The 144,179-nt window shown below is 34.5% G+C and overlaps 6 protein-coding genes and 1 long non-coding RNA gene across 8 annotated transcripts; 4 read left to right on the forward strand and 3 right to left on the reverse strand.

Moving 5' to 3' along the window:
- Positions 1-11,003: 11,003 nt before the first annotated feature.
- LOC112706207 (RING-H2 finger protein ATL11-like) lies at positions 11,004-13,520 on the forward strand. The gene has a single exon (XM_025757384.3). It carries the CDS (start codon positions 12,051-12,053, stop codon positions 13,206-13,208), a length of 1,158 nt encoding a protein of 385 aa, XP_025613169.1. The 5' UTR covers positions 11,004-12,050; the 3' UTR covers positions 13,209-13,520.
- A 10,310-nt stretch (positions 13,521-23,830) lies between these two features.
- Positions 23,831-24,595, reverse strand: LOC140174667 (uncharacterized). Its single transcript, XM_072200155.1, has one exon. The coding sequence runs from the start codon at positions 24,593-24,595 to the stop codon at positions 23,831-23,833; it is 765 nt and encodes a 254-aa protein (XP_072056256.1).
- An 11,159-nt stretch (positions 24,596-35,754) lies between these two features.
- Positions 35,755-37,306, forward strand: LOC112706208 (putative clathrin assembly protein At4g40080). The gene has a single exon (XM_025757385.3). It carries the CDS (start codon positions 35,974-35,976, stop codon positions 37,033-37,035), a length of 1,062 nt encoding a protein of 353 aa, XP_025613170.1. The 5' UTR covers positions 35,755-35,973; the 3' UTR covers positions 37,036-37,306.
- Positions 37,307-54,681: 17,375 nt separating this feature from the next.
- Positions 54,682-56,446, forward strand: LOC112708338 (uncharacterized). Its single transcript, XR_003156308.3, has 3 exons — positions 54,682-55,328; positions 55,402-55,799; positions 55,877-56,446. It is a non-coding gene; the product is annotated as an uncharacterized lncRNA (long non-coding RNA).
- Positions 56,447-59,215: 2,769 nt separating this feature from the next.
- On the reverse strand, positions 59,216-63,763 carry LOC112706209 (protein DETOXIFICATION 27). Its single transcript, XM_025757386.3, has 8 exons — positions 63,303-63,763; positions 62,678-63,219; positions 62,360-62,446; positions 62,226-62,282; positions 61,380-61,618; positions 61,101-61,219; positions 60,935-61,024; positions 59,216-59,474 (listed from the first exon to the last, which is right to left on the reverse strand). The coding sequence occupies exons 1-8, from the start codon at positions 63,564-63,566 to the stop codon at positions 59,391-59,393; spliced, it is 1,482 nt and encodes a 493-aa protein (XP_025613171.1). The 5' UTR covers positions 63,567-63,763; the 3' UTR covers positions 59,216-59,390.
- Positions 63,764-71,137: 7,374 nt separating this feature from the next.
- LOC112706210 (protein DETOXIFICATION 27) lies at positions 71,138-76,793 on the reverse strand. 2 transcript variants are annotated; one of them, XM_025757387.3, is made up of 8 exons: positions 76,310-76,793; positions 75,690-76,231; positions 75,436-75,522; positions 75,274-75,330; positions 74,143-74,381; positions 73,900-74,018; positions 72,859-72,945; positions 71,138-71,538 (listed from the first exon to the last, which is right to left on the reverse strand). In XM_025757387.3, the coding sequence occupies exons 1-8, from the start codon at positions 76,583-76,585 to the stop codon at positions 71,485-71,487; spliced, it is 1,461 nt and encodes a 486-aa protein (XP_025613172.1). In that variant the 5' UTR covers positions 76,586-76,793; the 3' UTR covers positions 71,138-71,484. The 2 variants fall into 2 exon arrangements, with proteins under 2 accessions (XP_025613172.1, XP_025613174.1); XM_025757389.3 differs by lacking the exon at positions 72,859-72,945.
- Positions 76,794-113,230: 36,437 nt separating this feature from the next.
- Positions 113,231-115,178, forward strand: LOC112706211 (purine permease 1). Its single transcript, XM_025757390.3, has 2 exons — positions 113,231-114,230; positions 114,551-115,178. The coding sequence occupies exons 1-2, from the start codon at positions 113,481-113,483 to the stop codon at positions 114,932-114,934; spliced, it is 1,134 nt and encodes a 377-aa protein (XP_025613175.1). The 5' UTR covers positions 113,231-113,480; the 3' UTR covers positions 114,935-115,178.
- Positions 115,179-144,179: the final 29,001 nt, after the last annotated feature.

The raw sequence follows: 144,179 nt of genomic DNA on the forward strand, positions 1-144,179 counted from the left end.
TGAGAAGAGGAAGACGCATCACAGCCTGCCAAATCCAGCCTTCTCTCTTGTGCAAATGGATAGGGAGTTTGGATGGATTCTGGGTCGGTTAGGGGCATGGGTTCTTTATTTTTGACATGGGCTGGTCTGTTGGCCCAGGTCTCTGTCAAAAAAAAATCAGAAAAAAATTAAAAAACATATAAGAAAGTAAAGACAAAAATATATAGCAATTATATTGTAAGTCATGTCCAATCAATCTATCCGCATAAGAATTTATATTTTTAAATTTGTGGTAGACAATAACAAAGCTTTAGCTTGGCAATAAAAGATTATAGACCCTCAAATTTTTTTATAGAAAAATTAGTAGTATTTTGTACATAAAAAAATATTTAGTTCAAGTAGCATATTTTTTTTCTCTCATTAGAATTACTATGTTCAATATTCACTAATAAATTTAAATTTCTACAATTTTATAACCAAATAAAAATAGAACTAAATCTCCTAAAAAAAATTCAAATCTTTTAAATAGATAGCTACCATATTTAATACTCAAATATAACTCCAAAACGAGAAAAAATAGTAATAACTCTTACGATTTTATAACCAAATAAAAATAGAACCAAATCTCTTAAAAAGATTCAAATATTCACATTCTAAATAAATAGCTATCAGTCTACTATGTTTAATATTCACTAATAACTCAAAAAAAAAAAAAAGAAAAAAACACTAATAACTCCTACAATTCTATAATCAAATAAAGATAGAACCAAATCTCCTAAAATATTAAAATTTTTTGAATAGATTTAGCAACTAAATAAAAAAAATTGAATTTCTTTGACTTCTTAAAGAGACCACCTCTCAACTGAAAAATAAAAAACGCTAATAATAATATCTAATAAGAACAACGTCATAGCAAATCATAGGTCGTACGACAAAAAAAAAGTAATGGTAAAATTATCTACAATAAAATTATGTATTTTTATTTATTTAGTTTAATATTATTTTATGTTTTACTGTTTATTTAATTTAATTTTTTATGTTATATAAAAATATTAGAATATTCAATAATTATTAGTAACATTGTATTCTTATAGATTGATAGAAGAATTTGCAAGTTATAACTTAAGAAATTTCAATCTTTTAAATCAAGTTTTGAGTACAAGTAATTATATATTTTCGCATCATCTTTGTAAAATTAGATAATTTTTTCTTCATTTAATTTAGTGCTATTTTATGTTTGTTAGTTCTTTAATTAATTTTTTTTGTCAGAAAAAGACATTCAATAAGTATTGTAAATTTAATATTTATCTTTTTAATTATTTTTTTACATAATTCACAAGTTATATTCAAATTTTGTAAAATTATGATGATAAAAAATCAAAGAATTGGTGCATTTTTTTAAGAGGAAGACTAGCGTTCAAGAAGGAAAAAATATAACTTCTACAATATCAACACATATAGATCGGAGAGCTCTTCTACTCTAATGAATCATGAAAAAAAGTGAGATACAATCTTCAAATGTTCAAAGAGTTGCATCTAAAGAGATGTTATTCCTATGCACGTTTTTTTTTTTTTAAATTGACTTTCATCTTCAACATCATTTTTTCTTCTAGTAAGCAACATGATGAATTACATGCTATCAAAAAAGATGAAATTTTTCATTTATTAGAGATTGATGAACTTGCAACTGATAAAGAGGCAAATCAAATTGGTATTTTGAAACAAGCATGTGATATTTGATGGGGTTCTCATTTCTCTTCTATTTGCAGTTTGATAAATATATATGGTACAATGTTGACTTTTTACAAAAGGTTATTATTGGTGGACTAATTTATTCTCAGTATAGTGATGCAATAGTGCTTACAATACCTTGATCTCATTTGAGTTTGTATTGCTCTTGCATTTGATGAAAGATATTATGAAAATAATTGATATTCTTTGTCAAATTTTATAAAAGCAGGTTCAAGACATAATTAATGTTGTACAACTAGTTTATTCTACAAAAATATTTATCCAAAAATGAGAGATGATAGATGGGAGAAATTATTGAAAAATGTAAAATTATTTTATGAGCAGTATGATATTTTAATTTCTGATTTAGCTAATTCTTATATAGCAAGGCAAAGACACTCGCATAACCAAAAAGATCATATTACAGTTGAAAATTATTTTAGAGTGGAGATATTTTTAATCACAATTGATAAGCAATTATAAGATTCGAATAACAGATTCAATGACCAAGTAATGAGTCTAATAAGTCTGAGCTCTACTGTCATACCAAAGGATACTTACAAAAATTTTTAGATTACTAAGATTTTTACTCTTGTTGACAGTTACTATCATAGTTATTAGAACTGGATCGAACTGATCAGTTCAACTAAAAGATCAGTGAATCAGAGGTTCGGTTTTGCATTAGGACTAAACTTACAATCGAATCCAATGGTCAAATTTTTTAAAAATTGCCGGTTCTTTTCGAGCCGCTTACAAGAATCGCACAGGTCCATGGGTGGGCAAGTGCTCTGCTGCACATAGGAAAGGTTTTTCTTGCTTTAGAATTAATAGCTAAAGAAACTCAACAAGATTCAAACCTGCAGCCTGTAGACTACACAAGAGTGGCCTTCTTACTAGAACAATGTTATCTTTAGTATTCTATATGCTAATCATTGTATATATTTCCTCAAATCAGGAATTGTCATCATTTTAATTTAATTTTAGTTTTATTTTCTGTTTTAAAATTAATTATATTTCTTAATTCTACATGATTAGTAAAAAAAATACTTTTATTAATTTTAAAATGTCTTCTTTATTTATAGTTAGGGTTAAGTACGATTTTGGTTCCTAAGGTTTAGGCCAAAAATTTTATTCGCCCCAATCTTTTTTCACATTCGAATTCGTCCATAAGGTTCAACCTTATTTTAAAATAATCATTTTTATCTAAATCTTAAATTTCTGAACAAAATTATCTCTACCAAAAAAATTATAAAATTAAAAAGAAAAGAAAAGAAAAGAATAGAGAAAGAGAGAGAAGAAGAGAAACTCGACCTTAATGTTCACCACCACTACCACCAATGCTTCAAAAATTTCTATTTTAAATACAACATCAAATTCTTCAAATCCAGCAACAACAACAACAATAAAGCATTCATATTTTAAAAAAAAAAAATGAAGAACTTCATCAATTATAGAGAGAGACAAACAAGATATAGAGTGAAGTAGAGACACCATTGCTATCGCTGGAGAAGGCCGTCGACAACCAACAAGGAATATGGTGACGACAGTGAGGGTGCCGCGACTGACGCCAAAGAGGAGGGCGACCACGATGGAGAGAATGTCCTTCGATGGCGAGGCGAGGCAAGGGTGCGGCAAGGTGAAGGCGGCCGTCAATCTCGATGGCGGCGAAGTAGTCCTCGATGGCGGGGTCGAAGAAGATTTTGGAGGAAAAAAGGAAGAAGGAGCAAATCTCGGTAAAGGTGGTGAGTTTAGCGGTGGGTGAGGGAATGTGTAAGAGGAGATGACGAAGGTCTGGCAGGGGCGGACAAGAGCGGTGGCAGAGAAGAAGGAGATGAGGAGGCCGAGGACGACGATGATCTGGAGGAGGTGGGCTATGAGAAAGAAAGGGAGAAATTGGTAGAAAGTAATTGAATGGAGAAGAACATGCTGATGAAGAGGAATAGATACAGATGAAGGGCATTTTAGCCCGAATGATGATTTTAAAACCAAGTTGAATGTTAGGGACTAATTCGAATGCAAAAAAAGGTTGAAGATGAGTAAAATTGTTTACCTAACCTTAGGGACTGAAATTGTACTTTTCTCTTATAGTTATATGATATCTATTAGTATTATTTTTAATAAAAAATTATAAAATATATGAGTATAATTTGATTAATAAATTACTTAAATCTAAAAGTAACAATTAAATAAATATAAAAATAAAATAAATAAAATTATTTATTGTGAATAGAGAAAGAAAATAAAATTTTATATTATTATTTAATTATTACCGAGTCAAACGATTCAACCAGTCATTTAAGAGTTGAACCAGTAATCTGTTCACCCAGTACCTTGAACGGATTGATTACCGGTTCGATTTTGATAACTATAATTACTATCCTAAAAACTTTACTAAACAAGAGAAGATTAATTTGCCTTTTCAGCTTTCATTTTATTCTTGATGCTATCAACATCCAAAAATGAAGAATCTATCAACTATGCATGAATTGTTTAGATGTTTAGCAGAAACAAAAAAGTCAAAAGTGTATTACTTGATTAATAGATTTATTCATCTGATATTAACTCTTTCAGTTTTTATAGTTACTACAGAACAATCATTTTCATAAGAAACAAGATGGAGGATGACTTTCGCACGGATAATTTGGTTATTTATATTAAGAAAGAAATTGTTGAAAAGTTTAGTTCTAATTCAATTATTGAAGATTTCAAGTCACTAAATACTCGAAGAGTATCGTTATAAACTATTTTATATTTTTATCTGTAAAATTATTTATTTATTATTATATTAGAAACAAACTTAAGAATAATTATATTTATAAATTTTATTTTAATATAAATACTATTATGTAATTTTTATGTTAAATTTTTGGTCCCTTCAAAATTTTTCTTCAAGCTCTGCCACTAATGGTAGATGCTCCAACTCACCAGTCTGCTGTAATGCTTACAAATCGCCAAGACCAAAAAACTCATGAAATGAAGATTAATTGAGTCTTGAAGATACATATACACAACCACTTTTGAGTTAACTTCCATCGAGTGAAATCTAGATTTAAATGCCAGATCCAACTCCAAAAAAATGTCCCAGAACTCAGCAAAAGTCACTATACAGATGTCGAAGTTAATACTATAAGGTGGTAGGAATTTTTCTTCATGATCTCTAAGGATTTCTCCACAAGCCGCTTTTTCATTCTTCAACACAATGCCATCTGAATTTAGTTTGATGAAAGGAGGTTTGGCAAAGCCACCACACCTATTTCTCCATAAAATTACCCACTCTCCTCTTTACCCAAAACATCTTTGCTTGGGCCAGGTGATAGTCTTTGGCCAAATATAGAGCTAGTTCATGGATTTATCTTTATCGAGAGTTGTATCTCTTGCATAAATGAACTGATTCTGATGGAACCATAGAGAATCCATTGTGCTAACGAAAAGGAGAGGTCACAGGATCCTTTTGATGTGAGACTGAGAAGATAAATTCACCAATAACCAGGGAATCAAGGATCAGGTGAAAAAATTACCTGTAACTCATCCTTCCATTTATGTTCTTCCATGTCATAAGCACAACTCTGCAGTCATAGAAAACATGAAAGAAAACTCAAATGTAGATCCACAAATATTACATAATTATCCGGAGCTATATGTCTTTTAAATCGGACTTCATTTATCAGCAACACTTCCTTAGCAACTAACCAACAAAAGTTTCGAATTTTCTAGGATACTTTAAGCCTCCAAATCTTAGAATACAGTTCAGCCTTATCATCCTTCAAGAAGCTTAGGTAGAGACTACAAGCTGATTTAATGGTAAACAAACCATCTTAATTCAGGAGCCACGTAACTACATCATCCTCCAACCTTGGCTCTAGGGCCTTTAAAGTAGTGATAATGGGTCTCCAATCCTCCCCCAAAACATCATCGATGTGCTTCAAATTCCAACCATTATTGACAGCATAATCATAGACTCTCTCATCAAGCATGTTCTCAGTTACATCACTCTAAATAAAATCAACTAAATTACGAACTCTTGAGATTCAATAATTTTTCCAAAAATTGATGTTATCTCCCAAAGTAACTATAAACTAGATTCTTTTTGAATTTCTCCTTTTCCAAATATTTAAACAAAAATTTTGCTTTTTTATTGCTGAAATAAAATCAGTACTCATAAATTTCACATTACGCTTACGATTATAGTCATATTTTTTTATTATAAAAGAAGTCATTTTTGCAGTATAACATTACTCCTACGATTATAGTTATATTTTTGTACTGCTAATGTAATTTCTCATCCACTTATAACTGTGGTTAATGGCATTGGAAATCGCCAATATCTACCAAGGATGTTTGTGCTATTTTTTCGTGGAAATTGTTGTCCCGAAATTTGGTGAACTTTTAAAGAGTCTTCTTGGTATACAATTTGTATGCTTAGTTTTTAGTACTATTTCAACAAGTCACTATTTGTATGCTTTTAAGATTTATGTCTATCCTTTGAATCAAGATTCTCTACATTAAGAAAGTTGGTAATCACTCTTAAATTAAGATAGCGGAGCACACATTTCATACAAGTTACAAAATCAATAGTGATTAACGCTTCACTTTACCACTTTACTAACATTTTCACTTTAGAGAATCCAAATTCATATCCTTCAATATTATTATTTTTTAACGGAGAATACTATTTTCTTGTTGATTGATGATGTTAAAGGGAGAATCCTTATTTCTACTAATAATAATAATTTATGTAATCCACTTTTTTTTTCCGACATGGTTCAGACCCCAAAACAGGCCCGAACCGACAGAACCTGGAAGAAACTAGCATGATGACGCCTTTCCTTCCCTTCTCTACGCCGCTGTGCTACGAAGAAGACCATTTCTTGAGCGCCCCCTCTTCCAGCGTCTTTCCCCTATCACCATTAGTCGTTGGTTTCCGTCGTCGCCAATCAGTGGTGGGGTGAGGTTTTTCGATGATGACACGACGATGCTACTGAGGTTCTATCCCAAATGGTACTTCAAATACATTTGTCGTCCCTAGATACAAGACTTCGACTGCCGTTGATGGCTGAAATCTTGGTAACCATCACCACCATTGTTCGAAGTTAATGATCGGAATAATTTTTTTCCGGAGTTTGTTGAAGATGATTCTGCCCTTGTAATGCCGTGTTGTTTTCTTCCGCTACCTCTCTACACCTCCTTCTCTGTTCAATTAAGATCCTATTCTTACTCAACTATATGATGATTTCCAACGGGAGATTCCAGCTCCACGAATGATTTAGCTTGCCTACTAGTTTCATCACAGCCCCATTATGTGCTAGCTGATTGCCCTCTCTAGATACTCAAGTGAACTCAATGTCACTACCATCTCCTTTCATGTACAGAATATCTATGAGGATGGAATCAATGTCAGCCACTCTATTCTCAACCTTTAGCGCCTGTACTACTTATGAGTTATCTGAGTCGATTAATATTTTATTGATTGCCATATTCTTAATCAGAATAATTACCTCTCTAATTGTTGTGGCTTCAGCTACCAGACTTAAAGTTACCATAATTCTTAATGTTGAACATGCCACCAGCTGGCCCTCTCCATTGCTGTCAACAACGGCAACAACTTTCTTTCCAATGATTGCTTTATAGGATGCGTCAAAATTAGCTTTCATCCATAATTGAGGGGGAGGATTCTAGGATTTTTTTCATTTATAAAATAAAAAAATTATTATTTTTTCAACATGATTTTTGGACTTTAATTCCCAAAATACGATTTTTTTTTGCATTTAAGCAAGTTCGCCGGACCTCCGGCGAACTCCATAAAAATTGGCAAGTTCGCCTAACTCCCGACAAACTTCCTTTTACATTTTTTTAAATTTGCGTTTTTAATCCATTATCATTATCTCCAAATAGTATATAGATCTACAAACAGTATACAAGAATATACAAAAATACACTGACAATAAGTATGACTTCTTCAAGGATTTTTTTAATTATAAATTAAAAAAAAGCCATATTTAACCATGGCAACCATTGTTATCGTCTCTAAAAATACATAGGTACACCGGAATAAGCTATATTTAACAAAAAAAATTTAATTATAAATTAAAAAATAACTTTCTAAAAATAATCCACTTTAAATATATCAAATTGAAAAGTTAACAATGATAACTATTATTATCGTTTTACATAAGAGTACAGAAAGTACACAGGATCACAATTCTTGTTATTTTTGGACTTTAATTCCCAAAATTATTTTTTGCGTTTTTAATCCATTATCTCCAAATAGTATATAGATCTACAAACAGTATACAAGAATATACAAAAATACACTGACAACAAGTATGACTTCTTCAAGGATTTTTTAAATTATAAATTGAAAAAAACCATATTTAACGATGACAACCATTGTTATCGTCTTTAAAAATATATAGGTACACCGGAATAAGTCATATTTAACAAAAAAATTTAATTATAAATTAAAAAAATAGCTTTCTAAAAATAATCCACTTCAAATATATCAAATTGGAAAGTTAACAATGGTCATTATTATCGTTTTACATAGAGTACACAAAGTACACAGGATCACAATTCTTGTTATTTTTGGACTTTAATTCCCAAAATAATTGTTTTTTGCATTTAAGCAAGTTCGCCGGACCTCCTGCGAACTCTATAAAAATTGGCAAGTTTGCCTAATCTCCGACGAACTTCCTTTTACGGTTTTTCAAATTCGCATTTTTAATCCATTATCATTATCTCCAAATAGTATATAGATACCATGTCATGACACCGCTCATCCAAAGGTTTCAGCTGATGGAAAAATGTAACATTAATGATTATATCTCTAATACTCCATAAACCTCCATTGTACACATTGTACAAGTATTCTATTGGCTTCTCATACTTTTTGTTTAAAAAAATTCTTGTTAAATATGACTTATTCTGGTGTACTTATGTATTTTTAGAGACGATAACAATGATTGTCATCGTTAAATATGTTTTTTTTTTAATTTATAATTAAAAAATTTTTGAAAAAAGTCATACTTGTTGTTGTTGTTTGTGTATTTTTGTATATTCTTAGATACTGTTTGTAGATCTATATACTATTTAGAGATGATGATAATGAATTAAAATCACGAATTTAAAAAAACATAAAAAGGGAGTTCGTAGAGAATTAAGCGAACTTACTTAAATACAAAAAAAAAAATTTAAAAATTAAAGTTTAAAAATCATGTTGGAGGAAATAATAATTTTTTTTATTTTATAAATGAAAAAAATCCGAAGATTCTTCTTTGTAGTTCTCTTTTTCATCAACAGACCTCTAACTTTCTTTGGGTAAGGGACGTCTAACTTTATCCAATTAAAAACAAAATACGTATAGCCCACCCAATCAAACAAAAGACCAAAACAAAACCAGAAAAAAATTCTTTTCTAATATATATAAAGATATTAATGTAATTTTATATTATTATAATTTTTTTTCTCATTTTTTTTATACAAATAATTTTTTTTTATTTTCTTTTCATATATTTTCTCTTAATCCAAACAGCATACAAATAACTCTATTATTTTTTTTATTTTCTTTTCACTCATTTTTTTTTCTCTCATTTTCTTTTCTTTTATTTTTTTTTTCATACCAAACAAAACCTAAGAGATATCCAAATAGCTTCCAAGCAAGGAGCAATAATAACTATATAAATTCAAGACAAAAAAAAAAAAACTATACAAATTTAATAGCCTTGTAATAAAAATAATAAATATATTATATTCTTTAATTAAGTAATGGGTTTGAACATGAAAAAATAATTTCTACGAATCACGGTTTTTACATTTGTCCAACAAAAAAGGATACTACATTGTAAATTCAATCCATCCAATCCCCGAAGCAATGAGTTTCTAGTGTATTACATTAACATTAACCCCTGGATCACACGCAGGGTCAATCCCTAGATAACTATAATATACGATATCATGATTCCAAATTCCAAATTCTCAACTTTGAAATTTTTATAATTAAATTTGGGAAACACAGAATACACTTTTCTCAATCTCAGGTCCAAGAGTCCTCACGGCTCCATATCCGCTTATTTAGCCACACATTTTAATTCTAATTAAGTAACTATACAAAAGCTCTACATATATTTTCTTTAGACTTTAGTCTTTAGCTATTTAATTTGAAAGAGTGATGTTTCATCAACTGCTTACTGGACAAATTAATTTAATTTAGAATTTGAGTGGAATAAGTTATTATGGTGTGACGGGGCATTTTTATTATTCAAACTCGAATTTTCAAGGTAAACTTCTCTATTTAACCAAAAATTCAAAGTGACAAATGAAGGAATACTTTTATATTTATTATAAATTAAGAAAGGCTTATGTTATTGATTCTACGTCCTATATTAAATTGGCACCCATATCTAATTTAGTTCAATATAAAATAAAGAAAAAGTATAGGGTACCAACATATTATCCGCAAACTTCTGCCAACTTTTATTTATATTTGTGTTTCATGGAAGTGTGTTCGTAGATGTGTCTAGTAATTAATATATTTTAAATACATATATAAAGAGACACATCCAGAAAATATATCTATAAAGACACTTCTGTTAAACACAGTTATAAAAAAAATATTTTTATTAGACACATCCACGAACACACTTTCATGAAACACAATTATAAATAAGAGTTGGCAAAAGTTGGCAGATATATTGTTGGTAACGTACCAGAACCATAAAATAAATTCTAAATCGTGTTGAATATAATAGAGGACTACGTGTAATTTATCGGACAAATACGAGTGACATATAAAATTATAAATGTTAAATTAATTTGGTGGAGATAGCGATTGATAGAGTTGCAAATTAAATTAGCAGCCTAATTCAACAATCTTGGCTTAGTTTTATTCGTTAACTTGCTGGTTTAAACTAGCCCATTCTTTCTTCCGCCATTGCAAAAGATTATATTACATGAAGCTACTGGACCTAACTCGAGTAATCATTAGACACCACTTCAGTATATTGTTCAATACAATTAATTTGACTTTCATTTCACCTCAGTATTATCTTTTATTTTATTTTTTTTAAAAGGGGTAATCATTCTAATCCATGAAGCTAGAGAGTATCTTTTGATTACGCACAATGAAGCCATTTGTATGCTTTCCAAATTCTGTCCATACTCAGAATGCAACATTCAACCTTACAGAGTCCCATCACCGAGTCTCTAAGAACTTCCCTAAAATGAGAAAAAGTAAAATAAAAAATTATTTTTAGTATTAGAAAGTAAATTAGTTGATTATACGCGGAAACTTCTTTATTTTTTCCTCTTTTTGTGATAATTAAGATTGATACAGGCAACATTAATTTTTGGAAGGTGCCAAGGGAAACATGGATATAGAGCACAGATCGGAAAAATTCTAAATAAAAAGAATTAAATAATAGGGTGCCTTTGATTTGTATTTTTATTTTTTATTTTCATTTGTAATATTTTTTGTTTTTTAAATTTTATAAAAAAAAAATAAAAACAGAACACAATATTTTATTATTTTTATTTTTTTCTTTATAAAATTCAAAAAACAAAAAACCCTAAAAATAAAAATAAAAAATACAAATACAAACCACCCTAAATGTCTCCACAATTTATAGGTAGTGGTGGCTGAGCTTGGTGCACTGAAAAAATATGTTCATTGAGGCTCGCTATAGTCTATATAGTCTAGACTTATCCGTTGTAACTTAGTGTGCGGCCATAAGTCCCATTTCCAAAAAGTCAAAACCAAAATAGACATCCTGCTCCTCTACCTGTCTAGTGTCTACCCTTGTAAGATACGTTTGGATAAAGCCAATAATCAAGTATAGGAAGAAAAAAAAATCTTTGAATAAAGTTATTTTTATAAGATATTTTCATAAGCCAAATAGAATAGCAGAATATGAATATCTACTAAAATAAAATATCAGCATCCAAAGCATAAGTTTTATCAACAACAGAGAGCCAGAGAATACAACTGCAGAGCATAGACCCAATCCCCAATTTTCTTCCACAATAAGAAACTCCTCTTCCTGTGTTATATTAAGTCCTTGAACATTTTCATCCTTGCATGTTCTTTTTCTGCATAGCAAAAGCTTTGGTTTACAGTAACAAGGAAATCATTATCAACCTGAGACCAAAAAAGAAAAAAGGTTAACGGCAGCAATCAGTGGAGAGTGGAGACATGGTTTTACTAATAATTTACTATTAGAATTTAGAACCCACCGTAATCATTTCCTCCTTCATTTTTCCCTTTTCATCCAAAAAAAACAAAAAACAGAGAAAAGAGAACAGAGAAAAAAATGAAATCCAACACCTCAACACTACTCTCTTGATCAGATATGTCAACCACCCATACCCAAACACGCCACCATGGCCTTCTCGCCGCGATGCTGCTCCTCCTCCACCTGCTCCTTCCGCCGCCTCATACCGCCGCGCAGGCCGTTAACTCGCTGCCGCCTCCGCCGCCAGATGCCATCTCCAAGGTGAAGTTCGACAAGTCCATGGCCGTCGTCCTGGTCATCCTCGTCATCGTGTTCTTCGCCCTCGGCTTCCTCTCCGTGTACACGCGCCAGTGCGCGGAGCGTAGGATGAGAGCGAGGTTCGACCTCACGTTCCCCCTCGCCGGAAGCCACCGCCGGCAGCGTGGTTTGGACCGGGAGATCATCGAGACGTTCCCGACGTTTGTTTACTCCGCCGTGAAGACACAGAAGATAGGTCGTGCCACGCTAGAATGCGCCGTGTGCCTCAACGAGTTCAACGACGACGAAACGCTGCGTTTAATTCCAAAGTGCAGCCACGTGTTCCACCCTGATTGCATTGACGCATGGCTCGCTAACCACTCTACCTGCCCCGTTTGCCGCGCCAACCTCTTCCCCTCCGACAACAACAATAACGATAACGGCACCTTCGTTGCCGTTCAGATCCCTGATCCTGAGTCCAACGGTTCACATAGATCCGAAATTGCACAGATTAATAACGGTAACGATAACGGCGGAGGAGGAACGGCAACGGTAACGGAGTCTCCGAAGATGGATAGTTCAGTTAATCAGAGGCGTACGCCGTTACGGTCATGGTCAACGGGGTTTAGGATTGGGAATTTGTTTCCAAGGTCGCACTCGACGGGTCACTCGCTGGTCCAACCGGGGGAAAGCTTGGAGCGGTTTACGCTGAGGCTGCCGGAGGAGGTGCGAAACCGGCTGCTTATGAGTTCGACGCCATGTCAGACGACAAGCAACGGCGGCGCGGCGTTCTCTCGAGAGAGCAGCGTGAGGAGAGGGTTTAGAACCCGGAGTGTGGGTCCCAGGAGGGGCTACTTGCAGTATGAACGGTTTGGCGGGGTGGAGCGGCGAGGGTTCAATTGGACGCCGGCGTTTTTTAGTAGGGCCAGTTCTACCCGGTCTCCGGGGAACGGTTCGACGGCGGAGGAGAAGAAGGAGGTGGCGGTGGAAATTGGTGAACGGTCTTCGGATCGGTTATTTGCAGGTGGTGAGAGTTAGGTATTTGTTTAGGTTTCTAATTTAGGTAATTTGGTTGGTTGGTTGGAGTAGAAGGCGATTGTCAATTAGCTTCATTTTCACACTACAATTTTATTTTTACTTTTACTTTTACTTTTACTTTTACCAATGTGTCAAAGCATACAAGATCAGATATATACACACAAAATGCTACATAGAGATTCATCCAAACAGTCATGGTATGGGGTTTAAGGGGTTGGAATTCCTTCATGACGCGTATATGTTAAGCTCACATGTATCTATCAACTGAGCCTCATAATCTTCTTCATAGAAACAAAATTACATTTTTTGGAAGGGAATACTTATTATTTTTATTGTAATGTACTAATGTATAAACTTTTTAAAGGTCTTGCGATTACCAAGTATTGTTATTACATAGGAAAATTTTGTATTAATACGCTGGTATTTAAGTGATTTTTAACCATATAATCAAAGATTAATCGTTAAAATTTACTGAAAAATACTAGGATATTGATATACTTAATTTTTCTATTATATATATAGATTCGTACCACATGGATTGCTAAATATGTAATTTAAAATAAGTTTAGAAGAAACAAATTGATAATGTGGTGATTTCATTACTAAACTAGCTAAGTCGTCGTAATTTTTGACTTTGTTAGTGATGGAACTAAAATTTTAACATTAAGGAGCCAAGTTCTTATAATAATAATAATAATAATAATAATAAATCTATAATATTTTTAGTTTTAGTTTTTGTATTTTTTATTATAATGAACTTATTCTAAAAGTATTTTTTTAAAAGTATAATAATAAAAAAATTTAAAATTTTTTATGCATTTAATGCATTGAAAATATAAAAAAATTATATTTTCAATAACTTTTAGTGAAATCTATTTTTAGGCTAATTCTAACTTAAAAAAATTTGTGTGCACATAAGATGAAGAGGAATAATTAATCTTATTTTAAAAATTAATAAAAATAAAATAATATATTCTATGTAATAATTATTCAATGTCTTGTCAAAAAATTAGTGTAATCTATAAAATTATTATATAAATTTATAATAAAAATGCGTTTATAAACTAAAAAATCTAGAAGTAAATAATTAATAATTTAGCATATATATAAATATGTAATCTGGACTTGGTCAAAATTAAATAAGTTAGTTTAGTTAAAAAAATTTGTTTAGTCAAAGAACAAATGGTTAACTAATTATATGTTGGAAGCAAGTTATATATGATGATAAGATTAAGTTGATATTTATCAATTTATTATATAATTTGATAAAGTTATATAAGTTGATAAGATTAAGTTGATATTTATTAATTTGGTAAATATTAAATAAGTAATAATTTATTTATTTTTCATATCACTACTTTTAGTAAATTATATATAGGTAATTAAGACATTTGTTAATTAGCAAGTGAAAATGTGAGAGAAAAATTAATAAGGTTTTTTATATATATAATTTTTTTTGTATGAATTTTTATAATATATAAGAGAGTATTATAGATTTTTTTATGTATTTTAAAAAATTATAATCTTTACTACTTAGTCATGTTATTTTTATTATTTTCTAAAATTATTTGATTCAATTTTATCTGTTTTTCATCTATAAATTTTAGCTGCACTATTTTATCTTATTAATTATGGTAACCTAACAGTGGTATTAGAGTCAGGTTCTTAATCTTTAACTATAAAAAGTAAGTTGGTGTTAGAATCATGACAATAAAATTTAAGATTAAAAAACTTAATGTAAACAATTTTTTTCTTTGCAAAATGAAAATATATAAAAGTTATTTTGAGGAATGAGAATTACTTAAAAGCAATAAAAGACAAACTCATTGGGGTTCTTGATGACAAGTGAAAAAAAGATAAACAGAAATATTGCTGCTAATTTATACTTAATTGTGACAGTTTTTATACTATAAAACATATCAAAAAAAGAATAAATAGTCAGTTAATCATCATTGATCCGAATAAGTAACACTGGATGATTACTAAAGGTATCTGAATATACAATTAGAAATTTGATGCTGCATTATATTTTAGAAGGTCCGAATTTATCATCAAAAGTTCTGTTGACTTAGATTTTGCAAGTGACCTTGAAAAAAAATTTTATTATAGGCTATGTGTTTATACTTATAAGAAGTACTGTAAATTAAATATCTAAATTACAAGCTATTGAAATATTATCAAATATAAAAGTTGAATATATAACGACTACACAATTTTATAAGGAGGCAATTTAATTGTAAAGATTAGTGGAGGAATTCAGACATAAACAAACAAAAAATTTTAATATTTTATAACAATTAGAATGTCTTGTACATCACAAAAAATTTAGTCTTTCGCTAAAAAATGAAACACATAGATAGCAGTAGAAAAAAATTCTCTTTATCTATTAAAAATATGAGCAATATGATATATCAAAAGAATAATTTTAAATGAGAAATTAGTAAAAAAATATTTTTTATTTTAAAATAAAAAATTATAACAAGTAACTAAAGTAGTAAAAGTTGGGGCATATAAAAGTTTCAACTTAGTTAACTATGATTGCCAAACATACGACTTGATAAGTATAGAAGAAATAATATAAGTTGATAAGATAATATTCTAATAATTAAGCTAGTTAAATTATAATTTTTGATTTGGTCAAAATTGGATAAGTTAATTTAGCTGCCATCTTTAACTTTGATAATTTAACAAAAATTATATTTTTTACGTCGTTTTTTTTTTTTTTTTCCTTTTGACTCTTTATGAGAATAATTCACTCTTTTTCTTTTGGGTAGGAAGGGTAAAACCAGTTGAGTCTGTCGGGTCGATCCGCTAAACCTGCTAAAGAGTGAATCGGGCTAAAATTCAGAATCCGCCAAATTAAAAGAACCCGTCAAACCTGCACCGCTAAATTGGAGGGTTTTAGCGGGACGGGGTGGACCGATCCGCCGGACCGAAAATTTTTATTTTTTTATTAAATAAAAAAGTAATTACTATTATAAAATTAATAATTATAGAATTTTTAAACACTTTTCTTTCGGTTTTTGTTTTTATTCTTCTTTTAGTTATTAACTTTATTTATTTTATTTTACAATTTCGTATATATGCTCAAATTATGTGACTTATTTTTTAAAATAAAGATGATTTTATTGACAAATATTAGTTTGAACAATTTTATTGAAGTTAAAAATTTAAAAAAATAATAAAAAAATTATATTATAATTTAATTATTTTTTATTTGTATTTGATTTTTTAATTATTACTTTTTGGTTAATTTTAATGAATTTTATTTTTAAAAAAAAATAGTCAAACGGACTAGCCCACCAATTCGCCAAAAAACGAAACGGACTAGCATTTTAAACCTATTTTAGTTGGCAGGGAAGGCCGGTCTGTCCCGTTTATGGAACGGGCCTAAGCGAGACGGGGCGGGTTGGAGCGGACCGGCTCGCTTTGACACCCCTAGTCGATACACAATATCTACTTGCACATTGTACTAAAAGCTCTTTTTAAACCACTGGGTTCGAATCCGGTGTGACTCTCGGAAACAAACATATATTTGCAATTATTTCTATCCTGATCATTTGCTTCTAAGTACCTATTATATATGATAATTGTTATGGAATTTAAAAATATTTATTTAACTTATTAAAAAATTAAAAATTAATATTTAATTTTAAAAATATAAAATAAATAATAATTAAATATTTAAAATTTATTATAAAAAATAAATTAAACAAAAATTAGACACTAAATTATAAACACTATAAAATTCATCAATATATATATATATACACATAGATAATCTGTACTTTGTGATACCGAAAGAAGCATTTTCATAACCCTTTGTATAGTACTAAGAAAATTTTGAACAATATTCTTGTTACGTTGGGTAACCGGAGGTTAGTGGACTGGACTCGTTAGGTTGGCTCAATCGTCTAAAGGAGAAAACCCTTTGACTAGCTTCGCGTCTGAGAGCCTCCGTCCGACTTGTGTGTATGAGAGAATGGAGGGTGGTACCTACAAAGATACTCCGATGCCTAAGTTAGCAAAGGGGTAAGCAGGTTTTTAGAGTATTGAAACTTAGAGATACCTGAGGGGTGTCAGTGTATTTATAATAGTGAATCAATAACCACCGTTAGAGTAGTTCCACCTTTTAAGGAGGATAACCGTCCCTTTAGGGAAGTTGAGATATGACTCCTGGAAGTGGGTTGAGAGATTTTAGGTGCAGTTACTTATTTGAATAGGTGTTATCTGCTAGCTAATCTTCACTCCCGACTTCCTTAGAGTAAGTCGTGGTTAGATTCGACTTATTGAGAGAAGGTCGGTGTTGAATGAGGGCCAATCTTTGAATTGGGCCTTTCATCTGGACCTGGACCTTAGTGTTGGTTCAGGGTATGAACAATGCCCCTATTTGAGTACAATCTCTTTTCTTTAAGAGTTTGATTCGAGTATTTTAACTCGGGCTTGTAGCTGATATGGTGAGGAACCGACGTGATTTTTCGAAGCCGACGTGATTCAAAATTTCTCAACAGTCGTGTCTAATCAAACGTCGCGTCCGTTAGGGGTTTCATATTTACACGTGGGGATCAATTACATTAGTAATGGCGCATCTCTTTAATGGTCGCGTTGATTTTATCTTTTTGCCCCTGGGGTGTTTATAAATATTTTTTCCTCTCTTTCTTTGTTTTCTTTCTGAAAAACTTTTTGCCTTCACTCTCTGAAAGAAACTTCTTCTGTTTGAAAAGAAACTTCTTCCTTCTTCGAGTCACCGTCGTATCTGCTCATCTTCATAAGTAAAGGTCAGTTCTTCTTTATTAATGAATGCTTTTTTGTTCGCATTCTTTGTTTAAGGGAGTGTTCATAGCGAGTCTGGCTGTAGGCCTAGTGCTTCTGTTTTGTGGGGGAACTTATTTTGGCCATGTAGAGATCCTGTTTTTAACCCTTCCCCCTTTTTCTTTGTAGGTTTCGTCGCCCCTTTTTTACTAAAAAGATGTTTTCTCTCGAGTCTCTTTTACGATGGGTGGACGTTACTGTTCTCGGGGAGGAACCCCTCGTTGATACTGATTATATTAGTGACCTCCGTACTCACCATAGAATTTGTGTTCTTAATGAGAATGAACCCAAATATGAATTGATTTTCCCAGGTCCTAAAGACCAAGTTTGTTTTGGGAAGGCTGCTGATGCTCACCCTCATTTTCTTTTTATGTATGAGAGTCTTTTTACCCGCTTGGAGGTGCTTTTGCCTTTTTCTGGCTTTGAGGTGGAAGTTTTAAATCATTGTCAAGTTGCTCCAACTAAACTCCATCCCAATTCTTGGGGTTTTATGAAAATCTATCAGCTTGTCAGTCGAGAGCTGAACTTTCTGACCTCTTTAAAGAATTTCTTTCATCTTTTCCATATGACTAAGCCCTTTAGTGGGCAAAATAATAAACAGTAGTGAATTTTCTTCTGGGCCATTTAAGGTCGAAAAATTTTCAACCTTTTTTATGAGTCCTTCCATGACTCTAAGAATTTCTTTTTTAAAGTTCAAGCTGTAGAGGGTCACCATCCCTTTTTTCTAGATAAAAATTCTTCTCCCCGTTTTTCGTTATACTGGTTGGAGACTTCTTCTGTGGAGAAGTATGGTCTGGATGACTTAACTGTGGTCGAAGAGGCTATTGTGGGGTTCCTCCGAGAAGTTTGGAGGAGGGCCCTTTATTTGGATACGAAGACGTTCTTCCAAGGGTCTCCGAGCTTTGTTCAGGCCCAGATAAGTAGTATTTTGTTGTTAATTTTTGACTTGATTTTGTTGTTTTTGGCTTTGAAATTTTTGAGTTGTTATTTGTAGACTTTTGCTTTCCGACTTGATAACTTAACTTTCTATTTTCTTTTTCAGAGATGGGGAAGAAAAATTCTAACTCCTCCTACCAGAAAGTACAAGATGCCAAGAAGAGGTCTCGCGCCTGAGTTGACGCTGCCAGGGCTGCTAGCACTCTTCCTCCTCCTCCTCCTCGTAACTTGGAGAATTCCTCTCGTCCCATCATGGTACCTTCTTCCTATACCTCTTCTCTTCCTTCTCCTCTGGCCCGATCTTCTCCTGAACCTGAGAAGAAGAGGCGCAAGACTTCAGAGTCTAGCTCCTCTTTTGCTGGGGAAGCTAATTTTGATGGTCCCAAATTCGTTCGAAACCACAGGTATCCTTATACTCGAATTAATATGGATGATGTTTTCGTTCAAAACCATCTTAATTTCTTAGTTAAGGGGAGTGTTCCGGCAGCTGGAGTGTGTACAAGGCTTCTTGATATTTTGGAGAAGGCCTCCCTTAACTCTTTGGGTTCTACCCAAAAGGTTGAGGAGTTAGAGGGGAGGATCCTTCTTTATCAAGAGGAAGAAAAAAGGCTGACGGAGGAGGTCGCCGAGTTGAAGGAGGAGAAGACTCGGCTCCAGGAGAGGGAGAAAAAGTTAATGGGTCAGTATGCCATGACGGAGGGCCTTAAGAAAAAGGCGGAACAGAATTAAGTGAGGCTTTATGGGGAGAATCTTGATTTGAAAAAGGAGCTGGCAAGATGTCGGGAAGCTTATCAGGATCTGGAGGACTCCGTGGTGGAGGGTTCGGAGATAGCCTGGAGGATCTTTAAGGAATAGGTCGGAGTCATCGCTCCTGACCTGGACCTTTCTCCTTTTGATCTTGACAAGATAGTGGTGGATGGTGCCATTGTTTCTCCTCCCCGTCCCGAGACTGATTTCGACCTGAAAACTCGGGGGCAGAGAATAATAGAATCTCTTCCCTGTGGAGAGCGTCAAGACGGAGATCTCCCGAGTTCTTCGGGGGTCCCTTCTTAAGGTCAAGAATAGCCTGCTCCGTCTTCTCCTGTTGAGGATCCTGCCTTTCTTGGTGGCGATGGCCATTCTTCTGGTGGCGTTGATCTCTCCTCTAAATGATTATGGCTATTTGGGGGCCCGGCCTGTGGGTCCCATGTTTTTAAACAATTTTATGTTTTTGTTTGATGTGGTGGTTGATTCCTAACATTTTATGGCCTTTTATGGCCATTAACAAAATATTTTGCTTAAAAATACCCTTTTTTGGATAAGGGTTTAGGACAATTTTGGTGCGTCCATGCTGTCTATTTTAAAAACTTTTTTTTATCTCTTTTTGCTTTGGAAAATCTTTCATCTTAGCTGGCTATCTTTTGCTTAAGTTATTTTGAATTTTTCGAAGACTTGGGACAGCCTCCGCCTTTGATTTTTGATAGACTTTCTTATCTCTTTTTGTATTCCCTGTACCCAATTTCTGTTTTATTGAGTTTCTGTAACTTAGGTTATTTTTGTGACGCATTTCCATTCTTCTCAGTTTTATCGACTTGTAAGTCGATAAATTTCTGAGTTTATCATGATCTGCTTTTATAACCTCTTTACACCGACTTGTACCTCGTTGTTTTATCTTGACGACCTTTTAGGTCGGTTCATGGGATTTTCACGTTTTGTCGAGTTTAAGTCGATGCGTTTCGTAGAAAGAGTAATAATGACGCAAAAGGAATTTATAAAGAGATGTGGAAAAAAAGATCTTTATTTAGTCACAAAGGTACCTTTTTTGCTACTAAGGGTTTTTACAATTTGTTGCCCCTTAGTCTCCATTTTGATGTCTCGTTAAAAACCCTCTTCAGAAAAACCCTTTCTTTGGAAAAAAACTATGAAGTTGGGAAAAGAGTACACCAGGGAATGTAGTTTGCTTTTAACTATAGTACCTTTTCATATTACAAGCATGCCACGACCTAGGTAGCTCAGTGTCGTTTAAGTCGGTCACCTTATAGTAGCCCTTTCCTAAGACCTCATTAATTTTGTATGGTCCTTTCCAATTAGCAGCAAGCTTTCCGTCCCCAGATTTTTTTGACTCCAATGTCATTTCTAATCAAAACCAGGTCGTTGGGGGTGAAACTTCTTCGAATGACCTTTTTATTGTATTTGTTTGTCATCCTTTGTTTCAATGCTGCTTCTCTTATCTGAGCTTGTTCTCAGACTTCAGGGAGTAGCTCAAGTTCTTCTTTGTGTCCCTGTATATTTTTGACCTCGTCATAAAAGCTCACCCATGGACTTTGCTCGTTGACTTCAACTAGTATCATAGCTTCTACGCCATAAGCAAGTCGGAAGGGTGTTTTTCCTGTGGCAGACTGAGGTGTAGTCTGATAAGCCCATAGTACTTGAGGGAGTTCTTCAGCCCATGCTCTCTTTGTATCTTGCAACCTTTTCTTCAACCCTGCCAGTATAACTTTGTTGGCTGCCTCGACTTGTCCATTCGCTTGTGGATGTTCTACCGAGGTGAACTGGTACTTGATCTTCATACTGGCTACCAGGTTTTTGAAGGTTGAGTTGGTGAACTGGGTACCATTATCAGTGATGATGGAGTGAGGTACTCCATACCTTGTGATAATATTTTTGTAGAGAAATCTCTGACTTATCTGGGCTGTGATGATGGCCAAAGGTTCTGCTTTGATCCACTTCGTGAAGTAGTCTACCCCCATTATTAGGTATTTTACTTGTCCAGGCGCTTGGAGAAAGGGTCCTAATAAGTCTAATCCCCATTTTGCGAAAGGTCATGGAGAAGTTATACTAATGAGCTCCTCGGGGGGAGCGACGTGGAAGTTCATGTGCATTTGGCATGGCTGGCACTTCTTCACGAATTCTGTGGCATCTTTCTGCAAGGTCGGCCAGTAGAACCCAGCTCGGATGACTTTCCTAGCTAATGACCTGGCTCCGAGATAGTTTCCGCAGATACCAATGTGGACCTCCTCTAAGACTTCTATTGTCTTTGAGGTTGGGACGCACTTTAACAATGGTGGTGATATCCCCCTTTTACAGAGGATATTTTTCACCAAAGTGTAGTTTTGTGCTTCCCTCCAAATTTTCTTGGCCTCTTTTTCCTCTTTGGGTAGGATGTCAAATTCTAGGTATTAGATTAAAGGGTTCATCCATTCGAGGTCTAATCCAAAGACTTCAAGGACGTCTTGCTTGGCCTCTGTTTTTACTACAGAGGATTTTTGGAGAGTTTCTTGTATCAGGCTTCTATTATTACCCCCTGGCTTGGTACTCGCAAGCTTGGAGAGGGCGTCTGCTCTGCTGTTGAGATCCCGAGTTATATGCTTGACCTCGGTTTCTATAAAGCGCCTAAGATACTCCAAGGTTTTGTCCAACTACCTCTTCATATTAGGGTCTTTAGCCTGATACTCCCCATTTATTTGGGATGTCACCACCTGAGAGTCGCTGAACACAACTACTTTTGTTGCGCTGACTTCCTCTGCCAGCTTTAACCCTGTAATCAAGGCTTCATATTCTGCCTGATTGTTAGAAGCTGGGAATTCAAACTTGATGGAGACTTCTATTTGTGTTCCCTCTTAGTTGACCAATATTATGCCTGCACCACTTCCATTTTTGTTTGAGGATCCATCTACATATAGCTCCCATGTAGTGGAGGCTTCCTCTTGTTCTCCTGCATATTCTGCCACGAAATCAGTGAGACATTGGGCTTTAATTGTCGTCCGAGTTTCGTACTTTAAGTCGAACTCGGATAGCTCTATTACCTATTGGACGATTCTGCCTGCAATATCCGTCTTTTGGAGGATTTGCTTCATGGGCTGGTTCGTTCGAACCTTTATTGTGTGAGTTTGGAAATAAGGCCGTAACCTTCGAGAGGCTACAATTAAGGCATATGCAAACTTTTCAAGTTTTTGATACCTCAATTCAAGGCCTTGTAGGACTTTGCTGGTGAAGTACACAGGATGTTGCCCGACCTCATCTTCCCATATTAGAGCTGATGCGACAGCTTTGTCTACTACAGACAAATACAGGACGAGTTCTTCCCCAACCTTAGGTCGGGTCAGAATGGGAGGTTGGCTTAAAAACCTTTTGAAATCCTGGAATTCTTTTTCGCACTCAGAAGTCCATTCAAACTGGCATCTTTTTCTTAGTAGAGAAAAAAGTGGTAGGGATCTTAATGCTGATCCTGCCAAGAACCTGGAGAGGGCAGCAAGCCATCTGTTCAGCTGCTGGACCTCTTTCAAGAAAGTTGGGCTTTTTATTTCTAGGACTGCTTTACACTTGTCGGGATTGGCTTCGATTCTCCTTTGTGTGAGCATGAATCCTAAAAACTTTCATGCCTCTACTACAAAGGTGGATTTTGCGGGATTTAGTCTCATCCCATGCATCCTTATGGTGCTGAAAACTTACGAAAGGTCAGGTAGGAAGTTGGCATCATCCTTGGTTTTTACCAGCATATCGTCTACGTAGACTTCCATCAATCCCCCAATGTGAGGTGTAAACACCCTATTCATCAGCTTTTGATATGTGGCTCAAGCATTTTTTAGTCGAAAGGGCATGACCACATAGCAATAGTTTGCCCTAAGCGTGATGAATGTTGTTTTTTCTTGATCCGGTTTGTACATCAAGATTTGATTGTATCCCGAGTAGGCATCCATAAAGGACAAGTACTGGTATCCTGAGCTGGAGTCTACCAGAGTATCAATGCTTGGAAGTGGATATGGGTCTTTGGGACATGCCTTGTTCAGGTCAGTGTAATCGACGCACATTCTCCACTTGCCTTTTTTATTTTTTTACTAGCACCACATTTGTCAGCCACACCGGATATTTGACCTCTTTGATGAACCCGGCTTCTAGGAGGGTTGCACTTGTTCTTCCACTACTTGAGCTCGTTCAAGTCCAAGCTTCCTTCTTCTTTGATGAACAGGTCGTGAACCGGGGTAAACTGATAGTTTGTGCGACATGAGTTCGGGATCTATCCCTGGAATGTCGGAGGCTTTCCAGGCGAAGAGGTCAGAATTTTCTTGTACGAGCTTTATAAGCTTTTTCTTCAAATCTTCTTTCAGGTTGGCTCCTACCTTGGTGTTTTTTCCTTCCTCTTCTCCGACTTGTACTTCCTCAGTTTTTTCCCCTGGTTGTGGTCGCAACTCTTCCTTGGCTCTAACCCCTCCAAGCTCAATTGTGTGCACCTCCTTGCGTTTTCCTCTCTGGTTCATGCTTTCATTGTAGTATTTCCTTGCTAGTTTCTGGTCTCCCCTGATAGTTGCTATTCCCTCTGGTGTTGAAAATTTCATGCAAAGGTGAGGGGTGGATACCACTGCTCCGAGCCAATTTTGGGTAGTTCTGCCGATTAGGGTATTGTAGGCTGACCCTACATCGACGTCTATGAAGTCGATGCTCAGAGTTTTGGATTTCGCCCCTTTTTCAAAAGTTGTGTGAAGGGGTATGAATCTCAATGGTTTTATTGGTGTCTCCCCCAGTCCATACAGAGTATCAGAGTAAGCTTTCAATTCCTTTTCGTCTAATCCTAGCTTATCAGATGCTGGTTTAAACAAAATGTCGGCTGAGCTTCCTTGATCCACCAGGGTTCTGTGAAGATGGGAATTTTCAAGAATCATAGTTATCACCACTGGATCATCATGTCTAGGAATAATTCTTCGCCCCCGACCTAGAAGACTTCCTTCAAGTGTCTCTTGCGAGATGATTTTGTGAGGCCGCCTCCACCGAATCCCCCCGAGATCATATGTATATGTCTTTCTGGGTCTGTGGTGGTGGATCTCTTCAGTCCTTGTCATCTCGCTTCCTCTTCCCATGATGATCCGACCTTTCAACGAGATATCTGTCCAGTCGACCTTCTCTGACCAGTTTTTCTATCACGTTTTTTTGGTCATAATACTCATTCATTGAGTGACCATATATCTTATGGTACTCAGAGTAGTCACCACGACTCTCTCCCTTTTTATTTTTGATGGGTCTAGGGGGAAGTAGTCTTTCAGTATGGCAAATTTTCCTGTAGACATCGACTAGAAAAACTCTTAGAGGACTATAGGAGTGATATCTCCTAGGCCTTTCAGGGCCAACTTCCTCTTTCTTCTTGGGCTCTCTCTCTCTTTTAATGAGTGAGAGTGCCCAGGTCGCCAGCTTGGTTCTCGAAGTCTGGCGTTTTTCTCCATGTTGATGTACTTCTCGTCTCTCTCCTGTACATCACTTAGGGAGGTCGGGTGCCTTTTCGATATGGACTGGGAGAAGGGACCTTCTCGAAGTCCATTTACTAGGCCCATAATCACTTTCTCCATGGGCAGGTCTTGAATCTCCAAGCACGCTTTATTGAACATTTCCATATAGTCTCTCAAATGTTCCCCGACCTCATGTTTTATTCACAGGAGGCCTGGTGCATGCTTTACTTTGTCCTTCTGGATAGAGAATCGCATCAGGAACTTTCGCGAGAGGTCGTCGAAACCGGTGACTGACCTCAGGAGAAGACTATCGAACCACTTCATCGCTGCTTTTGTTAAAGTTGTGGGGAAAGCCTTGCAGTGAGTAGCATCAGAGGCGTCGGCTAGATACATCCGACTTTTGAAATTGCTCAAATGATGCTTTGAGTCAGTGGTTCCGTCGTAGAAGTCCATATCAGAGCTTTTAAAGTTCCTTGAAACTTTTACCCTCATGATGTCCTCACTGAACGGGTTTTCTCCTCCCAAGGGAGAATCTTCTCGTTCGCTACGGGAGCTTCGACTTTTGAGAGTAGATTCCAACCTTAAGAGTTTTTCTTCTACCTCTTTTCGTCGCTCTATCTCGTTCCGCAAGTTCCTTTCGGCCTCTCGCTGTCGTTCCAGCTCTTGCTCCAACTGTTCTAGGCGCCCTTGGTGACCGTGAAACAATCCCATGAAGTTAGCCGCATGGGGTTGCCCCTCTTTTCCGGATTCGCACCCTTTAGAAGAGTTTGCCTTTGGGTCTTTCAACCCAGAGGTGCCTTCTCTATGTTGATTGGTCACCCCTTGGTGATTGTCGATATCGTCGTCGTTGTTTCCAACGTCCTGATTTTCTTGCTCGGAATCGGATGCAATATGGCTATCTTCGTGTGAGTCATCCGCCATTACTGGTTGATCTTGCAGGTCCCTGACAACAGCGCCAATGTTACGTTGGGTAACTAGAGGTTAGTGGACTGGACTCGTTGGGTTGACCCAATCGTCTGAAGGAGAAAGCTCTTTGACTAGCTTCGCGTCTGGGAGCCTCCGTCCGACTTGTGTGTATGAGAGAATGGGGAGTGGTACCTACAAAGACACTCCGATGCCTAAGTTAGCAAAGGGGTAAGCAGGTTTTTAGAGTATTGGAACTTAAAGATACCTAAGGGGTGTCAGTGTATTTATAGTGGTGAACTAATAACCACCGTTGGAGTAGTTTCACCTTTTAAGGAGGATAACCGTCCCTTTAGGGAAGTTGAGATATGGCTCTTAGAAGTGGGTTGAGAGATTTTAGGGGCAGTTACTTATTTGAATAGGTTTTATCTGCTAGCTAATCTTCACTTCCGACTTCTTTGGAGTAAGTCGTGGTTAGATCCGACTTCTTGGGCAGTGTCGAATGAGGGCCAATTTTTAGATTGGGCCTTTCATCTGGACCTGAACTTTAGTGTTGGGTTCTAATATTTAAATTAAAATATATAATTACATTCTATAATTTTATTACAAAAGAAAAATAAATAATGCATAGGATAATTGAGAAATAAAAATAATTACCAATAATCAAATTGAAATTAAATTAATTTGGGATGATGAATATATTTGTTTTTGGCTCTATGTATATACCTTAACGGTTTCTATTCGTTCAAAAAATTTAATTGTATTTATTTGTTTGCAAGGATTCCTTATATATATCAATGTATCCAATTCCCGAATGTCAAATTATCCCGTTGGCTTTCATACTACGTGGGATATAACATTTAAAATAACAAGGAGGAAAAATTAAACACACGTATATGACGCAACTAATAGAGATAGTTTGAATATTCAAATTAAGAAGGAAAACGATTATTCATTCCTCAGGAACCACAAGAAAATTCAAACATTTATCCACGGTATGGACACATGCTTCTTTGAATAGTTAACTGCTGTGAATAAAGGGGAAAATTAAGAAAATAAGTCAGTCAATATGATTTATGGAAATTGGAACGTATTCGAAAGTTTATACTACTAACAAAAATGACTTTAAAAGATGCTAATTAACGACAAATAAAATTTCGAAAAATTTAAAAATATAATATAATATATATATATATATATATATATATATATATATATATATATATATATATATATATATATATATTGAAGATAAGATTTTAATATAATTTTTTGTAAGTACTATTAAAAAAATAAAACTTTTTAATTTTTAAAATTTGATAATTTTATATCAAGTAAATTTTAAAAAAAAGTTTTTGACTACAAATGACCAAATTCTTTTGAAAAATAAAAAGAAAAACCTAAAAACCAAATTTTGCTCTAATTTTTTTTACATCTTTTAAATATTTATTCAAATATTCAAAGCTTTTAAGCATTACAAGCCGTTTGCTTTGGTCAATGGAACGCATTTGTATAGCAAATACGGGAATGTGCTACTAGTTGTTATTGTCCAAGATGAAAACAATAACATTCTTTCTATCGCTTTTGCACTAGTTGAATCCGAGTTTACTGAGTCATTGTATTATTTTTTTCGTAATGAACATGAGGGAGCACGTTACTCTGTAGCATGGCATGCTTCTTAGATATGATAGATCTCAAGCCATTCACGTTGTTCTTAATGCTGCCAATAGTAGTTGGCATCCTCCTACAACTCACCATGCTTATTGCATATGTCATATGGCTTCCAACTTCAATATCCAGTTCAAATATGTAGAGAGAAAATAGTATCTTGTAAATGTAACTTATAGTCCCAATAAAGAAGAATATGGTTGGTACTTGGACGCGTTGAAGGGGTTATCAAGAGATATGCTTGATTGGGCACTAAGGTTTAAGAAGGCACTATGGCTCCAGCACTGTGATGAAGGTCCTTGGCTTAGTCACATGACAACAAATCTCTCTGAGTATATCAACATTGTTCTAAAGGGACGAGGAACCTTCCTGTAGCTGCTATTGTGAGGGCAACTTATGAGCGGCTGCAACAACTATTTGTATGCAAGGATTATGAAGTGCAAGCTCAATTGAATTCTGGTCAGGTGTTCTCACAACAATTACTAGCAGTGATAGAGAAGAACAAAAAGTCATTACCAAAGATGACGGTCACTCATTGTAGTCGTAGGGCTTTGGTTTTTAGTATGGATGAGACGGAGCTTTTGGAGGGATGGAGCCAAAATTCATATCATGTTAAGATTAACATGCGGTAGTGCGATTGTGGAGTTTTCCAAGCCTTGCACTATCCTTATCGTCACGCTTTAGCTGCATGTTCTACAGCGAGCATTGAGTGGGGCGCATTTGTTGATCCAGTATATCAGATGGATTCAGTATTCAAAGTTTATGAGATTGAGTTTTCTTCTATATCAGACGAGAAGATGCGAACCCCATGGTATGGTACAAGGCTCAAGCCAAATCCATCTATCTGCAGGAAAGTGAAAGGATGACTGGCATCAACACACCTGCGTAATGAGATAGACACAGTTGAGAGATCTAAGAAGAGGTGTGATCTTTGTCGGCAGCAAGATCATACAAGGCGAGAATGTCCTAACGCTCCAATATCGAATCATCAGTGATATAGTCTTTTAATATCAATGTAGTCTTGTTTTATGTTAACTTCAAAAAGTTTATGTAATCTTAACGTTTGTGTCCAAGTCTTTAATCATTTGAATAAAAGGCGTTGTTTCCATCATTATGGTGAGTTTTCATATTTTCAAATAGAGCATTCGGATAAATAATATAACATACATATCAAAGATGAGCAACTACTACATAATTCAGCTAGTAACAAGAGTTCTAAAGGTTATAAGTACCTGAAAACAAATATATAATACGAAGCATTATAAAAGAGATACAGTGAAGGAACTATGACTGTCCAGGATGGTGATCAAGTCAGTGGCTCATCCCATATGTAGATGGACGTGCCTGTTACAGACGAATCACAGGCTGGTTAGTGAAGAGAATGACTGATGACCAGATGACGAGAGTGACTGATAACCTGGAGGTGAAGGAGGTGGCACAACAGTCTGGTACGCTCATGTGGGTTGTATAGGAGGATATACTGGAGCCACCTGTGTAGTCTTATACTTTGAGAGTATAATGGTAACCTCACTCCACGGAAGGTGAAAAGTATGGGTCTCTAGTCTCCACCGCTCTACAAATGCAAAGAGTAAGGTATTATCGAAGATGAAATTCCTTAGCTCTACTGCATGTCCAAACCTAGCCTCCCTATATAAGGTAGTAGCACCTCAGGCAGCGGAAGTCCCAAAGTCACACGACGTGCCAAGAGCAATCTAGGTGATTATACAACTACTATTCATTAGTCTTCTAAAACTTATTGCCTATTTCATTTGATATTGTTTTACAATAAAATAATTACGAATATAACTTAATTAAATTTAATTAAACAAGCTAATGCACATGATTATATATGTATTATTTACTTAATAATACAATTTACTTAAATTTAAGCATGACTCATAAACTAATTTAATGCAAAAAAATATTATTTAATTAAGAATAACAAATAAAAATTATAATTATTTTATAATAACTAACATGACAAATAAAAATTATATCATATCACAAACTAATTTAATGTACAAAAGAATATTTTATTTTATTAAAAATAACAAATAAATATTATAATTATTTCATAATAAACTAACACGACAAATAAAAAATATTTCATATCATTAATTAATTTAATGCACAACAGGATATATTATTTAATTAAAAATAACAAATAAAAATTATATCATATACACATAATTAAATTCTAATCTTCTACTTTTTTAACAATTCTCATCCAAGTAAATACTAAACATCTAATTAACTAAAATTAAATAAATCAAAATATATTAACTAATTTTCTATTAAAAATAACTGATAGATAAAACTGATCTCGAAATCCAAAACTTCAGCTACATGCCAGATTGCGTTCAATCTGTTAATATTTTTTGATCAAATGTAATTCTCTCGTCTAATTATGTCTACTTTTAAAACTATCATAAACTCTAAAAATGTGAAATGAAACAATGAATTTTCGTTACACAATCCTTAGGCTTTTTTATTAAAATAAATAAAAAAAATTAATTCCTTAAATACGCATACATGAAATTAATTCTCACAATACGCAGCTTCATCTCAAGGGAGTCACCCACGAATTGGGTTTCGCTACCAACTCCGGGAAGGTACCAACGAAATGGAGAGATTGCCTGACAAAATTTACGTGAAACTCCAAATCAAGCATATCAGGTGAGGCGCCCACGAATTGGGCCAAGGCGTGGCTAGCCCACGCGAAATGGTGCATTTTCATTTCGGTGCCCACGAAATGCGCAGCAACGAAATAGTTTAGATTTTTGATGAAGGCTACAAGTTTTCAGTGCGTCGGTCCGTACATGCATGCATTGGCTTGGCATGTTCACATTCTCCACCAATAATGACAGCATGAAAAAAGTTTGAGAGACCAAGCAATGAGATTATGAGTTCTGCATTAGCTCTTGGAGCATTGGTCATTGCCGCTCGCTTCAGCCCACGACTTTCCATCCATTCCCTCACTTTATCAAGGCCATTCAATGACTTTACTTGCTCTTTTGCCAATCTGTACAGTCCATCAAGTGAATTATACTATGAATTTTAAAACAAACAACAATGAAAAAGAAAATTAGGTTAGCAGAGTATATACCTTTGGAACATGTCTTCTTTGTCATTTACAAACTTTAAGCCTCGTTTAAGATCATCAGGAAAGAGAGTCAAGGCAATATCATCATTGTGCTTGCCGGTAATAGTTTCAATGAAAAATTCCTCTGTTATAGGAACTTTTTCGCATCTGGCCCGCTAGATTTGTCCACCTGCTTTCAATTCGCGTGTACCCCATGGTGTTGATCCAATTCGCAGACGCTGGACCTGATTTGTTCATTTTGTGGTTGCAGTCCTTGAGGTGGATCCTGGTCCATTTTGTGAGCGGTTCCTATGAGTTGGTAGCCAAACCCATTTCGTGGGTGATTTCCTTGAGATGGAGCTGTGTATTGTGGGAATTAGTTTCATGGATACATATTTAAGGAATTAATATTTTTTCTTTATTTATTTTAATAAAAAAGCCCAATCCTTATATAGTGGTAGACGGCATCTCGGGTACTTTGTCGGATACACAGTATTCGGTTTCTGCCTTCTAAACATATCCTGTAGCATCCAGGTTATGCTTTGTTGGCATGTTTCATATCTAAAGTACAAGGTATGCAAAATATTTGTTTAACCTGTTTTTGGGCACTTTATCGAAGATATGACTATTAACGGATAAATATAAATATAATATAGATTATATATTTTCGTAAATATTATATTTAAATAATTTAAATAAAAAAATTCTTTAATTAATAGATACAGATTAAGTAAAATATTTTGTTTGTTATAAAAAAATTATTTAAATTTTAAATAACTTAAAAGTTTAAATTGTTATGTAATTGCATTTTTGGTATTTAAGTTTTTAAAATTTAAACTCTACCTGTAAATTTAATATTTTAATTCTAACTAAATATTTAAATTTTAAACATTTTAAATTTAAATAATTTTTACGTAACTAATTAAATACTTTATTTAATTATGTCATTATTTAAAGATTTAAAATTTAAAAATTAAAATAACACTAATAACAAAAAATTATTAATAAAATTTTAAATTAATATTTAAAAAATAAATCAAAATTAAAAATTTAAATTATAAATTAAATTTCATTAACTATGCATTATTATTTATTTTATAGTGTTAAAAAAAATATGTTAGATCATGCCTAATATAATTTAATATATGATAATCCAATATATTATATGTTGTTTTAGTTTTTTTTTTGTCCCTTTTCCTCCTCTAATGCTATTTTATTCTTCTTTTTTTTAAGATGCATCTTCTTTTTTTTTTAAAATAAGATTCATGTTATACATATTTGTCATAAAAAAATAATCTCTTATATTTTATTCTTCTTTCTTTAATTTTTTTTTATTTTTATTCTATCTTTTTCTTATGTTCTTGTTCTCTCTACTTTGTTCTTCTGCATCACCCATTTTGTAGTAGATGCATTAAAAATGGCTCTGAGATTGGCTCTATTTCAAAGGTGTTGTATCTAAAATGGTGGCAAAATCCATTTCACAGATGCTTCATATGAATTGATCATACTTATTTTGATAATACTTTTATTTTTGCGTATTTAAGGAATTAAATTATTTTTTATATTTATATACATATAAAAGCCTCCTCAAGTGAAAAAACTCAAACAAATATTAGAAGGTTGATGATTGATTTAAACATGCCACCTAAGGATAGTTAAGGGGGTCAAATCTTAAAAATTCTAATGATGAGATATTGCAAGTATATTTTGAAAGCCGTGAGAGTTATGTGATCAGAGATCCAAAGACCAATCCCTATCAATTAAATCCTGTATCTGATTGAACTTGTGGATATACTTGATGAGGAAAAGGAAGGAATAAACTATTTTACAAACTCACAACTCGCACTGACATAGTCTGCTATTTTTCGATTGTATGATCATCCTGTTTACTTTTTTCTATTGAATCTCGAGGTAATGAATCAAGATTGTTCGTTTGGTTAGAGAGGCCTCGAGGAAGATCTGACTAATGAGTTTGAGATTAAACAATAGTTTGAAAATAAAGAAAAAGTTATTACGACAGTTAAGATGTATATCATTAGGAGAATTGTGGAGTATAAGATACTAGATAATAATTAGTTAAGATATGTTGTGCAGTGCATTTAGTTTGGGATGGATTGTCAATAAATCATAAGCATTTCTTTATCAATATTAAGACTCAACTGATATGCCACATCCTACAGGGCAATAGTTATCTCATAACAAAACTGGTGAAAAACATATGACTTGAGGTGCCATCTTTCAATCAAAGTAGACATTAATATTTAGTCATGGTCCCACTCAATCATATAAACTACATACTCAAATCCAGCACGTCTAATGTATGTCCTGATGTCCTCGTTAGACCTCGTCAATAAATTTCTTCCAATTCCTAAAACCAGACACCCTAACAAAAAAAAAGTCATACTTTAATCTATAAAAAACATAAATTAGATATTATACCAATTATCCGAGTCTTCTAACAATATAGTCAATACAGTCTAATCTATAAAAAATGTCTTTCTAGTCTAATAAATCTTGCATCATCAAGCTACACTAAAATACATTAAATTATAATAAAATAAAATAAAATAAATATAATAAAACAATTTAAAATGAACTAAACTAAATTTATTATCATAACAACCATTAAAATAATCTAATTTAACAAATTAACATAAAATAAATTTTAACACAAAATAGGATAAAACTATTATAACATATTAAATATAAACTAAAAATATTAAATAAAATAATTATAACATATTAACTCTACCTAACTAATATGAGAAAATATTAATCTAATATTTTTTAAATACACTGACATCTAATATTATCCAATATAATAAAACATAAGTTAAATATAAGTATATAACATTATTTATTCTATTAATATCTATCTAAATAATTATTTCTATAATATCTAATAACTATTTTTACATAATACATTTTAAATAATTAAATATAATAAAATTATCAAAAAAATATAACAATAAATTAAATTAACTTAAAAAGAAGAGAAGAGAAATTATTTAGTGTCTAATAAAATGCAAAGAAGGATAAATAGAATAGAGATTAAAAAAAGTGAGAATTTTGCAAGGAGATGAGACGAAAAGAAGTGGAATAAATAAAGTGAATGATAAATCTCGGAAGACCACTTTATCTAACTGGACGAATATGGTAAAATTTATCGAGAAATCAGACGAATTATGGAAAAATTGATGAAATTTGCAGAGGGCTTGAGCGAATTTCATGAAAACTCCCAAACAAAACGGATTCTAGAGTTTAATATTAGTTTAATATGGTTTTGGAATTAAATATTTTTATTTTATAATAAAAAATATTTTGAATTAGTGTCTGAATAGTAGTTAACTCAAAAAATAAATAAATAGCCAAATTCATTCTTAAAAAATTAGTTGTTCTCTAAATTGATTTTTGAAAGATTTTTTAATTAAATTCCTGCTTTAAAAGAATTAATGAGATTAATTATTTGAATTAATCTCTACATACAAGTGTTTTGCATTTACAAGCTTTACAAATCTGAACGAAACTCACTCATTAAACGTGCTGCTTATGTTACGTGCCTTCTTAACAGAATTTTAAATCAATTCAAATTTTAAATCAATTCAAATCAATTAACGCACAAAAATATAACTTCTATTTTTTAAAAGATTTTGTTTCTTTTTTCGAGTTTCTTGCCAAATTTGTTGGATCTCCTTCGTGCGTTCTCTCTTTGCTTCGTTTTTTTCAATTTTCATAGTTTCTGAAATCAAGTTTTGAAATCGTTTTGAAGATAATGGAATTTCAGAAATACACTCAAATGATTACATAAATACACCCAAACGATTACAGACATACACCCAAACGGTTACAGAAAGGATTACAGAAATAACCCAAAGAATTAAAGAAATACACCCAAAGGATTTAAGAAATACACCCAAAATAGGAAGAGACAGTATATTTCTTCTTGAAATCTTTTAATGTTTTGCTGGTTAAGGATGAGACACATGGCAGAAATAATCTAGAAGAAAAACCTAGAAGAACAGTAAAACAGTACCTTGAATAATGTTTTTTCTTTTTTCTGGTGATTTTTTATGGAGATTTGTATATTTTCTTCTTGATTTCTTCTACTTTTCGCGAAGAGTTGGAACGTTTCTGCAGAATTGTAGTAGTTTGTTTCGAATGTCCCTTAAATCTTGATGGTTTTAGTTTTGATTGAGGAAGAAGAGGAAGAGTGAACGTGTTGTGGAAGCGGCGCGTGTTTTTTTCTTGATGAGTTGCGTTTTGATTGAGGAAGAAGACGAGGAGTGAACGGTGTTGTTGAAGAAGCACGTGTTTTTTTCTTGAATTTGGAACAACTTATATAGCTTGTAAGCCAAAAAGGCTTGTATGTGTACCAGGTCTCTAATTTATGTTAAGTGACACCATACTAACCACAACACAAATATAACAGTTTTAATTAGCTGCTAACATAATAATTTTATGAAACTATATCAAATTAATTCAAAATGGAGAGAATTTTAAGACATTATTTTTTTAATTTAAAATTGATTTAATTTAATTTCATAAATTTATTATATTAATAATTAATTAAAATTATCAGATTTGTATTGTAATATTATTTAACATATTATATCAATAAATTCTGATGTTATCAATAATAAAAATGATAAAAAAAACTAACATCATTAACTTAAAATTTTAAAGAACGATTCTAATTAAAAAAATATTTTAAAAATTAATTTAGAGAACATATAATATTTTAGGAACGAATCCGACTGTTTAGTGGAAAAAAAAAATTGGAACGGGAGATCATTAAAATTAAATTAAAAATCTGAAGTTACCAAAAAAAAAAAAAAAATTAAAAATCTGAAACATTACACTCTTACCATATGTGTCACGATCATTGGATCTCTGCCGACTGCCGTCCAAAACTACTATATATAATCCACAATCCATTATCCATCAATTTCAGGTATAATAAAATGTAGGTTCCTTGGCCGCGTTAACAACACACGAAAGCAGGGACTAGGAAAGTGTAGCCACATCAAACACAATTATATACCTTTAATCCAATTTAATTTCTTGTGATTATTATAATAATTATCCTTTAATTCCGCACCTTGAGCAAAACCCTTTATATTGTCGTAGCTGTCTCTACATTATTATTTCCCTCCTCATTCTTCCCGCGATGGCCCAACACAAAAATAAGCTCAGGAATTTGGCTTACAATATCAAAGACAAAGCCTCTGTTATAGTCGCCACCCTCTCCATCAAGCGCCACGTGTCCTCCGTCCGAGTCCGCGTCCTCCGCGCCACTACCCACGCTCTCACCGGGCCTCCCTCCGAGGATCGAATCGCCGCCGTTCTTGCCGTCGCATCATCCAACAACACCTCCCACCTCCTCCCCCGTGTCTGCATCGATGCCCTGATGGACCGCCTCCACCGCACCGGCAGTGCCACCGTGGCACTCAAGTGTCTCTTCACCCTCCACAACGTCGTCGTCAAGGGACCCTTCACCCTCAAAGACCAGCTCGCCTATTACCCTTCCTACGGCGGCCACAACTTCCTTAACCTCTCAACCTTCCGCGACGACTCGGACTTGGAATCGCTCCAACTCAGTGATTGGGTTCGTTGGTACGCCGGCGTCATAGAACAAAGCCTAACCGTTTCAAGAATCCTAGGCTATTATCTCCGATATTCATCATCTTCTTCTTCTAACACCATCCAAGAAACAAACTCTTTGACTCTTGGAACTTCAAACGCGGATTTACTGTACAAGATAGAAGCTCTGGTAGCGTTCTTGGAACAGCTAGGTAAGGTTCCAGAGTCATTGCAGCTTCAGAAGAAGGAGCTGGTTTATGAAGTGGTGAAGCTTGTAGGGGAAGATTACAGAAGCGTTCAGAGAGAGATAGTGATGAGGTTGGAGGAGATGGAAGGTAGAATGGAGAATTTGGATGTTGGTGAAGTGAGTGAGTTGGTTGGGTATGTGAAGAGGATGGAGGAGTGTAAGGAGAAGCTTGTGATGCTGTTCGTTAATAAAGGGAGGAACGGTGGCTTCTGGGATTTGGTTAGAGAAACGAAGGAGAGAGGGTTGAAGATCAAAGGGGAAATTGAAGGCAAGTGGCTCACGGTGGTGGTGGCTTCCAAGACCGCCGCCGATTCCACCCGGTTTAACACTAACCCGTTTCTTGAACCCGGTCAAACCAGTCCGGTCCCACTCACCAGTTTTGCTTTTGCAACGGTAAGATGACAACCAACGGTCTTTTTTCTTTCACTCCAAAGGTGGCTTTTTCCTTTTTCTTTTTTAAAAAATATTTTTTGGTTTTTTTCTTTAATTTCTTTTGTTATAGTGGTGTGGGTGTGGGGATGGCTGTCTGCTGTTGTGTGCATAATTAAAGTGATCGCATGTAGACAGATAATTCGTGTATATTGTACAGATAAATCATAATGTGCAGTTCAAGATAGAGATTTATGTAGCAAAATCACAAATATAAATAAGAATTTTCTAAGAGAATTTTTTAGTTGAGTTTCTTTCATGTTTACTTTATTAAAGCATGGGAGACGGCTATTTAGGTGGTAATTATTATTCAAATAAAAAGTCTCCAGCTGAAATACTAGTTGTATCTGACTTGAATTTTCTATTCGGTGAATATTGTAAAGTGTTAATCCAATTATTCAAAGTTTCAAACTATATCAGGAAAATAACAAAAATCACTTAACGAAAAATAAGGTAAAATTTCGGATGCTATTTACAAAATTAACAGTTAAAAATTATTAAATAATAATTTAATTAAATATATTAAATTATTTAATTCTTAGTTTTTATATAAAGTGTATTTGAATTTTTAAAAAAAAAATTTCAAAATTTAAAGTTATGCATCTAAAAGTTTATTAACTAATTTTTATTCCTTTTATAAACTAAATCTTATTGAATTTTTTTTGTTCAGAAAAAAAGTTTAATTTATTTTTGAGTAAAACTTTTTTTCAATCCTTCACTATTTATTCGTTGAAGATTACGTCCCTTAACAACTATAAAAACATAATCGGTTCTATCCACTTTCGTATTTGTTCAATCTAGTCTTTAAAAATAGTTAACAATAGGTTAATGCTGACATATCAGGTACGTCTCTTTAATAATAAGGACAAATCACCTCTGAACTCTTCAATTATCTCTTCAATCATCTCCCTCCTCCGTAACTCTTTCTTCTTCTCCACAGCTACCTCACTTACACTCCTCTCTTTCTCTCCAATCCTCTCTTTTCGCCACCATCACCACACTCACAATCATCGTCATTAACAATATCATCACCATCCTTTATGCATGATGATTAATAAAAAATTTATATTTTCCTAAACTTTCTCTCCCTCCTCTCCTCTCTTTTCCCTCTTTATGCATTTTTTTTTACTTTCTCATTTTTCTTTCTCACTCACCACTACCACCACCACTACAACAACATCATGAGTTTTATTTATTTTAACACTCAAATTTTTCTTTTTTTTAATCTTTATTTTTCTGGTAATTTTTTCAAAAAATAAATGAATTTTTTTTCCCAAGCGATTACTTCTTTAGTGTGATTATGTTTTTCGTTTTTGAATTTTTAGATTCTGATAATAATATTATTGATGACGATAATGATTATAATGAGGATGAGGAGAAATTAATACGGTGATTTTGATGATTTTGGGGGGTGTTGGGGTTAGGGTTTTGGAGTTGAGAAAGACAATGAAAAAGAGGGAGAAGAGGAGGGAAATTGTTGAGGGGTTTAGGGGCGATTTGTCCCTATTACAAAGGATACAAAATTACGTAGACATAGTTACTTGACATGTCAGCATTGACATGCTGTCAACCGGTCTCAGGGACTGGATTGAACAAATACGAAAGTGGATAAAGACCGATTTATGTTTATAGAATTGTTAGAGGGCGCAATGTCCATTAGGTAAATGACTAAAGACCAAAAAAGACATTTACTCTTTATTTTTCAAATATTTCTCATGATTAAAAGTTCAGATATTGTATATTAAATATCTGAGGAAGATTTTCTATTTTTGGTCCTGGACTAGATTTTCTTAATCTATTTTCCAAACTTTTTTTCATGTTTACTACTCCCAAATTAATTTCATCAAACGGATAAGAGTTAATATTTAAAATGTCCCTAAATTTATAGTCGAATTTCAATGTTATTTTTAAACTTAAAATTGTTCTAAATTTGTTTTTTAATTTAACAACGATCATGTCTGAGATATTTTTTGATGACAAAATAATGATGCAGTAAGATGGAGGCCACGCTGGAAGCCACCAGTAAAACGTCGCTGTTTTATTTTTGACGATCAAATAGAACATAACCATGTCTTTTAGGGTATTTTAAGGAATTTTAACTCTAATATGTTAAAATTTCTCAAAATACCACAAACGATGTCGTTTATGTTTTATTTGAGCGCCAAAAATAAAATAACGACGTTTTATTAGTTTAACGTGACTTTTAACATGGCTTCCGTCCAATTACATCATTATTTTATTATTGAAAAGTAATTCAGGACAACTCTTATTAAATTGAGAGATAAATTTGAGATAATTTTAAGTTTAGAGATGACATAAAAGTTCGACTATAAATTTAAAAACCACTTTGAGTATTAATTTAACAGTTTAACATACTCTACAAGTAACATTTTGTTTTTTGTGGTAAGGGCTCAAATTCGAAAAAAAAAAAAACTTAAATACAAACTAGTCGGGACAAGACCTCTTGTTCATTATCAGCTAAAATGTTAACTATGTCTTTAGGAGAATTATCCCAAAAATAGAAATCATATTCTAATTCTAAATTTTTTTGTGCAAGATAATTTACGTTTTTGTTACTTTTTCTATAGATATATACAAAAAGGGCAATGCTACGTAATCAAAATATTATAGATAATAAATAAAGATATATGATTAATAGTATTTGTGTTTATAAGAAAGTGTGAATTACTCTCCTAATTTGATTGACGCAATTAATTTTTTTTATAATTAATTATCTTTCCTTATTTAATTATACTAAAAGCTAATTCCAAATTTAATGTGAATCAGATTACGAAAATTTCTCCTTCATTATTACTACATGTATTTATAATTGTATAATTTTTTTTTTCAAATAAAAATTTCAAATTCTTATATTTTTAATTTAAAAAAAATTCAAATCACCTCAACACATTTTATAAAAAATAAAATATTTTAAATTTGATCAATTTTTATTTATTGAAAATTAAAAATATCCAAAATTGTTAGTTCATGACCTGCAAAATAAAATAATAAATAATAATAAATTAGCACCAATTTATTGATTATAAATATTATATATATAAAATTATAAATATTATACGTATAAAAATATGGATGTTAAATTAAAGAATTTAACAACTTCTGGTATACAACTCATATTTTACATATAGGCTATTATAAAATAAAAAAATAAAAAATAAAATATAAATAAAAATTAAAAAATAAAAAATTTAAAAATAATTATTAACTTATCATATTAAAATTAATAAATAAGTATACATATGAATAGTAAATAAAAAATATTAAAATTATGACCCTTTGGTCTACATGTAAAGATAATTTGAAATATATAACAAGACACATAGTTTAAAATTTAGTAATATTAATTATAAAAAATTGTTAATTATAAATATTATATGTATGAAATTATGAATGTTATAAATATAAAATTATGGATATTATTAATATAAAATTTTGGATGTTATGTGTATCTTACTTAATTATGAATGTTACGTGTATGAACTTGTGGATGTTATGAATAAATTTGTCAATTGAATAAATTAATTTAGGTATTTGACATTTTTTTTAAAACTAATTATAGTAAAATTTAGAAATATATGTGAATTAAAATAAATAATTTTCACTTTGAAAAACATGAAATAAATTTTTAAATTATCAAAGACAGTGATTTAAAAAATTATAAGTTGATTTAAATGTATAATGTCTTCAAAAATAAAATATTAAAATATTTTGAATCATGATTTATTAGTATATATGTAAAATAATTTGAAATACATAATAAAATATAGTTTAAAATTGAATAATATTAATTGTAAAAATATATTAATTATAAAAATTATGTGTATATATATAGATGTTACATAATAAATAAAAAATATGCTTTATTATTATAATATAAATTAAATACTATAAATATGAATTATGTGTATTCATTTAATAAGAATATAAAATATTAAACGTATGTGCTTATAAATTATAATATGCTATTTAATATATGTAGTTAATGTTTTCATATAGAATAAATATTGTAATAAAAAAATAAGTGCGTGAAAAGATAGCAATTAAATTTTGTTCATCTCATTAAATAAAATTAAAAATAGAAGATTTGGTTGATTTTGGTTCCTAACTTTGGTTCCAAACTTTTTCCATACAAAAAATAACTCCCAATTTCTAGTCCTCCAATTATAAATGTCTCTAATTAAAGCATTTGGATGATTAGATTTTGTTCGCTGGTCCGGTTCCGAACAGATCGGGTGGACGGATGCAGGGGTGAGGACGCCTTGCCTTGGGTCGCACTGCTTACGGGTAGTCGAGTAGCCGAGCACTTGTCTTGGAGAAATGATGAGGGGGGTGCCACCTGCAAAGACACTCCGACGCTCAAGTTAGCAATGTGCAGGCGAGCAGAGTAAAGGGTTGAAAAGATGTGACGTACCTCGTGGGAAGAGCCAATTTTCCCTTTATATACATGTCAGTAGTGGGCCCCTCATGGGACAGGCCCATATTTCCAAGGACGCTGTCCTGCAGCCGTGTGTGAACCGTACAGGACGCGTGTCCGGGTCGGTTGGAGGGCGCGTGTCCGGGTCGGGTATTGCTTGGGTCGGGTCGACCCGTGCAGATTTTGGACCGGGCCGTAACAGTGCCCCCACGCGCCAATGGTAGTCGTGGGAGCTACCAATGGCGTGTCGTCTCGCATCTCGTCTGGCCGGCCGCTCGTGGGAAGGGTATGCCCCCAACGCGCGTGTCCCTTGGTTGCTCAAGCAACCGTTTCATCGCTTCGTTTCCTGCGCCGAGCATTGAATGCTCATAATGGGGTGAAAAAACCCCGTTTGAAGAGACTATTCTGCCCCCAAGTGTTTTCGCGCTTTGGGGAAGCGGTTTTTAAACGACCGGTTTCGATGCTTCTATACTTTTTCACACTCCCCTTTCTTCCTCTCTGCTACAAGATTTCAAGGTGTTGCTGTGGTGCCTCTGTTCGTCCTTCTTGCATTTTTCCAGACTCGCAACTTCATCCTCTTTTCATCAACTTAGGTAATTTTCGAATCATTCCCCTTTTTATGCATTATCCTTGTATGCTTGTTATTTGGTTTTTTGATGTTACTGTGTAGCCTTTTAGTTGCGAGTAGACGTGTTAGGGGGGGAGTACCATTCCAGGGTAGGTTTTTTCTTGTTCTTTTTGCCATCTTAGTCGTGATTGGCCTTGGTCGGGGAGTCGTGGGGGTAGTGTTTGTATTCGGTCTGAGCAACCGATCTCTTAGACTGACTGGATGGTCCCCCCATGTAGGTATGGCTCGCACGGTTTCCTGGGCTTCCGTTAACCCCGCGGCGTACGATCAATATGCTTGGGTCGTTTCCGATATAAGGGATTCACCCAATCAAATGGGCGAGGAGGAGCTCACCGAGTTCCGACAAGCCGGGTACTTGTGTGGTGGGACTGACGAGGAGGCCAATTACGACGTTTTCGTCCCGGCTCCTCACGAGCGATTGTACGAAATCAACTTCCACACCCGCCAGGTCGCCGACTGGATTTGGTTCTACAAAGCCATGTTCACTCAAGTCGGAGTTCGTATTCCGTTTTCAGCCTTTCAGATGGGGCTCTTAAACCGAATTTCCGTGTCACCGTCGCAGTTGCATCCGAACAGTTGGGCCTCAATCCGCTGTTTCGAGATGGTCTGTGAATATCTCGAACTGCCGGTGTCCGTGGATGTTTTCCTCTTCTTCTTTACCCTCACAAACCCTTCCAAGGAGGGGAAACACAAAAAAGGGTTCATGTCCTTCCGGTCTGCCCAGGGTCGGAAGATTTTTGGTTTGTTTGAAGATTCTTATCATGGGTTTAAGGACAAGTATTTTAAGGTCCGCCCTGCCAAAGGTCGTCACCCCTTTTGGTTGTCTTTGGAGGGGGTACGGCTCATCCCGACTTATTGGAGTTTCGGGGCAGGGGCCAATAGTTTTATTAAGGTGACTTATAGAGGCATGTCGGCAGAGGATAGGCAGATTGCCGAGGTGCTGTTGGCAGTTTTTGGGAAGAACCCAGTAAATCCCCACCTCCTCATGGGTGACCGGGAGTCCGGCCGTAATTATATTTGTGAGAAGCTTTTTACTTTTCCCTCTATCTTTTTTCCTTTTATTGACATTGTGTGACGATTAACCGACCTTCTTTGTTTTCCTGCAGTGGATATGTCTGCATCGGTGACGGGTCTTCCCGACTTGTTTCAAACCTTTCTTGGCGGTGGTGATGATGAAGAGGATAATGACAAATCTGCTGGTGAGACGTCTACAATTCCCCCAGAGGACAAAACTACTTCAGAACAGGAGGTCGTGGTTGGGGGAACCGGGACCTCGGCCCAGGCTGCCCAGGTTGAGGTCGAGAAAACGGTTCATGCCTCTCCTTTTCGCGAAGTGGTAGGCCAAGGGGGTTCGACGTCTGCCCCTAAGGTCGATGATGACGTGGAGGTGGTCCCCAACCCTAAAAGGAAGAGGAAGACGTCTTCTAGTCCCGAGGGAGTCCTCACTGTCATGCAGAGGAACTTTGATGCGAGCAACTTCATAGATACCCAACTGATTCCTGGTACTGAGGAGTACTTCCACGAGTCTTCCCTTGCCGGGCAGGCGAGGTGGATGTACCGAACACTTCTGCGGGGTGCTGTGATAGCCCGGAAGGCTGAGTTTGAGCTGTCCGGGATGGAATCCCTCCGCAGGAGGTTGGAAGCTAGTGGGAAGGCCAATAATGAGTTAAAAAGTGAAGTTGAAACTCTCCGGGAGCAGTTGACTCAATCTTCGGAAAAGTTGGATGCTGCCGAGAAGAAAGCCACCACTGCCGAGCAGAAAGCTACCGCCGCCGAACAAAAGGTAACAGCTGCCGAGAAGAAACAGAAAGAGTCGGACGCGACGATTGAACGCTTGGTCGAGCGTGAAATGGCTCTGGAAGGTCAAGTCGGCGCGGCGCAAAAGCGTGTGGCCGAAGTTGAGGAAGAGAAGCGGGCCGTGGAGGCCGAATTGTCGACATGGAAGGCGAAGTATAAGGACGTCGTCAAACAGGGCAAGGGTGCGATCCTGGCTATCGAGGACGCCCTCAAAGCTCAAATTAAAATTGTTGCCCCCGAATTCGACACGTCGGCGATTGGTGTCCGCAAGGTTATTCAGGATGGCAAGGTTGTCGATGTCCCCAAGAAATAAGTCCTCTTTTTATAGTTTTAGCCGTTTTGTTTTGACTTGTAGACTATTTTAGTTTCGGCCGTTTTTGGCTTGCGAACAATTTGACGTTTAGCCGTTTTATCTTGGTTTGTGACTAACGACCGTTTTTAATCGTTTACTCATGTTGTCGTGATGAATTTCTCCTCATTCGTTTGGTTGTATTTCCGTTTCTTTTAACCGTTTTTGGTTTATTGTCGTCACTTATGTCAATGGCCCATGGCCTTTTGCGTAGTCGTTTGACGGGTTCCCGGGGTGATCAGTCCCGGGGACGCGCGTCGTCGTTGGACGCGGTGATTTATCTGGAAAATTAAGTGACAAAATAGGAGAGAAAATTTGCACAAGTATATCTTATTCGGTAATTGTATAAAGGACTCGTAAGTCGCTATGAGAAGTTCAAAAGATAAATTTGCGAATTGACTACTTAGCTAGCCTGGTCGGTTTGTCGGGCCTTCATCTAGGAGTAGAATCTTCTTAGGTTGTCCGCATTCCATGTTCTCGGGACTTCCTTGCCGTCAAGTCTTTCTAGCTTGAATGCTCCTTTTCCCATCACTTTCTTGATTCTATATGGGCCTTCCCAGTTGGCCGCTAGCTTGCCTTCTCCAGGGGTCGGCAGGCCGATATCATTTCGTCTCAGGACGAGATCGTTTGGCTCGAATTCCCTCTTGAGTACTTTGGTGTTGTAGCGCAGAGCCACTCTTTGTTTAAGCGCCGTTTCTGTCAAATGGGCCATTTCCCTGGCTTCATCTATTAGGTCCTTTTCTACGGTTTCCTCCACTCCCTTTAGGAGCAACCGCGGGCTTGGTTCCCCGATCTCCACGGGTATTACCGCGTCCACACCGTACGTTAGTCGGAAAGGAGTTTCTTTAGTAGACGACTGTTCGGTCGTTCGGTAGGACCAGAGAACCGCTGCTAGTTCATCGGCCCAAGCACCCTTTTTATTGTCCAACCTCTTTTTCAGCCCTGAAAGGATAACCTTGTTGGCGGACTCTACTTGTCCGTTCGTCTGAGGGTGTTCTACCGAAGAGAACCTTTGCCTTACACCCAGGCCGCTGAGAAATTCCGTGAACTTCTTGTCAGTAAACTGTGTGCCGTTGTCCGAGATGACGACTTCCGGTATCCCGAACCGTGTTATCACCTGTCTCCACATGAATTTTCTGCAATTGGCCGAGGATATGCTAGCTAGTGGCTCAGCTTCTATCCACTTGGTATAGTAATCAATTGCTACTATGAGATACTTGACCTGCCCAGGGCCGACCGGGAAGGGCCCTAAGAGGTCGACTCCCCACTGAGCGAATGGCCGTGAGGCCGTTAGCAAGCTTAACTCGGAGGCCGGTGCCTTGGCAAAGTTGGCGTTCTGTTGGCACTTTACGCATTTTTTGACAAACTCTTTGGAATCTGTCATCATTGACGGCCAGTAGTACCCAGCTTGGATTAATTTCCTTGCTAGGGCTTTGCCCCCGATGTGGTGTCCACAGCAGCCCTCGTGGACTTCCTTGAGGACGTAGTCCGTTTGGTCGGGGCGTAGGCACTTCAGTAGCGGTTGGCTGAGCCCTTTCCTGAACAGTTGTCCTTGGATGACGGCGTATTTGGCCGCTTCTCTTCTTAATTTCGCCGCATCCTTTTCATCACCAGGGACTTGGCCGTGTTCCAGGAAGTTGGTGATGGGGTCTAGCCATGAAGAACTTAGGGTTGTCATGTGCAGTGCAATTGCTGGTTCTCTTGTCATGCCTTGGATGAGAGACCGGTTCCCCTCCCCTGGCTTTGTGCTGGCCAACTTCGATAGAAGGTCTGCCCGTGTGTTCCTTTCTCTGGGTACGTGATGGACCGTGACCTCTTCGAACTTTTGGCTCAAGCTTTTAACCTTTTCCAAGTACTTCAGTAGCAGGGGGTCTTTGGCTTGGTAGCTGCCGTTTACTTGGGAAGTGACGACTTGGGAATCGCTACATATTTCCAGCCTTCTTGCGCCGACTTCTGCCGCTAGGGTTAAGCCTCCTATGAGGGCTTCGTATTCTGCTTGGTTGTTCGAGATGGGAAACTCGAATCTAATCGACTGTTCGTATACCACCCCAATCGGGCTTTCCAGGATGATCCCGGCACCTCCAAAGGTCTGGTTGGAGGCTCCGTCCACATGGAGCTTCCACCGTGTACCTATGTCTTCGCTTGGGTCTCCCGTTACTTCAACTAAAAAATCCGCCATGGCTTGCGCCTTGATGGCTTGCCGGGGCTCGTATCGTATGTCGTATTGGGAGAGTTCGATGGACCAAGTCATCATTCTTCCCGCTAGATCGGGTTTTTGGAGGACTTGCCGGATCCCTTGGTCCGTTCTGACGACAACTTGGTGGCTTTGGAAGTACTGTTTTAGCCTTCTCGAGGAAGTTAGGAGTGCTAAGGCTAGCTTTTCCAACTTGCTATATCTTAATTCCGCTCCTTGCAGGGCCCTGCTTATGAAGTAGACTGGCTGTTGGGCTTTCCCGTCCTCCCGTACCAGTACTGCGGCCAGGGCTTCGCTTGTTATAGCGAGGTATAGGTATAGTGGTTCCCCGTCCCTTGGCTTCCCGAGAACGGGGGGTGCCGCCAGGATTTCCTTGAAGTGTTGAAAGGCTTCTTCGCATGCGGGTGTCCACTCAAACGCCATCCCTTTCTTCATGAGGTTAAAAAATGGCAGGGCCTTTGTCGCCGAAGCTCCGAGAAACCGGGAAAGTGAGGTCAACCGTCCTGCCAACCTCTGGACGTCCTTGATACAGCCCGGGCTCTTCATCTGGAGTATTGCCTGGCACTTCTCCGGGTTAGCTTCTACCCCTCTCTGAGTTATCATAAATCCCAGGAACTTGCCGGCTTCCATGGCGAAGGCGCACTTGAGGGGGTTTAGCCTCATACCGTGTTGACGGAGGGATGCAAATACATTTGCCAGGTCGTTCAAGAGGTCGTCAGGTCGTGTTGTCTTTGCCAGGATGTCGTCCACGTAAACTTCAACTGTTTTCCCTATGAGGTCGTGGAATATCCTGTTCATCAGCCTTTGATATGTTGCCCCCGCATTTTTCAAGCCGAATGGCATTACCTTGTAGCAAAAAGTTCCTCCTGGCGTTATGAACGCCGTTTTGTCTTCGTCTGGACGGTGCATCGGTATCTGATTGTAACCGGAGTAGGCGTCCATGAAACTCAGGTACCGGTATCCCGCCGCGGCGTCGACGAGTGCATCTATGTTGGGGAGGGGGAAGCAATCTTTGGGGGCATGCTTTGTTAAGGTCAGAGTAGTCCACGCACATTCTCCACCTGCCATTGTGTTTTTTCACCAATACCACATTTGAGAGCCACGTCGAGTAGTCCACTTCCCGTATGAAGCCTGCTTCTAGGAGGCCGGCCGTTTGCTTGGCTACCTCCTCTGCTCTTTCCGCCGACATCTTTCTCCTCCGTTGAGCCACTGGGCGTGCTTCCGGCTTGACGGCTAGATGATGTGAGATGACTTTTGGATCTATGCCCGGCATGTCGGCTGGTGTCCAGGCGAACAAGTCCCTGTTGGCCCTTATCATTTCAATCAAAGGCTCCTTCAGCTCATGTGGGAGGTTCTTGTTAACGAATGTGAACTTTTCCCCTTCGTCACCGATTGTAAACTTCTCCAGGTCCCCTTCTGGTTCCGGCCTCGGCTTTTCCTCTACTCTGGCATCAAGGTCGGCTAGGAATACGCCGAATGCTTCCTTGGACTTCTTTCTAAGGGAAAGGCTGGCGTTGTCACAAGCGACCGCCGTCTCGAGGTCTCCTCTTATGGTCCCTACGGATCCATCATCGGTAACAAACTTCATAACTAGCAGCTTGGTGTTGATTATGGCTTCAGAATCATTGATTGTTTTTCTTCCCAAGATGATGTTGTAGGCTGTGGAGTCTCGGAGAATTACGAACTCGGCCATCGCCGATCTTCGGCCTTGCATCTGTCCCACCGAGATTGGTAGGGAAATGACTCCGTCCGGTTTGATGAAGTGGTCACCTAACCCGATAACCCCGTGCTGGTGAGTCGTCAGGTCGGCATCCTTTAGCCCTAGTGCGTCGAACACGTTGCGGAACATGATGTTTGAATCAGCTCCTGTGTCGACAAGGATCCGTTTGACGAGGCCGGTTCCCACTCTGGCCGTTATGACCATGGGAGGGTTTTCCGGGGCGTCGCTGAACCATTGGTCTTCTGGGCCGAAGGAAATGGACGGAGGTCTCTTGGTACTTTGCACCGGTGGGGATGAGATCGCCAGAACCTTGGCGTCTTTCTTGTGAGCCGACCGGGATTTTGGTGCAGCGTTTTTTGCCGTTACCACGTTTATCACAGTGAGGCCATGGTCTCTGTCTTCGGGCTCCTGTCGCCGCTTGGCCGAGCGTGTCTTGCCTTCCTCGTCTTGATCACGATAACGCCTTCTCGGCTCCCTGATGAGATGGGAGAACGCTGCTAGCTTTCCTTCCCTTATCGCCTGTTCTAGTGCATCCTTCAGGTCGAAACAGTCCTGTGTTTGATGGCCATACCCCTTATGGTAATCACAATAAAGGTTCTTGTTTCCACCCGTACGGTCCTTAAGTGGTCGGGGCTTCGGAAGAATTCCCTTCTCAGCTATTTGTTGATAGACTTCCACGATGGGGAGGGTGAGTGGAGTGTAGTTAGTAAATTTCCCGACTCGAGGGAACGGCCTAGGTGCTTTGTTTGATGTCTCCTCCCTAGCCTTTTCCTTTGCTCTCTCACCGTCGCCACCGGACTGCCGAGCCTGGCCGTAACCGAACTGCCGCTTATTGGCAGCCACGACTCGGCTGACTTCCTCGTCGTTTATGTACTCCTTAGCCACCGTCTGGATTTCATGCATTGTCCACACCGGCTTCGTGGTAAGGTGTTTTCGGAAGTTCTCGTTGAGGAGGCCGTTCGTCAGGCAGAGACTGGCCACCGAGTCGGTTAAGCCGTCGATTTCCAAGCATTCGTCGTTGAACCGATCTAAGTACCTCCTGGTCGGCTCTCCCTGTCTCTGGGTTACCCCGAGAAGGTTGATAGGATGCTTGGCCTTTGCTATTTGCGTTGTAAATTGAGCCAGGAACGCGCGGCTGATGTCTGAGAAATTGTAGATGGAACCTTGAGGGAGGCCATTAAACCATCTGATCGCTGGTCCTGCTAGGGTTACCGGGAAGGCGCGGCATCTTACTTCGTCGCCTACTCCCTCTAGATTCATCCTGGCTTCGAAGGCCGTGAGATGTTCTAGAGGGTCTTGAGTTCCGTCATACCTCATGTCCGTTGGTTTGTCGAAGTGTTTCGGCAACCGGACCTCGAGGATAGATCGGTGGAACGGGGTGACACCCATTATAACGGGTTGCCGTGTTCTCTCGGATCTCCCTTCCCGGTCCTCGTTACCTCTTGCTGTTCGGCGGGTTGGTCTGCCTCGGGAGTAGATGATCCTGTCGTTTCGCCTTCTTATTATGGGTGACTCCTCCCGCGTGCTCTCCGCTTCCGTCCGGGAAGCGGATGTACGCCGCTGGCGGCTTCGGTGAGAGTCTTCCTCCTCGCTCCCGGGAGATGGGGTAAAGCTGGGATCGGTAGACCGTCCATCCCGCTCCCTGTCGGCTAGCTGTCGCTCTAAGTTCTGGACTCTGTGGCGTAGCTCCTGCATTATTATGGCGCTATCGCCACCCGTTCCCCCAAAGGGTCGTGTCCTCGTGTGTTGTTGGGGGGACCTCCGCCGCCCCCTCAGTGAAGCGACGGAGGCCGCCCCCTCCGCTCCGGCTGCTCGAGCTTGGTCACCGGGACCCAGCACGACTTCCATTTAGGCAGGAATCCCCACAGACGGCGCCAATGTTCGCTGGTCCGGTTCCGAACAGATCGGGTGGATGGATGCAGGGGTGAGGACGCCTTGGCTTGGGTCGCACTGCTTACGGGTAGTCGAGTAGCCGAGCACTTGTCTTGGAGAAATGATGAGGGGGGGGTGCCACCTGCAAAGACACTCCGACGCTCAAGTTAGCAATGTGCAGGCGAGCAGAGTAAAGGGTTGAAAAGATGTGACGTACCTCGTGGGAAGAGCCAATTTTCCCTTTATATACATGTCAGTAGTGGGCCCCTCATGGGACAGGCCCATATTCTCAAGGACGCTGTCCTGCAGCCGTGTGTGAACCGTACAGGACGCGTGTCCGGGTCGGTTGGAGGGCGCGTGTCCGGGTCGGGTATTGCTTGGGTCGGGTCGACCCGTGCAGATTTTGGGCCGGGCCGTAACAGATTTCTAGAATCATTAAAAAGAAATATAATAGCATTAGAGGTACATTGTATAATAATTCTTTTCAAACTCATGATCTATATTATCTTTAGACCTATATATACACCTCAAATCTCAGCTTTGCAGGCAGACTCTACAACTAACATAAATGGTTGGTTTTCAATTTTTTTCTGCTATTCCAAATGTTTAGTTTTTGTTAGCGCCTGACCCAAACACTTTAGTTAGCAATAGCATAACCAATATTTCTAATCGGTATTTGGGCCTCCTTTACCAGGCTTACACACAAAAGATACTACATCTTTTTTCTTTCCCAATACGAGCTAATCTTTTTTAATCACAAATAAAAAATATCACCATTGATACATACAAGAGTGAAACATATATCACTTATTCAACTAATTTATGTCTTACAAATATATTTTAAGAATATAATAATAAAATTTTTTAAAAATTTTTGATATATTTAATATATTAAAATATAAAAAAATATTTTAATAATTTTAAAAAATACTTTTTTATTATAATGATTAAAATGTATTTTTAAAATACATGTTAGCAATATCTTTTATTTAAAATCTATATAGACTGTTTATGTCATTTAAGAATGGAAGCAATTACGTTAAGAATAACAAAAATATTTCATAAATACCAAAAATTAGTTACTAATTGGTTACTAATATTTTTGTAAGAAGATTTTTAGAAAATTACAAAATTTATTATTTTTGACTATCAATTAGCCATCAATGTTTAATAGTGTGAGCTAAAATCTAAAAATATATTATTGAATTACTAGACTAAAAAAATTAGATTGACCATTAAAAGTAATGGCCAAAAACAATAAATTCTATTGGTCTTTTAATATATTTTCACATATTATTTAATTTTTTTAAACATAACCACTAGAATAATATCAAATATTTCGTAGCAGAATAATTTAATTTTTCATAATAGAAAACATTTTTTTAATAACATGGTCAAAGATTTTTTTAAACACTAGATATATATTCTTATCTCGTAGTTGATAAGTGACTATTTTTTTCATAAAACATGATCGTATAAATAAACAATAATAATAGAAACTGTTCCTTCAAGGATACATAATTTGGGGTATAATTCGTCACTATTGTTTAATGACCTCTTTCTTTGTTTCAAAGATAACCGTAGTAGAGACTCTTTGGAACTCGAGTTTGGGCGTGAAATCTGCAAAAGGAATTCTGACACTTAAGTTAGTGAATATCTTTTAAGAGTTGAAAACAATAAGATTGAAGTATTGATTTTTTTCTCATGTGTCTAATGGCCTTGTTTGTGCTTGTATTTAAAGTTGTTTAATGTAACCGACTATTTGTTTTGTTTCCGAGATTCTATGCGGAATTTGGAGCGGTGCCCATATCTTCGGTCAAATATTGTTTAAATCGTTTGAAAACGTTCCGAAATATAACTGCTTTCTTCCAAGATATAAGAGGATCGTAGCCCTCAAGCGTAACTTACTAGATCATAGTTTTGCCTTTAGCAAGTTTGAGCTTGTAAACAAAGATGCTGTTATGATGTTATATCTCGAAATATTGATACTTTGGAGTGATGTTATTCCACGAGCCCTCAAGCTCAACTTATGATGTTTCATTTATCGAAGGAAGCTTGGGTTTTTCACTTTCAGAATGCAAAAAGTGTAATAAAATATATTTAATGATGCGTGAGATTTTTCCAAGAGAATTGTTCTTGCTGAGTTTGGCCGGTGTATAGCTCGTCCGTCGATGAATGTCTTCAAGCTTCTCGTCGGGATGAGTTATACGTCGGTAAGGAGAGAACAAGGGGGTGGGTACCTGCAAAAGACACTCCGACGCTCAAGTCAGTAAGTGTTTAAGAGGTATATAATAATTCTATGAATATAGAATGTATTCCTGAGATTAGATATAGAAGGTTCTTTTTATAGGCATAAAATTGATGAATAGAATTGATGTTATGACCGTTTGGTCATTAAGATAGAAATGATGGTCATTAAGTCGGTAATGAATGTGTCAGTTACAAACAAAAGAATGAATGATAGTTAACACCGAGTTATAACTCATAATGCATAATAAAGACTGAGTTATAAGGTGACGGATCACAGCCCCAAGCTTTGTCCGCCGATCATATGATCCAGGCTAAACTTAGAAAATAAAATGAGTTATAACTCGATTAAAAATGAGTGAATAATGATATGGTGAGCCCCCAAGCTTAGTCGGGTTATTATGTCGGCACTTATTCAAAAAATAATTGAGTGATAAGAGTCATTCAATCAAGATAGTTGTGTGGGGGATACTTTTCCGCTTAAGAACAATTTAAGCATTTGATTGTATATGAACTGAAAAGTTCAGAGATAGATATCCATTGACGGAATCGATTGTATGATCCGAGGATATAATGGTTAATTGTCTTGGGAATTTTTCCGACCCACAACAACTTATTGATAAATTTCTCTCTCAAAGCAATTAGTTATTGAATATTTACAATTTACAGTGAAGGTCTGACATTAATAACATAAATTGAGAAAATGAATAGGTATAAAGTCGTAACATATATTGAGTAATATATATATTGTAAAAGTAAAATAGTTCAAAATAAAAAAAATATACCTTAAAGTTGATAATTATAGAGAAGAAGACGACATATATGAATGTCATACATGCCAAATGTGAATATCTGAATTTTGTTTTGTAGGACATGCTTTAATTTGATAATAAAGCAGTAAGATAACAGTTATTGATGAATTATACATTTAGTATAATATTTCTAGCAGTTACAGTATGACGAGGGATATTCCTCGTGTAATAATAGTAAATTGCCTGTTTAATTTTCTACATTAAACAAATAGTAACATAAAATTTAATAGTATAAAATGAATAGTGTAACAGTTATATACAATTAATATATAATTAATTTTTGATGGAATCCAATTTTAATATTTAAACTCATAATTACTGTCATTTAATTGTATAAATGAAATCATTAAGCAGTAAGAATATAATACATAAGAAATAAAAATGTAATTGACATGGTTGTTATATGTCATTATTGTATAGAACATATATTGAGTTTTGAATATAACTAATAAATCAGTAAGTATTAGTTACTCAAAATATAAATGTAAAAGTATGTTGAATAAAATATATAATTTTACTTGTGTAAATAGAGAACTTTGAAAAAAATAAGCAAATTTGATAAGTGAATTTGTGCTCGGATTGATTGAAAACCGAGTTTTTTTCGGATTGATTGAAAGCTGAGTTTATTCTCGGATTGGTTCATTAATCGATTATGAGATGTGGAATATTATGATACGTAAAAATGAAGCAATTTGAATGTATAAAGTATATACTTTATAAAAAGTTACGATAGATTAAAATTTGATAAGAGGTATTAAAAATCTTAAACAAGATTGTTGAGATTGGTTCAAAAATTTGAATGTAAATCAAGTTTTATGAACCTAAGGGGAGTGGGAATGATCTCGTCGGGATGAGTTATACGTCGGCAAGGAGAGAACAAGGGGGTGGGTACCTGCAAAAGACACTCCGACGCTCAAGTCAGTAAGTTTTTAAGAGGTATATAATAATTCTATGAATATAGAATGTAAGACATGAAATGAAAGTTATCATGTGTTATGTTGTGTTTATAATAATTCTATGAATATAGAATGTATTCCTGAGATTAGATATAGAAGGTTCTTTTTATAGGCATAAAATTGATGAATAGAATTGATGTTATGACCGTTTGGTCATTAAGATAGAAATGATGGTCATTAAGTCGGTAATGAATGTGTCAGTTACAAACAAAAGAATGAATGATAGTTAACACCGAGTTATAACTCATAATGCATAATAAAGACTGAGTTATAAGGTGACGGATCAAGAATCATTACCACTTCTTCAAGTGGGAAATGAACAGTTTGGCGATCAAACGGTTATTATCAAAACATGTGAAAATGATTTAAAAACCAACTTTTGTCTTTTTATTACTTGTGCAACCAGACGTTGGAAAAGGAACACTTTTTATCTACTGTTTTTACTTCGAGGAAGAAAAAGATATTAGCTCAAAAGGTTAGTGTTTTGTTCTTTTCTGTGTTCTTATGGCTAGGGATAAAATTGTGAAGGTAAAAAATGACATTTACCATTGGGTGCATGTTGATGTGAAGTCTTGTGCGTCAGTCTTTAATAGTGCGGAGTCTCTTGCCACGCTTAGGGCTGGGAGCTGGGTCAAAGATGGTGCAGCCATTGGTGTTGAATTTCTTCCCTTTAGTGGGGAAGAAAGGGTTTGTGAAATGAGGGGGATTGGGCTCATTTTTATTTATACACTCCTTGTTTCACAGAGTTAAACTTGAAATTTTCTTTTTTCCTGCTTTCCGTGTTAACCCAACTGAACTGTGCCCCTTCACAATTACATCCGAATTCGTGGCTTTTCTTCGAGCCTATGAATGTTTGATGAAATTTCTTGAGTTTCCACCATCGTTAAACATTTTTTTTTCACTGTTTCAATCTAAAGATGTGCGAAAAGATACGTGGGTTAACCTTAGCAGTTTTCTTGGTTGCTCTGTATCTTCGTTATATAAGTCTTCGTTTAGAGATTTTAAGGGAATGTTTGTAAAAGTCTGCTCTTCTGAAACCAAGTATCCCTTCTTTTTTTATGACCAGTTGGTCAAAAAATTTCCACCTTATTAGTGCCCTAAACCTATGCAAATTCCTGAAGTGATGGAAATGAGTCATGAAGAAAACTGATTTTTCAATTTTTTAATTGAGTGCTTTTCGTCCTGGGAGTGTTTGTTTGTTATTTTTTATTTGTTAAAAGTGGAATCATATAAGAAAGACCTAGGCGAGTATATAGGTAAGGGAAATGTGTGTAGAATTTTGTTTTCCTTTTGACGTTATCTTAATGCTCGTATGCTTGTTTTTGCTAGGTGGGAAGGTTCTGACGTTGACTTCGTCATGTTTGATGTCATTTCTTCAGAAGAAGAAAGGTGACAAGGATGACGTTTCTATGGGCGCTGAAAAAGACATCGATGTTGATGTCGCCCAGTCAAGTGCTCGTCCTACTCATCAAGTAAAGAGGAAAATGTTTGATTCCAAAAAGTCGTTGGAGGTTCTCTCGGAGGAAGAGATAGATGTGGGAACTGGAGGTAGAACTGCCTTTGAAAAGCAGAAGAGGCTCCATGGCTATGCTGATGGAGCCGGTGTTTAGTCTTTATAGAGTGAGCAATTTCCAATTGTGGAGCTAGCTGATAAGGTCGTCCAGCATCCTGGTGACGTTAGGCTGTTAAAGAAGGTTGGAAAAGAGGCTATTGTGAAGTATATGCATGTACGTATTAGAGTATTGACTTGTATACTTGTGCTTGTTCTTCCTTTTATTTAGTTTGATTATTTGTATGCTTGCAGATAGTTGCCTCGAGGTTATTATGTATAGGTCGGACAATGGAGCTAGTAGGGTCCGAGGAAAGAGGTGTTGTGGAGAGGGTAGCGAATTTGGAAAAGTTTTTGAAGGAAAGGGATGATGTGATTGTGGATGTGACTACTAAGATGAAAAACAAACAAGAAGAGGAAACAAAGCTACAAGATCAGATTTGGGTATTGCAGATCCAAATGAAGGATTCTGATAATGAGAAGGAAAAAGGACTTTCCAAATTCATGAGTTGGAGAATGAAGTGTTAGAAATGTTCACTGCATGTTTTGATTGGGCAGTGAGTTGAGTGTTGACTTTTTCACCGGAGTTTGATGTTGGTAACCTTGATGTGACAAAAATTGTTTTAAATTACAAGCTTGTTGACAATCAAGCAGGTGAAATTGAGGACGAGAACATGGCTACTAGTAAAAGAAACTTTTGTATGTGACTATATTAACTTGGTTCTTTGTCTTGGAAACTTTGTTTTGAATCTTGTGTTTTGATTATGCCGACCTTTAATGTCAGCTTTATTTTGAACTTGTTAAGTTTTTGGCCGACCTTCGAAATCGGTTTTATTTTGTATAAATGGTGGTTTGGATAGTTTGAATGATTTGCTCTTTGTTAACGATAATAACGACTTTATAGTTTTCAACTATTGTATGTTGGTTTGTATGAATAAGATAGTTTTTAGCATTTGATTGAAAAACCTTCTATTGTGGAAGGTGTAGGGTGATCGGCCTCGTTAAAACTTATATGAGTAAAATTCAATGCAGAAAAAAATCTCGTGATCAGGAAAAAAGTACCTCTCTGCCCTGTCTTTTACAAGGTATTAGCTCTAGTACAAATGTAGTGATGATATGCTCCAAGTGTTAGGTAACTCGGCTCCAGCTAATGTTTGTAGAGAATGTGCTCATTTTCTATGCACTTTTGTTACCCTAAAAGGGGCTTCCCAAGTTGCTGCGAGCTTCCCAAGTCCTGGGATTTCTGAAAATCTTTAATTTTTCTAAGTATCAAATCTCTTTGTTGCAATACTCTTGGACGCACTTTCTTGTTGTACTTTTGTTGTATTGTGATTTGCATATATTGTTGTCTAAATCTGGCCAGCTCACGTTCTTCATCTAATGTGTCGAGCTCGGCTAACCATATCTCTTTGTTAGTCGCGTCGTCTAATAGGTCGGTTCGGGGTGAGCCTTGGGGGATTTCTACTAGTATCAAGGGCAGCCTACACTAGTTGGAATGGTGTGGTATTGTAACTCCATAAAATTTCAAGAACAACTTTGGCCTATCGTCCTTTAGCCTCTGTTAATTTCTTCCTTAAATCCTACAAAATGATTTTGTTAGCTGTCTCTGCAAGTCCGTTGCTTTGTGGATGCTCTACAAAGAAAAAATGGTGTTTAATGTTAAGATTTGCTAGAAAAGGCGCAATTTTCTTATCAGTAAATTGCTGACCATTGTCGGTAATGATTCTTTTGGGTAACCCATATTTACAGATTAAAATCTTTCAGATAAAATAGCGTACCTTGTCCGAAGTTGTTTTGGCAGGTGGCTGCGCTTCAACACACTTTGTAAAGTAATCTATAACTATTAGTAAGAATTTTACCTGGCCAGGTTGATATCGGAAAAGGTTTGAGGATATCAAGCCCCCGTTTATGAAAAGGCCAGCCGATATCGGTGGTATACAGTAGTTTGGCTGGGTTATGAATGATCGGCGTGCATTGATTTTAGCTATCATAGCGCTGGACATTCTCCATGCAATCTTTTATTAGTGAATGCCAGAGATTGATAGCTCTGCTTTTGTTTTTCTGAGACATTTGAGTAATGGTTAGGAGAATCCTCTCTTGTAAAGGTCGTCCCTGATGATGGTGAAATAGTTTGCTCTTCTTTTAAAGATTTTCGACTTTTTTTCTATAGGTATTTTTCTATTTTCAGATATTCTATGTATGGGTATCTCTAATCTGTTCCCTATGACAAACTCGTAACATCTTTACCATATATGCTTGGTTCCCCAAGTGCTAGTTGTGATAAAACTGGTGGGGTGTTCTATGTTTTAGATGTAGCCAATTAAGACAAGATATCAGTTAAATTATTTTGTGCTCGAGGTATATGTACTATTTCAAAATGTTGAAAAATTGTTGTAAATTCTTTACTATGTTTAAATATTGCTCTAAGAGATTATCTCGTACCTAAAAATTGCCACTTACCTATTGGCCGATTAGCAGAGAATCACAGTGTACTCTAATGTGTTGGACATTTGCTTCCCTGGCAAGTCGCAAACCAGCAAGCAGGACCTTATACTCAGATTGATTGTTGTTTGTTTGGAACAAGAACTTGATTGATTGTTCAATAAAGACACCACTTACACCCTTGAGAACAACTCCTGCTTCACAACCTTCGTTGTTAGAGGTCCCGTCTACGTATAAGTCCCATATTCGTCGAGAGTACACAATCTGTAGTATAACTCGTTGCTACTATTTAATAACCTCTTTCTTTGTCTCACAAATAACCGTAGTATAAACACTTTGGAATTTGAATCTGAGAGTGGAACTTGCCAAAAAAATTCTGGCGCTGAAGTCAATAAATATCTTTTAAGAGTTGAAAACACTAGGCCTGTAAGTATTGATCTTTTTCTCATGTGTCTAATAACTTTGTTTATAGTTGTATTCAATATTGTTTAATGTAACCAACTATTTGTTTTATTTTCGAGATTCTATACGAATTCTGGAGAGGTGGCTCATATCTTGGATCAAATATTATTTAAATCGTTTGAAAATATTTTGAGATACAACTGTTTTCTTCCGAGATATAAAAACAAAAATACTTGACGAACATTCTTTTTCGGCTCCTTATTGTAATTAAAGGATTTTAATAAATAAAAAATTTTCTGATTATCTTTAATACGGTTACTATAAAGAAGGCAAAAAATCATACGAAAACCACTAACAACATCAATTGGCTAACACAATAAAGAAGGGATCAAAATAAAACTTTGTTATCCCATAAACTACTTAAATTCTAGAATAAATATAGAAAAAATGCTAAATGACTAACAAAATTTATTATTTTTAATAATATTTAAAAATATAAACTAAAAATATATTATTAAATTATTAGACAAAAAATATTGGACTGATATCTAAAATTACGGGCCAAAAATAATAAATTTTTTTGGCCTTGAGCTTTACTCTAAATATAAAATAATATAGCTTGAATCAAACACACTCCCTAATCATCTATATGTATGGTGCATATTGTTGACTTGTGTAGGCATCACTAAAGTGAATAACATGGACAACCAAAAAAGAAAAAGAGAATAACATGGGCACACAGTGCAAGGCTTATTCTTAATCAGAACTTTTGTATATGAAGTAACTTCAAAAGCCGCATTCAAAGAATGTTACATACACACATAACAATGGCAAATTCTAGTAACTGGTCGGACATTGGAGAAGCAAACAAATCAAAACTCGAGTTAGCTAATATATAATCTTTCTGATCATATTTAATCTAATATTAATGGGGATCAGAGGTGCCCTCTATTTGGTCGTCCGATTTAGAATTTGACCACTTCTTTACCCGGGAACTAGCTTCTTCAGCCTGCCAAAATGCAATCAATAATAATAAGCCAGAGAAGGGGGAAAATTTAAGAAAAATTATTAGCATATGCATGCATGTTATTGGCTAACACAGTTAGCTAGGCTTTGATAGTTATTATTAGTTTTATAAAATGAAGTAATGGTCAAATTTATTCTTGAAAGACTACTCATTTTTTAAATTAATTTTTAAAAAATTTATTTTAATTAAATTTATCTTTTAGAGATTTTAAATTAATCGAGTTAGTCTTCCTGTTATTTTCTTTGTTGATGATACCAAAATTTGTTAATGTAATATGTTCAGTAATACTACCTCATTCACATAGGAGTTTTAATTAACTATTAACATGATAAGTTTATGAAATTAAATCAAATAAAAATCTAATTGAGGGGAGAACTTGTGGCATTGGAAACTCAATTTAGAATTGATTTAATCTAATTTCATAAACTTATTAAGTTAGTTGCTAATTAAAATTTATAAGTGTATATTATAGTATCACTTAATATGTCATATCAATAAATTTTAATACCATTAATAACGAAAATAACAAAAAAATTAAAATAACTAACTTAAAATTTTTAAAAAATAAATTTAATTAAAGAAAAATCTTTCAGTATCTAATTTAAAAAATAAATAATCTTTCAACAACTAATTTAACCATTTATTCTTCATAAAATACTAACTATGAGTTTGTTCTCAATTAGAATGTTAGCTAGCAAAATCTGTCAAAATATGTTAAACCCTTAAACAGTTAAACGACATCTAATTACCCTAGTTGAGAACAAAGTGACAACAAATATTCTTAAATATGTAATTATTCACCTAAACATGTCTTATATATAATAATTGAGGTGTAGATAAGTATTACATCAAATAGTATTAAATTATTTAACTATTTTTAACTATTATTTTTAAATTAAAATATTTTTTATATAAGTAAATATTGACTAATAAATTAGAGACTCATATATATATACAAAAATGTTATTTATACACTAAAATTAATTATCAATGTATTTGTGTATAAATATATATGTAGTTTAATTTATTTTCAATATATATTTATATTCTGACATGTATTTTATATTGATAATTGATTTTAATAGCTGGTTTTAATATATGCGTAGCATAACTCATATAGTCATATATATTTATATATATATGTGTAAAACTAATAATTAAAATCGATTAAATAATTTAATATAATTTAATTAAATTATTATTTATTTATTTTAATTTTTAACTTCATATAAAAATAATTGTTGGCAAATTTTGGGCGACTTATATTAACTAACAACGATATATACTATCAGCTAAGGCAAGACATACACGTAGGCAAAAGTTGAAATGTGTGATATATATGAGTTTGTTCGTTTCTTGGTGCGAAATGTGGAAAATTAAAGGAAAAGAATTATAAAGAATGAGAGAGCTAGCTAGCAAGTTTAATTTATTTAGAACTCTACCTCCTTTTCCCAATCACATCGTGACGTTACAACGATGAGTATGAGCGTCTGGATTCCAGTGCCTCCAAATATCATCCCTCCCCATATACCCTGTCACGGTTGATTTGAGACGTTAGTTAAAATAATGGTTGACTCAATTGAGAACTATATTGAGTTTGATACATACTCCGACGCCAGTTTTGAAGATCCATCCCATGATTATTCCAAGAGGGAGTCCAATAACGTAATAGCACCCTATATTTATGTATGCTACATATGCTTGCCATCCCGAACCAACAGCCACTCCTGTATCATATATATATATATATATATATATATATATATATATATATATATATATATATATATATATATATATATATATATATATTCTAATATTTATACTTACGTACACCATATATTATATCATTTTGATAATTAGTTAGGATGGAAGAGAAAAGTTGACCTGACAAAATGGGTTGAACACTGTTGAGGAGGATGGTGATGGCTAAGAGGAAAGCCATGTGGTCAACGGCATCAAGGACTTGGGGACTGGAGGTGAATAAGTAAGCCAATTGGTCGTGAAAAATCATTATTATCACGCAGAACACAACCCCAATCACAATTGATTGTGCCACTGCCACTTGTGTTGCAAATTTTGCTCCTTTCCCATTTCCTGCGCCTAGCTCATTTGCTACCCTTACTCTGTAAAACATCATTAATATAATTCACTCGCCTATAACACTTAAAATCCTATCACATCCATATAATTAATATTCGACATCTGGTGGGCCGCTGAGACAAGGCCACAAGGGGATAGGATACCATGATAGTGACATTTTCTAACATTATACATATAAATATGTTTGAATTTTAGTTGTATCATCACACTTTTGATACGTAGAATTTATAAAGATAAAGATGATGCGTATGTGTTGAAAAAAAAAAAAGAAATCAAAAGAAAGACAATCGACTACATCTGAATTTTTACCCAGATAATATTCACTGCGTGATTGGCAATGATAAAAAAATTGGTCAAAAAAGTAAAAATAATACAAATATAATATATAATTAATTTTTTATTTATGTATAATAATTTAAAAAGGAAAAGTATAGAACAATAGAGAGTTCAAAATAAATGTTCATATTATTATTGTTGGAAAATACATATAACGAAGTTATGGAAAGGGGACATGCACAAAACGTGAAATGGCATCTGTATCTATGCACATTCATATCTACGTACGCATAAAATTTAAAGAATTAAACACAACCACGGAACTCAAGAAAGAAGAAGGATCCAGAAGTGTACCCAACACCAGCGAAGAAGGCCAGGGGAATCATCATTTCCCAACCATTGATAGTCATACTGTAAATTAAAATTTCAAATTAATTCAAACATTAAACCTCCACTAAATATAAATTACATTGAAGAAATTAACTTACCATACCGACAAGGCATCAACAGCAACCGTCACATTCTCTAACTGCCCAGTCATTAGCACCAATATTCTGTAATACCAGTTTTCTAAGCTGCATCGTATCCATGCAAATTACTCACTTCTTTTTTAAATTAAGTATTGGTTAAATTTTAATAAAATACTGATAATAATTTTTTTTTAAAAAAATATTATTTATATATCAAAATCAGTCACTAAAATCAGCTACTAATGTATTTGTATTTCAACATATATTTTATACTGATAACTGATTTTGGTAACTGATTTTAGTGTACACCTAGCATAACCCATAATTAGAGCATACCATAACATGACACCAGAAGCAGCAGAGAGTTTGAGAAAGTCCCATAGACCAGAAAACGCTTCCATGGAAAAACCGGTCCAAGTCAATGGGCAACCGCCGCAAGCAGTATAAGCAAACATCCCAATCACAAGAACCCACCAGGACAAATTGAGAGCAATGGCGGCACCAACAACTCCAAAGTCCCACACATAGATGAACAGCCAGCTGGTGACCACGTTGACCACGAGGCCCAGCAACGAAACCCACGCAATCACCGCCGTCTTGAGCTGGCACTGAAGAAACCTCTGCAGCGGGAACTGGAATACAAAGCTGAAGTGAAGAGGGATGAGCCACACAGCCACCATACCACTCCATTCCGCCACGTCATCAGGCTGCCCTAGAAGCTTCAAGATGGGAGTGGCAAATACGTAAAATGGCAAGAGCAAGAAGCAGCACAGAAACAAAACCACCCATGACCTCTGCATGTATATCCCCAGCATGCCGTACTTTTTTGCCCCAAACGCTTGCCCGCACAGTGTCTCCAACGCGCTCGCCATTCCCAACTGTTTTGTCCACGTCACCATTCTCCAAATTAAAACTAGAAATGATTAAATTAAATTATTATCAATAATTTTATATTACTTACGAGGAGGCCAAAATTGAAGCCAACAATGACGGTGTTGGCGATGGAGATGGAGGCGAGTTCGAGTTCGCCGAGGTGTCCAGCGAAGGCTTGGGTGACGACGTTCATGGTGAAGGTGGCAACGCGGCTGAAGATGGAGGGGCCCACGATGTGCCATAGCTTCTTGGTCTCGATCCAGAGCTGATGTTGTATCTTTTGGTCGTTATGTTGAAGGAGGAGGGTTTCGGTAAGGTTGCCATGTTCTTCGTGTTCGCCGTGTTTCTTCATCGATGGCAATACCTTATCAATTTGACTATTTTTTTTTTTTTTAAAGAGAAAACATGATGGTGCTCAATTCCAAATTGGATTCTAGTTTCATACTTCCATATTGGCAAAGAAAAAATGGGCAAATCATATCCGCCACAAAATCACTGTCTTTTTTCTTTCTTTATTTTTAATTTCCCTTTCAGAAAAGCAATAATATTAATAAATAGTTAAATACTACATCCTTAAAGAGAAAATTTGAGGAGAGAGGAATTTGTGAAAATAATTCAGTTATTAAAAACTAAAAAGCACCTTGTATGTACTATTTTTTATGTATCTTTTATTTTTATTATTAAAAGTGATTCATAAAAATAAAATAAGATAAAAAACAATTGGTATAGAAAAATAAATACAAAAATTAGTCTAAATATTATTTCTTAATAAATAAGGAGAAAAAAGAAAGAGAAATGTACCATAGAAGATAGATAAATTCTCAAAATTATCCCGAATTTTTGAATATGTTGATAAAAATAACTATAACATTTGTTAACAATAAAAATAATCTCAAAATATTTTAAAATATGATAAAAATATCTAATATTAAATATATATTTTTTTTAAAAAATTTATAAATTAAAGTTTGATACAAATTTTTTATAAATATAATTAGAATATAAGATATTTTTAAACTTAGAATTTGATGATTTTAAAAAATAATAATAAAATTTTAGAAATTATTTTTTATATGTTTTTTATTTTTAAATAATTATCTAAATATTTTTATAAAATTTTAGATTAAATTCATAAATTATTTATAGAATACAAAAATCGATAGTTACTTATAAAAAATATTATTTTTTTATTATTTTTGTCATGTTTTATAATATTTTAAAACTATTTTTATAATTATTAAAAATGAAGGCTATTTTTTTCGGCTTATAAAATTTGAGGATGATTTTGATCCTTTTAAAATTTGTTCAAATTAAATGACACCACTTGTATAAAGGCCAGGTGACCCACTTTCAGATATGTCATTTTTCATTAATCAGCTTCTCATGGTGTGTTTCTTTTCTATTTGTGAGGTTTGTTATTGGGTTAGAAAAGTATAGATAGAGAATAGTTTTTATCATTAATGTAAATAATAAGTTTAATAAAATAAAAATATATTATATTTTTAAATTGTTTATTTATATTTTAATATTAAAATAATTATTTATATATTTAATAAATTAAACATCTATTATTTATGTTGTTTAAAAAAATAATTAATTACCTATCGGTTGAAAATTAGTTCAACCTTCTTTTCTTTGTAACGAATCCTCTAAGGTGTACAACTGTACATACATAAATACAATTTGGTCAAATAACGAACCTATTTCATGTGGACGGAAAAGAGCAAAAGATTAATACTTTAACGAGTTAATTATTAATTAAATATTTAAAAAATTCAAATGTTCACAAAAAAATTTTAAAAAATATTATTGATAAAAAGATATTTAAATAATTCAAAAATATAATAAAATAATTTGTTAATTATTTTTTATAAGTAACAAAAAAATTTATATTTAACAAATAGTTTATTTATTTGATTCAAAATTTTATGATAATATTTGAATAAATATTTAAAAATATATAAAAAAATTCTAAACAAAATTTGACCCTTAAATTTTTTTTATTTTTTTAAAAAAAATTGATCATTCATAATAAATTTTTTTTAAAAAATTCAATTAACATAAAATTATTAAATTTTTTAAATACAAAGATATTTTTTTAATAATATTTACAAAAATTTATATCAAAATCTAATTTTTAAAATTTTTTTAAAAATATTTATTTAATATTTAGTTCTTTTGTTGAGTTTTTAAAATTTTTTAAGAATTCATTTATTCTTAAAATTTTTTAAAATTATTTTTATGATCAATATAATTTTTCGGATATTATTTTGATAGTTAGTTTACTTTAAATGTGTTGAAAGTTCGAAAATAACATCCAAAAGAAAACGAATAGAATACATGCTGCAGTAAGCCAATCACTTAACATATGCACTACACATTAAAATTTAAACCAATAGCATTTTGGAGACTTGATTGTAACTTGGTTACCAGAACACTCACTTGAACATTTCTGATATTGAAACGTCCAATAATCATTAATCTCAAATTCATTTAAATTAAGGTGTAATTGTCTGTATGTAAAGATAATAATTAATAAATATTAAGGTAATTGTATTCATGTAAATTTAATAGTTAATGCATATCAACAATTAGACTTGAATTTTCACTTCAAATTAAACGAGTATTACACGGCCAATAACAGTTGACAAAATAAAAAAAGGATCGAAGTGAAGGATATTTATAAATTTAATTAATTAATATTAATAAACGGTTACTAATCGTTTACTATCATTTAGTTGAAGGAACACAATTTTTTAAAAATTATGTATGTTTAAAATATTGTGTCTATTGGCTAAAGAGATACAACTCTTTAAGAATTGTGTATGTTCAAAATATTGTATCTATTAGCAATAGAAAAGACACAACCATTTATACACGTAACTAATCATAATTGCTACGTGCAATATGTACATAAATAAGTCTTTGTCCACTATTTCAAATATACAATTACTGAGTGTACATTTTAATCAACTATTAAAAAAAAAAATTTACTCAAGAGAGTTGAGAATTTCTTATTATTGCTAATTAAGAAATTTTTAGGTTTCATTGTATCCTAGGAGAGTATTGTCATCAACCCTATAGCAACTAAGTGTGGAGACAAATATCTCTTTAAAGAAAGCGATCTAATCGTGCCTTGAAACCACTACACAAATATAAGATTTTGTCATCTTCTCATATTAATATACCCAACAATTTTAGAGAGATATTTCTTGACATGGCACAAGATCAAAACACTACGTTCAAGGTCATGAATCAAGAGTTTGTCAAATTAGATCGCTTTGATGGAACGAACTTCAACCGTTGGAAAGACAAGATGATGTTTCTTCTTTCAGTTCTCAATCTTGTATATGTGATTGACCCAAAGACTACACCAATTATCGATGCCGCTGAAAATTCCACTCCGGAGAGAAAGAAAAGATTGTTCAATTGAAGAAGAAACGTGATGAAGATACTTTTGTATGTCGAGGTCATATTCTCAATACTTTATCCGACTGACTCTATGATCTCTACATGTCAATTCAATCACCATTAGAGATTTGAAAATCTTTGGAAGAAAAGTACAATACCGAACGACAAGGAACATATAAGTTTATTATGATGAAATATTTTGAATTTATTATGAATGATACTATGCCTGTTATGGATCAAATTCATGAATTACAAATCCTTGTGAGTAGATTTCGTGATCTACAAGTGGTGATCCCTGAATCATTACAAGTTGGAGCAATTATTTTGAAATTGTCTTTATCTTGAAATGGTTATAGGAAGAAACTTTTACATCTTGGTGAGGACTTCACAATTGTGAAATTACTAAGGCATATACGTATAGAGGAGGAAATTCGAAAATGTGATGCTGTGTTGTGTATCTTTCTCAAAGTTATAAAGTGAATCGTATTAGTGAAAACAGCACCAATAAGAAGAAAAGAAAGTTCTCTAAAGATTCAAAGCAAGATAAGAAGAGACAAAGAGAGTGTTATCATTGTCACAAGAAAAGACACTATATCAAAGAATGTAGACTTCTAAAAAAAGAAGCACCAAAGACCAATTTAGTGGAAGAAAATGATCTAATTGCTATGGTTGTAGAAAAAGTACAAAACATGCATGTTGGCATGGTTACAAAAGTTAACGTAGTAACACAAGGAAAATCACTTGAATGGTGGTTAGATTCAGGAACTACTGTTCACGTTAGTAATGATCGCAACCAATTCAAAACATATGAAGAAGTGAACAATAGAGAGGTCTTAATGGGCAATGACAACTCAGTCAAAGTTTGTGCTCAAGGAACTGTGGAATTGAATTTTACATCCGGAAAGAAATTAAGTTTAATAAATGTACTTCATGTTCTAGATTTGAGAAAAAATTTAGTTTTTATTAGTCTCTTTTGTAAGAAAGGATTAAAAGTTATAATGAAATTTGATAAAGTGATCTTGCTTAAGAATGATATATTCGTAGGAAAAATATATTGTACTGAAGGCATGTTTAAACTTAGTATTAATAAAGTGAATGTTTCATTGTATGTTGTTGATTCTTATGATTTATGGCATAGTAGATTAGCACACTTAAATTACAAATCAATTGAATATATGCAAAAGAATAACTATATTGATCTTAGTAATAAGGATTTTAATAAGAAATGTGATATTTGCATATAATCCAAAATTACTAAGAAACCTTTTTCCTAAAATTGAAAAAAATACACATTTATTGGAGTTGATTCATAGTGATATTTGTGAACTAAATGGTAATATTACTACCGGAGAAAAAATATATTTTATAACTTTTATTGATGATTGTTCTAAATTTACTTATGTGTATTTGCTTAGAAATAAAGATGAAGCTTTTGAAATGTTTAAGAAATATAAAATAGAAGTAGAAAATATGCATAATAAGAAAATAAAAGTTCTTTGTAGTGATCGAGGTGGAGAATATTTTTCTAATGAATTTGATCACTTTTGTGAATTACATGGTATTGTGTATGAATCTTCCGCTCCATATACTCCGCAACAAAATGGTTTGGCGGAAAGGAAAAAACTGTACATTTGTGGATATGGTTAATTCAATGTTACTAAATGCGAAATTGCCTTACAATTTGTAGGGTGAAGCATTATTGACATCATAATTATTCATAATAGGATACCATCAAGACATAGAAATGTTTCTCCTTATGAAATTTGGAAAGGAAGAAAACCTAATTTGAATTATCTTAAAGTGTGGGGGTGTTTAGCCTTTTATCAAGTTTCTGATCAAAAGAGAACCAAATTGGGGCCAAGAGGTATAAAAGGCACTTTTATAGAATATGCTCAAAATTCTAAAGTATATAGAATATTAGACTTAGTGTCTAATGTAGTTGTTGAATCAAAAAATGTAGAATTTATTGAAAATAAATTTATCAATGATTCAACTTCTAATTCAGAATATCCCCAAAATGATACTAATATTTCACAAGAAATAAATAATCAAAATAATAAACGTCTAAGTGAAAAAGTGTTGACTGAATCAAAGAAGAGTTTAAGAGTGAGAAAAGAAAAGGACTTGGGTCCATATTTTATTTATTCTCAGGCTATCACTTTTTTTATAGAAGGAACTAGGGATTCTGTGACAAACAAGATTTTTATTGTGATGAATATAGAGGGTGATCATCAAACGTTCAAAGAGGCTATGGTTTCAAGAGATTCTTCTATTTAGAAAGAAGTAATAAATGATGAAATGGACTCAATATTATCTAACAATACTTGAGTCTTGGTTGATTTGCCTCCAAAATCAAAGCCTATAGGATGTAAGTAGGTATTTAGAAGAAAGTATAACATTAATGATTCATTACAAACCTTTATAGCAAGGTTAGTGGCCAAAAAATTTAGACAACAAGAAGGTCTAGACTATTTTGATACATACGCACCTGTGGCAAGAATGACTTTTATTAGGACTCTTATAGCATTAGCATCCATTCATAAGTTTCATATACATCAAATGGATGTTAAAACGGCTTTTCTAAATGGAGATCTTAATGAAGAAATTTATATGGAGCAACCGGAAGGCTATGTACTACCCGAAAATAAAAGAAAGTTTGCAAATTAATTAAGTCTTTGTATGGACTAAAACAAGTACCTAAACAATGGCATAAGCAGTTTGATTCAGTGGTGTTATCAAATGGTTTCTCACATAATAGTTCGGATAAATATATTTACTCAAAATTTACTAAAGATTATGGAGTAATCATTTGTTTTTATACTGATGATATGTTAATCATCGAAATAAATTTAGAAAGAATTCGTGTAACAAAAGAGTATCTAACTTCTAAATTCAGGATGAAGGATTTGAATGAAGTTGATACAATATTAGGCATAAAGGTGCATAAGAATGAAGTTGCTTTTACTTTAAATCAATCTCATTATATCAAAAAGGTATTGAAAAAGTTTGATCATCTCACAATTAAAGAATCCAATACATCATATGATCCTAATCTTAAATTAGAAGGAAACATGGGAAGACCTATAGCACAATTAGAATATGCTAGTGCCATAAGAAGTTTAATGTATGCAATGCATTGTCCAAGACCTGATATAGCATTTGTTATGTGCAAATTATCAAGGTTTACAGGAAAGCCTAACAATCAACATTGGAAAGCTATAACAAGAGTTCTTGGTTATCTCAAGAAAATCGTAAACTTGGGATTACGTTATAGTGAGTATTCCCCAGTTTTAGAAGGTTATTCTGACGCAAGTTGGATTACAAATCTTAGTGATAACAAATTCACTTCATGATGGATTTTCACCATAGGTGGTGGAGCAATAAGTTGGGCCTCAAAGAAACAAACTTGTATTACACATTCTATTATGGAGGTTGAGTTTGTAGCTTTATCAGCCGCAGGTAAAGAAGTGGAATGGTTAAGAAATTTGTTATATGATATAAAGCTGTGGCCACAACAGACGACAACCATTTCAATCTTCTGTGATAGTGAATCAACCATGTCTCGAGCATATAATAAGGTTTATAATGGACAGTCTAGACATATAAGTTTGAGACATGAATTTGCGAGGCAACTAATAGATGATGGTGTAATTACCATCACTTATGTAAGATCTCAAGGAAATTTAGCAGACCCTTTGACTAAAAGTTTGTCAAGGGATAAAATCAAAGAGACTACTGCTAAAATGGGATTAAAATCTATTATTACTAAATGATGGGAACCCAACTTTATTCTAGTAGACCACTAGTTTTAAGGTTTAATGGGTAATAACAAGTTATTTAACAATTGGAGCACTAAGGTATAGGATTTAGTGCTATTTACAATAAATTAAGAGGGTGAGTTTAAACACTTAATGGAATGATAATATTATCTATCAAAAGATTCCACCTATACGAATATAAGAGTGGTGCCGCTCTAATCGAGAATTTTAGAGGTTTTATTCTCATAAATATTCATGAAACCAGGATGAACACAAAGTCATATAAGTGCTTAAAATTATAAACTCTTGAACTTGGAGGGTATAAGTAATGTGTGTGATTTTTGGTACTAGCATATGGAGTATAGGTTTAATCGATTAGACACCTATTACTTCATTAGAACTTTAGAATTTACACTAAAAAAATATTTAATTTTAGTGACACATTTTTTATGCATATACTTATATGACGTTTAAATTTTGTAAATAGTGGGGGATTGATCGATATTTACAAATTTGATTAATTAATATTATTAATATTATTATTAATATTAATAAACGGTTACTAACTGTTTACTACCATTTGGTTGAAAAGACACAACTTTTTAAAGATTGTGTATATTCAAAACATTGTGTCTATTGGTTAAAAGGACACAGCTCTTTAAGAATTGTGTATGTTCAAAACATTGTATCTATTGACAATAGAAAAGACACAACCATTTGTATACGTAACTAATCATAATTGCTACGTGCAATATGTATAAATAAGTCATTTCCACTATTTTAAATATACAAGTACTAAGTGTACATTTTAATCAACTATTAAAATTTTTTCTTTGTTCAAGAAAGTTGAGAATTTCTTATTATTGTTAATTAAGAAATTTTTAGGTTTCATTGTATCATGAGAGAATATTGTCATCAACCCTATAACAACTAAGTGTGGGACAAATATCTCTCTAAATAAAGCGATCTAATCGTGTCTTAAAACCACTACACAAATATAAAATTTTGTCATCTTCTCATACTAATATACCCAACACGAATATACCCAACACGAAGCATATACATGAGTTCGAATCTTTACGCCCTCGTGAAAGTTGGGTGTTACTGGTTGGAGACTAGTGCTTTCTCCTTGACAAGAATTTGAGCTTTCAGTACCTATCATGACAAATTAACCAAAGTTAGCGTTCTTACTATATAGTTCAGGTATATGGAATCGAAAACAGTAGATTTTGTCATCAGCGTATATAGTAGAGTGCTCATTGCTCTTAGACCATCTCCAATAGGGAACTCATCCCAATTTTTGTTTATGGCTCACTTGTCATAAAAAATAACTCCACATCAACTTTTGCGTTATAAACAGTAAATAGGAACTCAAAGCATCTCTCTCTTCTCCATTAGGAGGAACTAACTTTAGTCCTTGTTGTAGTCCCACTTAATTAATTAATTAAAATACTTATAATTAATATAATTAATTTTTGTTAATAATGTAATTTAAATATTTAAATTTAAAAATAATTCACTATTAAAAGATATTAATATTAAATAAATTCATATATAACAAAAATACACAATAGATAATTCGGAGTTACACTAATTTGTAAAATTACTTAATACAAAAAAAAATATAATTAAACTCTATACACTACAAGAAAAATACCCTTTTTGGTAGTTTGAAGTTTTGATTTGGAACTTGAGAGTTTGAGGTTTGAGATTGTTGGGTATTTGAAATTTGAGGAAAGTTTTGTAAGTAATTGAAAAAAGAGTTGAGTTGGTTTGGATCCATTTTTTCGAACAAAAAATAATAGTAGCAGAACTTTGATTTTGTAAACTTGGAAGAAGATAAAGAAGAGTAATAGATAGTGTGAGAATAGAAGTGTATCTAAGTGGTATATATAGAGTAACAAAATATTAAATTTATTAATAATAACGGTAACATAATAACAGCTAGTTTTGTAACAGCTAATTTTACAACAGCTAGTTTTACAACGGTTATTTTAATATAATAATATAAATATAAATAATATTTAATATTGATTATTATATAAATAATTAATATAAATTATTAAATAAATAAATAAATAATTATTTAATCTAATTAATTATTATAATTATTAATAAATTAATTATAATTTAGTTATTTAATTAATTATTATTTAAATAATTAATATAAATTATTACTTAAATAAAATTATAATTACTTAATTTAATTAATTATTATAATTATTATTGAATTAATTATTATTAATTAATTAATATAACTATTTAATTAATTAATATTTTATATAACTATTTATTTTTTTACCTAACTTGCCATTTGACAAGTGTTGATTGAGCAATGGGAGTCCCCATTCAGAGGGACTCCCTTTTTTTGAAAACAGTGAGAGAACTCACTCTCTCTTCACTCCAATGCTCCAATTCCTCTTTTTCTCTAACTACACAGTAACGGAGCTCCCCATTAGAGATGCTCTTACATACCTTTTTATCCCAATCACATCTCATCGTAATAACGATCAAAATCAACGTTTGACCGACCGTTCCACTCAACATTCCCGTCCACATACCCTGACATGATAACAATTACAGCTAACTAATCATTTAGGTAAAACAAACTTTATAGCAAGTTCTAGCGTGCATCACATTATCCGCAATAAACATAAATTATGAGTTTGTACCCATTTTTTTAACATATTAATATTATGATATGTATACAACATGATACTTCATTTACTATTGTTTATTAGATATAAATTCTAGATTTAATTATTCAATTAATCTCTATAATTTTTTATTGAATTTTAAATTAGATTTTTAAAATTTAAAAATTTGTAATTAGATTTTTATGTTAGATAAAAATTTATAATTAAATTCTTATTAATTATTATTTTTTAGAAAAAAATGCAATAATCTTGAATATTTGTTTTTAATATCTCATAATTCATCCTTACATTAAACACAAAAATGAATACTCCGGAAAAATTGTATTTTTTCTCAGTAAAAAATATAATTAGAAAAGATCTAATTGAAATTTTTTATCTAATATAAAGATTTGATTACAAAATTTTAAACTAAAAAGACCTAATTTAAAATTTAAAGAAACTATGAAGACATACAAAATAATTAAGTCTAAATCAATTTAAATTAGATCATCTTATTCGTCACATTTGACTAGAGTATCCTATCCCTAATTCCCTATGGTTATGATCAACAAAAATGTTTAACACTGCAACTAGATATCCTTTAAAAATTGTCCTTTATTCAATCTTTAGAGGAGAGTTGTCCTTTATTCAATCTTTAAAGAAGAGAAAAAATAAAAAGCAAGTAACTTCCCGAATTTTTTAAACAACTGATATCGTGAAAGTAGGTATAAAAAATTAAAATAATATACTATTAAATTTAAAGGCTAACCAAAGGCTGAAATTTAAAGGACAAGTAGCATTTTCGAATGCCTAATAACCACCTAACAAGTTCTTATATTTGGCATATATTTGTGGTAACTTAGGTATAAGCTAGACTTACAATAATACCCGAAGGCAGCAACCAGCCTAGGAGGATCCCAAGAGGCATTCCCATCAAATAGTAACTTGCAATGTTAACGTATGCCACTATTGCTTGATTTCCACATCCCACTGCTACCCCTGAGAAAAGTGAAGACCAAATAGATACCACATATTTATTGGAGACAAATAACATCAGAATTTGCATCATTGACAGAGATTCGACTTTGGTGCTCATTAAAGTCGATATTAGAAAGATACTAACCTGAAAGAACAGGTTGGAGGCAATTAATCAGAATTGTAAAAGCCAACATGATTGACAGCTCATTGACCATTTGGACAATAGCGGAGCTTGAGGTAAAGATCAAAGCAAGATTCTCATTGAAGATCATAATTATCAACCAAAATATAAATCCCACCACCACAGTGTTTAGCAATGAAATAGCTGTTGCAAATTTTGCCCCTTTTGCGTTGCCTGCGCCAAGCTCATTTGCTACACGCACCCTGAGTTAAATAATGTCAATCAATTATGTAAAGCAGAAAAAAAAATTACTTGGTTTTATAGTTGACAGAGAATTAGTTTTATATAATTAAACAGGTGGGATTTTTGTTAGTTCGGTATCATTAAACAGTTGGACTTTGTTTCTGCAATTATTTGCTTATATCTAATAATGAGGAATTTATGTTTGATAATATTATGTGGTGAAGATAAGTGTATTTATAGACCTAGTAAATTGTAATACAATCTCAAGTTGATGCTGCACCCTGGATATATAACATCATAGACAAAAGTCTACAACCTAATTGATTTTTGAGAAGTTTCATCCATGTAGGTAGATATTTTATTTGAAAAAGTCACGAAAATCTTAACCTGAAAATCTTCAAGAATACTCATGGACATTTTCTTGGAACTTCTGACTTATAGACAACAAGAGCACCTTAGTTTTCAGCATAGTATATAGACAATAATCTCCAAGAGATCAACTAGTTTCTGTCTCACAAAATCAGTTACAAATTAAAATGTCAAGCATTGACAAACTTTGAAGCATGTTTAGGAAACTGTAACATGATTTGGAAGCAGGGGAAAGAAAATAATTTTCTCTTGAGAAAACTCATCCAAAATCGAATACAAATGATAATAATAAGGATCTCATGGTTCATCTAGATAAATTTCAGCAAGAGAACTTGTATAACATGAACTAACTGCTACAATAATTTGAGAGGAAACATTCAACAACCAAATAGAGAGCAATAGCAGAATAACACTAACTTTAGAGCATTTTCTCATCCAATAATTAACATTTCAATATACTCATACTTTTCTCCCTACTATCAATCCATTATTTAGCATGCTTTGAGAGAGGAAGAAAGGTTGAGTTACAATCAAGTAACATACCCGGATGCAGCCAAAAATCCAAGAGGTATCATGGATTCCCAAGCATAAATAGTATTACTGCCAAGGTCAAAATTCCGAAACAAAATAAAATATAATCCAATAAATGAAAAGCTATGGATGCAATTAATACCAAGCTAAACTAGGAATCTCAATCTACCATACCAAACCGAAAGAGCATCGATAGCAACCTCAGAGTTGTCCATATAACCCGACATTATAAGCAACAACCTGTAATAGAAATTCTCTAACCTGCAATATCACACACATTATACTCAAAAATTACAAAGAGTACTTAATAGGATATCTTTATTTTTTCTCTAATATAAAAAAACACCATCTTCACTCTTTATTAAAATACGCATTTCTAAAAATTAGAAAACCACACAAAATAACAGGGAATTACGTAAAACACTAACAGAAGCATGATGCCAGAAGCAAAAGATAACTTGAAGAATTCCCAGAGTCCAAGAAAAGCTTCAGAAGAGAAACCAGTCCATGTATCTTTACACCCACCAAAGAGAGTGTACGAAAGCATTCCCACAACCGAAACCCACCACGAGAACCCAATAGAAAGCGCAGCGCCAACAATCCCAACCTTCATCTTGGACACAAAAACCAAACTCACTGCCACGTGGATGGCAAGCGAAACACCTGCCATCCACGCCGCGACACGTGTCTTGAGCTGACACTGCAAGAATCTTTGCAGCGAGAATTGGAAGGGAAAGCTGAGGTGAAGAGGGATCAGCCATATGGCAACCAAACCGGTGCGTTCCGCAACCGCTGAAGGCTGTCCAATGAACTTCAAGATCGGAGATGCGAACACGAAAATCGGAATCATGAAGAGCGAAGAGAAAAAGAGAACGAGCCACGAGCGTTGCAGGTAGATTCCCAGCATGTGATGCTTTCTGGCACCGTAAGCTTGGCCGCAGAGGGTTTCAAGCGCGCTCGCCATGCCCAGCTAAAGAGGAACGAAACCGAAAGGGTTGGTGAAGATGGAAGAAACGTGGAGGAATGTGAGAAAGTTGAAAATGGTTACCAAGAATCCGAAGGTGATGGAGATGAGTACGGTGCAAGAAATTGAGAAGGCGGCGAGGTCGATGTCGGAGAGGTGGCCGGCGAAGGACTGGGTGACGACGGTGATGGAGAACATGGCGAGGCGGGTGAAGATGGAAGGGGCAGCAATTTGCCAGAGGCTGTTTGATTCGGAGCATGTTCGTTGTATGAGAGTGGCTTCGTCGTGTGGTTGGTGTAGCAGGGGACTCTCTTCTTCATTGATGATGATAGTACCACTGCGACTGTTACTGCCCACCATGTGTTTGATTAAATGTGTGTGAGCAATGCAGTGCAGATTTAGATACTTTTTCTTGATAGTGACCTTTTCTGTAAGTGTTCAACGACCTAGATTTAGATTTCCTATAAGAACTTGAGTTTACCAAACCAAATAGATCTAGATACATGATATCGTCAAGAGAAAAAATGATGAATAGAATGAAAATTATTTTCTATTGTTAGTGGAAGTCAGGACTCAGGAGTGTATCATTTTGTTTTTATTAATTTTTTAAAATGAGTTGTCTTCATTTGTTTTTCTTTGGTCATTAGTTTTTTTTTTTTAATTCGTAGGTGGTTGTAATTTGTAAAGCCGGTCATGGTAGCAAGAGGAAAAAAATCAGTTATAGTTAGTTAACTTGATCTACTAGTCAAGTCATAAGCTGTGGTGAGAGTTTGACGGACTTTGGATGATAATAGTAAAAAAAGTTGAAAATTGGAAAGATTAGTAGGAATAATTTAAAAATTTAAATAATTTTTTAAAATTTAAATATTTTTATTAGGGGTGTGCATGGTCCGGTCCGGTCCGAAGATCCGGTCCGGTCCTGAGCACTTTAGGAACTAATTTGGTGTGATTTCATTGGGTCTATGGTCGGGTAAGGGTCTCAAAAATAGACCCAGTCATTATTTCGGGTCGGGTCCGGACCATGGCTCGGTCACCCGAAATCGGCCCGGTCATCATATACAATTAATATTTTGTGTTATTAGTAATGGATGATGGCTATTCTATGTGGAATTTAAGTATTGTAAACCTTAATATTTTATATTATTAGTTATTATAAGACTATAAGTTAATGTTTTATGTTTAAAATGCATAAGATTTTAGACTAATGCATAATGTTGTGTTATTTGTATTGATTTAAATATTTGGTGTTAATGTTATTATACAATATTAGTATTGATTATGGTTATGTTTTAATTTTAGAGAATAGTTGGTTCTTGTTATATTTTCTAAGTAAATTTTACCATATCAAATAATAGTTGGCGCCTTGAAAATTCGGATATTTTCACGTGCTAGTTTATAAGAAGGGTATCAAGGTAATGTAATGTTAATGACTCGATTTTCACCCGATTTTTATCCGGTATAATCATGGCCCGAAAGTGTATAGGTTTCATCGGGTCTAGGACCGGTTTTCGGGTCTAATAAATAGACCCGGTATATATTTCGGGTCGGATCTGGATCACATCAAACCTGGTTTCACCCGACCCATGCACACCCCTAATTTTTATCCTAAAATTTATTTTTTATAAATATAAAATTATTTTCGTTTAATTTATTATTATTCTAAATATTCGGAATAGAAATAGTAATTTAAAATGTCACGATTAATTTAATGAGTTTCCTTTAAGACCACACACAAAGGAAAATCATTTAAAACAACACAAATAAACCTTAACAACAAAACAGTAACCGAGGATCATGATAGTTGCAAAATGTATTTTGCTTAGAATATGGCCAGATAAACTTTCACTTTAGATATATGTATAATAACAAAAAATTAAAGTAGCTGTAGACAATTGTAAAGAATTGACCTATATAAAAAAAACAAAAATAATATGATACGCTATACATTTATATAAATAAAATCAAAATATACAATTAACCAAAAATAAAAATCAAAACATACAATTATTTCAGTTATTTATACATATATATTTAATGATGATATTATAAAAATAAATAAATAATTTTTCATCAATTTGATCCAATATTTTACATATATTATAATAATTTTTTTAATATTATTTTAAAATATATTTTAGCTAATAATTAGTCGACAAATCAAAAACAAGAAAAAAAAATTCACTAATGGAACTAAAGTTAATGATATATTTGACACACACACACACATATATATATATATATATATATATATATATATATATATATATATATATATATATATATTATTATTATTGAGGGTATGTTTTTAAAGTTTTGATGAAAAATTATTTATTTATTTTTATATAATATGCTTTGGTGAGAAAGTGAGAATATACGAAAAGTAAGGTAATTACGGTAAAAATTTATACATATTGTTGTATATTATATCTTGTATTTTATATTTATACATAATTTAGGCTTATATATAATTTAGACAAAACATTTCAATTTTAAAACTGAAATATGAAATTGACTATTAGCGGAAATAAAATAGTTTAAATGATAGGTTATTTTGAATACTACAAAAAATTACTGGAATAGCGATTAATTTGAGTGATCGCTAATCAGAAAATAGCGACAAACTTCGATCGCTAAATGTTAGTGATCGATTTTAGTGACCGATTTATTAACAACGCCACCAAACCTTTATCAAAAAGTATCAGTCGCTAAACAAATCAGTTGCTAAATTGTGACTAAATTTTTCGTTGTCTAAATCGGTTTTTGAGTAAACCGGTCGCTAAATAGCGACCAACTTTTCAATCGCTAAATCGATCATTAATTTGCGACCAATGTTTCGGTCTCTAATTTGCGAATGTTATTTCGGTCGCTAATTTGTGACCAGCATTTCAGTCTCTAATTCGGTCATTAAGTGTGGACCTGTATTTTAGCAACCAAGCATTTTAGTCTATCATAATTTTTTAATTATCATTTTTACTAAATTTTTACATTTATGCCATCAAATATTGAAAAATCATCAACAAAAAACCTACACTTTAACACATAAAAGTAAATAACACTTAAACAATAACCAAAATATCATGACACACTTAAACAATAACCAAAATAACTCATCAATTCAATATCATAGACAACAATAATAAGTATGCAACAATCTCATATTACTAATTACATCATTTAAAGTCTATTAACTAACTAGCATCACAACTACTAATCAATCTTCAAACGTATGTTTACCATCTTCATCCTCTCCTACATTTGTTTTTTCACCTTCTAGTTGAGGAATTAGAATTTTAAAATTAAACTTTTTCATTATTTCGTGAAGCATATGGTTAATGAGTTCAAGTCCTCTTTTTGTCTTTTTTAACCTAGTTTTCAAGTCAACGTTCTCTTCTTGTATTTTCTTCATTATTTCTTCGTGTTCTGACCTTTGCAACCAATCGGATGACTGAAAATTGAAGTCACGATAACTAGGTCTTTTGTTAATTACAGTAAATTCTATTCCAAGTCCATAAATTCTTTCTTTTTTAACTCCGTCTATTTCATACCACACATCTATCTTATTTAGTGCATTACTTCCTTCTTTAGATATTTTTTGCATAATATGTTCTATAGCATTCTTAAATTCATCCTGTCATGCATACAAAAAATTAAAGTATATGTTAAGTGTTTTTTGAAAATTAAAAATAAAACATGTTAAGTAATAATTACAAAGTTTAAAAACTCAGTGAACTTGGTAAACTATTATCAATAATCCAATTCAAAACTTTTTACACATACTTCAAGTTAAGTAAGTCCAAAGCTACTCTCTAAAAATATTATCAATGGTCTCTAAAAGAAAGTAAATTTGAGTGAAAGTTCTTACCGTTAGGTATCCTGATCTTTGGTCAAATAATAATCATTTAAACTAATTAAGTAATTAAACTGATTAAACTTTGTCAAACTCAGCAAAAATCGAAAAAATTAGATAAATCAATTTGGTCTAATTCAATAAAATTTGGTCAAATTAGATAAAATTGTTATTTGTTATTCATAATTTTTTTTAAATATATTATATAAATATATTCATGTAAACAACAACTTTAATACATATCTTTTATTTTCTTATTTTTATTTTCTTGTTATGGTATCAGAGCTCAAAAAAGAGCTCTGTTGATACCTATGGTAAAAATTTCAAACCCAAATAATCAATGACAAAATTATCTTCTAACGTAGCACAAGATCCCACTAGTCCTTTCTATATTTATCCTAGTGAAAATCTAACATGTTCTTGTTACTCTTGTTCTTACTGGCAATAACTATCACTCTTGGTGTCGATCCTTTTCTATGGCCATCATCTACAAAAATAAATATGGCTTTCTCATTGGTTCCTTCTCCTTTAACTGATGATCCTCTGTTTCCAATATGGGAGCGTTGCAATAATCTGGTGTTGTCTTGGCTATTTCATTCTCACTCCCTCTATTACACAAAGTGTTATTTATTTTTCTACTACCTCTTCTGTATGGACTGATCTTAAAGAGCGTTTTTCCCAAAGTGATCTTTTTCGTATTGCAGAATTACAATAAGAAATTTATGCTCTTAGACAAGGAATCAGTCAGTAACAGAATTTTATACCTCTTTGAAGACATTGTGGGAAGAGATTGATAACTCACGTCTTCTTCCCGTCTGTAATTGCCCAGTCAAAACACATCACCCACAAAGATTTTATCATTCGATTCCTTAAAGGTCTTGATGAGCATTTTTCTGTAGTTCGATCACAAGTTCTTCTTCTTGATCCTCTTCCGCCTGTCAGCAGGGTGTTCGCTCTTGTCGTTCAATACGAACGTCAACTTCAAAATGCATCTGGAATTTTGGACGATCAACAAACCATTGCTACTGCCGTAGAAGCTCGTCGTCCTCCTCTTGGACGTGGTCGTGGGTGTGCCTCTTCAAACCCAGGATGTGGCAGCAACGATTCCTCGATGGTTTGCTCTTACTATGGTAAAGGGGGCACACCATGGATGTTTGTTATAACAAACATGGCTACCCTTCCGGCCACTGATGATTGGATTTTTGACGGTTTAGAATTTCACAAATAAAATCTCGTCGAAGTATAGTTCCTAAACCAAGCAATAATCCTTTCATACAAAAAGTTGTTTGTCACAAGTACAAACCCCTAAATTTATAAACCGAAGTATTGGACCTCGGGTCGTTCTCCCTAGGATTTACAATAAAGTGTCTTGTTATTGGTTGTGAGTTATTTTGGGGTTTTGATAAGAGGCATGAAAGTAAATGGCAATGAAAATAAACTAACAACTAATAAAACTCTTGGCAAGATATGAGAACTAGAAGTCATATCCTAGTTATCCTTCTCAATTGTGATGAGAATTGTTCATTGCTCCCACTTAGTTACCCTCTAACCATGGAGGAAAGTCAAGTGGATGAATCAATTTGATTCCTCAAGTCCTAATCAACTCCTAAAGGAAAGACTAGCTTTAGAGGCATTCAAATCAATTAGCAACTTCTAATTATCAATCAACAAAGGAATTAGATAACTCAATAGTCACTAATTACTCTACCTAGGCCAAGAGGAACAAAACCTACACTAAAATCCAACCAAGCATTTCATCAAACACTTGGAAGGTACAAAAGAAAAGCAAAGTAAATTGACAACAAGAATAGAATCTAACAACATTTATTGCAAAGAATTAACAACAACAATCAAGGAAATCACAATTATCATGAATTACCTCAAATTGCATTATTGAAAGAGGAAATAAAAGAACAACAATCTATCCAAAACAAAATGAAGAATTACAATTATTAAAGCACAAAACAAGAAAGAGGAAGAGGAGAAGATTAAGAATTGACAAAGGAAAAGTGAATCAAAGCATGAATTAAACCTAGATCTAAGAAGAGAGATTAACCTAAACCTAATCCTAATCCTAGAGATAAGTGAGAGCTTCTCTCTCTAAAACTAACTCTAAAACTAATCCTAATTATGCTATATGATTCCCTAGATTCAATAATGATGCCTTCCCCTCAATCCTTGATCCTTTTATTCCTTCCTATCAGCAATTGGCACCAAAAATGGGTTCAGAAACCCTCTCAAATCGCCAGGCACGTGTTGCTTTAATGAAGTCATGTGCGGTCATCAACGCGTGCGCGTCCATGGTCGATTATGCAATGTGCGCGCGGGCGCCTTGTGCGCGTACGCGTGCATGGCTGACTTTGCTTCTTTGACTTTTTATGCTTCTCTCCACTTGTATGCTTCCTTCCTTGCTTCCTTTGATCCATGCCTAGCCTATTTCAATCCTGGAATTACTAGCAAACACATCAAGGCATCTTATGGAATCAAGGAGAAATTAGAATTCATCAAAATAAGGCTTAAAAAGCATGTTTTTACACTTAAGCACAAATATGGGAGAGATAACAAAACCATGCTAATTCATAGGCTAAATGTGACAAAAGGTTATCAAAATACTCTAAATTCAATACAAGATAAACCCTAAAAATGGGGTTTATCAACCTCTCCACACTTAGACCTTAGCATGTCCTCATGCTAAAATAAGAAGGAACTAAGGGTGTGACATTTATTGAATGCAACTAAACTACGTGAATCCTATCTAAATGCATTTATCTAAAGCAAATGGAAATGCTTAGTTCAAACAAATCAATTCCCAAGAGGACATGTGTAAGCACAAGAGCTAGGGCAATAGGAATTAAGTTCAAACCACAATTGTATTGAATTATCAAAAAGAGTTCAAACTTGCAAGAATATAGATAATATGGGTAAATACATGTAATTGAACTTTTGAACCCTCACCGGATGTGTATCCGCTCTATTCACTCAAGTGTTTAAGGGTTAATTCACTCAATTCTCTTCTATTCAAGCTTTCCAAAATTTGATTTTCTTCTAACAATCAACATTCATTCAATGCATGCATACATTCATCATGAGGTCTTTCATTTAGGTTGTAATGGGGTTAGGGTCAAGGTAGGATCATTTATGGTTAAGTGGACTAGGATTTGAATCTTGGATTAGTATAGACTTTCCCACCTAACCTATGACATCCTATACAATTAAGTTCTAACCTAACTACCCATTCTTCACTTTTCCACATACTCATGCATTCTCTCTTCATTTCACAACACATATGCATTGACTTTTATTTGAGCTTTACTTTGGGGCATTTTGTCCCCTTTTTTTATTTCTTTCTTTTTCTTCTTTTTATTTCTTTTTTTTCTATATTTTTTTTCTTTTCCATATTGTTTTTTTTCTTTTTCTTTTCTTTTTTCTCATTTTTTTATATACAAGAGCATCAATGCATAAGGTTTTACATTTGATCAATACATGAATATGTTCCCAATTCCTAATTATGAAAGTGTACTACCCTTCTTATCCCATCCAATGTTCTCAAGCCTCACCAACTTTGAATAATAAACACTCTCACTAGCCTAGGCTAATCAAAGATCCAAACAAGGACTTTCATTGGTTTTCCGCCTTGGGCTTGTAATGTGCTACAATGAGAATAAGTTGGTTAAGCATAGGCTCAAAATTGGCTAACAATGGGGAGAAAAGGTAGGCTATTTGGGTAAGTAGGCTAATGAAATAATGGCCTCAATCATACAAATGCATGAATACAAGAAATAAATGGACATATAGAATCAAGCAAATCAAGGATCACAATCATAAATAGAGAACAATTTCTCACAAGAATGAAAAATAAGTGGTTATAAAATGCAACCACATCAATAGGCTCAAGTCTCACAAGCTTGTGTTCTATGCTCAATACATGCTTCACAAAGTATGAATTCAAGCAAGTTTCACCAAAAATTTTCTTTCAATCAATTGGGTTAATGCCCTATATTTAAATTTCTTGAAAAATCTCAATATTTGACTAAGCATTGTTGTGATTGAAAAATGCAAAAATTTTCTTAGTTTACCCTTTCCTTTTCCGCTTAAAACCAATTTCTTATGCAAAAAGGGTGACTAAGTGTTTCCAATTCAAAGTATGATTTCTAATCACAACCACAAACTAAAAAGAAAGATATGCAAAAATGTATAAAGACAAATCCAACTAAAAGTATGGAATCTATCATCCAAAACATCTAAAAATATCCAAAAGCATCAAAATATCTAAAATCCAAATAAGCAGTAAAAGTATCCAAAGTAAACTAAAAATGTATCAAAATATATACAAAAGATATGCAAAATAGGATAACTAGGAAAGTGCTACCGGTGACCTCCCCACACTTAAGAGCAAGCATCGTCCTCGATGCTAAACTGGAGGATCAGTGGAAGGCACAACGGTAGGTGCTAAATCTGTCTGAGGCTGTGGAACCGGCTCCGCATGAGTCTGTGGTGTCTCTGTGGTGTCCGGAGCAACTGGAGGTGCATCCTGCTAAGTCGGCACCTCCGCATCCTCCTCCTGATGATCCTGCTCATCGGAGGCCGGAGAGTCGGGAAACGGAGGTAACACAGCACCCAGAGAAATGAGCGCCTGGTCCATCCGATCCAATCGGCGTCTGACATGGAGTCTCTCGCGCTCTAAAAACCGAAATAGACGCTGGACCAGTAGGTAGGTGGGCTCAGGTGCTGCAGGAGGAACTGTCGATGAAGAGGGAGCTGCTGCTGTAGAGGAAGATGGGGCTGCTGCAGGGGCTGATGGTCCAGCTGTCCCCACTACTGCTCTAGCCCTAGAACGGCGTCTGGCTGGGGGCTTCTCGTGCACCCAACCACCCCAAGGAATAGTAACCTCCCTGTCATCTGCATCAGGGGGTGGTGGTAACACATCATCATCTAGCCAGGGGACCTCAGCTAGGGCCGCCATACTCGTGACCAAGGTAGGAAATGGAAGTAGGCCACGAATATGCGCCCGCCACATGCACTGTCGGATAAGTCGAGGAAAAGAGACATCCTTCCCCTCCATAACACACCCAATCAGCAGAAGCATCTCCATAGGGATCTCAGAGAAGTGAGTGGTAGGCAAGACATAGTGGGCAAAGATCATTTGCCAAGTCTTGGCCTCTCTAGTCAAGTGAGCAAACAGCATTCCCTTAGGCTTGGTATTGTTGGCATCCATAACCCACGTAGCATCTGGTAAACCGATCACGCGCCTAAGCGCCTCATAATCAAAGGTCATGGTATGGATAGCCATCTCTGCCTGCTGATGGACGCAAGTGCCATCCGGAATATGTCGGCACTGCAACGCCTCCCCAATGGCAGTTTCAATAATCATAACCTCTCTACCCCTCAACTGAACTGAATCCAAAGTGGGACGGAAGAAGTTGCAATAAAATTCCTTCACCCAAGAGATGTTAATATCCCCCAAATCTCTGTCAACAAAATTGATACCCAACTCAAGGATCCGACTAGTAATGGACCGGCGGACGTCATTGGGGAGAGCAAGCTTCTTCTCGGTATTTAGTTTCGTTGTTCGATATTTTTGGAAGCGAAGCTCACAGTAAAGATTGGGGAACTTTGTTGGATCGGTAGAAGGTAACAACTGATTTTCCTTTTCTTCGTCATTCAAAGGATTCTTAGCATAATTCTTGTAAATGGAGGGAATAGAGGGGGCATAATGTTTTCTTTTCTTGGAGGCAGTGGCTATGGCCTTTCCTTTATCTGACATCCTGAAAGAGAAATATAATGGAATATAAGCAATAAAGCATGTAGCACAAAGCAAAGAAAGCATATTCAAGATGTAGAATGGATGACAAGCTAATGACCACAATTTCATAAGGAATAAGCATGTTCATCATCAATGCTCAAAGAATGGTTAAAAGAGTTAAAATGCAGGTTGGGAAGGAAAGGGTGCAGTGAGTTAGAGAGGAAAAAAAATGGGGTTAAAAATTAGGAGCATGATGATAGATGAATATTTCAAGAATACAAATCATGCAAATCCCGGAAGTCGAAAAGAAAGAAAGGTAGCCCAAATTCGTGATAGAAAGCAAACTGAAATTGAATTTCTCGAAAATTGGGCAGCATTTCGGCTTAAAATTCGACGTTCCTGGGTTGCAAAATGGTACAACAATCATGATTACAATATCAATTAATCACAGCAGCAAAAGGATAGCATACAGGCAACACAGAATGCACACAGAGCAACTCAAATATGGCACTTATCAAACAAATGAACAAGCAGAAAATAAACACAAATGGAGCACTTATCAGGCCTAGAATCCTCTATCCAGCCCTAGCTACCTAACAGCAGATATTTCTAACTAATCCTAACATGCAACATTTGAATTCAAACTAACTAATAGACAATTACAGTAACTAACAAAAATGAACAATAAAAAAAGAAAAACAGAAAAACAGAAATTAAGCAGGAACCTGGGAGATGGGAGGAACTGGGAATGGGAAGGGGAACTAGGATAGGGGCAGGGGCAGCAGAATCAGGGATTTACGCCGCCGTGGATGGTGGCGGTGAAGACGGCCGGCTGCGGTGGTTTGGCCGTTTGGTGGTGTTGTTCGGAAGAATGAGAGACTGAGTAAAAGAAGCTGGCAGTGGTGATAGAAGGAGAGTGATAGGCGAGTGTGAGATGGAGGAAGAGAGAGTCGCCGGCGGCGATGATGGAGTGGCGGCAGAGATGGTGGTTTCGATGGTTAGGTGTTTGACCGAAGGGAGGAGGAGAGAGTGAGTGGAGGAGAGAGAGAGGATTGATGGTCAAGGACGGCGGTTGGTCGTGCGGTGGCGGCAATGGCGGCTGTTAGCGGCGGAGGTTGAAGGTGGAGGGGAGAAGAAGATGGTGAGGGAGAAGAAGAGAAGGTGCGCGACTGCGCAGTGCGCTTCGCGCATTAGGGTTATCCCATTTTTTGAATCGATGCGAGCGCGCACCTTGCGCGTCCACGTACATTGAGAAGACTTGGGACCCACGCGTGAGCGTGCAGTGCGCTCAAGCGTGGATTGGCAGATTATGCAACGGCGCATGCGCGTACAGCACGCGCACGCGTACATGTGGTTGGGCTTGAGGCTTAGGTTGGGCTTGACACACGCCCAACTCTCGGGTCAGAAGCCTAGAGTGGCGGTAGCATGTAAGGGACGTGCGCGCGGCAAGTGCGCGTGCGCGTACGTTGGTAATCTGTGATAAGGCACGCTAGCGCGATGCGTGCGCTCGCGTCTGTTCCTTCCTGGGCGTGTGGGCGCGCGCGCTGCAGGTGCGCGTCCGCGCAAATTGAGTTGGGCTGGGGGCTTAAAGTTGGCCTAGATCCGGCTCAACTCTCTGGGGCTTGGCTCAAAAAATTGCAGCAGCAGATCGATGCGGGCGCGGTAGGTGCGCGTTCGCGTGAACTTTCATGTTCGCATAATCTGCGCGCACGCACGTAGTGCGCGTCAGCGTGGGTCATGTTGGGCTCAGGGCATAATGTTCGCCCAAGAGAGGCCCAACTCTCGGGTACGTGGGTGATGATGCATCCACACAGGGACGCGTGCGCGTACATTGTGCGCGCGCGTCCACCCCCCCTTTTTTTTTGGAAAATGACTAAAAGCTCTAAATTGCCCAAAGACTCCCCATGGTGCCTACAACTCCTTATTTAGTCAAAATCACACACTTTCTAAAATGCAAGTTGGTTTTGAGATTTATTCTATTTCTACTAAACACAACATACATGTTAATATGCTAGTAACTACTGTACACAATCAAGCTAATTATGAGATGAAAAACTACCTACAATGGTAACTCAAATCACTTATTAAGCAAATTTAAAAGAGAGTGGAAAGAGTTTACCATGGTGGGGTGTCTCCCACCTAGCACTTTTAGTTTAAGTCCTTAAGTTGGACATGTTGAGGTGCTTATTGTCATGGTGGCTTATGTTTGTACTCATCCTTGAATCTCCAAGGATCTTTGCTTCTCAATTGGTTGACAGAATTTCCAACCATCTTTATCAAGCTTGGGCAAAGTTCTACCCAACATATGAGTCCCCATAGTTGGTCTTCACATAGCGAACCGGGATCCCATATCTTATCTTCACACCCATCCGTTAGTTGAGTTTCATGATTTTTCCGTACGGGTGGTTGACATAAGGGTGATTGACACATAGAATTCTCTTCATTCCACCAATGCTTCCTTCTAGACCCATATACGGTGATTTCCGTTCCATCCTCATTCCTATACCTTAGAGTCTTGGCCTTTATGATTTTTATACCAAATTTCTGACCACTACACAACTTTCTCTTATTCCTAACTCCACAAAGAGCTCTAAGTTGACCATCATATTCAATTAAACCATATTCAAGTGAGAAAGTGAAGCTTAGGGATGAGAGTTTTACCCACTTGAATGTTGTGTTGGATGGTGACTTGGGAAGGGAGACCTCCCCACTCTTAGACAATGCAAGGTCTACTTCTTTAGGCTCTTCTTTGGTTGTTTCCACCTCTTCACAAGCTTCTTCAATTTCAACCTTTTCCCCTTTTTCACTTGGCTTGGTGTTGTCTTCAAGAACTTTGCTTTCTTGCCTAATGGGAGGTGATTCAATTTTAGATAGGAATTCATTGATGAATGAATCCATCTCTTGATCAACCTCTTCATATTCTTCAATGTCAATGTACACCATGCCAATGTTCTCTCCTTGGTAGATCTCTTTCTCATTGCTCACCAAGGGTATGGGAGGTTGTGCACATTCTTCTATAGTTTCAACTTCTTGTCCAATGGGAGAGAATTCGATTGTAGATAGAAATTCATCCATGATTGAATCCATCTTTTGATAAGCCTCTTCCAAATCTCCAACGATGATATGCCTTGGAGGTTGCGCACCCTCTTCAACATCAATATCAAGCTTCTTGGAAGAGTTCTTCGTGATACTACATTCCCATGGACTTTCAATATCTCCTAAATCTTCGACCACCTCTTCCTTCTCTTCAATGATCATAGGCTTCTCCAGTTGTTCCAACACAAAATTTGACTCCTCCTTTTCCACCGGATTTTCTAATTTCTCCTTCATGCTTTGCTCTTCTTTTGACCTTTCACATGTGGTCACGGAATTACCTTGAGTCTTCAAACATTGGTGGGCTAAAGTATGCACCATTTTGGTCAAATTGGTCACAAACTCAAGTGTATCCCGCTTCATGGCTTCTTGTCCTTGAAGTAACAAAGTGAGAGGATCGTCTATTGGGGTTTGGGGTGAGTAAGAAGGTTCATTATTTTGGAGAGAGGGTTCATGGTGGGAAGGTGGTTCTTCTTGGTAAGGTTATGGAGATTGTGTGTACTGAGGTGGTTCTTGGGAGTAATCTTGATAGGTTTGTGGTGGTTCTAAGGGTTCTTGATCATAATGGTTATAGGAGTATGGTATGGGTGCTTGGTCATATGATGGATATGGATCATAGGGCGGTGTTTGGTAATGAAAGGTTTGTGAGAATGGTTGAGGTTCATGTTGAGGATAGGATTCATAGGCATATGATGGTGGTTATTGAGTGTCACAAAAAGAATCATCATAGCCGTTAAATTGACATGCATTAGGATGGGGATTATACCTATAAGTATCCGGAGGTTGTTGCCAATAGGAGTGATCAATTCCTTGAGGCTCCTCCCATCTTGGAGTGTTCCATCCTTGGTACATGTTATTATTGAAGTCCACATTTCCTACAACACAATTAGAACCAAACTCATAGCCAAAGTGAGAATTCATAGTGGAAAAACAAATTAAAACTAACAAAATCTAGTAAACAAGCAAAGGATAAACTATTTACACTATTCACATATGTACAATAACCAATAACATAACACCATTGCAAATCCCCGGCAACGGCGCCATTTTGATGATTGGATTTTTGACGGTTTAGAATTTCACAAATAAAATCTCGTCGAAGTATAGTTCCTAAACCAAGCAATAATCCTTTCATACAAAAAGTTGTTTGTCACAAGTACAAACCCCTAAATTTATAAACCGAAGTATTGGACCTCGGGTCGTTCTCCCTAGGATTTACAATAAAGTGTCTTGTTATTGGTTGTGAGTTATTTTGGGGTTTTGATAAGAGGCATGAAAGTAAATGGCAATGAAAATAAACTAACAACTAATAAAACTCTTGGCAAGATATGAGAACTAGAAGTCCTATCCTAGTTATCCTTCTCAATTGTGATGAGAATTGTTCATTGCTCCCACTTAGTTAACCTCTAACCATGGAGGAAAGTCAAGTGGATGAATCAATTTGATTCCTCAAGTCCTAATCAACTCCTAAAGGAAAGACTAGCTTTAGAGGCATTCAAATCAATTAGCAACTTCTAATTATCAATCAACAAAGGAATTAGATAACTCAATAGTCACTAATTACTCTACCTAGGCCAAGAGGAACAAAACCTAAACTAAAATCCAACCAAGCATTTCATCAAACACTTGGAAGGTACAAAAGAAAAGCAAAGTAAATTGACAACAAGAATAGAATCTAACAACATTTATTGCAAAGAATTAACAACAACAATCAAGGAAATCACAATTATCATGAATTACCTTAAATTGCATTATTGAAAGAGGAAATAAAAGAACAACAATCTATCCAAAACAAAATGAAGAATTACAATTATTAAAGCACAAAACAAGAAAGAGGAAGAGGAGAAGATTAAGAATTGACAAAGGAAAAGTGAATCAAAGCATGAATTAAACCTAGATCTAAGAAGAGAGATTAACCTAAACCTAATCCTAATCCTAGAGAGAAGTGAGAGCTTCTCTCTCTAAAACTAACTCTAAAACTAATCCTAATTATGCTATATGATTCCCTAGATTCAATAATGATGCATTCCCCTCAATCCTTGATCCTTTTATTCCTTCCTATCAGCAATTGGCGCAAAAAATGGGTTCAGAAACCCTCTCAAATCGCCAGGCACGTGTTGCTTTAATGAAGTCATGTGCGGTCATCGACGCGTGCGCGCACGGTACGCGTGCGCGTCCATGGTCGATTCTGCAATGTGCGCGCGGGCGCCTTGTGCGTGTGCGCGTGCATGGCTGACTTTGCTTCTTTGACTTTTTATGCTTCTCTCCACTTGTATGCTTCCTTCCTTGCTTCCTTTGATCCATGCCTAGCCTATTTCAATCCTGGAATTACTAGCAAACACATCAAGGTATCTTATGGAATCAAGGAGAAATTAGAATTCATCAAAATAAGGCTTAAAAAGCATGTTTTTACACTTAAGCACAAATATGGGAGAGATAACAAAACCATGCTAATTCATAGGCTAAATGTGACAAAAGGTTATCAAAATACTCTAAATTCAATACAAGATAAACCCTAAAAATGGGGGTTATCAGCCACCCGCGTCATCCAAGGAGACCACGATTCTTTGATCGTGCCTCTGCTTAATGCCAGCGTTGTGCGGACACCACCTCCTAACTCTCCCACGCCGCCAGTTTTCTCTCATGCCCTAGTTCATGAAGAAATAACTCTTCAGAGAACACACACAGAGCAGGCTTTGGGCCTCACTCCAACCTAACACAACATCCTTTTAGTATTTTTGAAAAAGGCTGACACCTCAATCTTCAAACCGTAAGCTCCCAAGCAGTGGGAGGAGCCCAGCCCGGGGCTCTAACCGCATGCCTGTTGAAGAATGAGCCGGCGACTCATTAGCCGAAAGATGGTTATCGGTTCAAGGACGCAAGGTGTCCCTGCTTTTTCAGGGTAAGAAGGGGTAGAGAAAATGCCTCGAGTCAATATTCCAGTACCAGGCGCTGCGGCGCTGAAGTAACCCATGCCATACTCTCAGGAAAAGCTCGAACGATCTTCAACAAAAGGGTACCTGTACCCGAAACCGACACCAGTGGGTAGGTAGAGAATACCTAGGGGCGCGAGACAACTCTCTCAGCAAAGATAAAAGTCAGTCATCTTCCAATCAAATTGGGTTTCTTCCTGACCCAACTTTGGGTACCCATTATTTGTGTTCATTTCACATTTATTCTATTTTAAATAATTTTATTGTACAAAATAAATTTACAGGCACTTGGATCATTGATTCTGGTGCCACGAATCATATTACTTTCAATTTATCTAGGTTCATATCATTTTCTAAAATTGATCCAGTTATTGTTCATATGCCTAATGGTTCTAAAGTTACTTTTTTTTATAAAGGTGTTGTTAAGTTTTCAACTTCATTAACTCTTCATGATGTTTTTTACCTACCTCACTTCAATTTTAATATTATTTCTATTTCAAAAATAACTTCAATGATCAATTGTCAACTTACTTTTTCACACTCTTCTTGTTTTTTACAGGACAACAATTTGAGGATGATTGGTTTGGGTAGCATGAGAGAAGGATTGTATGTCCTTGAAACCTCTATCACAATAAATAATCAATTTCCTGCTCATACAATAAACACCACTCATTCAACACCCATTACACCTTTCAATTTATGGCATTTTCGTTTAGGACATCTTTTTGGACAAAGATTAAAATTTTTACATAGACAATTTCCCTTTATTTCTATGCCTCATGATGAGCCTTGTGATATTTGTCATTTTTCCAAGCAAAAGAAACTTTCATTCTCTCCAAGTTTTAATAAAGCTAATGTAATTTTTGAATTATTGTATTTTGATCAAAGGGGACCGTTTCGACAAAATTCAATCCATAATCATAAATATTTTTTAACTGTTGTTGATGATTTCAGTCGTTTCACTTGGGTAGTTTTATTGCAATCAAAAAGGCAAGTACAAAATCATGTCAAGCATTTTATTGCATTGGTCTAAACGCAATTTAACTCCAAAGTTAAGTATATACGTTCTGACAATGGTCCGACATTTCTCTTACATGATTTCTTTTCTTCAAAAGACATAATTCATCAACATAGTTGTGTTGAAACACCCAAAAAAATGGGAGAGTGGAACGTAAGCACCAACACATTTTAAATGTGGCTCGTGCTCTCATGTTTCAATCTGATTTACCTCTATCATTTTGGTCCTATGCTATCAATCATGCAGTCTATCTAATTAACCGAGTCCCTTCTTTTGTAAATAATTTTAAAACTCCTTTTAAAATTTTATTTAGTAAATCTCCTAATTATAATGATATAAAGGTTTTTGGTTGCTTATGCTATGTATCCACTCTCATGGCTAATCATTTTGATCCAAGGACAAAGAAAGCTGTTTTTCTTGGTTTTAAGAATGGAATTAAAGGGTATATTGTTTACAGTTTGGAAAATAAAAGGTTTAAAATGTCCATAAACATTGTTTTCTATTAAATGGTAATACCTTTTGCCACTAGTACTAAATCTGTTTTGAATATACCAAACCCACACATGTCCGAAACAAAACAATTCCATGAAACACCAACCGAACAACCCATTTCCCTTTTCATTGGGCCTGAACCATTACCCATTGACCCACTCATACTTCATCATCAACCTAATACACCTCAATTCATCTCTCCCTCTCCTTCACAATCCTTAACCTCGTCTCCTGCTTCCCAATCAGACATAATCTCTCATACATTGTCCTCAACCATTCATCCTACCATCCGTCAAAGTCTCCGTCAAAGACATCCCCCCAATCGTCTCGCTGACTACATTTGCGGCTCTTCTCTCACTACTCCAACTCCTTCATCTTCAACTTGTAGGTATCCTATTTCTTCTGTTCTGTCTTTGACCTCTCTTTCCTCTTCTCATTAGAAATTCATTTTATCCTTGTATTTTGAAATTGAGTCAAAGTCTTTTCAAGATGCTAATAAATATTCTCATTGGCACAATGCTATGAAAGATGAACTTGTTGCTCTGAATTTGAACCAAACTTGGTCTGTTGTGAATTCTTCTCCTGGTATAAAACCCATTGGCTGTAGATGGGTGTATCGGATCAAGCGTCGCCCTGATAGTTTTGTGGAACGCTATAAGACTCGTCTTGTAGCAAAAGGATTCACACAAATAGAAGGGCTAAATTTCTTGGAAACCTTTTCTCCGATAGTAAAACCAGCTACAATTTGACTTGTATTATCTCTGGCTTCCATGAAGAGGTGGCCTATCCATCAACTAGATATTAGCAATGCTTTTTTGCACGGAGATTTATCTGAAGATGTATATATAAATGACCTTGCCTCCTGGAATCAGTTCTAGTCATCCAAATCATTGTTGTAAACTACTGAAATCACTGTACGGTTTGTGCCAATCAAGTCGTATGTGGTATGAAAAATTATCCAAACTTTTAATTTCTTGTGGGTACCAGCGGACTCTATCTGATTATAGTCTTTTTGTCAAATTTATTGGTGCTAAAATTTTTTTCTTATTGGTGTATGTTGATGATATTGTTCTGACTGGCAATTCTATTTCTAAGATGGCTACCATTAAATCTATTTTAAATTAGCATTTCAAAATCAAATATTTAGGTACTCTTAAATACTTTTTGGGTATTAAAATTTCTCATTCTGCTCAAGAAATTTCTTTATCTCAAAGAAAGTATTGTGTTGATTTATTGGAAGATTTTGGCTTGTTGGGTGCTAAACCAGCATATGTTCCCATGGACAGTTCTACAAAGTTACATCAGGACAATAGCCATTTGCTTCCTGATCCTTTAATTTATCGTCGTCTTGTTGGCCGCTCCTCTATCTTACTACTATTCTGCCTGACATATTACATACGCTACATAACAACTTAGCCAATTCAACGCTTCTCTTACTGAATCCCATTTTCGTGCAGTGAATCGGGTTTTGAGATACTTGAAGTATAATCCAGGCAGAGGTCTTTTCTTTTCTCGTGACTCTTCTGTTTATATATGTGTGGATTTAGTGATTTTGACTGGGCGGGTTGTCCGGATGCTCGTCGTTCTTTAACTGGTTATTGTTTCTTTGTGGGAAAATCTCTGATCTCTTGGAAAACAAAGACGCAATCCACTGTTGCCAGGTCTTCAACAGAAACAGAATATAGGGCTCTTGCAAACACCACCTGTGAGCTCCAATGGTTGATCAATATGCTACATTTTCTTCAAATTCCAACTTATCGCACTCCTATTTTTTTGTGATAATCAGAGTGCTCTACACATTGCAGCAAATCCTATTTTTCATGAGCAAACTAAACACTTGGAAGTTGATTGTCATGTGGTCCGTCAAAAGACTCAAGCTGGAATGATAAAACTTCATCCTGTCTCTTTTTCAGAACAATTGGCTGACATATTTACTAAGTCATTGTCTCCTCATCTCTTTCATCTTAATCTATCAAAACTAGGAGTTCTGGATATTTTTCATCCTCCAGCTTGTGGGGGCGTGTTAGAACAATAATAAGTAGTTGTGTTAGAATAATACTAAATAGTTGAGAGTTAGTAGTTGGTAACTAAATATTTATGAGGTTAGTTTAAAAAATCCTTATAAAAAGCATGACTCTTTATGATATAAACAATAACTTTATTACATATCTTTTATTTTTTTGTTATAAAATTACTTATATATATATAAGATTTGGTATGTTATGTTAAAAAAAAATTATTTTGTTTTATTTTAGTTTGTAGGTTGAAGATTTAGTTAAATAATATTAAATTAGGTTTAATAATGTTAAATGTATTTAAATTAGATTTGATATATTTTAGTAAAATTTATAAATTTTATCAGAGTTATAATTTTTTTTACTTTTTAAAATTTAATATTCATAAATATTTGTAAGTATCTATTTTTTGTGAAAAAAAAAAAATAGGGACGTATGACAAAAAAATGAGACGAAAAGGAGAGATAATCTTTTAAACGAAAACAAACAGGAGACCAAAAGACCCCCCATAAATGCTCATCATCATTCCTAATTAAGCTTTTAAAAACTCTTGGTTAAAGATGGCTTGGAGTTGACCAACTAGTGTATGATTTACTTGGCCATTCTTGGTCACGGATTCTTTGACCACTAGAAAAGCCACGTTTATACATGTATATATAATATAATTATATTAGGTATATATTAAAATTAATTATTAAAATAAAATATATCTTTTAAAATATATAATATATATTAAAATAAATTAAATAATATATATTTATATACAAACATATAGTTATTAGTTTTAATAGCTAATTTTGATATAAAAAATAGCATTTTGATATAAATATGATTTCACTCTTTCACCACGTGTTGCACTGGGTCCTAGCTACCAACTTGTTGGGGATTTACGTCTTTGGTGAATCTTTGTACGAAACTCCTACCAATAACAAAATATTAGTTAACTAACTAATTAAAAGAATATACAGAGCTGAATCTATAATAAACTCATGATATAATAAGTTGCTACTTTAGCACGATCTCTCAAGGCAGATATACATATATATATATATAGTCATGTTGCTTTAGAAGAGAGATTATATTCTTCAATTTCTAAACATTTTCTAATAAAGTCACATTTGGATATTATACGAAACTCAATCTTCTATGCTAATCCGAATTTCGTTAGCGGGGTATTGGGAGGTGCTACCCAGAGAGTAACACCCCAAGTTATTGTATAAAACTATTGTACTTGTTTATACGTTATTTTGAACTACTATTTAATCCAAGCCTACTTGTCCACCCACACCGAAAAAATATAAAATAATATTGTAATTTTAATTTAACCCCATTAATCTATATGCCGTTTCTGAATGCATAAATTACATCACCTTGAATTGACGGCGGAAGTATATACATTAAAATGAGTGTAACGAATAACTGACTATAAGAGTATAAGCTATATAATTTTTTGTAATTTTGCTTAGATATAATAGGTGAAAATTCAGGTGTATTTAACTTTATATAAAGTTGATAGTTGAAATTTTTCAAATAATTTAACTGATTTAACTAAATTTTTATTTAACGAGTCTCAACTATCAACTTAACATAAAGTCGATTACACCTGAATATTCATCACGTGCATATATCGTACAACAAGTTTAAGCTCAGTGCACCACCCTGCTCCTAATAAAACCTGCATCCCGCTGATTGTCAAACATATGCTTTGAAAACGTGCCAGTTATTTACGATTTGGATTAGGCTAACAGCATCATATTATGGCATAAAAATGCCACTTTAATTTCCTATGGTTCTTAATATCTAATATATTGCAACTTGCCCAGCCATTCATACGGGTACTTTTGCGTTCAGATTAAGAGATTTGGTTGATCATAAAAATGTCTCTCAATCTTAGTTTCCTTAACTAGCTAGTATGAATTGAAATACATCCTTCCTCTGATCTTGCACACAAAATCCAAGTGAACAAAATGTATACGATTACAAAAAAAAAAGAAACAACAAACTTGAGTTTTTAGAAACAATAATAATATGACTAATAAATATTATCATTTGAGATCGATATTTAGTTAAGAATAATTTGTATCCATATTTATAAGAATTTACATACATAAAATATATAATTTGTATTTATATTTATTAATGTTTACACACATAAATTAACAAGCACTCATATTTATTAAAAACTGTACATATAAATTAATAAAATTTATTTATTAAAAACAGTTTCATATTGTACTAATTAAATAATAGCCGAAATTATTAAAAACTGCTAATCTCCAAAATTTTCTGTTATAAAAATTTATAAATTTAAATATCTAAATTGAGTTTACAATTTTATTATAATTAAAAACTAGCCGTTCCTATTCCAACTTGCTACATTATTAAATTAAAAAATATAATGTATATACTAAAATCATTATTAATATATTTGTGTGTAAAGATATATTTTTAATTTATTTTTAATATATATTTTATATTTAAATATATATATATTTTATATTAATAATTAATTTTAGTTTATTAATAAAATTAAATTATAGTAATTAAGTGATAGAGGAGTGCTAGAAAGTAAAAAGCCAATAAATTATATAATTTATAATTATTAATTAATTATTAATATTTTTAATGATATAAAATTATATTTAATAATATGAGATTTTTTATTGATTATTATTATTATTATTATTATTATTATTATTATTATTATTATTATTATTATTATTATTATTATTTTGCTAAGAAAAAGTATAGGGAGTCAATGGAATGTTTGTACAATGTGTACAATAGAGATTTAAGAAGTATTAGATATATAATCATTAATGTTACATTTTTTCATCAGTTGAAGTTTTTGGGATGAGTGGTATTATGATATGGTATAAGAATTCTAAGTCTGAGATATTTATTATCCCTAGTATTCAGATGATTATTCTAGATAGTATAGGTGATGTTTATTTTATAACTCAATAGCCCATTGTACACTTAAATCATTGGTTGAATAGATTTTAATAGAAGTGGTAAGCCTAGACTATGTGATAAGTGATGGTCAGTGCATGTTGCAAAGAAACACCTTAAATACGGCCATCCACATTCACTTCCATATTGCATTCAACACTCTCTCTCTCAAATCCCAAAAACTAATTCTTAGTTACATTCTCAAATCCCCGTCTTCAATTTTCTAAAACATGTCTTATTATTCCTATTCTTCACCACCACCTCCTCCACCAAAATATCCATACTATTCTCCTCCTCCGCCACCTCCTGACTGCGACATGATGAAAAAATCTCCACCTCCACCTCCACCTCCACCACCTCCTCCTCCTCCTCCTCCTCCTCCTCCTCCTCCTCCGCCGCCGCCTCCACCACCGCCACCTCCACCAGTGTGTCCATGCATATGCCCTCCCCCTCAATCTCCCCCTCCCTATAATATTACCATTGAGCATGATTACAAGGCGCTTATTGCGGTTTCTGTATCGCTAGGGGGAATCTTGGTAGCATTTCTGGCCATTGCTATCTTCTTCCTTGCATGGACCAAGAAGAGGCCTGTCATTGTTCCTCCACCTCCGCCACCGCCTCAACCTTCATATCAATATGGCCAACTTCAACAAACTGCACCCGATGATACCTACCGAGTTGTTGAGGTTCAAAGAGAAGACGGAGGAGGAGGCAGTGGTGCTGCTCCGTCGTATCAAATTGGTGGCACTTCCGCTCCTGATAATGCTGACCGTACCAACTATGGTTAATTCTCAGCTTCTCACGTACTTTCGAGCATTTCGTTTGATTTCAGATAACCATCTATATTGCAACAAAAATGTTACGCGGATAATAAAAAAATCAATTATAAAATCAGTTACAATATGATTTAGCTGGATATTTATACGGAATTGTCTTTATATAAAGTTAATATATAGTTAAAATTCGAATGATAATTTAATCAAATATATTAAATTATCTAATAATTTTTAACTATAAATTTTGTTGGAAATTTAGGTGCGGTCAATTTTACGTAAAGTTGATAGTTGAGAGCGTTAGATGAAAATTTAATTAAATTAATCAAATTATTTAACGACTCTCAATTATCAACTTTACGTGAAGTTGACTGCACTTGAGTTTTCACCGTAAACTTTACGTGAAGACGTTACATATGAATTTTCACCCATCATTTATGTTAAAAAGTATTTTTCATTTTTTTCTCTAAAATAAGTATGATTTGTGGATTTTTTTATATATTTTTTAAAATTTTATATTGAAAACCTTTTATCAAAATACTTTTAATGTAAATATTCTAAAAATATAAAAATGTTTTGCAAATTACACGTTCCAATATAATGATTAGTGAGTGTGTGTGTGAATATTTACCCTCATGGTTGTTTGATGAATGAGGTGGAGTTTTTATTTTTATCTTTTTTAGTAATTATCACGTTGCCGTGTTACAGGGAAAAAAAAAGGTATTTAGATACGTTATATGCAGTAAATTGGGCCATGATAAACTTGCTTGTAATTTGTATACGACTATGAATTGAATAAAGTGGCAATCAAGTTTCGCTTTAATGGAGTTGCCAAATTTTATGCTTACTCGATGATTTGCCCAAAGTTTAGGGATTAAATGTTGTAACATAACTACTTAACTCACATATTGTGTATGGAAACCGGATAACAATCACTAATCATCAATCAATAATCTATAATCTCAAAAATAAATTCTCTTAATTTTTATATCAAATAATTTTAAAATATTAGATTTAATAAAATGTTTATTTTTTGTTGCATCTTCTCGGGAGATAGAATTTTGAGCTGCTGGGTTTGGAGTTGATTGGCTTTGGGCCTACTGACGTAAATTGGGCTCTTCTATCAATTTGTAATATTTTTGGTTAAAGAATTCAATTTTTGTGTTCAACCAAATACAAAGAGGAAAACATATTTGAGGCATAACTGGAGAAGACTTCTATATATTGGAGTAGCTCTATAGTCTATAGTCAAAGATGAAGATTGAAGACCATAGGTATAATATTTTTCCGGTTCGGTTTTTTTTGTTACATATTTGTTCATATAATATATATATTATATAAAAACTCATATTATATTATAATTTATATATAATTTAATTAAGTTAAATTTAAATTATATCAAATATTAATTTTATTTTTTAATAATAATATTATATTTTTAATTTGATTATTAATATTTTTGTTTTATTATAATTTTATATATTTATTTTATTAAAATTTAAATAATTATTAAAATAAATATTAAATATTTATATATTAAAATATTAGTAAATATATATTTTAAATTTTAATTTTATATTTTTTATTATTTTATATTTTTTATTTATATATGATCAATTTTATCAGTTTAACTAATAATAGTTTATAGATTAAATCAATAAATCAATGAATTAATAAATAAATTGATTCGATTATTGTTTCGGGATTCTGACAACTATGATAAATACAAATTAAAAATAAAAAAAATAAAACTATATTACAACTTGACCGAATAAAGTAACCCCTCTGCTATCATAAAAAAAAAATGTTCTTGTCTTCTGCTGTTTGTACGATTCACCTTTTTCCCATTTTAAAACGCTTCATCTATACTCCTCACATAATCTGCAATGAATTTCACTGGGTCTTGTGGTCTTTTTCTAAGAGGGGAGAAGATTTTCTCGTTGCGCCATTTTCATATCCACCACGAGTGTTTATATAGTGCGCCATTTCGCTGTTTATAGGATTTTAGCTAAATCGAATTAGATTAGTAAAATCTTTAGTCATAGAATTTGAATTATTATCGAAATTCAATTAAACTGAATTAAATTAGTTGAATTTTTTTATAAACAACGGAGCAAAAACCTCCAAGGAAAAAAAATTAGAAACGATCATATTAACTATATACCAAAACAGAATTTTTATACGTCTAAATAATATTGTCATCCAAATTTAATCAAGTAGATTTAACACTAACAAAAATTATCCTCACTAAAAAAAATGTGATTACATACGCACACATCATTCTTCCAACTAATTTATTTACGTTCACGCTATACGTTATTGTCATCATCGTCGTCGTCTTCTTCTTTGCGTTCTTCCCCCTCTTCCTCCTTCTCCGTATAGTTTCTCCTCATCATCATTCTTTTGTTGCTGCTGTTATTGCAGTAGAAGGTGAGGAGAAAGAGTTTTGAATTGTGCAGGACAACGAGTTCAAATGCACCTTAATTCACTAAAAAATAAACCGAAATTATATAATAATTGCGACACAATTAACTCAGAAATAAACTAAAATTACATAATTGATTGCGACACAATTAACTCAGAAATGAACCTAAATTTACCATAATGACTGCGACACATAAATTCAGTTCGAAAACAAGCACACAAACAAAACTTAATCATGAACAAAAACACATCTAAAATCAATTTTGGATCAAACAACGTCATTAATATATTTTTTCTTCTTTTTTGTTTGATATTTTTTTGTTTTATTCCTCTCAAGAGAGTAAATCTAAAAGAATTTTGAGAAAATAAAATAAGAAGGTGAAGATGAAAAAGAAAAAGATGAAAAAGAAGAAGAAGAATTAAAAGGTGAGGAGAAAGAGGAGAAAGAATTTTGAATTGTGCAGGACATTGAATCCAAATGTACCTTAATACACTCAGAAATAAACCGAAATTACATAAAAATTGTAACACAATTAACTCAGAAATAAATTGAAATTACATAATGAGTGCGACACATAAATTCAGTTCGAAAACAAGCACACAAAAATACTGAATAATGAATAAAAACACATCCAAAATTAATTTTGGACCAGACAACATCATTAATCTATTTCTTCTTCTTTTTTGTTTGATATTTTCTTCTCTTTTTCTTTATTTTATTCCTTTTAAGAAAGTGAAACAAGAAGAACTATAAGAAAATGAAAAAAGAAGGAGAACATGAAGAAGAAAAGATAAAAACGAAGAAGAATAAGTAGTAAAAGATGAAGAGGAAAAGGAGAGAGAGTTTTGAATTGTGCAAGACGATGAGTATATAAATGCACCTTAATTCACTAAGAAATAAACCGAAATTATATAATGAATTGTGACATAATTAACTCAGAAATGAACCGATATTACATAATAATTGTGATACATAAACTCAGTTAAAAAATAAGCATACAAACAAGACCAAATCGTCAACAAAAACACATTCAAAATCAATTTTGGATCAGACAACATTATCAACATAGCAAAAATTCAACAATAACAATAACGATAATGATGATTATGATGGAGGAGAAGGATAAAAAGAAAGGAGGAGAAGAAATTCTAATGAGGAGGAAGAGGAGGTGACGACGGTAACGAAAGTGAAAAATAATAAAAAATGAGGAGAAGAAGAAGAAGACGTCGTATTGGAGGAGGAGGAGGAGGAGGAAGAGCGTGTGATATAAATCACTTAAATGAACTTAAATATAAGAAAGTATGGAGAGACAATGATTTTAGTATATTGTATACAATGTATACAATAGGATTAGAAAAGGAAGATAACATTAAAATTAAAAATCAGATCATTAATTATTTAATTTCAAATTTTAAATTTTGAAAAATTAGGATTAGCATTTAAACTTATTCACACTACGTACGGTTATTCCTAATCTCATCATAATCTCCAATACACGTCTAAAACTCGCTGCCATCTTCTTTGCTCCTGACATCACGCTGCTGCACTTTCCGCTGGCCATACCAACGCCGCCGCAGCCTCCCATTGACTACCGCTTCCACCTCTGCCGGTCAGCCCGATGCACCTCGTCCTCTACCGCTGTTTTCGCGCCATTCTCCCAATAGCCATCATTGCGGACGGCAGGTCCTACCTCCCCGTCGTGCGTCTATTGTGCTAGGCTCGTCTTTTTCTCCCACACTAGAAGCCAACGTCGATGTCATTTTCAACCACCGCTGTCTCTCTCTTTCCATACGATCATACTCCTCTCTCACTTTTGAAAGCAAGACAAACTTGTAGAACCCTTCTGCCTTTTTCGTATTTGAATTAGAAGCAAAAATTCTAATTACTTGATGCAAATCATGTGGTGACCAATTCTCAGGTAGGTTCGATCAAATACAATATCTCTTCCTATTGTGGTATGTAAGGGACGGGTTTGATTGTCTTGGGTAATTTATCTGCGGTATGCTTCTTTCATTATCATTGCATGGAGGATATTTATTTGAACTTTGGAATACTTAAATGACCACAGTTACAACTGAGCATATTATAGGATGGTCATTTTAGTAGGTACACAGATGGTTATTTTAATTGTTATGTGGATGATTATTTTGATTGGATTGGATTTAGTTATATATAATTAAAATATGTTAGATGTTCAATTTATTAGATATACAGATGATTATTTTTATCCTTATGTGGATGATTATTTTCATTATGGGTAAGCGACACCGGTGGTGGCGTGTGGCAAGTCAAGCAGCAACGGTGGAGTAGAATGATTATTGATGAAGATGAGGCGACAGTGGATTAGGAGAGAAGAGGATTTTTGGAGTAAAATGCTTTGATAAATTAGAATGTGAGATGGTTATTTTTTTTGAATAATTGAGTGAATTTTTTTATTTAGGTAATTTATGAAATTTTTTTATTTTTTATATGTACGTGGACTAAATTTAAAGTTCATTATATATATTGTCAAGATTTTTTATTATCTATTTAAAAAAATTCTTAAATATTAAAATTATTTGAATATGAAGAATAATTAAACAGTATAGTCCTACTATATATACGTGTATGTTGGTAAGATATAAAATGATACATAAGATTGTTTAATTAACTTGATGAGGTGAGTTGAATTATTGGTTATTCATATATAGAAAAAAGTAAATGGAACTAACTTTAAATTAGTAAAAAATGGAACAACTTAATTAATTATAAATATAGTAATTAATTTTATTTATTTATGATTTAAAATATTGGTTATTAAATGTTTCACCACATTTAAATTAGGAGGATATACGTTCAGTATCATTACAACGTGAATTACAGAAATTGATTTAATTAGCTTCCATTTTTTCACCCTCCTTCTCTCTCTAAATGCCTAAAATATGATAAACAAGTTTAATTACCTATGTCATGCACGTGATAAGATTAAAATTATAATTTTAATTTTTTTAAAAATTAATTTAAATTATAATAATTTGATTAATAAAAAAAATAATAAATTATGCATTGTTTAATTTTTTTAATCTAGTGTTAATTGGATTAACTCTAAAATAGTTATTAATTGATTTTAATAATCTACTTTCTTCAATAAATCAGACATATATACTGAATGTGATCATAAATAATATAGTAATAGTTAAATCCACCAACAAATATACTGGCTATTATCACACTATAAAACAAATTAAATATGAAGGTTATTAGCACTTATAAATCTATAAAATTGGACTGTCTTTGATTCGTGCAATGGTGTATTTATCAAATAAACTTAAAATATGAACAAAAAATATTTATAAAATGAACCTAGCATCACTTGAAAGACTTATGGAAAATAATCAACTTACCTTATCATCCATGAGAATCATTTCTATGTGAGTCTTCTTATTCTTGTCAAATTTGAATGAGACTTTCTATAACCTTATAATTCTTGCCTTTTATTTTTCAAACTTTTTCATTACATAATCTACCATAGCTAATACTGTTGATAGAATCGTAGTTAGTAGCTCTTAGGTATGAAAAAATAATAAACAAAAGAAGATTTATGTATGAGGTACGAATTTTTTAGATAATAAATAATTGTAACAATTCATTATTAATCTATATATATACACTAATTATACATGGCATGGTAATAATTAGTAAATATTTTCAATGGAGATACTTGTTACAATTAGGTGAAATTTATGTCATTATATTTTATTAACCTTTATGATTAATTCAATAGAGATACTTATTCAATATATATGCTATCGACATTAATTATTTGCCAATATTTTTAGAAAAGAGCTAAAAGAGAAGATATATAAATATATATAATATTATTTCTATATAGGATGCATACATAAATTGCTACATTTTTTTATTATATTATACAACTTAAAATTATAGTATCATGTTATTTTTAATTTTAGATACTTGCTATAATTATATCAAATTTAATTATGACTCTAAATAAATAAAATAGATAACATTCAATATTATTTTAATCAAGTGTATTAACCTGTGCTATGCACGTGATAAGATTGAAATTATAATTTTAAATTATTTTGTTAAGATTAATTTAAATTATAATAATTTGATTAATAAAAATATAACATGTTATGTATTATTTGTTTTTTCTTAAGCTAGTGTTAAATATATTAATTCTAAAATAGTTATTAATTGATTTTAGTAATCTACTTTCTTCAATAAATCAAACATATATAATCAATGTGACCATAAATAACTTAATAATACTTAGACCTACCAACAAATTTTTATATGTTGTTTTACTGTCAAATAAGAATATATCACTATTAGCTCAAAATAAATAATAAATTATTAGAGAATTCTAATGCACAAAATTCTCTAATAAACAATTAATAATTTAAATCTACTAAAAAATAACTCAACACTTTTCTTTGATACTTGCAAAACATATATCTGAAATAATATTATATCAATGTTAGTATACAGTTTTATAATCATCGACCGTATTTATTATACATGACTCCTTCTTAAAAGTTATTCTATACATGTGTGCAGTCGAAAGATAAATTACTAGAGTTTATTTTATTTTTCTAAATTATTATAATTATGCCTTATTCATTAAATGCTAATTGTAATATTGTAATATATATAATTATAATAAAGATATTTTTCTAAAATAAATTTAGAAGAGATAATAGTACTTTTATTTTGGAGAAAAAATGAATTCATGAGGAATTAACACCTCACTTTTATTCGTTGATAATGTATTAAATATTCATTTTATATAATTATAATAAAAATATTTCTCTAAATTAGTATAACCATGCATTATTCGTTAAATGTTAATTGTAATATAATTAAAATAAATATATTTTTCTAAAATAAATTTAGAAAAGAAAATAGTGATTTCATTTTAGAGAAAAAATGAATTCACGAGAAATTAACACCTCACTTTTATTAGTTGGAGAAAAAATCCAGTTTTAGTATATTTTGTCATTATTATATATTTTTCTCTAATCATATATCCACTGTTTTCTTTTCTTTGTTTCAACATTTTGAACTTGGGTTTAACTTCTCATAGTTCTCACTTCTCAGTCATTCTATTAGATATAGTAGATAACTATTGAAATTCTTTGATTAATATAGGAAAAAAATATATTATTATATGATAGAATTAATATGAGTATATTTTATTATTAAATCAACAAAGTTAATATAAAATAAAATTATGCATAAAAAAATAAAAGAAAATAAAATTAAAATAGCAAAAGTGATCAAAAGATTATTTTTTTATAATTTTGTTTTGTCATTTTTATGTATATAAGATTAGAAAATAATAAATTTTTAACTAAATTAATTTATATTCGTTGTATTCAATTTAAATAAGTAATAAATTATCTTATTTTAATTTATTTCTTAAATTTATATATCATAAAAATTAAATCAAATAATTAATATACATAATTTTAAATTGTGTTATACTTAAATATATATTCAAATCAATTAGTTGATATAATTAATTCATCAAAATAAATTGACTTTAATGAGTTAAATAAAATAAAGCAGAAGCATGCTACGTTGATTAGGGGTGTTCAAAACGATCCGGACCGAACTAAACCGACCAACCGACCTGAAAAATCGAAAATCAAACAAACCGAAAACTGAAAAAAAAATGTATTTTGTTGTTTTTGTTGCGGTTCGATTCGGTTTTCGGTTCTGACATTGAAAAGCCCAACCAAACCAAACCGAATCGGAAAGATAGAAAACCCTAAAAAAAACCAAGCCCACCCCACCCCCAAATGCACGTAACCTAGCCTACCCCCAGCAATCCCCAAGCCCCACCCCCAAACGAAGAACTAAACCTAGCCGCTCTCTCCCTAGGTCTCAGCACAGCCTCGCTCTCTGCACCTCTCAGCGTCGGCGAGGGACCGTTCCTCCCACCACCTCGTCGCGTCGCCGACCTTCCTCGCATCGCCGCCCTTCCACTGCTCCCAGGACCTCCTCGCGAACAGAGCAGCCCAGCACACAGCCAGCCACAGCCAGATCCCAGCACCCAGATGCCCAGGACCTCCCTCGCAAGTCGCAAGTCGCACCCAGTAGTCCAATACTCCAGTAGCACAGAGAACCTGACACCCAGCAACATCCTCGCAAGTTGGACCCAGCACCACCCACTCACCCAGCGGACACAGAGCACTGTTTCAAGTCAGATATGGAGCCCGAACCACCGAGTCAGGTATGTAACTTAACTAGAATTGATGTTCTGTTTCTTGTTCATTACTTCATCTCCAATTGCTTCAACTGCTTCTAGTGTTTGTTTTGTGCTGTTGAATTACTGAAATTGCCTCTGTTGTATTTTATTTTGCTGTTCTATTGAGTGTTGAATTACCGAATTATTTTTGAAGTTATTTAGTATGTTTTGGAGCTTCTGGATCTTTATAAGGTTAGATTGAAATCAGTATGGTCAGCTAAATTTGAATAATAAGAACAAGATTTTGATTTTGTACAGTATGAATTACTTTTGTTGGTATTGTTGCTGGTTGTTTAATGAATTTCTAAATTTGTTTACCGTGAATAGATTGTGTGGAAATAGCATTCTACTCCAAATTATATGTGTTGTTAGAGTTTATTGTAATAATTGTTAAGAGTTTTTCTAATAATATATCTATTTTTTCAACCTGGTGATGAGCAAGCTTTCCATGAATCAGGTCATGTTGTTGCAGGCTGGTTCTTAAAATATTTTACATAAGTGTGTGTGTTTTATACAGGGCTAAAGAGTCAATGCAGATGTTAAGATTTACATGTGTATATGAGAGATTTGATTCTTTATTTGTGCATGCCCTTAATTATTTGGTTGTTTATTTATATATCATGCTAATTATGAGTGTAGATTATGACATGTTAAGATCAACAGTATGTCACTATACTTTCAACTATAATGCAGAAAATTTCAGCTTAAAACATTAAAATACAAAAATTGAAACAGAAGTATTTAAGAAATGCATATTATAAAGCAAGATTTGTTACCTAAAGTTAACTCAAACTCATGCATCTTATATCAGAAATATCCCTTTAGACCCAGACTCTAAATCATCCAACTTGATATAAGGACAGAAAGTTTTATATGAACTTGCTTGAATTTGATATTTTTTGTGTTGAGCACTTGAATCTTTTTCTGATTGAATGTGCTAACTAAATTTGAAGGTGCATTTGAAAGGAGATATTATTAGTTTAAATTTATTCTGCATTCTATTTCATCTGCATTATCACTATTAAAAATAATTGTCTTGTTAACAAAGGTACCATTGTAAAAGATAACATCTCCTCAATCTGTGTTAATCACTGGTGCTATATTATTATTATTATTATTATTATTATTATTATTATTATTATTATTATTATTATTATTATTATTTGCCTTTTGATTTTAGGTTGATTTGTTTAAAGATGTTTTGCAGTTTTGCAGGAGAGAATACTAAAATATGATTGTCTTTTGCTGAAAATTTATTTTTATCTTTTATTGTATAGACTATTAAACTTTTAATAATTTTAATTGTGGTATTATAATTTCTTTTATCGTTGAATTTCATTGTATTAAGACTTTTTTTACTCTTGTGGATATAGTTTTACTTTTATATGTTATGGCTTTGTGAGATAGAATGACATTTTTTTAATCGATTGAAAAAACCGAACAAACCGAACCAAACCAAACTGAATTTAATTGGTTTGGTTTGGTTCAGATGATTTCGATAAAAAACCGAACCAAACCGAACCACAGTTAAATTAAACTATTGGATCGGATGGCTTTTCTCTAAAAAACCAAACCAAATCGCACCGCGAACACCCCTAACGTTGATTCTATCATTAAAGGTAAAAATTCAATTTTTATATAATAGAATAGATAGAATAGATAATATAATAGACGGCGAGAAAGAAAAAGATAAACATTTTAGATCCTAAGTTGTTTCATTTGGATATTGCAATGTGGGTATCACATTATTTTACTTATTCTATCCTATAGACTTTTTTGTAACTTTATTTCTGTATCAATGGAATTTCACTACCTTTGAGTACTAAATTAAAATTCAAAATGAAACTGAAAAAAAAGTAAAGAGTATACAATTATTGATTGAAAAATACTCTAAATAATAAAAAGTCAAATTAACTTTAATATTAAATTCATTAATACGATTTTAATTTTATATAATAGTTAGAAAATAAATTAGTAAAAACAAATGAAAAAATGGTTTTAATTAGTATTTGATAAAATATTCATTTAGAATAATTAAAAAATATATAATTATTATATTATTAAAAATAATACATTTTTATGTTAAAAAAATTATATTTAAATAAAATATTTATAAAATATAAAATTTAGAGTAACATAGCTTCATGAACATTAATAATTAATCAATTATGAACTAACATAAAATTATAATATAATTTATTTATGGAAAAAATCAATAATTAATATTAATAAATATAAAAATCATCCAAACACTTTGATTAAAAGTATGAGTGGTTAATTATTATTCATTATTAATAATATTTTATTTATAACAAAAACTGAAAATATAATTATTCAGATTTAGATTTTAGAAAAATAAACGTATAAGTAACAAATGATCTATTTTATTATGTATATTATAAATTAATGAATTAAACTAATTGATATAATGAATTATAATTAATTAATTGGTATAAATTATAATAAATTATATGATATTTAAAAAGAAAATAAAATGAATAAAAAAATAAAAAGAAATAGAAGAATAGAAGACTACAATAAAATAAATTGAATGTAAGTTTTTTTTTCTTTTTACAAATTTTATATCACATCCGCTTCAATAATAATAAATAAAAATACATAAACTTAATATTTAAGAAAAAATGATGAGATAAAATCATAACACAATTCTAAAATAAAAGCTTAAATTAAACCATAATATCATTGCACAACACAAATTAAAAGTAATTTCACACTACAATATACCACACAAATAGGTAAATGACTTAAGTTTAATTACGGATTTTTTTTAATTTATGCAAACATGATAACACCATGGTCTATAAATGCTTAATGGATAACATATCATATATTGCTCTGAATAATGAGTACGGGAGTTGAAGAGCGTGTACTGATTTGTGTCCATGATAGTTGTCTTCTTGTGACGATGCCTCATAGGAAGAAAAAGAATTGTTGTGAAAGCTACCCAATGAAAGAATAATTGGTAAATGAATGATATTTTCTTCTAGCATATATGGTCTTTTATAGTGGTAAAATAAAAATGGAATGAATAAAATTTTGTATTTTTATATTAGAAATAGAATTTGATATTTATCCTAATAAAATTAAATAACTAATTAGTTATATTTAAATAAATAAAATAAATTAAATAAAAATATTTTTAAGAATTAATCAAATCAATTAGTCAATACAAATAATTAGTATAATTAATTTTATTTGATTTATTGAATTCAAAAAATAAATTAGAAAATAATTGATTGAATTAATTAGTTGATATAATTAATTTATTATAATTGATTGGATTTAATGAATTAAAAAAATAAATAGAAAAATATAGGAGACAATGATTTTTTTAACTAAATTAATATGTATTTAATCAGTATAAGTAACAAATCATTTATGTTATTATGTACCTTATAAATTAATGAATTAAAATAATTGATATAATAAATTACAATTATTTGATTGATATAAATTATAATAAATCGTGTGATATTTAAATACTTAATCAAATCAATTAGTTGATATAATTAATTTATTGTAATAAATTGTATTCAATGAGTTATAAAAAATAAATTAAGAAACACGCTAAGAAATATGTCACGTTCATCATGAAGTACAAAAATTTAATTTTTATATAATAAAAATATACATTCTTATATATATTATAGAAATATGATTTGATTCCATGAACTTGCTTATTTTTTTAACTTGCCACCTATATTCAGTATGGAATTTTAATTTTCTAAAATAAATTTAGAAGAGAGAATAGTACTTTCATTTTGGAGAAAAAATAAATTCATAAAAAATTGACACTTCGCTTTCATTAGTTGATAATGCATTAAATATTAATTTTATATAATTATAATAAATATATTTTTTTAAATTAGTATAATCATACATTATTCATTAAAATGTTAATTGTAATATAAATATAATAAAGATATTTTTCTAAAATAAATTTAGAAGAGAGAATAATGCTTTCATTTTAAAAGAAAAATAAATTTATGAAAAATTGATACCTCACTTCAATTAGTTAAAAAAAATATAATTTTAGTATATTAAGTAGAAGTATATTATTATTATTATTATTATTATTTTCGATTGATAATTTATAAGTAGTTTAATAATATATTAAATATGAATTTTATATAATTATAATAAAAATATTATTTTAAATTAGTATAATTATGCATTATTCATTAAATACATTTATTTTGGAGGAAAAATGAATTCATGAGAAACGCACACCTCACTTTCATTAGTTAAAAAAACTCAATTTTAATATACTAAGTAGATTATACAAATAGAAATACTTGCTAAGTATATATAAAAAAGGAGATATATAATTATATATAATATAATTGCTATATATGTAGCAGATATAAATTGTTATAATTATATTGAATTTAATTATGAATATAAATAAATAAAAGTGATAATAATTAATATTTTTTATATTTAATATTTACCATAAATATAAAGAATATTGAGAAAAAAAGTAGATACTGACTTTATTTTATTTTATTTTATGTCCTGAATTTCTTTACTTAAATTAATGGAGAAAAAAATCTTTATGATTATATATCAATCTCAATCACAATAAATAAGATGAATCAATTGATCAACTAACAAATTTAACGGGTAAATGTTATTTTTTATTTATGAAAAAAATGAAGTAACATGCATGCATATATTAATATAGAAAAAATATATACTCACATCTTTAAAATCTTTAAGAATATTTGCTTGTAGTATCCTTTAAACAAAAATATCTATCCTTTATTGTCAAGATTTTTTATTATATATTTAAAAAGATTCTTAAATATTAAAATTATTTAAATGCGAAGAATAATTAAACAGTATAGTACTACTATATATACGTGTGTGTTGGTAAGATATAAAATGATACATAAGATTGTTTAATTAACTTGACGAGGTGAGTTCAATTATTGGTTATTCATATATAGAAAAATACATGGAACAAACTTTAAATCAATCAAAAATGGAATAACTTAATTAATTATAAATATAGTAATTAGTTTTATTTATTTATAATTTAAAATATTAGTTATTAAATATTTTACCACATTTAAATTAGGAACAAATATGTTCATTATCATTACAACGTAAATCACAAAAATTGATTTAAATTAGCTTCTGTTTTCTCACTTTTCTTCTCTTTCTAAATGCCTAAAATATAATAAATTAGGATCCACCATCCGAGTACAAGGGATAATAAACATCTTCTCGAAAAATTAGTTTAATTTTTGGGTTTACCAAGTATCGAACTCTTGACCTTTCGGATCTAGCGCTTTAATACCATGTCATGATACTACTCATCCCAAAAGCTTCGACTGATGAGAAAATGTAACACTAATAATTATATCTCTAATACTCTATAAACCTCCATTGTACACATTGTATAAATATCTCATTGGCTCCTCATACTTTCCCTAAATTAGAAAATAAATTTAAAGCTATTCAATTTACAAAAAAAATATTTTAATACCTAACATAAGCATCATCTATATAAAAATTTTAGATTCACCAAAAGAACATTTCACTGATTTTGGTTTTTTGCTGAAACCATCTTTAATTCCTTGACATTATTATTCATATATATTAATAACACACCTGCAATAATTGAAGTAGCAATAATACTACGTAACTCGAATAACAAGAAGCAACAGCTAATTAATTAAGCCATGGCAGAACCAGTTGAAGCACAACAACAACAAAGAAAGACAACAATGAAGAGAACCCTCCTCATAACTAACTGCATCCTCCTTTCAGTCGGGACCAGCGGTGGCCCTCTCATTATGCGCCTTTACTTCCTCCATGGCGGCCACCGCGTTTGGCTCTCCAGCTGCCTCGAAACTGCCGGATTCCCCATCATGCTCATACCCCTCATCCTCTCCTACTTCCGCCGCAAAAACAACCGCCACTATCCTTCCGAAACAGAAAATCTTAAAACTACGATGGTTTCAATGAAACCGCCGCTGTTCTTCGCAGCCGCCTTCATCGGCATCCTCACCGGCCTCGACGACTACCTCTACGCCTGCGGTGTCGCCCGCCTCCCGGTGTCCACCTCCGCCCTTATCATCGCCACACAGCTCGCCTTCACCGCCGTCTTCGCCTTCCTCCTCGTCAGGCAGAAGTTCACGCCGTACTCCGTGAACGCCGTCGTGCTCCTCACCGTTGGCGCGGGGGTGCTGGCACTCCACACTCGCAGTGACCGGCCTACCGGAGAGTCGACGGTGGAGTACGTGAAGGGTTTCGTTATGACTCTCATGGCGGCAGCTCTGTACGGATTCGTGTTGCCGCTTGTGGAGTTAACTTACAAGAAGGCGAAGCAGAACTTAACTTATTCTTTGGTTATGGAGATTCAGTTCGTGATGTGCTTCTTTGCTACTGTTTTCTGCGTCGCCGGCATGATCATCAACAATGATTTCAAGGTTTCTTCTTTTAAGCTTGTTTAACATAAGAATTTAATTTTGATAATTTAAAATAAAATAAAAAAATTATGAAAAGAATTTAATTTTAACACATTTAATAGAAAATAAATGTGATTAAATGATTATGAAAAATATTTACGCTATTAATATATTAAAATTAATTTTTTATCAAAATAAGAATGCATGTTAATATTTATTTTCTAATATAATATATTTTCATTAAAAGTTAAAACTTAAAGAACTATATAGATAATAGATAAAAACAATTGCACGTTCCCACTTAATAAGTTTGGTGTGATTTTGGGATAAAAAATTGACAGGTAATTCCAAGAGAAGCAAGAGAATTTGGGCTTGGAAGAGGAAATTACTATGTGGTGATGGTGGCAAGTGCAATTATGTGGCAAGCATTCTTCTTAGGAGCAATAGGAGTTATTTTTTGCTCCTCTTCATTGCTGTCTGGTATTTTGATTGCTATATTGCTCCCCGTAACGGAAATTTTGGCCGTTATTTTCTACAAGGAGAAGTTCCAAGTTGAGAAAGCGGTTTCTCTTGTGCTTTCCCTGTGGGGCTTTGTGTCCTACTTTTACGGTGAGATTAAGCAAGCCAACAAGGAGAAGATGACAATGATGGATTCCAAAAACAGTGTCCCAGAGACAGAGCAGATTCAGACTCTTGCTGTTAGTCACAGTCCCAATAATATTTAGTTAGTTACCTGGGATTAGGAGATACTATTTAATTTTGTTTTAGAAAAAATCTAGGAACTATCATTTTTATTAAAATTTGGTAGCACTTAATCGGTTAAATAAAAGTAAATAATCTTATATCATTAGATATAATTTTACACCATTAAAAATATTAATAATGATTAATTAATGACTACAAATCACAAAATTTAGTAATTCCTTAACACTTCTCTTTGTTTTATATATCTATGTTATTTTTTGTGAATCAATCTCATTCATTTTTAATCTTTGACCATTTTTTTAAAAGATAAATAAATTTTGATACATACTATAATATTTATTTATAGTTATCTAATTTACTAAAAAAAGAGATAAAATTTAATATTTAATTTAAAAAATATTAAAATAAATCATTTTTAAATATTTAAAATTTTTCATAAAAGATAAGTTTAACAAATTCAGCACTAAACTCATAGAGATCAAAGAATTTGTTATAAATCTTTTATAATTCAAATAATTTTTATTCAATTTTTAATCATTTAAATAATTAATTAGTATAAACGATTTATGATACATCAATAGGTTATTATTTATAGAAATTATTTAGATTAATTATTTAAATAATTAAAAATTTATAAATTGTAAGTTTATTCTTCAAAAAGAAATTATCAGAAAATAAAATGTATTTACTCTTCAATTAAACAGAGTTTAATTAGTAGGTGAGATGTGATGATCTAAAGAAATTTGAATCTTCTAAAGTTTAAATTTTATTTTAAAAAGTAAAGTATGATTTTTTATTCTTAAATAGTTTCTCTTTTAAATTTATTTTTTATTCTATTTATAAAATTAATAACGAGAGATCATACTTTATTCTTTAAAATAAAATTCAAATTTTAGCTAAATCGGACGCAAAATATCTCATTCGCAAAGCCGCATGCGCCTTCAATTTCCAAATGCTATAAGACAATTCGACCGGTCAATTCAAGACCTAGCATATAGCATATAAGTCACTTTATTGTTGTATTGAAATTTCTTATAGGAATAAATAAATTAAAGATGAGCCACAAGTTGTGATGAAGGCATCTTTTATAGGTTATTCCGCTTACCATTTGCATATGTACACGTAAATAGCATAGCACTCTTCTTGTAATCTTGTAGTATAAGGTACTGCATTATTGGGCTGGCTTACAATTCAGAACCGCATTAAACCTAATTCAACAATGATGGTTACCTTTTTCACAAGTTCTTGCACTGGACTGACTGCCATCATTGACTTCCTTGATCCATGCATGTTGTTTAAATATAGGACCAAAATATATTAATACTAATAAAGCTTGAATCTAGTATAATCTCATAGAATTAGAATATCAGTAATCCTACGTAGACAAAAACTACAAATAATAATAAATAAAAATATATACTTAAAAATATTTTCATTTAATTTATAAGAAAATATGAATTATTTTCTTTAATTATTTGATACAATTAATTTTTTTATAAATATTTTTTATTTAATTATACCAAAAATTAATTTAAATTTTATAAGAATCAAATCTAAAAAAAAAATTATTAGCTTATTCCATCCTTAATTATACAATTCTTATTTCAAATAAAAATCTTAAATTCTTATATTATTAATCCTAAAAAATATTTTTAAAACACCACAACACGTTATAAAACAAAATTCAAAATATCAAATTTGATTAGTGGCAATTTATTAAAAATCAAAAACATAAAAATATTGGTTTATGACCTACAAAATAAAAAAATAAATAATAAATAATAATAAATAATTTTAATTCATTGATAATAGATGTTATATGTTTAAAATTATAAATGTTATATATATATAAAATTATGAATGTTAAACTAGAGATATTTTGCCAATAAATTATAACTCAAATGGCATAATCTCTCTATACTCATCTAAAAAGTTACAAATTTGAGTCTCTCTGTCTATGGTAAGAAAAAATAAAATAAAAAATAAACTAGAAATATTTTAATAATTTTTACTATACAACTAATATTTTTACACATAGATTATATATTATAAAATAAAAAATATAAAATAAATTATTAAATATAATTATTAACTAATCAGATTAAAATTAATAAATAAATATACATATGAATATTAAATAAAAATATTAAAATAATTAAAAATCATGATCTGTTGACATGCATGTGAGATAATTCAAACACATCTATATTTTAAAATTGGGTAATATTAACCGTAAAATTTTGTTAATTATTAACATTGTATATATAAAAATATAGATGTTATGAGTATAAAATTATATGTTATTTGTGTTTTACTATATAACTCATATTTTTATATACCAACTGTTATAAAATAAAAAATAAAATATATAAAAAAATTATTAAACAAGTTTTTAAATAAAATTTTTAACTCGTTATATTGGTATCAATAAGGATTGAACAATTACAAATATGGGAAAAAATTAAGGGCAATGCTTATATAGAAAAAAATAATTACATTATTAATAAGAAGGTTTAATTATTCTGTTGGTTCTTATAGTTTTGCAAAATTTTTAATTAGATCATATACTTTTTTTTAATTGAGTTCTTTTGCACAAATTTATTTTTTAATTGGGTTCCTACATTTTTTTATTTGAGTCCTTGCACCAATTTTTTTTAGTTGAATTTCTATAAAATTAAGTCAATTACTGCTAAGTAGGACCTAATTAAAAAAGAAAATTAGTGTAGGAACCCAATTAAAAAAAAATATAAAAACTTAATTAAAAATTTTACGAAATTATAAGGACTAATAAATAATTAAACCTAATAAGAATGGAATATTTACAAAATAGAGATGAATGAATAATTTTACTGTAAAAATGGTGTATAACCTTCAATAATTTTACTGATGCAAAATAATTTGTTTATTACAAGGTTGCATATGGTCTTAAAAATACTAATTTTATATTGGTGAAATCACGTTATTTATGAAATATGCATTATTGCTAATAGAGTGATAGTACATTATATATTATTACTATTTATTTTTAATGCAATCAAATATTTTAATATTAAATAAAATTATTAAAATGAATTCTAGTATAAAGAATCAAAAGACGCGTGAAAAAATGAAAGCTAAATATGGTTGTTGTAATGTTAGAAAGAAAAAAAACTAAATTTATCTTATTTAATATTTATTAATTTTAAGAATAATTAATAAAAATTAAATAAACTAAATTTTGATGATTTTTAACTAATTTTTTTATTATAAAATATTTTTGATATAATTAATTATATTAGGTAATGTAAAAAAAATATGGATAAAATTTTTAATTGGTTTTCTTATGTTTAGGCGTAATTCTATTTTTGTCTTTAAAATTTAACGTGTTCTATTTTAATTCAAAAAAGTTTTATTTAACTTTAATGTAATCCTATCATGAGGTCAAAGTTAAATAATTAACAGAATGTCGCTACATGACAACAGTATAAGAATAAGATCGATAATCTGGAGAACAATACAAGTTCTAGAGGCACAAAATCAACCGTAGATACATAAATTCATTTATTCATGGATCCCCCATTAGGACGTTTTTATATAAATCGAATGAGCTCCTTTCGATTTGCCCACTCCCACACTAATTCGAATCAGATCAATTCAAATTACTATAAAAAGATGCATATCGAATCTAACCAAATCGATTTATGCATGCATGAAATATAGGCTAGTAAATCGAATCACATGGATTAAAATTATGCATGCAATTGAAGTGCCTAGTAATTCGAAACAACCTATTTTGATTTATACCTTGTATCGTCCTTACATAATTCGAATTTGACTGATTCGAATTACCACAAACAAATAAATCGAACAAGGTAAATTCGATTTACTGTAAGGCCAGCGTATATAAATATGATATGAACGTGAATTCCTCATGAGAGTGAAACACAATGGCTAGTAAAGATAGTTTTTTAGTGTTGGTGCACTATAGAGGGTCGATTAAAAAAAAAACACGATCTGGAATTAAGTTTACTGATAAGGATCTCCTCAGTGTTTTTCTGAAACCTACAATGAGTTTCACTGAGTTCCTGAATTCTATAATAAAAAAACTGGGGTTGTAAGGCGTGAAACGGGTTGAGAAGTTATTCTATCGAATTTCGATTTTAGTTTTGCGAGATGATGTGAAATACGATTCGTTTGTCATAGGGAGTGACGAGGATTTGGAAGTTCTGTTCTATTGTCGTTGGCAGTTTTTCAAAGTCAAGACCCCTGAGCTATTAGCCAAGCTTGTAGATGTGGTCTCTAGTTCAGGAGGTTCGAACCATAATTAATAAGCTCCAGCAACGGCAGCCTATTCTAGTTCGAGGCATGTTGGTGCCTCTTCATTCGTGCCTGTGATTGCACCTGAGGCAATGGTGGTTGCCACCCCGTCCTTCGCAGCTGATCTAAACCGCGGTGGTGATGAAAATTTGGTATTACTGATACGGCGCCGGTTTTATTACAGGGTGGAATACCGGATGGTATAGACGATGTAATGTGGGATGATGATGACGATCATGATGTGGAGCCAAACATCATTGCCGATGATAATGGTGATAACATAACAAGGAATAATCCAGCTGGGGCTGGCGGAGTGTTTAGCTCAAGGACTCAACAATACCCCCCGCACTTTTCAATTTTGGACTTGGATGCCATGAACAGCAGGGGATTCCTAGTGAACCTGTTTAATTTGGTGACAAAGATACACAGGATACCGGAGGTCTAGCGGAGTTTTAGGTTAGTCAGCAATTTCAGGATAAAGAAGAGGCCGTGTTAAGCGTAAAGATCTAAGCATCTGACACGGGATTCAGTACAAAGTGGTGGAGTTCGATTATCGCAAGTACTTTTGGAAGGGTAAGGAATTTGGCAACAGATGTACATGGTTGATTCGGATCAGCCTCCGCCAACGTAGATGTATTTGGGAGGTAAAACGGTACAATGGACCTCATACTTGTCTGGCCACGTCGATATCGAGTGATCACAAGAGTCTTGATTATCGTGTGATCTCGGTATTCATACTGCCAATTGTTAGAGTTGATGCAGCCGTGTGTATCAAGGTACTGCTGAATGATGCCCGGTTGTCCCAATGGAGTTGCCAAAACTGCAAGCTGTGTGGGAACCACCGATCATCGCATCTGCCATCCTTCAACATCAAGAAATCGATGTCTAGTGTGGCTCTTGGTCGAGGCTGTACTCAACTAAACTGTGGTAGCACCCGATCTACCTAGTGTCACTCTATGACAACAAAATATATCAACGCTGTTACGGATCTCCATAACGCCGTATGCCAAGGCTCCAATATCTCTGGATGCACCACCTGAAAGACTTATGAAACGTCATCATTAAATATACAGTGTTGCCAATCTGAGAGAGATTTTAACTATTTAGAGTGGTTGAAATACTCACATCCCCAGCCTATAGGAGATCTATCCTGAGCCTCCAATGAACAACTCAATGTCCCTTTTCGCTCGCGGTCGGGTTGTGACTTGATCACCTGCAACCCAAACATAGGTTATCACTAAATAAAACTAACATCAAATAATTGTGACAAACATATCATTTGAATAGAACACTACCTCGAGGTCAAAGGCCAGCCGAACGTATCATATCCAGCAAGCCTGAAACCAGGGAACCTCCAGAAGATCATGACTGATGCAGCTGTAATGAACCGGCTAACTTCACAATATTTCTGTTCGTCACGCTGCACATACACCGGTACAACTATGAGAGAGCAGCTAATCCCAATTGTACCCACTCATGTCCGCAAGCCTGGTTATGTATGGCAGCCACCGAATGTAAAGGCGAGTATCGGACTTGTCGCCAAATAGCCGAGTCCCCAAAAGCACCATAATATAGGCCCTCCTAACAGTAGCCTCGTCGGCACCATTAGGAAGCTCTCCGAATGTGTCCCGAATCCAACTGCATCTCACTGTGAACTTGTCGATGCAGTTCGAAAGATGCAAAACACCAAGTAGCTCCTCGAATCACGCCCAAGTTGGGTGACCACCCTCGATGTATCGCTCGAAATCTATCAGGAAACCACTGACATAATGTCCATCGATCAACAGCCCTAACTGGTACGCCACGTCCTATAGTGTAATCATACACTCGCCGAACGGCATATGAAACGTATGCGTCTTCAGACGCCATCGTTCCATGAATGCACTAACCAACGGCTCATCCAACCTAAACCAAGTCTCGTTCAGCCTCGCAAGATGGTATAAACCGGCCATTTACAAATACAAAATGATCCTTTCATCCAGGCGCAAACTCTGCTGTCGTCGCATGCTTATGATATATTGGTGGGGCTGCATAAACAACTTAACAAACTGTCTCTCACATCAGAATATATTTGTATAACATTATCAACTAATGCATATCTTAATCCAAAGAATACAACTTGTACACAACCAAATAATGTTATGCATTCAAATACAAAATAACATCATATATTCATCAAACTGGGCCTAATAAAAATTAGTTTTAACATTAACAAAAAAATTTACTTAATGACTAAGTTTAATATTAACAAAAAAATCTTACTCTAACTAAGTTTCATCCCCCATTATCTTTACTACTCATACTCTTCTACTTATTTATAATCACTATCCAAATTAGAGCTTGCTCCGTCAAACTTCTAGAAACTAATAAATCACTAATATAACCCCTCTATCTAACTTAACAATTGTAAATATTGACTAGCGTTATAAGAGATAAAAAAACAAAAAAAGTAACACATTAATTCCTATTTTTGAAAAAAAAAATATGTGCGCACTAACCTCTTCATTGGTGACTCCATCCAAACGATAAAGCCGGTCTGGTTGTCCCCCATCAGCAAAACATTCGAGTGTTGAACACTTTTTTGGAGTTTTAGGGAAGAGTTTTCTCTAAAATTTGTTGGGGCAGGATTTTAAAATTGTAGTTCGAATGAGCTCAATTCGAATTCTATTTATATGAAAACCATTAATAATTCAAATGAGTCCAATTCGAATTACTTTGGACTGCTCTTTGGTAGTAATTCGAATCAAAGCACTTTGAATTAGTATTACTATGAGTAAATCGAAACAGCTTGTTTCGAATTACTAGGTGCACAAAACTACGAGTAATTTAAATTGGTGTAATTCGAATTAGTGAGGATCACGTGCATGCATAATTTAAATTCATCTGATTCAATTTACTAGGCCATATTTCATACATACATAAATTGACTTAGTAAGATTCGATATGCTTTTAATTATAATAATTCGAATTAGTGGTGGAGTAGACAAAATGAGACTCATTCAATTTATATAAAAACATTCTAATGAAAAATCTATATAACAATTTTTAGATAAATTATGTAATTTTGAGCTCCATTTGATTTAAATATACATTTTACCGTAATATTATTATATAACCTCGCATTTCATGAATATGTGCTTAACTATGTGCGCCAAAAAAAAATTTAATTTTTTTATTTCTCTTATAATTTCATCAAATTTATAATTAAATTTATATATATTTAATTAGGTCTTTATATTATGTTTAATTTTAAAATTAAGTCATTATTAATATAAAAAGTATTAGAATCATTAATAAAATATTTTTTTATAAATTAAAAATTTAATTATTTTTTTACTACATATTTTTAAAAAGACTATTCGTTAGTTTTAATATTTTTATTATAAAAATTATCTAATTACAAAATTAAAAATAATATATAAATTCAATTAAAAATATCATAATGATCTAATTATAAATTTGATAAAATGTTTTAAAAACTAACATAATAATTAAATAAAAAATCAATCATTATATAATAATAATAATAATAATAATAATAATAATAATAATTAATGGACAACAATACAGAATATACCGTAATATAGTTAGTAACATTATTTATATTATTTATCTTTTAGCATAATTCATTATTGACATACAAATTACAAAGAGAAATTGCATGTGAAATTTCTTATGGCTCTACTATAATTAACAGTACACAGCACTAATCATCAAATCAAAGCACCAATTGAGGGACACCGAAAACAAAGCACCAGTTGAGGTATATGGTCCACTAAGATCTAATAATCTACAGTAGCAAAATGATGCTTCGATGAATAACTTGAAGAAACTAAATAATCCGGTATCTAATTAGTTATTAATTACTGAAATACACACTAGGATTTTGGATCGCGAATAATTGATTAATTTGCTGAAGTTCCAAGTACTAACAAATTTCAAATTTGTGCTTTAGACCATAACTGAAGAAGAGTTTTATTGCATTGGATTTTAGAATACTATATTTCTAAGGCACTTAGCTTCTCTTACTTTAATAGTTAATACATTATTTTTGCTGATTATTGTATTCCTATAACATCTAACCCTTATCCTATAACTATTTATTCTTATCCGTAACACTAAGACAATCACGACACTCTTTGACCTCCCTACATTAATAGGGACGGATCCGCTATCTTAGTGTGTGTTTGAATAAAATTGATTTTGCAAACTTGATTTTGATTAAAAGTAAGTTTGTATTAAAGTGATTTATGTTTAGTAATTTTTGTATCAAAATAGATTATAGTAAAATAAATGTTGTTTGGCTTATACCATTCAAAATCACTTTTAGATAAAAAATTACTAAAATGAATATCAACTTAAATTTTTTTATATTATCCTATTATTTTAATTTAGATATTTAAATATATCTTTGTTCATACCCTGACCTCACGCTAAGGCCCAGGTCCAAACGACAGGCCCAACCCACAGGGTTGAGCCTCACAGTACACCGACTTTCCCCTAAGAAGTCGGTGCTCCCCACGACTTGCTCTAAGGAAGTCGAAAGCGAAGATTAGCTGGCAGATAATAACTGCCCCTAAAATCTCACAACCCACTTACAGGAGCCATATCGCAACCTCCCTAAGATAAAGGGATGGTTATCCACCTTAAAAGGTGGAATTACTCCAACGGTGGTTATTGGTTCACCACTATAAATACACTGACACCCCTCAGGTATTTCGAAGTCCCAATACTCTCTAGACCTGCTCATACCCTTACTGACTTAGGCATCGGAGTGTCTTTGCAGGTACCACCCCCCATCCACTCACGCTCACAAGTCGGACGGAGGCCCCGAAGGTGCGAACCCACTCGAAGGCTTCCCTCCTCAGATGATTGGGCCAACCTAACGAGTCCAGCCCATTAATCTCTGGTTACCCAACGTAACATTGGCGCCATTGCTGGGGACCCGAGAGATTAACCAGTAATGGTGGACAACTCACCCCAGGATGGTCATTCAGCGTCTGATTCCGAACAAAAAAATCTAGATACCGGAAATAACGCAGACCTGGCCCTTCACCAGGAGGCCAACGACCAGCATATGGAAGGCACCTCTGGATTCAAAAACCCAAAGGTAAACTCCTCGGAAGGACGAGAATCAGGAAAGGAAGGGCCACCCCATGTAGCCGAGCTAATGGGGTTGGTCCATGGTCATCAAGGTCGTTTGGAACAGCTGGAACAAGAATTAGAACGACAACGAGAGGCAGAGCGAAATCTCAGGGAAGAGATAGAGCGACGAAAAGAGTTGGAAGAAAAACTCTTGAAGCTCGAATCTTCCCTTAGAAGTCGGAACTCCCGTGGCGACCGAGAAGAGTCGCCCCTGGAGGAAGAAGACCCGTTCAGTGAGGAAATAATGAGGGCAAAAGTTCCAAGAAACTTCAAAAGCCCTGATATGAACCTCTATGATGGAACCACAGACCCGAAGCATCATTTAAGCAATTTTAAAAGTCGGATGTATCTGGCTGACGCTTCTAATACGACTCACTGCAAAGCTTTCCCGGCCACCCTGTCGAAAGTAACGATGAAATGGTTCGACAGCCTTCCCCCAAGGTCGGTTACCAGCTTTGAGGACCTCTCAAGAAAGTTCTTAATGAGGTTCTCCATCCATAAGGATAAAGTAAAGCATGCACCGAGTCTCCTAGGAGTTAAACAGGAGGTCGGAGAACCTCTACGTGACTACATGGAAAGGTTCAACAAAGCGTGCTTGGAAATTCAAGACCTGTCCACAGAGGCAGTTATCATGGGGCTAGTAAATGGACTTAGAGAAGGCCCCTTCTCTCAATCCATATCAAAAAGGCACCCCACCTCTTTGAGTGATGTACAAGAGAGAGCAGAAAAGTACATCAACATGGAGGAAAATGCCAGATTACGGGAGCCAAGCTGGCGACAGGGGCCCCCTCACTCAGCAAAAGAGAAAGAAAGGGAACCCAAGAAAAAAGAGGAAGTCAGTCTCGATAGGCCAAGGAGATATCACTTATACTCCTCTAAGGGTTTCCCTAGTAGACGTATACAGAGAAATCTGTAATACGGAAAGATTGCCGCCCCCTAGACCCATCAAAAACAAAAAGGGAGGAAGCCGCGGCGACTACTGTGAATATCACAAGATGTATGGCCACTCAACAAATGATTTCTACGACCTTAAAAATGTGATAGAAAAGGTTGGCCAGGGAAGGCCGACTCGATATATACCTCATGAAAAGGTCGGACAATCATGAAAAAAGAAAGCGAGATGATGAGGACAGAAGAGACCCAGCACCACAAACCCCCGAGAGACACATACATATGATCTCTAGAGGATTCGCGGGAGGAGGACTCACTAAATCATCTTGCAAATGAACACCTAAAGCGAGTACACCAAGTCGGGAACGAATCCCCCAATCTCCCAACCATCTCATTCACCAAAGAGGATGGAAATGTCATAGGTTAGGTGGGAAGTTTAAGCTTATCAAAGATTCAAATTTCAAGCTCACTTAACCAAATATGTATCCTACCTTGACCCTAACCCCATTACAACCTAAGGAAAAGACCTCATGATAGATGTATGCATGCATGAGATATATGTTGATTGTTAGAAGAATAACAAATCTTGGAAAGCATGATTAGAGGAGAATTGAGTGAATCAACCCTAAACACTTGAGCGAATAGAGTGCAAATACATCCGATGAGGGTTTGATGCTCAATTACATGTTTCCACCTATGATCATCACTCTTCATGCAAGTTTGTAAAAATATTTAATAGCTCAATTCAATTTTGGATTAGACTTGCTAGTCCTTAGCCCTTGTGCATATATGCTTCTTGGGAATTGATTTATTTTGACCAAGCAATTGCATTCATTTAGATAGTTGCATATAGGTAGATTGCATTTAGTTAGTTTCCATTGAATAAATGCCATACCCTTACTTCATTCTTGGTTTAAGCATGAGGACATGCTTGGTTTTAAGTGTGGGGAGGTTGATAAACCCCATTTGTAGGGTTTATCTTGTGCTTGATTTAAGGGATTTTATGACCTTTTACCCACATTTATTCAATGAAATAGCATGGTTTTATAACTTCTCCCTTAATTGTGCTTAAAAGTGAAAACATGCTTTTTAGGACTTAAAATAGCTAAATCTAATTCTCCTTGATTCCATTAGATGCCTTGATATGTTTGTTAAGTGATTTAAGGTTTAGGAGGCAAAGATTGGATCAAGGGAATGAAGAAAGAAGCATGAAAAGTTGGAGAACTCATGAAGAAATGAAAGAACCGGAAAGCTGTCAAGCCGACCTCTTCGCACTTAAACGACCATAACTTGACCTACAGAGGTCCAAATAATGCGGTTCCAGTTGGGTTAGAAAGCTAACATCCGGGGCTTCGAAACGATATAAGATTTGTCATAGTTGCTACACGTATGGTGGCGCGCATGTGCATAGTACGCGCACGCTTAACCCACTTGTTCTTATTTTAGCACATTACAAGCCTTAAAGCGGAAAATAATGAATGTCCTTTATTTGGATCTTTGATTGGCTTAGGCTAGTGAGTGTGAGTGTCATCCAAGAGTGGGAAAACTTTGGGACATTGGTTGGGATAAAAGGGTGTTTGTGTTTTGTATTTTTATATTGGGAAATTGGTACATACTCATGTATTGATTAAATGTATAGACCTTATGCATTGATGTCCTTGTGTATAGTTTGAAAGAAAAAAAAATAAAAAATGAAAAGAAAAAGAAATAAAAGTGAAAAAGAAAAAAAAGAAAAGAAAAGAAAAAAATGTAAATAGAAAAAGAAAGAAAAAAAGAAGAGCAATAAAGGAGACAAAATGCCCCAAAGTGAAGCTCAATAAGAATCAATGCGTAAGTGTTGTGAAATGAAAAGAAAATGCATGAGTATGTGAAAAAGTGAGGAATGGGTAGTTAGATTAGTACTTAATTGTATAGGTCATTATATAGGTTAGGTGGGAAAGTTTAAGTTAATCAAAGATTCAAATCCTAAGTCCACTAGCCATATATGATCCAACCTTGACCCTAGCCCCATTACAACCTAAAGAAAAGACCTCATGATACATGTATGCATGCATTGAATAATTGTTGATTGTTAGAAGAAAAACAAATCTTGGAAAGCATGATTAGGGGAGAATTGAGAGAATCAACCCCAAACATTGAGCGACTAGAGTGCAAACACTTCCGGTGGGGGTTCGACGCTCAATTCCTTGATTCCCGGCTTTCATGAGCGTTCTTCTCGCAAGTCTACTTGAACTTCATTTTGATATTCAAATTGGTAGGATTCATGAATCGTTATATGATCTTAAGCCCTACTTGTGCATGTATGTCTTGGAGATTGATTTATTTTTTTTAACCAAGTAGGTAGAATCATTTTGCATTAGTTGCATGCATATAGTTTCTTTGCTTTGAATAAGTGCCATATCCCTCATTTCATTCTTGGTTTAGCATGAGGACATGCTTGGTTTAAGTGTGGAGAGATTGACAAACTCCATTTTGATGGTTTATATTGTATTGATTTTAAGAGATTTTATGACCTTTTACCCACATTTATCCATTGAAATAGCATGGTTTTATAACTTCTCCTTTAATTGTACTTAAGAGTGAAAACATGCTTTTTAGGTCTTAAAATAAATAAATTCAATTCACCTTGATTCCATTAGATGCCTTGATATGTTTGTTAAGTGACTTAAGGTTTAGGAGGCAAAGATTGGACCAAGGAAATGAAGGAAAAGCATGTAGAAATGGAGAACTCATGGAAAAATAAAGGAAATGCAAAAGCTGTCAAGCCGACCTCTTCGCACTTAATCGACCATAACTTGAGCTACAGAGGTCTAAATGATGCGGTTTCAGTTGGGTTGGAAAGCTAACATCCAGGGCTTCGAAACGATATAAGATTTGCCATAGTTGCATCGCACATAGGGGCGCGCACGCGCACAGTACGCGGACGCTGACGAATGAATTTTTGCCGGTATAGAATTTATCAAGTGATCAATCGTAGTATAGTCTAAACCAACGCAAAATCCATCATCAAACAAATCTACAATCTATATCCGAGAGTACTAGTCTCCCGAGTCGTTCTCCCTCGGAATTGCCAAAGTGTGCATCTTATTGATTTAGTAAGCCTAGTTGGAATTCTTTGAAGGTTTTAGCAAAGTAATGAGAAACAAACAATCAATTATCAAAAGACTTGGCTTAGGGTTGGCATTAGAAATTCTATCCTTATAGTCCATTCAATGTTGACAACAATTAGGCCTTGCTTCATTTAGTTATCCCCTAAGTATAGAGGAAAATCAAATGAAAACAATCAACTTGAGTCACAAGTCCTAGCTTCACCTCATGGGAATCTAGCTTTAGTGCACTCCAAGCCAACTAGCAATCCCTAATTCCAAATCAACTATTGATACAACTATTCAACTTCTTCCAATGACCAAACCCTATGCCAAGTGTAAAAATTCTACTCCATAGCTAGTGTTGACATTTTATCAAACATGTGATGAGCAAAAAGGAAAGTCATAGTAAAATGAGAAGAAAAATAGAATTGAAAGTATTGCAACACAAGAATCTAACAACAAGTCTCAAAGAGTAGCAATGGAAAGCAAATTCTCAAAGAGTTAATGAAATTCAAAATTGCAACATTAAATTCTAGATCTATGAGAGTTGATCAATTACAACTTGATGAGCGGATAATTTGTATGCTTTTTGGCATTGTTTTTAGTATGTTTTTGATATGATATAGTTAGTTTTTAGTATATTTTTATTAGTTTTTAGTTAAAATTCACTTTTCTGGACTTTACTATGAGTTTGTGTGTTTTTCTGTGATTTCAGGTATTTTCTGGCTGAAATTGAGGGACCTGAGCAAAAATCTGATTCAGAGACTAAAAAGAACTGCAGATGCTGTTGGATTCTGACCTCCCTGCACTCGAAGTGGATTTTCTGGAGCTACAGAAGCCCAATTGGCGCGCTCTCAACGGCGTTGGAAAGTAGACATCCTGGGCTTTCCAGCAATATATGATAGTCCATACTTTGCCCAAGATTTGATGGCCCAAACCGGCGTTCAAAGTCACCCTCAGGAATCCCAGCGTTAAACGCCGGAACTGGCACCCAAATGGGAGTTAAACGCCCAAACTGGCACTAAAGCTGGCGTTTAACTCCAAGAGGAGTCTCTGCACGAAATTTGCTTCATTGCTCAGCCCAAGCACACACCAAGTGGGCCCGGAAGTGGATTTTTATGTCATTTACTCATTTCTGTACACCTTAGGCTACTAGTTTTCTATAAGTAGGACCTTTTACTATTGTATTAGAGGCGAGGACTTTGGTAGCCATCTTCATTTTATGCTATCTTAGATCATTGGGAGGCTGGCCATTCGGCCATGCCTAGACCTTATGCTTATGTATTTTCAACGGTGGAGCTTCTACACACCATAGATTAAGGTGTGGAGCTCTGCTGTACCTCGAGTATTAATGCAATTACTATTGTTCTTCCATTCAATTCCGCTTGTTCTTTATCCAAGATATCACTTGTTCTTCAACTTGATGAATGTGATGATCCGTGACACTCATCATTATTCTCACCCATGAACAAGGTGACTGACAACCACTCTTGTTCTACAAGCGATCAAGGCTCTAGTGAATATCTCTTGGATTCCTGATTGCACGATGCATGGTTGATCGCCTGACAACCGAGTGCTCGTCTGACAAACGAGCCAACCATTCCGTGAGATCAGAGTCTTCGTGGTATAGGCGAGAACTAATGGCAGCATTCAAGAGAATCCGGAAGGTCTAACCTTGTCTGTGGTATTCTGAGTAGGATTCAATGACTGAATGACTGTGACGTGCTTCAAACTCCTGAAGGCGGGGCGTTAGTGACAGACGCAAAAGAATCACTGGATTCTATTCCGGCCTGATTGAGAACCGACAGATGAATTCCGCTATGCTGTGACAGAGCATATGCAATCGCTTTCACTGAGAGGATGGGAGGTAGCCACTGACAACGGTGAAACCCTTGCTTAAGCTTGCCATGGAAAGGAGTAAGAAGGATTGGATGAAGACAGTAGGAAAGCAGAGAGACGGAAGGGAAGGCATCTTCATGCGCTTATCTGAAGTTCCTACCAATGAATTACATAAGTATCTCTATCTTTACCTTTGTGTTATTTTCGTTCATCACCATTACCATTTGAGTTTGCCTGACTAAGATTTACAAGATGACCATAGCTTGCTTCAATGCTAACAATCTCCGTGGGATCGACCCTTACTCGCGTAAGGTTTATTACTTGGACGACCCAGTGCACTTGCTGGTTAGTTGTGCGAAGTTGTGTAATGCCATGGTATTGAGCTACCAAGTTTTTGGGGTTCATGACCGGGGATTATGAGAGTTGTGAAAAGTATTGTTCACAATTTCGCGCACCAAGTTTTTGGCGCCGTTGCCGGGGATTGTTCAAGTTTTGAGCAAGCTTTTGGTAACATCAGTGCCAAGATCCGGCAACAACACCAAATTTTTGGCGTTATTGCCAGGGATTGTTCAGTTTGAACAACTGAAGGTTCATCTTGTTGCTTAGATTAGGTATTTATTTTTTTTCGAAATTCTTGAAAATGAATTCTAGAGTTTCATGATGATTTGTTGAAATCTGGCTGGCTGAGAAGCCATGTCTAATCTCATTGGACCGAGGTTTCAACTTATCACCACAAGAGCTTGTTGATTTTCATCAATCTTGCTTTTGGAGCAGTGATCTGCTAAGGCTTGGCTGGCCTCTGGCCATGTCTAGTGTTTTGGACCGAAGCTTTCTTTGAAAGCTTGGCTGGCTGTGAAGCCATGTCTAATTCCTGGACCGGAGTCTTAGACTAGCATTGCACTGATTCCTGGAATTCTCATTAAGAATTTTGATATCTTTTTCCACTTAATTTTCGAAAAACACAAAAAATTACAAAATCAAAAAAATCCAAAATTTTTTTGTTTGGGTCTAATGTTTCATTCTAAGTTTGGTGTCAATTGCATGCATTCATTCATATGTATTAAGGATTTTCAAGTAATTCTTGATAAATTTTCGTGCTCTGATCTTTGAATTCAATTGACTTGAGTGTTTTGTGTGTCTCATATGCATTCTCATTTTGTTAGTGTCAGTAGTATACAAATTGCTAAGTTTGGTGTCTTGCATGCATTGCTATTTGATTCTTGTTGTATTTTGATTTTTCCCTACTATTAAAAATCCAAAAATATTTTTAATTTGTGTCTTTTCAAGTCAATAATACAGAGAATTGAAGATTCAGAACATACAGCAGAGGAATTGCACAGAAAAAGCTGGGCGTTCAAAACGCCCAGTGAAGAAGGACAGACTGGCGTTTAAACGCCAGCCAGGGTACCTGGTTGGGCGTTTAACGCCCAAAAGGGTAGCATTTTGGGCGTTAAACGCCAGAATGTGCACCATTCTGGGCGTTTAATGCCAGGATGGCTAGAAGGGAAGATTTTGTTTTCAAATCAATTTTTTTCTAAGTTTTCAAAATCTTTTCAAAATCAAATCTTTTTCAAATCAATTTTTCAATCAAATCTTTTTCAAAAATCAATTTCTTTCCATTTTTAAAGATACTTACTATCAATTAATGATTTGATTCAACATTTCAAGTATGTTACCTTTTCTGTTGAGAAAGGTTTAATGTTTGAATCATATCTTTTCTTGTTAGTCAAGTTTTTAATTTTCAAAATCAAATCTTTTTAAAAAAGTTTTTCAAATCATATCTTCTCAATCACATCTTTTTAAAACCAATCATATCTTCTTAACCACATCATTTTTAATCAATTCTCTTTGATTTCTAATTTCAAAATCTTTTTCAAAAATCACTTTACTTCTTTCCCACTTTCATTTTCGAAAATTAAGTAATGTTTTTCAAAAATGTTTTCAAATTTCCTACTTAATTTTCGAAAATCACTTCCCTCCTTCTCACATCCTTCTATTTATGGACTAACACTATCCCTTAATGCAAAATTCGAACTCCATTTTCTCTGATAAGTTCGAATTTTCTACTACTGTCTTCTACTCTTCTTTTCCTCTGACACTCCAAGGAATCTCTATACTGTGACATAGAGGATTCCACATTTCTTGTTCTTTTCTCTTTCTTATGAGCAGAAGCAAAGACAAAGGCATTCTTGTTGAGGCTGATCCTGAACCTGAAAGGACCTTGAAGAGAAAGCTAAGAGAAGCCAAAGCACAACTCTCTTTAGAGCACCTGAACGAATTCTTCAAGGAAGAAGAACTCATGGCAGCCGAAAATAACAACAATGCCAACAATGCAAGGAAGGTGCTGGGTGACTTTACTGCACCTACTCCCGACTTCTATGGGAGAAGCATCTCTATCCCTGCCATTGGAGCAAACAACTTTGAGCTTAAGCCTCAATTAGTTTCTCTAATGCAACAGAATTGCAAGTTCCATGGACTTCCATTGGAAGATCCTCATCAGTTTTTAGCTGAGTTCTTGCAAATCTGTGACACAGTCAAGACTAATGGGGTTGACCCTGAGGTCTACAGACTGATGCTATTCCCTTTTGCTGTAAGAGACAGGGCTAGAACATGGTTGGACTCTCAACCTAAAGAAAGCCTGGACTCTTGGGAAAAGCTAGTCAATGCCTTCTTGGCAAAGTTCTTTCCACCTCAAAAATTGAGTAAGCTTAGAGTGGAAGTCCAAACCTTCAGACAGAAGGAAGGAGAATCCCTCTATGAAGCTTGGGAAAGATACAAACAATTGATCAGAAAGTGTCCCTCTGACATGCTTTCTGAATGGAGCATCATAGGTATTTTCTATGATGGTCTCTCTGAACTGTCCAAGATGTCTTTGGATAGCTCTGCTGGAGGCTCTCTTCATCTGAAGAAGACGCCTACTGAAGCTCAAGAACTGATTGAAATGGTTGCAAATAACCAATTCATGTACACTTCTGAAAGAAATCCTGTGAACAATGGGACTAGTCAGAAGAAAGGAGTTCTTGAGATTGACACTCTGAATGCCATATTGGCTCAGAACAAAATATTGACTCAACAAGTCAATATGATTTCTCAAAGTCTGTCTGGAATGCAAAATGCACCAAGCAGTACTAAGGAAGCTTCATCTGAAGAAGAAGCTTATGATCCTGAGAACCCTTCAATAGAAGAGGTGAATTACATGGGAGAACCCTATGGAAACACCTACAATCCTTCATGGAGGAATCATCCAAATCTTTCATGGAAGGATCAACAGAGACCTCAACAAGGTTTCAATAACAATAATGGTGGAAGAAACAGGTTTAGCAATAGCAAGCCTTTTCCATCATCTTCTCAGCAACAGACAGAGAGTTCTAAGCAGAATACCTCTGACTTAGCAACCATGGTCTCTGATCTAATCAAAACCACTCAAAGTTTCATGACTGAAACTAGGTCCTCCATTAGAAATTTGGAAGGACAAGTGGGTCAGCTGAGCAAGTAAATTACTGAACTCCCTCCTAGTACTCTCCCAAGCAATACAGAAGAAAATCCAAAAGGAGAGTGCAAGGCCATCAACTTGGCCGAATCCTGGGAGGAAGAAGAGGCAGTGAACGCCACTGAGGAAGACCTCACTGGACGTCCACTGGCCTCCAATGAGTTCCCCAATGAGGAACCATGGGAATCTGAGGCTCAAAATGAGACCATAGAGATTCCATTGGACTTACTTCTGCCATTCATGAGCTCTGATGAGCATTCCTCCTCTGAAGAGGATGAGTATGTCACTGAGGAGCAAGTTGCTAAATACCTTGGAGCAATCATGAAGCTAAATGACAAGTTATTTGGAAATGAGACTTGGGAGGATGAACCCCCTTTGCTCACCAAAGAACTGGATGACTTGTCTAGGCAGAAACTGCCTCAAAAGAAGCAGGATCCTGGGAAGTTTTCTATACCTTGTACCATAGGCACCATGACCTTCAAGAAGGCCTTATGTGACTTAGGGTCAAGTGTAAACCTCATGCCCCTCTCTGTAATGGAGAAATTAGGGATCTTTGAGGTGCAAGCTGCAAAAATCTCACTAGAGATGGCAGACAACTCAAGAAAACAAGCTTATGGACTTGTAGAGGATGTTATGGTAAGGGTTGAAGACCATTACATCCCTACTGATTTCATAGTCCTAGAGACTGGGAAGAGCATGGATGAGTCCATCATCCTTGGCAGACCCTTCCTAGCCACTGCAAGGGCTGTGATTGATGTTGATAGAGGAGAGTTGATCATTCAAGTGAATGAAGAATCCTTGGTGTTTAAGGCCCAAGGATACCCCTCTGTCATCATGGAGAGGAAGCATGAAGAGCTTCTCTCCAAACAGAGCCAAACAGAGCCCCCACAGTCAAACTCTAAGTTTGGTGTTGGGAGGCCACAGCCAAACTCTAAGTTTGGTGTTGAACCCCCACATTCAAACTCTAAGTTTGGTGTTGGGAGGTTCCAAAACGGTTCTGAGTATCTGTGAGGCTCCATGAGAGTCCTCTGTCAAGCTAATGACATTAAAGAAGCGCTTGTTGGGAGGCAACCCAATGTTTTATAATTAACTATTTTCTTTTGTTATTTTATCTTTTTTGTAGGTTGATGATCATAAGAAGTCACAAAATCCATGGAAAAAGCAAAAACAGAATGAAAAACAGGAAGAAAAACAGCACACCCTGGAGGAAGAACTCACTGGCGTTTAAACGCCAGTGAGGCTAGCAGTTGGGCGTTTAACGCCCAGTCTGGCACCATTCTGGGCGTTTAACGCCAGAAAGGGGCACCAGACTGGCGTTAAACGCCAGAAAGGGGCAAGATGCTGGCGTTAAACGCCAGAAATGGGCACCAGCCCGGCGTTTAACGCCAGAAATGGCTCAAAACGTGTTTTTGAGTGCCATTTGGTGCAGGGATGACTTTTCCTTGACACCTAAGGATCTGTGGACCCCACAGGATCCCCACCTACCCTACCACTCTCTCTCTTCTTCACCAATCACCTCCAAACCTCTTCCCCAAAAACCCCTCACCTATCAAATCCCATCTTTCTCTTCACCACTCACATCCATCCTTCATAAAACCCCACCTACCTCACCATTCAAATTCAAACCACTTTCCCACCCAATCCCACCCTCAAATGGCCGAACCTCTCTCTCCCCCTCTCCTATATAAACCCTCCTTCACTCCTTCATTTTCACACACCTTAAACACTACTTCTTCTCCCTTTTGGCCGAACACATAGCCATTTCCTTTCTCCTCATTTCTTCTTCTTCTACTCTCTTCTTTCTTCTTTTGCTCGAGGACGAGCAAACATTTTAAGTTTGGTGTGGTAAAAGCATTGCTTTTAGTTTTTCCATAACCATTTATGGCATCCAAGGCCGGAGAAACCTCTAGAAAGAGGAAAGGGAAGGCAAAGGCTTCCACCTCCGAGTCATGGGAGATGGAGAGATTCATCTCAAGGGTGCATCAAGACCATTTCTATGAATTTGTGGCCTTGAAGAAGGTGATCCCCGAGGTCCCTTTTTCACTCAAAAAGGGTGAATATCCGGAGATCCGACATGAGATCCGAAGAAGAGGTTGGGAAGTTCTTACCAACCCCATTCAACAAGTCGGAATCTTGATGGTTCAAGAGTTCTATGCCAATGCATGGATCACCAAGAACCATGACCAAAGTGTGAACCCGAATCCAAAGAATTACCTTACTATGGTTCGGGGGAAATACTTGGATTTTAGTCCGGAGAGTGTGAGGGTGGCGTTCAACTTGCCTATGATGCAAGGAGATGAACATCCTTACACTAGAAGGGTCAACTTTGATCAAAGGTTGGACCAAGTCCTCACAGTCATATGTGAAGAGGGCGCCCAATGGAAGAGAGATTCAAGAGGAAAGCCGGTTCAATTGAGAAGGCATGTCCTCAAGCCCGTGGCTAGAGGATGGTTAGAGTTTATACAACGCTCAATCATTCCCACTAGCAACCGGTCCGAAGTTACCATAGACCGGGCTATCATGATCCATAGCATCATGATTAGAGAAGAAATAGAGGTTCATGAGGTTATAGCCCAAGAACTCTATAAGGTGGCGGACAAGTCCTCTACCTTGGCAAGGTTAGCCTTTCCTCATCTCATTTGTCACCTCTGTTATTCAGTTGGAGTTGACATAGAGGGAGACACCCCATTGAGGAGGACAAGCCCATCACTAAGAAGAGGATGGAGCACACAAGAGATCCCACTCATCATGAGATCCCTGAGATTCCTCAAGGGATGCACTTTCCTCCACAAAACTATTGGGAGCAATTAAACACCTCCCTAGGAGAGTTAAGTTCCAACATGGGACAACTAAGGGTGGAGCATCAAGAACACTCCATCATCCTTCATGAGATTAGAGAAGATCAAAGAATCATGAGGGAGGAGCAACAAAGACAAGGAAGAGATATTGAGGAGCTCAAGCACTCCATAGGATCTTCAAGAACAAGAAAGAGCCGCTATCACTAAGGTGGACCCGTTCTTTGATTTCCTTGTTCTTTATTCTTCTGTTTTTCGAATTTTATGCTTGTGTTTATCCATGTTTGTATCTTGTGATCATTAGTGTCTTAGTGTCTATGCCTTAAAGTTATGAATGTCCTATGAATCCATCACCTTTCTTAAATAAAAATGTGCTTAATTGAAAAAAAGGAAAGAATTGCATGAATTTTGAATTTTATAACAGTTTAATTAGTTTGATGTGGTGGCAATATTTTTGTTCTCTGAATGTATGCTTAAACAGTGCATATGTCTTTTGAATTTGTGGTTCATGAATGTTGGCTCTTGAAAGAATGATGAAAAAGGAGACATGTTACTGAGGATCTGAAAAATCATTAAAATGATTCTTGAAGCAAGAAAAAAGCATTTCTATTCAAAAAAAAATATTTTCGAAAAAAAAAAGAAAGAAAAGAAAACAAAAAAAAATTATAGAGAAATAAGAGTTGTGATCCAAGGCAAATAAGAGTGTGCTTAAGAACCCTGGACACCTCTAATTGGGGACTTTAGCAAAGCTGAGTCACAATCTGAAAAGGTTCACCCAATTATGTGTCTGTGGCATGTATGTATCCGGTGGTAATACTGGAAGACAGAGTGCTTTGGGCCACAGCCAAGACTCAATAAGTAGCTTTGTTCAAGAATCATCATACTTTACTAGGAGAATCATTAACACTATCTGGATTCTAAGTTCCTAAAGAAGCCAACCATTCTGAATTTCAAAGGATAGAGTGAGATGCCAAAACTGTTCGGAGGCAAAAAGCTAAAAGCCCCGCTCATCTAATTAATACTGATCTTCATAGATGTTTTTGGAATTCATTGCATATTCTCTTCTTTTTATCTTATTTGATTTTCAGTTGCTTGGGGACAAGCAACAATTTAAGTTTGGTGTTGTGATGAGCGGATAATTTGTATGCTTTTTGGCATTGTTTTTAGTATGTTTTTGATATGATATAGTTAGTTTTTAGTATATTTTTATTAGTTTTTAGTTAAAATTCACTTTTCTGGACTTTACTATGAGTTTGTGTGTTTTTCTGTGATTTCAGGTATTTTCTGGCTGAAATTGAGGGACCTGAGCAAAAATCTGATTCAGAGACTAAAAAGGACTGCAGATGCTGTTGGATTCTGACCTCCCTGCACTCGAAGTGGATTTTCTGGAGCTACAGAAGTCCAATTGGCACGCTCTCAACGGCGTTGAAAAGTAGACATCCTGGGCTTTCCAGCAATATATGATAGTCCATACTTTGCCCAAGATTTGATGGCCCAAACCGGCGTTCAAAGTCACCCTCAGGAATCCCAGCGTTAAACGCCGGAACTGGCACCCAAATGGGAGTTAAACGCCCAAACTGGCACTAAAGCTGGCGTTTAACTCCAAGAGGAGTCTCTGCACGAAATTTGCTTCATTGCTCAGCCCAAGCACACACCAAGTGGGCCCGGAAGTGGATTTTTATGTCATTTACTCATTTCTGTACACCTTAGGCTACTAGTTTTCTATAAGTAGGACCTTTTACTATTGTATTAGAGGCGAGGACTTTGGTAGCCATCTTCATTTTATGCTATCTTAGATCATTGGGAGGCTGGCCATTCGGCCATGCCTAGACCTTATGCTTATGTATTTTCAACGGTGGAGCTTCTACACACCATAGATTAAGGTGTGGAGCTCTGCTGTACCTCGAGTATTAATGCAATTACTATTGTTCTTCCATTCAATTCCGCTTGTTCTTTATCCAAGATATCACTTGTTCTTCAACTTGATGAATGTGATGATCCGTGACACTCATCATCATTCTCACCCATGAACAAGGTGACTGACAACCACTCTTGTTCTACAAGCGATCAAGGCTCTAGTGAATATCTCTTGGATTCCTGATTGCACGATGCATGGTTGATCGCCTGACAACCGAGTGCTCGTCTGACAAACGAGCCAACCATTCCGTGAGATCAGAGTCTTCGTGGTATAGGCGAGAACTGATGGCAGCATTCAAGAGAATCCGAAAGGTCTAACCTTGTCTGTGGTATTCTGAGTAGGATTCAATGACTGAATGACTGTGACGTGCTTCAAACTCCTGAAGGCGGGGCGTTAGTGACAGACACAAAAGAATCACTGGAAAGGAGGTAGCCACTGACAACGGTGAAACCCTTGCTTAAGCTTGCCATGGAAAGGAGTAAGAAGGATTGGATGAAGACAGTAGGAAAGCAGAGAGACGGAAGGGAAGGCATCTTCATGCGCTTATCTGAAGTTCCTACCAATGAATTATATAAGTATCTCTATCTTTACCTTTGTGTTATTTTCGTTCATCACCATTACCATTTGAGTTTGCCTGACTAAGATTTACAAGATAACCATAGCTTGCTTCAATGCTAACAATCTTCGTGGGATCGACCCTTACTCGCGTAAGGTTTATTACTTGGACGACCCAGTGCACTTGCTGGTTAGTTGTGCGAAGTTGTGTAATGCCATGGTATTGAGCTACCAAGTTTTTGGGGTTCATGACCGGGGATTATGAGAGTTGTGAAAAGTATTGTTCACAATTTCGCGCACCACAACTACTTGAATTTGGAGAAGAAAAATCTATGACATGAGTAAAATGGAATGAGAATTATAATGGATCTCACCAAAATTGATTGAAAATTTAGAAATTGGGTGAAGATGAACCCTAGTGAAAAGCTTGGAATCTTTTCCTCTTCTTCTCTCCCCCCAAAAGTGAAAACTAACTCTCCTCCCAAAAAATATCTAAAATCTAGCAAATGAACTAAGTGTGTTTAACCCTTGCTCCCTTGGTCTTCTTAAGCCTTTTCCCGCCAAGGCATTTCCCCAAAAGTGGGATTCTTAACTACATCCACGCCTAAGTCACGTGACTTCTTAAAAAAACCACATTCGCAAATCGGCGCGCACGCGCTGTTGGGGCGTCTTGTAATGTGCGCGGAGGCGTGATATACGCGTGCGCGTCCATGAGGATCCTGGCTTAGCCGCTACTCAAGCCGGCTCGTGGCTTGGCTCTTAGTCTCGGCTTCACGTTGCTCTTATCCGCGCGGGCGCGCCAGGTGCGCGCACGCGCCCATGCGGAAATTTCCAAAGCTCGATTCTCATGCTTCTTTCCCTTGCACCCGTCTTCCTTCTCTTTTCATGTCCATTCCTACTCTATATCCTGAAACCACTTAACACACAAGTCACGGCATCGAATGGCATCAAGAGAAGATTAGAAATGTATCTATTTTGGTGCAAAATAAGCATGTTTTCATTCATGAGGCAAAACTAGGAAAGGAATGCAAACTCTTGTATTCTCATATAGAAAGTGTGTGGAATCATTGATAAAACCCCTGAAATCAGCACAAGATAAACCCTCAAAATGGGGTTTGTCAACCTCCCCACACTTAGATTCTAGCATGTCCTCATGCTTAGGAAAATGCAAAGAAACACAGAAGACCGAGGGGTCGCAAAAGTATAGGACTCATGAAATGCAACCTACTTATATGCATGCAACTATGACTAGTGTTGTTATCTACTTGGTTAGGAACAGATCAGCTTTCTTATGACATATGCGAGCACATGGGACACGATGGTGGTCAATGCATGGGACTTGCCAATTTCTAAGCATCAAATGCAATATATACAACTTTGCATGAGGAATGCTCGCGAGAGCCGGGAATCAAAGGATTGAGCATCGAACCCTCACCGGAAGTGTTTACACTCTAGTCGCTCGGTGCTTGGGGTTGATTCACTCAGTTCGCCCCTAATCATGCTTTCTAAGATTTGTTTTTCTTCTAACAATCGATATATATTTCATGCATGCATACAAATATCATGAGGTCTTTTCTTTAGGTTGTAATGGGGCTAGGGTCAAGGTAGGATGCATATTTGGTTAAGTGAGTTTGAAATTTGAATCTTTAATAAGCTTAAACTTCCCACCTAACCTAGGGCATTCCATACAATTAAATTCCAACCTAACTACCCATTTCTCACTTTTTCACGTACTCATGTATCCCTTTCCATTTCACAACACTTGTGCATTGGTCTTCATTGGACTTTGCTTTGGGGCATTTTGTCCCCTTTTTTTTCTTCCTTTTTCTTCTCCCTTTTTTTTCCATATTATTTTTTTTCTTTTTCTTTTGTTTTTTTTTCATTTCTTTTCTATATACAAGAATCTCAATGCATAAGGTTTTTACATTTGATCAATACGTGAGCATGTACCCAATTCCCAATATTTTCAATAATAATACAAAATTACCCTTTTATTCACCCAATGTCCCAACCTTCCCACACTTGAATGATACTCACACACTCTAGCCTAAGCTAACCAAAGATCCAAACAAGGGCATTTATTGTTTTTCGCTTTAAGGCTTGTAATGTGCTAAAATTAAGAACAAGTGGGTTAATCGTAGGCTCAAATTGGCTAACAAAGGAATATAAAAGGGTTGGCTATTTGGATAAGTGAGCTAATGAAATGATGGCCTCAATCATATAAATGCATGTATACACAAAATAATGGACATAAAGAATCAAACAAATCAAAGATTGCAATCATGGAAGAGAATAATGCACACAAGAAGGGAAATAAATGGTTATAAGATGTAAACACACCATTAGGCTCAAATCTCACAAGCTTGTGTTCTTAACTCAAACCCATGTTCCAAAATATAATTCTTCATGCAATTTTGGCATCAAAGCATTTAGAATTTGCAATGCCCCACGGTTGCCCCAAAGTATTGGTTTCCTAAGAAAGAATTTCATTGTTCCAACCAAGTAAACTTATCATGCGAATGGTGCCAACTAAAATCTAATCATGCAACCTATCCTAATTTATTCAAATTTATTCAGATATTACCTACGGAGATCGGTCGGCCGACCTCCCCACACTTAAAACTTAGCACGGTCCTCCGTGCTATAGGTTAGGCGCAGTGGTTGGTTGAGCTCCGAGTGTCCCACATCTCCAATGTCATCGCTCTCTCCGCTTGAAGTTGCGGTGGATGTGGAGATATCGGGTTCCTCCATAGGTGGGGTGACTATGCTTAGAAGTCTCTTCACATGAGCATAACGGCGTTGGTTACGCCTCTCATAACGGTCCAATTTCTTGTGAAGGTCCTCAAGGCGTTGGGCGGCCGATTTTTGTGATGTAGATGAAGTGGTAGTGTTGCGAGTTGGTGTGGGTAGTCCAATGTCCTTGGCGGCTTCCGGAGGCTTGAGGCATCTCTTGGTCGGAATTATATCACCATCGACCGGAATTGAGGTTCTCCTATCTTTAGCCTCTCGGTTGACGCCGGTTTTTGCAACCAATTCGGTCACCAAAGCGGGGAATGGTAGATTTCCTTTGGCATGAATGCGCCCCATGGATTGGCGGATGGCATGCGAGATGTTGACCGGTTTCTCGGTTAAGATGCACCATATCAATAAGACCAACTCGGCGGTGATGGATGACCCATGTGTGCTTGGGAGCACATAGTGAGCTAGAATTTGGGCCCATGCCGTGGCTTCTTGAGTGAGGTGGCGGACATCTAAACCCTTGGGTCTTTGCTTGATGGTCCCCCGAATCCAATATGCGTCGGGTAAAGCAATGACGCGGAGGATCGCGCTCCAATCGAATGCACGGTCATCGCATGTAGCCAAGACTCCTTCGTAGGCGTCATATGCATCCGTTGATGGTTCAATCCCAAGGACTTCTCGGATGGTTTCCACTGTGACCGACACTTGCTTTCGGCGCACATATATTGATGTGAGAAGGGGTGAGTGGTAGTTGGAGTAGAATTCCACTACCCATGAGAGATTGGCCTCCTTTGGTTGCCTCAAGAGGAACCTCCATTGCCTCCGGTCAATGTGTGGCATCACAATCGGACTGAGGTGAGCCGGTAGGACTAGGAGGGGTTCCGGATGATAATTTCTTTCGATCATTCTTGAGTAAACAAGTTCGCAGTAACGGTTGGGAAACTTGTTCGAATCCTTAGGAGGATTGTCCTTCTCTAGAACATCAACGGGGCCCTTAGTCTTCTTTAAGAGTGGCTTGGCCGTTAGGTCGTGGTGCGCTTTATTGGAAGTTGGCTTCTTGGGGGCTTTCCCTTTGTTCTTTTTGATGACCATCCTATGAGAACAAAGAAAGGGAAAACATGAAACCCAAATAAGTGGAAGTAAATGCGATTATGCAATGAAAAGTTATGCCATAGAATATGGGTATCAATGTCACATGACAGCTGCAACATGTAACTAAGATAACGTGAGGAGAGCAAGGCAATTCATTTTCATATGGTGTAAGGGTAATTTAAGCATGCAAGTAGGAAGCATGAGAAGCATATACCCTTAAGGACCACAAATGGAAAGCAAGTTAAGAAAATGTGAGTGGATGGATTGGAGAAAGTGGGGATGCGCCTAAAAGTGATAAGTTGAGAGGCAATTTAGTCAAAGTGAGCTCAAAACTCAAGTATGCCTTCCGTCGAACACTTGGCGTGCATCCTTTTGTAGTGTGTGATTAGAAGATGGTGAAAGCAGTGTAGTAATTCACAATCCAATATTAATGATTACAGTGCACAGTGATTGTAAGAAAAGCAAGCAACACAACTCATATACTAATGCAAGTGAAGTTGAGACCCAAATGCCCATGAAGGGTTAAATTGAAAGAGAGGAAAAAAAAACAAAAACATCCTAAAGAAGTAACTAAAATAAAAGAAGAAAGAGGAAAGAAGCTAACTAAAAGAAGGTGAAACTAAATGAATAAGAATCAAAAGAGATGGTTGGAGTGAGAGGGTAACTTAGTATAGTACCTTTTGAGATGAGGAAGAATATGGGAGAGGAGGTTGTGGAGTGGGTTGATGGGGAGTGGAGAGTTAATATGGGGCCATTGGTGGTAAGTGGTAGAAGGTAGTGGAGAAGAGGGAATGGAGGAATGAGGGTGAAGGGGTAAGTGTGCCCCTTTTTCAAGTTGGATGTGTAGTAGAAGGTATGAGAAGAGGAAGGAAATGTGAAATGAGAGTGAAGGGGTGAGTGTGCCCCTTCTTACATTGGCGCCGATCATCTGCGCGTGCGCGCACCTTGCGCGCTCGCGCAGGGAGGCGAGGTGGAATGGGGCGCGCGCGCGCACGTTGCGCGTGCGCGTCTATGCGCTTGGGCTGGTGGCACAGGGGAGGCACAGGGGTGGCATAACTCTCTGGACGTCGTACCAGAGATTGCTTCAGGGCTTTTGGCGCGCGCGCGCGCAGTGCGCGCACGCGTCAACGCGGTTGTGCCCCAGGCATGAGAAGGGCCTGGAGGGGGCTCAACTCTCTGTGAAGTGGTTCAGAGAGGAGTGCAGAATCAAAGGGTGCGTGCGCGGCTGAGGCGCGCGCGCGCATTTCTTGCTCGCAGTGTATGCTGGCGCGCACGCGGCAGAGGTTTTGGGCTGGTGGCTTAGTATAGGCCTGAGAGTGGCTTAACTCTCTGGAATATGTACCAGGAGTGCAACAGGGCGATCGGCGCGGATGCGCACAGTACGCTTGCGCGTCGATTGGCAGATTTCGCCCAGGT

The sequence above is a fragment of the Arachis hypogaea genome, chromosome 8 (assembly GCF_003086295.3).
Source record: "Arachis hypogaea cultivar Tifrunner chromosome 8, arahy.Tifrunner.gnm2.J5K5, whole genome shotgun sequence".
NCBI lineage: Eukaryota > Viridiplantae > Streptophyta > Magnoliopsida > Fabales > Fabaceae > Arachis > Arachis hypogaea.

Bases quoted from the DNA above. Each gene is read 5' to 3' on its own strand.
- LOC112706207 (XM_025757384.3), top strand. From the start codon at position 12,051: ATGTCAACCACCCATACCCAAACACGCCACCATGGCCTTCTCGCCGCG.
- LOC140174667 (XM_072200155.1), bottom strand. From the start codon at position 24,595: ATGATTCTTGAAAATTCCCATCTTCACAGAACCCTGGTGGATCAAGGA.
- LOC112706208 (XM_025757385.3), top strand. From the start codon at position 35,974: ATGGCCCAACACAAAAATAAGCTCAGGAATTTGGCTTACAATATCAAA.
- LOC112706209 (XM_025757386.3), bottom strand. From the start codon at position 63,566: ATGAAGAAACACGGCGAACACGAAGAACATGGCAACCTTACCGAAACC. The intron at 63,220-63,302 runs GTAAGTAATATA...TGGACAAAACAG, and splicing joins GCTTCAATTTTGGCCTCCTC to TTGGGAATGGCGAGCGCGTT. The intron at 59,475-60,934 runs GTAGAGTTCTAA...GCATTTTGGCAG, and splicing joins GATGTGATTGGGAAAAGGAG to GCTGAAGAAGCTAGTTCCCG.
- LOC112706210 (XM_025757387.3), bottom strand. From the start codon at position 76,585: ATGGTGGGCAGTAACAGTCGCAGTGGTACTATCATCATCAATGAAGAA. The intron at 75,523-75,689 runs GTTAGTGTTTTA...GTGATATTGCAG, and splicing joins GCTTCTGGCATCATGCTTCT to GTTAGAGAATTTCTATTACA. The intron at 71,539-72,858 runs GTATGTAAGAGC...TTGTCATGATAG, and splicing joins GATGTGATTGGGATAAAAAG to GTACTGAAAGCTCAAATTCT.
- LOC112706211 (XM_025757390.3), top strand. From the start codon at position 113,481: ATGGCAGAACCAGTTGAAGCACAACAACAACAAAGAAAGACAACAATG. The intron at 114,231-114,550 runs GTTTCTTCTTTT...AAAAATTGACAG, and splicing joins TCATCAACAATGATTTCAAG to GTAATTCCAAGAGAAGCAAG.